The 139,653-nt window shown below is 48.1% G+C and overlaps 8 protein-coding genes across 22 annotated transcripts; 2 read left to right on the top strand and 6 right to left on the bottom strand.

Annotated features, from left to right (window-relative positions):
- Positions 1-16,615: 16,615 nt before the first annotated feature.
- On the bottom strand, positions 16,616-19,649 carry KAZALD1 (Kazal type serine peptidase inhibitor domain 1; the record flags this gene model as incomplete). The annotated part of the gene is given in 5 exon segments (XM_081158125.1): positions 16,616-17,439; positions 17,630-17,777; positions 17,860-18,020; positions 19,111-19,606; positions 19,608-19,649. Coding segments are annotated over 5 exon segments (942 nt in total). The 3' UTR covers positions 16,616-17,344.
- A 16,973-nt stretch (positions 19,650-36,622) lies between these two features.
- On the bottom strand, positions 36,623-44,037 carry SFXN3 (sideroflexin 3). Of its 6 annotated transcripts, none has more exons than XM_081157969.1 (11): positions 43,747-44,037; positions 42,368-42,531; positions 41,613-41,783; positions 41,157-41,255; positions 40,720-40,795; positions 40,487-40,572; positions 40,102-40,229; positions 39,876-39,925; positions 38,786-38,835; positions 38,261-38,308; positions 36,623-37,993 (listed from the first exon to the last, which is right to left on the bottom strand). In XM_081157969.1, exons 2-11 carry the CDS (start codon positions 42,526-42,528, stop codon positions 37,897-37,899), a joined length of 966 nt encoding a protein of 321 aa, XP_081014095.1. In that variant the 5' UTR covers positions 42,529-42,531; positions 43,747-44,037; the 3' UTR covers positions 36,623-37,896. The 6 variants fall into 6 exon arrangements, with proteins under 6 accessions (XP_081014095.1, XP_081014094.1, XP_081014099.1 ...); XM_081157968.1 differs by having other exon boundaries at positions 41,157-41,251; positions 41,609-41,783; positions 43,747-43,837; XM_081157973.1 differs by having other exon boundaries at positions 41,733-41,783; positions 43,747-43,837.
- A 1,942-nt stretch (positions 44,038-45,979) lies between these two features.
- PDZD7 (PDZ domain containing 7) lies at positions 45,980-62,928 on the top strand. Its single transcript, XM_081157967.1, is given in 18 exon segments — positions 45,980-46,249; positions 49,376-49,516; positions 49,841-50,015; positions 50,529-50,705; positions 50,973-51,120; positions 52,341-52,401; positions 52,795-53,202; positions 53,699-53,896; positions 55,003-55,058; positions 55,060-55,099; positions 55,410-55,460; positions 56,057-56,232; positions 59,189-59,280; positions 59,417-59,508; positions 59,665-59,736; positions 60,246-60,929; positions 61,248-61,348; positions 61,741-62,928. Coding segments are annotated over 18 exon segments (3,111 nt in total). The 5' UTR covers positions 45,980-46,026; the 3' UTR covers positions 61,957-62,928.
- On the bottom strand, positions 62,777-72,732 carry LZTS2 (leucine zipper tumor suppressor 2). 6 transcript variants are annotated; one of them, XM_081157964.1, is made up of 5 exons: positions 72,564-72,732; positions 66,846-67,295; positions 65,555-66,217; positions 64,793-65,050; positions 62,777-64,098 (listed from the first exon to the last, which is right to left on the bottom strand). In XM_081157964.1, exons 2-5 carry the CDS (start codon positions 67,251-67,253, stop codon positions 63,415-63,417), a joined length of 2,013 nt encoding a protein of 670 aa, XP_081014090.1. In that variant the 5' UTR covers positions 67,254-67,295; positions 72,564-72,732; the 3' UTR covers positions 62,777-63,414. The 6 variants fall into 6 exon arrangements, with proteins under 6 accessions (XP_081014090.1, XP_081014087.1, XP_081014089.1 ...); XM_081157961.1 differs by lacking the exon at positions 72,564-72,732 and adding an exon at positions 69,793-69,911; XM_081157963.1 differs by having other exon boundaries at positions 62,778-64,098; positions 65,570-66,217; positions 72,564-72,701.
- Positions 72,733-75,043: 2,311 nt separating this feature from the next.
- Positions 75,044-80,242, bottom strand: TWNK (twinkle mtDNA helicase). Of its 2 annotated transcripts, XM_081157810.1 has the most exons (5): positions 78,286-80,242; positions 77,857-78,097; positions 77,602-77,709; positions 77,138-77,279; positions 75,044-76,238 (listed from the first exon to the last, which is right to left on the bottom strand). In XM_081157810.1, exons 1-5 carry the CDS (start codon positions 79,526-79,528, stop codon positions 75,918-75,920), a joined length of 2,055 nt encoding a protein of 684 aa, XP_081013936.1. In that variant the 5' UTR covers positions 79,529-80,242; the 3' UTR covers positions 75,044-75,917. The 2 variants fall into 2 exon arrangements, with proteins under 2 accessions (XP_081013936.1, XP_081013937.1); XM_081157811.1 differs by lacking the exon at positions 77,602-77,709 and having other exon boundaries at positions 75,049-76,238; positions 78,286-79,628.
- Positions 80,243-80,288: 46 nt separating this feature from the next.
- MRPL43 (mitochondrial ribosomal protein L43) lies at positions 80,289-81,437 on the top strand (the record flags this gene model as incomplete). The annotated part of the gene is made up of 3 exons (XM_081157812.1): positions 80,289-80,419; positions 80,506-80,612; positions 80,740-81,437. The coding sequence occupies 3 exons, from the start codon at positions 80,289-80,291 to the stop codon at positions 80,979-80,981; spliced, it is 480 nt and encodes a 159-aa protein (XP_081013938.1). The 3' UTR covers positions 80,982-81,437.
- Positions 81,438-81,933: 496 nt separating this feature from the next.
- On the bottom strand, positions 81,934-95,179 carry SEMA4G (semaphorin 4G). 2 transcript variants are annotated; one of them, XM_081157808.1, is made up of 16 exons: positions 95,092-95,179; positions 91,790-92,259; positions 91,545-91,693; positions 91,187-91,249; positions 88,551-88,649; positions 88,346-88,439; positions 88,085-88,198; positions 87,719-87,888; positions 87,466-87,635; positions 87,026-87,170; positions 86,641-86,863; positions 86,123-86,238; positions 85,804-85,964; positions 85,543-85,604; positions 83,151-84,204; positions 81,934-83,026 (listed from the first exon to the last, which is right to left on the bottom strand). In XM_081157808.1, exons 2-15 carry the CDS (start codon positions 91,911-91,913, stop codon positions 83,375-83,377), a joined length of 2,520 nt encoding a protein of 839 aa, XP_081013934.1. In that variant the 5' UTR covers positions 91,914-92,259; positions 95,092-95,179; the 3' UTR covers positions 81,934-83,026; positions 83,151-83,374. The 2 variants fall into 2 exon arrangements, with proteins under 2 accessions (XP_081013934.1, XP_081013935.1); XM_081157809.1 differs by lacking the exon at positions 95,092-95,179 and having other exon boundaries at positions 85,789-85,964; positions 91,790-92,011.
- Positions 95,180-99,860: 4,681 nt separating this feature from the next.
- SLF2 (SMC5-SMC6 complex localization factor 2) lies at positions 99,861-138,107 on the bottom strand. Of its 3 annotated transcripts, XR_014000298.1 has the most exons (21): positions 137,774-138,107; positions 135,116-135,159; positions 133,933-134,672; positions 132,476-132,533; positions 127,588-128,570; positions 126,544-126,614; positions 123,727-123,849; positions 122,945-123,112; positions 121,836-121,938; positions 117,736-117,811; positions 116,802-116,943; positions 115,167-115,269; positions 114,111-114,287; positions 112,609-112,706; positions 111,851-111,938; positions 110,460-110,591; positions 109,952-110,029; positions 107,233-107,319; positions 107,062-107,099; positions 105,227-105,295; positions 103,121-103,142 (listed from the first exon to the last, which is right to left on the bottom strand). XR_014000298.1 is itself a non-coding variant. In XM_081158930.1 (20 exons), exons 1-20 carry the CDS (start codon positions 137,911-137,913, stop codon positions 103,107-103,109), a joined length of 3,516 nt encoding a protein of 1,171 aa, XP_081015056.1. In that variant the 5' UTR covers positions 137,914-138,107; the 3' UTR covers positions 99,861-103,106. The 3 variants fall into 3 exon arrangements, 2 of the variants coding, with proteins under 2 accessions (XP_081015056.1, XP_081015057.1); XM_081158930.1 differs by lacking the exon at positions 107,062-107,099 and having other exon boundaries at positions 99,861-103,142; XM_081158931.1 differs by lacking the exon at positions 107,062-107,099 and having other exon boundaries at positions 99,861-103,142; positions 127,588-128,567.
- Positions 138,108-139,653: the final 1,546 nt, after the last annotated feature.

Raw genomic sequence — 139,653 nt, 5'->3', positions numbered from 1 at the left:
CTCTGCCCAGGCCAGGGGGGGTCACGCTTACCCCCCTGGGCAGGGTGCCCGCTCCACCCCAAGTGGAGAAAGAGGCTTAGCTGACACTAAGTAAGACATATTAATGTACTAAAGACTTAATGAAGGTGGGGGGTGAGGGGTGGAAAGTGCTTGCTTTATTAGTTTATGGCCGATTAATGGGGACGCCATTACTGTGATGGAGACGGATTGCTGCTGTCAGCAGCCAGGGCTGAGGGCCCGCGGCTGCTCCTTTCCCGGGCGGTGGGTGCCCTGAACAGAGTCAGGGAGAACTTCATTAGAAGCGCCTATAGGATCCCACCCGGGGAGGCCCTGAGGCCAGGCCGGATGCCTGGGGGCTGAGGCTCCACTCCCGGCTTTGGGGGGAATTCCAAGGGGGCAGGGTCTGGGTGCACATACCACTTGGGAGCTCACCCAAAGGCACTGGGGCGGGAGGTGGCCTGCTCTGGACTTGCACACAGCAGGGGCTTGATAAGGTCCCTGGGGGAAGGGAGGGAGGAAGTTAATAGGACCGAATGGCCACGATCCACTGGATCTGCCTGAGACCCTTCCCAGGAAAGGGAGTGAAAAGCAAGGAAAGTGATCCCTATTGCTTCCATCCTTCCCCAGAGGGGGACGGTGCCCAGAGATCCCAGGTCCAGAGGACTGGGGCACCCGTCACAGGCACCCATCACAGTCTGCCCTAAGGAGCCCGATGCCTCACCCCATACTTGCCTGGTGGGATGGAGGGAAATTCCACGAGCCCCAGCTACCTGCCAGGTGGCCAGTGGGAAGCAATGAAAGGAGAACAGGGCGGTGGACTTAGGGGTGGGCTATGGGGAGCTCGGGAGAGGGGTATACCCAACCTCTAGGTTTTCTTAGGCCTGGGGCATGGGGAGGGTCCCAGGCATTGGTCACACTGACCCAGACACACCCTCAGTGGCTTCCCCTTCCCCTCAGCTCCTTCTCATCTCCATGACCCCAGACCTATGTGTGTCCTATGAAGAGAGAAAACTAAGCTTTGGATCTAACACAGCTCTACTCCAAGAAGCCACTTTCTACTTGAAAGATTGCAAATGCCTCAGGGTCTTCTATGAGCTCACTTCTCTTAGGAGTCTATGACATTTGATATGGCTGTTTTAGTGCAGGAACATTAAACTTTCAGAGTTTTTTTATTATTATCAAGTGATGTTCAAAACATGTACTCCCCAGCCCCTCCCCAACCCCACTCTGTCCTGAGCCCCCCCCCACACACACACACAACCTCAGCCAGTACCTGAGAGGAATCAAGGATGAAAAGAGATCCCAGGATGGGCTCAGAATCAGTACATGGTACCAAAAGTACATTTTTATATTCTGACACAAGTTAGGCCAAATAACTGGCAAAATGACTGAGCCAAAATGCCCTATTCAGTCCCTTTTTTCTTCCCCTTTGTGTGTGATTCCACATTGGCACATGTGTCTCGCTCCATCGGCTATACCACATGTCCAAACACCAGCCCCAGGTGAGTGTGCCGTGTGCCCATGTGCTCCTCCAGGGCTGCATCTGCATGTGTTGGGTGTCCCTCTGCATCACAGTACAGACACTCCTTCCTGGGGCACCAAGGTTGCCACTTTGTGCCTGCTCAGGCAGAAGGCCAACCATTAGTTCAGGGGTCACCACCCAGGCTCACTCCCCCAGGTAGGAGCTACCTGCTCAGCCTAACTGGGAAATAAATACCCTGTTTCTTAGAGTAATTTAATTATTGGCTCCTGTGGACTAGTGGGTAATTAAATTCTGTAGCTCCCAAAGTAATTAATTGCTATGCAAATAGTAATGCCCTCTGCTTTAGAGAGGAGGATCTCGGCCTGGGTTTGCCCTGCAATTAGAAGCTAATAATTACCCTGTCAGTTCCCAGCTCCTGCCAGGTAATTACCTGCTGAAGCCCCACTGGTCACTGAGGGCCTTTCCCATCACCTGCAGCTGTGGCTCTGGCTTTAGTGGCCCCAACAGCCAGAGCAGGGCATTCCTGGATCATTGACTGGTCTTGAGATCCTCTCCATCCTGCACCATATCCACAGACCCCAGTAGCCCCATAGAAACACCCTTACTTCTGACCAAGAACAACTAAGGATGGACCCTCCCTAGCCTCCTTTTGCTAAGGGAACCAGAGCCTCAGCTCCTAGGTGTGTAAATTCCCGTTAAGTAAGCTTAACTAACCTACACTGAGAGACTCCTAGCTGGCAGGAACTTTCTTAAAGAGTATCTAACTGTTAATCTTCATAAAAATTATTTTCACCATGTGATTTTTTTTGGTGTGTCAACTAATGGAAGCGATGAGAATGGAAGAGAGGGCAGCAGCCACTTTGTAGTAAACACACACCTTCTCCCAGTTATTCAAGCAAACACTAGGTCCTGCTGAAAAGGGATTTTGAAGATGTAATTAAAGTCCCTAATCAGTTGACTTTAAACTGAGAGATTATCCTCTGTGGGCCTGACCAAATCAGGTAAGTCCTTGAAAGGGCCTGAGCTCTTCCTGATGATAGCTACAAACAGCAGCTGAGTCTACAATTGTTCTTCCCTCACTAGATCTTTCCTTCCTGACTGCTGGTGGACAACAGCTTTGCCAGTTGGTCCAGCTTGGTTCTGATCTTTCCTTCCAGACAGCCTGAGCTACAGATTTTGGACTTGCTTAGCCAATCTCCACAATTGCATAAGCCAATTCCTTATAATAAACCTTTGTCCTCAGTTCTCTGCCTGACTGATACACCCCTTTTTAGAGATACGGAAATTGGAATCAGATACGAAACAGTGGCTGACCAAAAAATCCACAGCTGGGCCCCCAATGATGTTTCCACCTCCTATTCAGCAGCGGGATGTGGCTCCAGGTCCCAAGTCCCAGATAGGTCATACTTGTGTCTAAGTGGGAAAGTACCTATAGATTCCCACACCTCATGACTTCCAAGTATCACTATGGTTCTGCTGACTTTTCATTTCTTATCTAGATCTTGTCCCCTCCATTAGCTCCCAGCCCTCTGTCCCAGGATCTAGATGCTCTCTCTGATTCCTTCCTGAGGATGTGGGGCTGAGAACGGCAGCCCCTATGTGTGTTCTGAGCACTGGTTCCCCCCCACACATGCACCACCACTACCAGGAAGGACAAAAGAAAGATGGCATTGGGAAAGCCAGAGGTGATAAACAAGTTCCCCAAACTTCACATGGGGATGTGGGCAGGAACTACATGGAAATATTCAAGATTCTCAATACCAGGAGATAAAGATCACTTTATATCAGTGAGGGTCTTATCTATTTGGGAGAAGCCAACCTGGAGAGGTCCCTTAACTCCTCTCCTTGGCTTCAGCTAGCCCAGTGCCCCCAGGGTAGAAGGAAAGTAATGGTGTCCCTTGGTCTGGAGTCTAACCCTGGCCCTCTATTCCCAACTTCTGCTTCTCATTTGCTGCAAGAACTATAGCAATCATGCTCCTAGGAGCCTGTGCCTTCATGAGGAGGCAATTTCTTGCCTCTTGCTAGAGATTCTAGGACAAAGATGTCTGATCACTTACAAGTTAGCACTCTTCAGAGAGCAGTCTAGACGGTGGGAACCATGTCTTCCCCATCAGACTGAGGCTTCCTTAAAAGCAAGGGGCCATATATCTCTTCTCTTAACAAGGACTCCCAAGGGCAGTTTATATTTCCTTTCTATATTCCCCCTCAGTGCCTGGCCTCAAGGACTCTAAACATGATTCTCAAAAAAAAAAAAAAAAAGGTACCTATGAATAGCCTAGTAGGACCAGGGGTCTCAGAGCATGGCCAGGGGCTGCCAGGCACCTTCCACACAATCTGGCCTCCTTTCTCGGCTGGTGCAGTTACTGCTCCACTGACAGCTCTTTAGAATCCATTCAGAGTTTTGGCCTCGCTATAATCTCTGGGTGATGAATATTTCCCCTAATGAACTGATGGGAATTGGATTAAGCTGGAATGCCGTGTGCTTAGATTCTAGCTGATTAAACCTCCATCTGTGCAAGGCCTGCCTGAGAACAGCTCATTACATATAATATTTTGAAGAAGGAAAAAAATGAATCTGGTATTCGAGATTTGCAAAGGAGCAGGAGGAAAAGTGGAAGCAAAATGCCTGTCCAGACCTTTGGCAGGGTCTATTTGCTTTAAATCTGACCAGGCCAGCACTCCCTACCCTAGGGCACCCCCACTTTCCCCCAATCAGGCCAAGTATACTCTAGGGTTCAGGTGCCTGAACCCTTACTTAGGAGTCCTGCTGAGGGTCCTCAGAGCCCACACCTATCTGTCCCCTGCAAGGAGCATAGACTGGATAGGAATTTGCTTTGGGGAAAGGCAGGAGGGAGATGAGCTAATAGTGGGAGAAGTCAGACCTGTGGATTCAGTTCTCACCATATGAGGCTCGAGCTTTTTGTTTTCTTCTGAAATCATCCAGTCTTCTTCAAAAGAAATTACAGGGAGTTTGGAGCCCCATCCAGGACAAGGACTCTGGCTATTCCTGGGCCCAATTGTCAGTCAGGACCAAGGATAGCACCTTCGCCATTTCAAGGATCTCCAAATTCCAGGCCTCTCTGCCCATTCCTTTCTCTTTTCTGACAAACATGTTTCTCCATTCTTTAACACTCTTTTTCCTTTTATTTTATTCTCCCCTTTCTCTTACTCCTCTCTCTTTCCTCTTCCTCCTCTTCTCACTCTCTCTTCTTTTATTTGTTTTAATACTCACTCGAGTATATGTGTTGTTTTTAATTGATTTTTTTAGAGGGAGGAGGGAGAGAAACACTGAGGTGAGAGAGATATAGATCGGTTGCCTCCCATACATGCCCCTAATGGAGATCGAACCCACAACCTAGATATGTGTCCTGATGGGGAATCAAACTCGCAACCTTTTGGTGTAAGGGATGACACTCCAAACAATTGAGCTACCTGGCCAAGGCCCTTTTCCTTCTTAACCCCATGGACAGATCTTGGCACTGGGTCTTCACCACCAAGTACTTCACCCCAGGAATCCCTCAAGAAGAGTCATTTAAGCACCTCCAGAAGCCTATCATACTCTGCCTCTGTTAAAGGCCTTACCACCACGATTGACTCTCACCGGCACCATCCAAGAACACACACATGCTGAAATCTGGTGTCTAGCAAGAAGGACAGTCAAAGTAATTGTGTTTGAAAGACTGGCCAACTGTCCTCTTCTCCAGTGGGACCAGGGGTTGGCCCACCTGATTTAAGTACTCCCAGCATGACTATGGCTCTAACTCCACAGTCTTCCCCTCATCTCTCTTCTCTTCCTACCCTCTCCCTTCTCCTCCCTCCCCCTTTGCTCCTCTCCTCCAGGTCTCTATGAAAAGTGGCAGCAGCTGCTGGAGAAGGCATACCCTTCAATGAACATTAGCAATTGTATTGACTGAGTGTCCCAGCCTTCTTTCCCAGTTAATCTAACTTGGGAAGGTTGAGGTGTGCTCTGGCTCTGCTGCCCATGAAAGGCAGAGAATAAATAACAAGCCAGAGGCATAAACAGATGTGCAGATATATGCAGCTGGTGCTTTCCTGCCAAATTACCATGGGCAGAATGCTGGCAAAGGGCCAGGATGCCTCCCCCTCTATTTGGAGTTTGGCCACCAGGACCCATCCAAGCTCACCATTCATTTGGCAACATCTGAGTGAGGGGAGAAGGTGCCAGGGAAGGGAGTGGAGAGGCTGCAGGTGCCCTTAGGTTTGGTGAAGAGCTCCAGAGATTTATTCTAAAGATTCAGGTGTGTGTGTGTCAGGGGGAGGGGGGTAAGAGAAATAGGGAATTCTGGCCAGACCCCCCCTAAAGGTTCCCTAGAATAGTCCCCCCAGGGTGTGACTTGAAATGGCTTGAGGGTTGACTCTAACAACACCCTCTGTTGCCACCTTCTCACTCAGAGACTGGGTGTTCCTGTGATCTTTGATCATATGACACTGCTCAGAGTTGGAATGGAGTGCAGCGGGAAGGCAGCAGCTGGATGAGAGCCAGTCAGAATCCCCCAAACATGAAAGGATGTCCTGAAGACTCCAGCCCCGGACCAAGACATGGGGGGAAACTGATTGGAGTTTTTGTGGCACCAGGAGTCAAAGCAGGTGAGCAGGGAGAGTGTTGCCCAAGGGTGCCTCTCTCTATGACACCCCCAGATCTGAATTCAGAGAGACCCCAAATCACCTTCCGGGCTTTGTTCAGATCATACAGTCTTCTCTCTTCATCAGTTATGAATTTGTCTCTCTCATGCCAGGCCATCTCATGCAGATTTGGGGGGCACGGAACAGTTTTTCCACTATCTGATTCCTGCCTCTTCTCTAGGTAGGTGATACAGATTCCTGACCTGTGGGGATGGGCGACATGTGCTCTGGTGAACTATGGCATTAGGATGGATCTTGAGTGGACTCATTCTTGTAGGCAATGGGGAAAAAGAGGGTTATATGATAAAAGTAGTGACCTAAAAAGACAGGACTGGCAGTGGAGTGGAAGAGTGGATTGAAGGGAGGAGAGATGCAGAGCAGGGAGACTAGTTAGAAGCCTGTTGCCATTCAAGCCTAGTGATGGGTTGCAGAGCCAAGCAGCAGGAAAGAAACAGGGAAGAATGAAGGGAGAATTGGTGGGACTTGGAGATGGGCTGAACATGAATCAGAAATGAAGAGGGATAGCATGGCCCAGCCGGCGTGGCTCAGTGGCTGAGCATCCACCTAGGATCCAGGAGATGAAGGTTCAGTTCCTGGTCAGGGCACATGCCCGGGTTGCGGGCTCCACCCCCAGCAGGGGGCGTGCAGGAGGCAGCTGATCAGTGACTTTCTCATCATTGATGTTTCTATCTCTTGCTCCCTCTCCCTTCCTCTTTCTGAAATCAATAAAAATATATATATTTTTAAAAAAGAGTGGAACTCATTTTCAGACCTTCAAGGCTAAGAGAGTAACTCTCCACACTACAAATGAGGCTGCCCAAGCCATTCCCTCTGAACTCCAAGCCTCCCCTTCAGCAGGACTGAGCCTATATACAACTCGGCTTTGTTCCAGAGCCCCAGGTGACCCATGCTGTTCCAGGCTCCATGCTGTAGAAGAAAGCCCCCATTCTTTCTCAAGTGCCATACTGCTTAGAGACTAGCCCAATCCCAGGCACACATTGCTCTGGGTGACTCAGCGCAACCCTAGGTGGCCCCAGCCCAGGCAGTTCTGATTTCTTTCTGCTTCTCTCCTCTCCTCCAATGCTGCCAAAACAGCCAGCATTTTTCCAGGTGAAGAAAACCATCGCCAGAAATTAATTCCCTTTTCTGGAGCAGGGCTGTGTGATGGGGTTTGGGCGGTGAAATCAAGAGGCCAGACAGCAGCCGTGACTCACAAGGGCTCTTTCCTGGGGAGATGGAACCTGACAGACCAGGGTGTGGGAGCTTGGAGGTGATCTCCTGACAAGGCTGTCAGCACACGTCACTCCTCACCCTCAGCAGGAGTCCCCTGCAGCTGAGCTGAGGCTTCTCTTTCTCTCTCTCTTCACCTCTCTAGGGCTGTCTTCCCTTGCCCAGAGCCCCCTCTCCCCACCTGGCAAGCCCTTTCTAGTGCTAATGTTCTGCCTCCGTGCTCCACTCCCCAGCTTTGCTAGGTATTTTTCTTTTTCTTTTCGGAGAAATACACTGAGTCAGCTTTTCTGTTGGGTGCCCTGGCCCCGGGCTCCTTCCCAACCACAGCAAATTTTACAGATGATTGGGAGTCCAGGGATGCACAGTACATGGGCAAGGAAGCTGTGTGTGTGTGTGTGTGTGTGTGTGTGTGTGTGTGTGTGTGTGTCAGAGAGAGAGAGAGAGAAGGAGGGGGGAGAGAAAAAGAGAGGGAGGGAGGGGGTTTTCTGGGCTGTGTATATGTTGCTCAGGGGATGGGAGTGGTTCCGAGAATGTGTAAGGGAGGTGGGGGCCCAGCTCAACCAGTTAAGTTTCCTCAGGTCTTAAAAGATTATAGGACAGCACTATTGGCAGTATCCATGGTTTGCCTCATCAGTCCCCCACCCCACAGTTTTATAAATAAGGAAGCTGAGGTCCAGAGAGGTTAAATGACTTATGTATCTCCCATCACATAGCTAGCTGGTGGCTGAACCAGGCTGAGAACCAGGGATCCTGACTTGTGGACAGTGCTGTGTCCACAACTCTGTCAGAGACCTTAGAGAAAAGGTCCTATTTCTGAGACTAGATGACAGTTTTGACTAAGGACTTCTCAAAGAGATGGAAAAAACTAGAATCTCCTGGCCTTCAGGATGCCTTGGAGACAGGCAGGGCCCTGTCTCTGTGCCCCCAGCAGCCCCAGCAGTGACAGTAACACCTCTTCTTACCACTTTGGCTGCTTCCCTCCTGCCTCCTGGGCACACGCCAGCATGTAGCAGTCTGGCTGGGAAAAGTCTACGTCCAAGCTCATCTCCTTGGTGCAGATCATTCTTGCCTGACCTCGAGTCCCACCTGCCTCATCCACGGACCTAGCTCAAGACAAATCTGTCTTGTTATCTAAGCTCCAATTCCAGCCCCAGCCCCAAGGAATTCCTTTACTTTTTAGAAGTGCCCTCTGTCTCCCACCCCAATTCCGGGGTCTGCTGGTCCCACAATCCCTTGGCACTGGAGTCACTTGCCTTCACCTGGAATAACACAAGATACCGCTCCCCTTTATTGATTGGAAGAAAAATTAATCCTTAACAAAGCTCAGGCCATTTGCCATAATGTGAAACACCAGAGCCGTGTCCCCCACACCCTCTCCACCAGCCAACAGGCTCTCCTAGTCCAACATGTTTCTGTGCAAAGCTCCCCACACCACTGTTGCTCAGAATCCTCCCAGGGCCTTCAGTGGGGCCCAACTGGGATGTGATGGCGGCAAGTTAGTGAGCTTGGGACTGCACTAAGCTTTCTCTAACACGGCTCCCATCTCCCCGCCCTTCCCCAGGAACAGCGTGGAAAGAAGGGTGCAGGAAAGAGCTTGGCAGGGCAATAAAAATGTCAGGGCCTTTCCTCCAGGCTTCCTTCCCACCGGTCCTCTCCCGCTTTCTCCCATCGCCCTTCTCCCCTCTCCACTCCTCCTCTTCCCCCCTCCCCTCCTCTTCTCTCCCGCAGACCCGCCCGCAATTGCAGCCGGCAGCCGAGGCGGGCAGCGCATTTGGGGGATAAGCGGGAGAGGTTAATTATTGCTCCCCCGCCCCTCACCCCCCCCCCCACAAGATGTATCTGACTGTCAGAAGGGGTGACAGATGAAGACAAAGTACAGGTATGGCTCCTGCGAACCCGGCCCTCAATGTACCAGCCAGGGGTGGGAGTAGAGAGGGGCGGGCTACCCAAGTTTTAACCCCTCCAAAGCCGGTGCGCAGCGGGGGAGGGGCGAGGCAGCTGGGGAAGCCCAGGTTAGAACCCCTGTCCTGGTGAGGGCGGGGCTGATCCCTGGAGGCCCGTTGGCCTCCTCCCATCCTGCTCCAGCCAGCGATCTGGGGTGGAGGCAGGGAGCCACTCTGTCCCAGAGGCTGCAGAATCAAAGTCACAAGCAATCATTCCAAGAACACTATAGGTACAAAGAAAGGGGCTCCTGGAACAGCCTAGGGGGCAGGTAAATTTGGGGGCCAAGGAATCCCAGTGAGAGGGAGAGTTCCGCCACTCTTCCACCTTCTCCATGGCTATGTTTCCCCCTCACCCAGGCCTGTCCCCAGGCATCCTTGTCGGGGTGCACTTGTGTGTTTGAGAATGAGAATTGTGCTTCTGAACCTGTGTGTATTTGTGAAGATGTAACTCAGTATGGTGTGTGTGTGTGTGTGTGTATGTGTGCATGCACACCCACAGTGCTTGGAAGGAGTGTCTGCGGGTACCTATGAGGGTGCCTGTACTGTGAGCACAGTGTGTTGTGTTTGTGCATGAGACAGCTTTTGCCTGCAGGTGTGGCTGTGGTGAAGGATTGTGTCTTCAGGAGAACGTGGGTGTGTGCTTGCAGGTACTGAGGTGTCTACATTTGGGAGAGTGTGGACACAGCATGTCTTCCTGTGGGTACACAATGTGTGCCAGTGTGAGGGGGTATTGCAGACATTGATGCTGGTGTGAGTGTGAACGTGATTGTGTGTGTGTGCAGTCGAAGCTGCCAGTCTCTTCTTCTCACTGGCCTCCCTCCCTCCTTTTCCTGACTCTCCTCTTTCCATAAGCAAACAAGGTGAAATAATTACTTTTCCATTTAAATGCCCCATGTTCAAGCCAGAATGAAAACAAAGTGATTTAATAAAATTGTCTTTAAAAGGGAAAAGAGGAAAATAAACGTCTGCTCTGCTCCTCTCCCAGGCGTTCAGGGAGGCCCCAAGCCCTTCAAAGTTAATTAAAACAGGAACTAAAACCGAAGAATCTGAAGAATCGCTTACCAACCTTTTCCCCATTTCTGCCTTAAAGGTAAGGCAGTCCCCAGAAGCTCTGCCTCCGGCCTGGCCCTTGAGGCCCCATTCTCAGGCTCAGCCTTTCCCTGGGACCAACCCTTATCCCTGGCAGGCACGCTGGCCTTCTGCAGCCACATCTGGGGGACAGAGCTCTGCCCCTTCCCTCCTCCCAAAGACTCATTAAAGGCTCTGTCTGGCCATTTGAAGTCCTTGATGGACACCGGTCCCCATCAGAAGCTTCCGGCCCTTACCTCCTCCCAGGACATAACCCGCCCTCAGCCCCTGTTGCCCCTCCTCCCAGGTCCCTTGAGTCCCCAGCTACTCTGAGCTTTATCTGTCTTCACTGACCCCCTGGCCCGGTCCTCAGCTCCAGCTCAGCACAGTTCCGGCTGCTTCCGCCTGGTCTGTATCTGTTCCCCATCAGAGGCCCCATCGGAGCTCCAGCCCTTCAGCAGCACAGATAAAAGAGATGGATGGAGGTGAGTTTAAGGGGTGCCCCTCCCAGCAAGCCCAGAGCTAGAGCCCTGGATTCTGACAGGGGCTCCCTGAGGAGGGCTGAGGGTGAGGGTGAAGACTGCTATGCTCTCTGGAAACCCAGTCCCTTCCCATCCCTTGCCTTAGACCTTACTCTCCTCCTAAGGCCCAATTCCTAAGGCCTCCTCCAGACAGACACCAAGACTGTGATCACCCCATCCTCCAACACACACACTTCAGCAGGAAACTCTGCACTAGGTACCCCACTTCCATCTCCATGCAGCTCAACCACACAGAAACAGTAATAGTAAAACTGACCATTTGTTGAATACCTATTGTATTCCAGAGACGTTATTTATAAGATCTCTAATCTTACCACAACCCCTAAAGAGTTAGTTTTATCACTATTTGCAGAGGTGGACACAAAGAAGGGAAGCTAAGAAACTTGCCCAAGGTATGCATTTAAAAAGCAGAGCTGAGCCCTAGCTCATATAGCTCAGTTCGCTGGGCACCATCCCATGCACCAAAAGGTTGCCAGTTCAATTCCCCGTCAAGGCACATGCCTGGGTTGCAGGCTCGATCCCTGGTAGGGGGCATGCAGGAGGCAGCCAATTGATGTTTCTCTCTCACATTGATGTTTCTCTCTCTCCCTCGCCCTTCCTGTCTCTCTAGAAATGATTTAATAATCTTAAAAAGAGAAAAAGAGCAGTACTGCAAAACCTCATGACCCCTCACCTTGACCTGAGCTCAGTTCTGTTCCCAAAGACCCATTTCTTCAGAGACCACTGTCCCCAGCGACCCCCACTGCTGCCCCCAGAATATGACTCCTTCTGACACCCATTTACACAGTGGGAGAGGAGCATGGGGAACAGGAAAGCCAGAGTTAGAACCTGGGTCTTTACAGAAGCCAGTTGAGTCTGGGAGACCTGTAGGGCTTTCTCCAGCCCTGCTCCAGTGATCTGGGGGGGGGGGGGGGGGGAAGAGACAGAAATAATTGTTTCTAGAGTCCTCAACTTTCATCCTGGGAGACCCAATAACTTCTCAAAGAGACCCTGTCTTTTCTCCCAAGGGACTCCAGACTTCACTTCAGTACCCACAAGTCCATCCTGCCTCCCAAGGTGCTGCTCACCAAGGGGACAGGGTAAGACTTGCTTGTGGGGTGACATTTGTCACTAATACTGACTTTCATAACTTTTTAACCTGTTCAGAGAGCCTTTAGTTGTCCAGATGGCAGAGAAAATGTCAAAAATAAATTTAGGCCAGGAAACAACCTGTGTCTTCAGCCTTCAGGCCAGGGATCTAAGATCTCAACCCTGGGGGGAAAAGAGAAACTGAAGGAAGGGAGGAGAGGTAATGAGGGAAAAGAAACCATGGTTTTAGGATGAAGTGGTTCAGCATGAAAGCTGAGAAAAAAAGGGAACCGACCAAGAGTGAGGATGGCGCCTGGAGACTTCTGGTCTTGACTATGTCTGCAAGACATCTAGCAAAAGATGGAAGGAAGAAATGATTCAGAAGCACCTTTCCCAGTTTAGTCCCAGGAGTGTGTGTATATGTATGGGGAAGTGTGTTCTGTGACCTTTTCCAGGTCCAGACCCCACCATTGTTTGAAACCCCTGGACTGAGCCCAAACTAGAAGCTGGTAATAGCAGCTGCAATGGCAATCACCCAGGTGGCTGGGACAAGGCTTCATGGGACAGTGGTGCTGGCAACCATCCCTCACCTTTCCCCCCTACCCCCATGAGTCATCTAAGCCAGGACAAGCCCTGGAGCCTGAGCTCTTCTCCTCTACCCCCAGTACAGCTGAGACCCAGCTTGAGTAGAGATAGGATTAGAAAAGGTTAGGGGCCCTGGCATGGAGAAAGGAAGGGTGGGAGAAAGGGAGTGATGACGCCATCAGAGCTGGCCTCAAAATTCCACCCCAAGCCTGTCATATCCCTGCCACCAGAGCCTCCATCTCTGCCCCTCCAACTCCATCCCTGATCCTGGCCCCACTATTCCCCTCATGCTCCATCTCTATCCACCAGCCCATCCCTCCCCAGGAGTTCTCAAACCACTCTTATCATCTGCAACTGAATCCCAGAGCTCCCATCACTACCTCCCAGACCTGGCCCCTCCATCTCTAAATGCCCTCATCGCTGCCCTCAGAGAACCTATTCCTGCCCCAGCCTCCCAGACCCCATTCTCACCCATCCCCGGCCCTTCATTCTTCCTCCTAAGGTGCTTTGCATTGAGCGGAGAGGTGAGACTTGGTCTTCACTCACATTTCCTTACTCTAAGTGAACTTACATAGCTGTTCCCCATTTTAGAGAGAATCTAGTCATTCAGAGGGCTGAGGAAATAACCAAAATATATCCTAGGAGGTAATCAGCCTATGTCTCCAGCCTTTTTCCCTCTGTCTGTAGCTGTCTGCACACTTAGAATAGTCCTAAGTGACAGGACCCAAGCTTTTAAGCAAAACAACAGGGACTCTCTAAGCCCACCAGAGTGTTTAAGCCTGTCTACTCCTAACACATGCACACATAAACTGAGTTACACATACATGCACGCATAAGCCTGTAAACATACAGGTATATAATTTATTTGCATGCACATCTTAAAATAGAATGTAAGCTCCATGAGGGCAGGGAGAATGTGTTTTTCTGTGATGTATTTCCAGCCCTATACATCAGTGCTGGCTTATAAGAAATATTCGCTGAAAGAATGGCACATAATGGAACATGTACTGGCAAATAAATGTATACATAGAGCCATATACACATATAACAATACATCTATATATATATATAATGCTTATGTATACACAAACATATGTGCACCTATATGGTTATCCTCATATGTAGATAACTCACATCCATAACATATATTGTGATGTACATACATTCATGTATACATACACCTCAAATATATATAGTCCATATAGACACACATATACATTTAACACTACTATGAACATATGATACACATTACATATGGTATCACACAAACATATCACATATATACTACACATACATGTACACCTTCACATGCATAAATGAATACAAATCAAAGCATTATTTTACGCAAAATTTCCCAGCCCAGCCCTAGCCAGTTTGGCTCAGTGGTTAGAGAGTCAGCGCGCGGACTGAAGGGTCTCAGGCTCTATTCCGGCAGGCCCGGATCCCTGGCCCCAACCTGCTGAGTGCAGGAGGCAACCAACGCAACCAACAGATGCGTCTCTCTCACATTGATGTTTCTCTCTCCCCCCTTCCCATTCTCTCTGAAAAGCAATGAAAAAAATCTTCGGGTGAGGATTAAATAAATAGATAAATAATAATAATAATTTTAAATTTTCCAGCCTATTTAACTGTCTTAAGGCCCCTGGCCCAGATCTGGCTGCCATAACCCTAAATATCCACCAGATAGCACTCTTTCACCACTTCCTGTACTTCCAAGTATTGCCAGAGGTGTCGCCAGAGATGTCAACTCTTTCGTCTGAGGCACAAAACTTTTGGAGCCAGTGTACCCCACGAGATCTCCCCTCGCTCCCCTACCCAGCGCATTGCTGGGCCTGTCCTTGGTCCCCAAAGTCTGCAATCTCGGCCCTCTGCGATATCCAGTTCATACTCTCGGGCCTCCAGGCTTCTGTAGAAGGGGTGGACTCTCCCTTGGGGCTCCAATTCTGCTCAGCCTAAGCTCAAATCCACCCCCCTTCACAGCAAGCCAGGGAGTGGCCTTCACCAGGATTCCTCCTTAGGTTCAGAACAGGCTCAAGGGCCCTTCCTCCCCGGGCCTTCGTAGTAACGAGCAGCCAGACTCAGTGGCTCCATCCCTACAATGGGCCTGAGAAGAGAATCAGCGTCATTTGCACACACGTGATACCTACACACCTGTACACAAAGCCCTCTTCCGCTGCTCTCTACACCCTGTTCTGCACGCCCAGCTGGAGTCAGCCAAAAGCTGGGAGGAGAGCGGCCAGGCCCTGGGTTCTGGGACCCTCGGCTTGGAAGGAGCTGGTGCTGATTAACACTTCCCGCCCCGGCCCAGTCTTGCCTCCGGATCTCTGGTTCGGAGCCGGAAGGAAGCGCATTCGCTCATCTTAAGCAAACTACTTAAAATCCCAGAGGTGGGGGAAGTGGGGTGAGACACAGGCTCTTCGCCTCCAGGCCTGGGCCACTCGGAGTCAGCTTTCCTGGAACCTCACTTGTCGGGTGTGAGCAACCTACAGCGAAAAATGCGGGGAAGGCTTGGAAACCCGCGGGGAGGCGACGCCGGGAGTTCTGGCAGCAGCTCAGCTTCCCCCTCCTCCTCCCCTCTCTCCCCTGGGGAGCGGCGGGAAATTATTTATTAAAACGCTGCCCGCGCTCTCATTTATTTGCAGCGAATAATCCTCGGCATCGCAGCGCGTTTATTAAACCTTTCCCATCTCCGCATTACTTTAATAATAAATCGCGTGTCACTTTCCAGCGATGTTATTAAAGCCCGTCCGCTGGAGCAGAGGCGGGGGGTGGGGGGGTAGAGGGCGCAGCAGGGGTTCCTCCTATTCCAGGCTGTGGGGCCTCAACAAACAGGGCTGCGGAAGGAGAAACTGGGGCTGTAAGGGGGCTCAACACTAACTTGCTGCAAAAGCAATCGAGGGGCTCGGGTTCCCCCGGGCGCCTGTGACGCTCTAGGGTCGGTGGAGCCTCTGCTCTGCAGGTGGGCGGGATAGGATCCGTGGGCCCGCCAGGGGGCGCCTTTGAGCTCTGCTAGGCGGAAGTCCCCCCAGGGGCAAATTTCCAGGCTGCTGCGGAGCTCAGTCCCAGCCCCCCCTTTCTGCGCGGAGCAAACCTCCTACTAGTGTGGACCCGGAACAGCATGACCCCCTTTCCCCCTACACACAGCTCACATCCCTGCTCCTGCTTCTGCGGTCGCCTTGGAATTCATCCCAAGTATTTTGAGCGCAGCTTCTGGAGCCGCGGGGCTCCCAGCCAGGCAATGAGAGCTGTCCCGTGGTTTAGCTTCTGGAGGAGCCAAGCTGTTCCGAGAGAGGGGCGGCCAAGCCCTGGGGTTGGGGTTCCAGACCACGCCCCTCTTAAGAGGCCGGGCTCCTGCCTTGGGCCGCAGAGGGCAAGCTCAGACACCGAACTGTGATCATTCCCGTGGTGGCGCCAGGCTCCGGGCGTAGCCCAGGCGCTCAGGAGGCCGTCGCCATCCCTACGGGGCTCCAGAACTTAAGCTTTCATCTCCTTCAGTCAATAAACACTGCGCCTCCCCTGTGTCCCTCGGCTAGGTAAGGCCAGCGTGGAAAGAGATTTGGGGAGTGAAAGAGCCTGGCTCCCTGAGGGACCCTCAGCCAGATAGAACCAGTCACAGTTGGGGCAGATGAGGAAATCAGCTTACCAAGACTTCGTGTTCAGCAAGGAAAGGGTCCATTCCTAGGGGCATCCTAGGGTGTGGCACATGCACTTAACCAAACTTCTCCTCCACCCAGTTTTTGCTTTCATACTGGGTTCTACCCACAAAGACCTGATTCCCCATTCTGCCTGGGGAGGAGACCAGAGTGAGATAAACAGAGGGGCAGGCAATCTTTCTCTAAACCAGCCCCAATGGAGTGCAGACTGGGGGGACACCCTCCCTCCACCCAGATAGCTCCAACCTTCCTCCCTAGAGGCCTCAGCTCAAGCATCCTCTCTATACATCTGGCAGACATGTGCTTAGAGAGCAGGACCTACAGCTTCTGGAAGCCAGAGTCTTATGACCATGAAATTCAGTCTTCATGTGCACATCAGCATGAACCATCTGTGTGTTTCAGTTTGTTCATAAATCTTTATTGTGTGCTTACTGTGCCTAGTCCTGCGCTAGGCACTGTCCAATACAACGTGGTATAAGATAAGGAATTTCCAGAATGACAGGAGAAATTAGACATAACCAAATGCCCATCTTACTGCACTGAACTATAAACCATGTTCCATTGTGCTCTCCTGGACAGCAGATGGCGAACAGCAAAAAGGACTGCAGTTAGTAAGTGCAACTGGGACTTAGGAGAGGGAAATTTCTAGAAGGTTAATTTTGAAAAAGAACAAACTGAGAAAAGGCAAAGATTGGGGACTAGGAAAATAAAAGCAGGAGCTGTGCAGAAGGGCACTTAGGAAGACTGGCTGAGCAGGGCTAGAGAAGGGCTGCTGGAAAGCAAGGGAGGAACCTGCTGTCTACACCTTTTTGTGTCTGCTCCACTCTACCCTACCCCACCCCACCCTCCACCCAGCCTCGGGACCAGCAGGCAGCTGCTGCCTTCTTCCTAGTTGGTCCATGCATCTCCTGCATGGGCCCCTTTGCATCCCACCACCTCTATCCCCTAGTCTCTGCCTCTCTTCTTACCCTCCTCCAATTTTTGTCTCCCCTCCACCATCATGTCTCCGCCCAGTGAAGGCATTAAAGCAATCTATGAAGAGGCCCTGCTCCCCGTTTCCAGATATTTTCAAGAGTAAGGATGAACACTATCCCCACTCACCCACCCCCATGGGCCAGGGCTTCGGACCTAGTAGTAATCCTCGCCCTCTTCACTCTCAGCCTCTTCCTCAGGAACCAGATGCAGGGATGGTGGCTGGGGGATGCCTGTGGAGTTCAGCTGGTCTGAAAACACATGTGGACAAAGGAAAGAGAACAGGAAAGAGGGGCTGTCATTGCCCACGTATCCCAGTCTGTGAGAAAGCCACACTTGCCTGTACACTCACATGCACATACACACATGGATACACACTCAAGAGCCCAAATCAAACACCATCTCCTCCAGCCCCCAGAGCCCAGGGCTCCTCCCTCTTACCGGGTGTGAGTACAGTTAGGCTAGCTGGGGCCTCCACCTGGCCCAGGGCATTGCGGGCCAGGCAGCGGTAGGTGCCCTCATCGCTGGGGCGCACAGCTTGAATCTGCAGCCAGCTTGTCACCTCAAACCTCTGGGGTCCACCCCTAAACTGTAACCGGAAGAGGAGTCAGGAGGGTCCTTCTAGGTGGGCCCTGGGTTGCCCCTGGGGAAGCTCTTCTCCCTTCCCCTACCTGCACAGAAATGTGGGGGTCATCTCCTGGCAGCTGAATGTCCAAGCCATCCTTCCTCCACTCGATGGAGGCCATGGGATAGGCAAACACCTCACAGCCAAAGATCACATCCTTCCCTGTCACATTCCAAATGTCATATGGGTGCAGCACGATCTGGGGCTCTGGGGGTGGAGGTGGGAGACCTGAGAACAGGATGGCACATCCAGCCCAGCAAGGATCCCATAAACAAACCATTGCGAACATGTTTGTGGGGGAACACAATATATGCTAAGGTAAATACACCTCCATGAACACAACATGACACGTATACCAATGTGGATGCAAGTACACAAAGAATGCAAACACAGAGATGGAGATGTGCAGACGAAATGCACAAACAAGCACATGCACACACACACCTCAGCTTGGCAGCCACACTGTCCCTGATTGCTCCCCTGTCCTCATTCCACCCTGTAGGCCCCTATCCCTGTATTTGTAACCAACACCTCCCTCCTCCACCCTCCCCTTTTTCTATCCAGGTCCAGTTGCCAAAAGCCCAAAAAGCTGCTTTCCCCCACCTCAACCAAGAAGGGGCGGGGCCCCATCCCAAATAGCGAAGGCAGAGAACCTGACACCGACCTGGGCAGCAAGAAGAAAGCCTGGAGTTGTGGGAGAAAGTGTTGGGATCCCCACAGGGTGTTTGTTTTCCTGGCAGCCTCAGCCCAGCCAGACCCATCAAAGGGGCTCAGGAAGTGAAAGTTACTAAAGCTGCCAAATAAAACTTGAGGCTTGAATAGCCCTGAGCCCCCTGGGATGGGAGGAGGGGTTAGAAGAGCCCCCTCCCCCGCTAATCCCTCTGCGCAGAAGGAGCTTGGGGTGGGGAGGTGGGGAGACTGGGTTAACAGTGCTCTATACGAAGCTGCCCAAATGAAACCTGATTGCATCTCACAGGAACCCGATGTCTCCCAGCCAGGCTCCAGCGGTCTGGGACAAAGAGTGGGAGTCTCTTAACTTTCTCAATTTTGAGGTCAACAATTGTCTATGTGTCTACTCCCTCAGAGAGTTGGCCCCTGCCAGCGGGTGTGGAGCTTTCACGAAAAGCTCCAGATTCGAAACTTCAGGCGGCGGCCTCTGCGGACCAGCAGCGAGAATGGGCTCTTATACTGGACTCCAGGCCTCATCCTTTCGCTTCGCTGGCCAAGAACAAAAACGTCCAGGGCCAGGGAACAATGCTTTGAGGAACCCCAAGTGCTGTGGGTAGAAGACCCATACCCGATTCGCAGGGCCCTGGGTGCGCCACAGTGAGGTTAGTGTCTGGCCGAGCGCGGGCTGCTTCCTGCAGACGGCAGATCTGCGCGTAGGTGCGGCCGTCGGAACCGCAGAGAGGGCGCTGCGAGCCGCAGACACACAGCGGCTCTGGCACCTCTCCGCGGCTCAGGTCACCGCCTGTGTCCAACCGGCACTCAAGCTGCTCGCCACAGCGCCCGTAGAAGTGGGCGCTGGGGTCCAGGTCGCAGAGCTGGCCCTCGAGGTTGGCACATTCCCAGCAGCAGCCGCAAGCGTCGCGCACCTGGCCGGCCAGGCAACCCCGGGGCGCGGCGCACTCCTCTGGCCGGCAGGGAGCGCAGCCCTCGCCCTCCGCCAGCAGCCGCAGCCAGCCGCGCCTCAGGTAATCCGGACCTGCAGACGGCCGAGCGCCAGTCGGGGGCGGCGCCCGCACCACCAGCAGGAGCAGTAGCAGCGGCAGCGCCAAGGTAGCTGCGGGCGGCTGTGGCATAGTTAGCTGGAAGCCCTGCGAGCACTCGAGGCATCAGCGGGTTCCTGCACCCTGCCAGGGAGGGAAGTCAGGTCAGGAGGTCAGAAGCAACCTCACTGCTCCTTGTACCAAAATTTTACTCTAGCACTGTCTCCTCCCCTGCTAACTTGGAGTTAAGTAGACCCTCAATTCGAGGCATAGGGGTCATCCAGTTATGCTGGGTAGTAATTCATTGGGCTGTTCTTGGGGGATTAAGGAGAGGTGAGAGTAAGGAGTGATAAAAGCTCAGGCGCGCGCGCGCACACACACCCCCCCACACCCTCATACCAGCACCACCACTACACACCACCCAGTTCTGAACAGTTTCCTGCCCTAGAAGTGGATAGGAATGGATGGCCCCACAAGAAGTAAGGAGTGGTTAATAAGGGTGGGAAGGGAGAGGGGTGCCCTGGGGTCCAGAGCGCTCACCTAGTGTCCGGGACTAAGCCCTTCAGAGCAGCCGTGACTCCAGTCCAAAAAAGCAGACAGTGGAAAGAAAGCGGAGGCGAATAACTGGCTGGGCCCGCCAGCCACCTCTGCTCTGGCTTGAGGATCTCTGAGAGAGCCCACGGACTTGGACTCAGAGCAGCTCCTCCGCCCCTCTCCCCGCCCCTCGGCGTCTCACCCCACCTCCCCACCCCTACCCTACCCACTGGTTCTGAAGATGCGAATTTTATGCGGCTGCACGGGACCCTCCTGGGCCACTTCCCTCAGCCTGGGCCAAAGTCACAGTAAGAATAGAGGAGTCGTAACCGGACACCGAAACTGGGAGAGGACCAGAGAAGGGGTGAGTGGGGTGGGGGGTAGGAGTAGGGGGCGAGAGCTGCTGGTGGCTTCCAGCTCGAAAAGTTGGCTGAGCGGCTAGGCCTTGACCATCTGACTTTACAGTCCGTGGGGTAGAGGCTCTGGTGCCAAGTCGGCGCTCCTGTATAGGGCAGGGCCGAGCAGCAGCATCTCCCCGCAGCCCAAAACCGGCTGCCCGGGGGTGACCGCAGGCTTGTCCATCCGGCTTCCTCACCAAAACGCCGACCAAGACTGGGCGCTTACATCAGCCTCCCCACATCTGGCCTCCTCCTCCCTCCCTCGCTCCCGCAGGTGCTTTAACCGCAGAAGAGCACGGTGATTAAAGGTCCCAGCCGACGAACGGCCGCTGGGAGAGGTGGGCGGGGTGCCTCCCAGGTCCGGATTACAGGTTCTGGTTGCGAGGCTAGCAGGGCCGGAGGCAAACGGTCTCGCAGCCGCCACCAGCGCCTCCGTGGCACTTTGGGCTGGGGACAGGGAGGAGAGCATTTCTGGAGGCCCGCCCCGCCGGCCCCGAGCGGTTTACGGAAACCGCGCTGAAGCTCAGTTTCCCAGAGGCCGAAACAGCTCTGCAGCCTGGGAGGGGAATGTATTTAGTCAGGCGCCGCCCAGAAGGACCTGGCAAGGGGCGGGGCGACTTGAGCGCGGGCCTCCCGACCAACCCCGAAGTTCAGAGCCGGTCGGGCCTCGCGGCCGCCCTGGGAGACCAACTCCGCATGCGTACTGTGGCCCCGAGAGCCCGGCGCCCGAGTGTGGTCCGGGACTCTCCCTCGGGGCCTGAACTCGCCTAAGCCCTTCCACTTCGGGGCTCCCTAGCAGGGTACACGCCACTCCTGGTCGGAAGGTCAGACGTGGTGTGCGAAGATAGGGCGCTGTGCCACCCTGGTCTCTCAAACTCAAAAGAGGGACCGGAAGCGAACTGCACGCATTGTTTGAAACTGTCGCGAGAATTAGAACAGGAAGTCTAGGAATTCAGAAGAGGAAAAGTCCGCGGGTTTTAAACCGGAAAGAGAATGGGCGGAGCCAGCTTTGGCTGGTATTCGCCGGTGATTATTTTTGGCCTTACAGCAACTGAAGTGTCGACATGAGGCAGAAGTGAACTGTAAGAGAACTGCAGGAAGCCCTGGGGAGAAAAAAAGGGGGGTGGGGGTGGGAGAGACTTGAAATTGCAGAGGTGACTAATGGAGCTACTCACCCAAGAAGACGCTTCTGGCTCTGATTTACAAAATACCTGAAGGGCGGAGATCCTTGCCTCCGATAGAGAGCGGAAGCAGTCCAGCCTTTAATGAATTGTTACCCTCCTCTAAGACTTGGCGCCAGCATTTAAGTAACAAATTTTACAGACCTAGAAACTCCTCTCTTACCCACTTCATTGTAGCCGGTTGTTTACTTTCAGGCTTTGCTCTGCTCCAAGGGTCTGGTATTAGGAATGTGTCTAATTCACTACTGTATCTTGTGAACCTAGCCCCACGCCTGACAGCCCCGAAAATTCTTGGTAAATATTTGTGGATTAAATGTGAACGACTTCCTCAGTGTGAAAGTCAAGTTTTAACCTGGATTTCCTGTGTCGCTGATGGAGAAGACTGGATAGACAGGGAACGAACGCCCTCTGGTGGGCTTGCTGTTGGTGACGAGAACATTATCGTACATACATACAGTAGACACCAAAGATATTGACTATACAGAAGTAGAGATTTTGTTCCAGGAAAATGCAACATGTTGTGAAAATACGTTTAGAAGAGAATTATTTGCCTGAGACACAATTTGGAAGTTTAAATACGTTCCCAGATCCTCATCTGACACTATCCATTAAGGCCCCAAAACACATTCAATAACACCTATTTGCATCATAAAGTTACAAAATAATTTGCATATTCATACTTTGAAAATGTTGAATCATTTTGACCGGGTCATGCAAAATTGTTGGGCCACAGAGAAAGGATTGTCTAATCTAGATGATGTAAGTACTGCAAGGAGGGAAGCCAGGTGGCGGTATCCTTTGAGTGTCTACATGAGGGAGGCTAGATTCAGATGAAGAGGGTGAAGTTGTTAAAGAACAGACGGTCCTGCCTCTTTCCCCTCCCCACCCTTTCCTGTAGATGCTTGTACTGGAGAAGGAATGAGGTAATTTGCTTTCTACTGTGAATCAGCCTAGAGTTTACAGGTTTTCATACCTTCACTTCTTTTAGCTACAGCCCATGAAATAACTGAAATATAATGACAGGTTAAAATGGGTCCTATACAAATGAACAATATAAGCTGAAACAAGGCATAAAGGGTCAGTGTGTAAGTTGGTAAGAAATTACTTGGGAGGAGCCACACATTCTAACCTGTCACTTCATGAGCCTGTTTTTGATGCAGCCTGTGAAAATAGTGAGGTTACAACTTTGAGGAAGAAGCAGAAGTGAAACAAATGGTCTAGACTGACCCATTAGAGATGGACACAGAGGAATCGTGCTTTCTCTGAACATTAGAATCAGTTAAGTCAAAAAAAGGCTCAACTAGATAATTAAGACAGAATACCTTGTAACTACCTACTATGACAAATGGGTCAACTCAGTCAAAGTGAAAAATATGTGTATGAAAATAAGGTTAAGTGAAAAGGAGAAGTATATGGATACTGGTCACAACCATGTAAATAATTTTCATATATATCATCAATAAATACCCTAAGAGAATTTGGAATGAGGCATATGGATGAGTATACTATTATTTTGTATAATTATTTTTCATAATAAAATAGAAGATGTTTTATAGGTAAATTAGGATGTTGAGATAAATGTAGAAAGTTGGGATAGCTAGGTGGGAAGATAAGTATTATAATTCAGCTATATGTTACTAAATGAAAGCTGGAATGCCCAGGAGACTAACTCTCTGGAATACCTAGGCATTATGGCAAGTCGAACAAGCTTTAAAACATGCAGAAAGAAATCAGGTGAAAATTTCCTCAGTTTTCTTATATCCCTCAGTTTACTTTTCTTATATCCCCACTCCCTTTACCCCCCATTTCCCATTCACCTTTGAGATGATGACTGTAGCTCCATCTGACCTAATGACTTGTCCACATTTTGTATTGATAAAAAGGATGTTTAAATCATTTAGACTCTTTCTACATTTCTTTTTGTTTTGAAGTATAACAGACAAGCAGAAAAGTGCACAAAATAGCTATATAGCTCAATTAATCATTACAAAGGAACACTCATGTGATCATACAGGTCAAGAAACAGAACATTACTAACACCTCCAGAAGCTCCCATCATGCTTCCTCCCAATCATTAATCCTTTCTCTTTATTAATTAATTCATGTCTAACTCTATAATTTTACCTGCTTTTGACTTTTATATAAATTGGAATACACCTAGGAGTAGAATTACTGCTTCATGTAATATGCATACATTCAACATAATTACCAAACCATTTTTTTGTTGTTTTTTAATCTTCTACCGAGGATATTTTTTCCATTACTTTTCAGAGAGAGTGGGGGAGAGAGAGAGAGAGAAACATCGATGTGAGAGAGACACATCAATTGGTTGCTTCCTGCATGCCCCTGGGATTGAGCCTGCAACCAAGGTACATGCCCTTGGCTGGAATTGAACCCAGGACCCCAGTCCTTGGGCCAGTGCTCTAACCACAGAGCCAAACCAGCTAGGGCACCAAACTGTTTTTTCCAAAGTGACTGTATCAGTTTACATAGTCACCCAAAGCTTGTAAGAGTTCCCATTGTGCTACATCCTTGTCAACACTTGGTATTGTCAGTTATTTTTAATTTTAGACGTTAAGTAAATATTTAAGACCCTAAGATTTAAGATGTCCAGTTATGCAAGGATTTCCTTCCCTAGGTTAAAAAAACCAAAAACTTTTATTTTGAAATAATTTTAGACTTGCATAGGAGTAGCAAAAATAGCACAGAAAAAAGTTCCCGGGTACCCTTCACCCACCCTGCCCCATTAGTAACATATTATAAACCATAGTATAATTATCAAAACCAGGACATTGACATTGCTACAAAACTGATTCACAATTCACTGATTTTTACATGTATTTGTGTATGTGTTCATAATTGAAATTTTATCATACGTATAGGTTTGTGTAATCATGAGGAGAGTAAATGGGTCATTGGGGTATGAGAGGATAAATGCCATGCTCATGCCAAGGGAAACACTATTAGAATCTATACTAGACAAAATGTCATTTAATAAATAAATTGCTTTATTTATTTATTTGTTTGTTTTTTAAAGGAAGCTTCTGTCTTTTGTGAGGCTCCCATTGTGTTTATTTATTTATTTTTTTAAACATATCTTTATTGATTTCAGAGAGAGGAAAGAAGAGGGAGAGATAGAAACATCAGTGATGAGTCATTGATTGGCTGCCTCAAGCCTGAAACCTGGGCATGTGCCCTGACCGGGAATCAAACCCCGATCACCTGGATCCTAGGTTGACGCTCAACTGCTGAGCCATGCCTGGCCAGGCTATTTATTTATTTTTTAAATATGTCTTTATTGATTTCAGAGAGAGGAAGGGAGAGGAAGAGAGAGAGAGAAACATCAATGATAAGAGTCAATCCACTGCCTCCTGCACGCCCCCGACTGGGGATCGAGCCCGCAACCTGGGCATGTGCCCTGACCGGGAATCAAACTGTGACCTCCCTGTGATTTCCTGTTTCAGGGAATGGCTCAACCATTGAACCATGTCAGCCAGGCAAAGAAAGAATCTTAAAGGCAGCAAGAAAAAAGCAGTTAGTTACCTACAACAGACTCTTATAAGACTGTCAGCTGGTTTCTCAACAGAAACTTTGCAGGCCAGACAAGAGTGGCAAGAAATATTCAAAGTGATGAAAAGCAAGGACCTACAACCAAGATTACCCAGCAAAGTTATCATTTAGAATCGAAGGGCATATAAAGAGCTTCCCAAACAAGAAAAAGGTAAATTTCATCACCATCAAACCAGTATTACATGAAATGTTAAAGGGTCTTCTCAAAGAAGGAGGAGGAGGAGGAGGAAAGATAAAAATATGAACAATAAAATGTTAATATCAACAATTGAATCTAAAAAACAAAATAAATGAACAAACAGAACAGAAACACTCATAGATACAGAGAACATTTTGACAGTTGCCAGATGGGAGGGGAGTTGAGGGGATGGGTGGAAAAGGTGAAGGGATTAAGAAGTACAAATTGGTTGTTACAGAATAGTCACGGGGCTGTAAAGCACAACGTAGGGAATATATTCTAATAACTATGCATGGTGTCAGATGGGTATGAGATTTCTTGGGATGATCATTTAATAAGATATAATGTCTAATCACTGGGGTGTGAACCTAAAACTAATATGTCAACGGTAACTGAAGAATAAAAAATGACTTTTAAAAAAAAAGGAAAGGAGGAAGAATTACAAACTATGTAGAAATAAATATAGAATAAAAAAAGAAAACATCTTTAAATTAGGAGTTGAGATCTCCAGGGTCCTGGGACTTGACTGGCTGTTACAGTGCCCTCTACAACATTTTAAAAGGATTTGGATTTATCAGAAATGAGAAGGCTGCCATGAGCCAGGCCTTGTGCTTCAGTAGCTGCCAAATACTAACACTGGTCACTGTGGGCAGAGGGGCAGCATCTGCAGTGGGTAGCAGCTGAAAAGGCCCGTGGCCTAGGAAGGGCCTCCTAGGAGAAGTTATTTGAATTTAGAATCCAGGTTTCCAGTCAGCTTTGCCAACAGCCATGACATATCTGCACCTCAGTTTTCTGAGAAACGAGGGTGAATTCCGCCTTCAGACATGTTGTATTTGGCAGTGTTTTAAATTTTTTATTTAACTGCCAACACTTAAATTGTGTGAAATTTTATAGAAAAATCCAGAATTTGGGGGCCAGAGTTATCAAGCCAGGATGTTGAGAGAGGCCTTGGGGAGAACCCCTAGCTGCTCCTAGTGCTGAGATAGGGAGGTGGGAGGTAAGAAAAATCAGAGCTAATATCTAAGCTGCTGGGGCTGCCAAATTTTCTTGAGAAAAGAGGAAAAATCGGGAATCTGGTCTGCTTGGCAACAATTGAAGATGTACTGGTTACTGTCTTAGGTGGGTCTGGCCCTGTCCAACTTACCACAGTCCTGACCTGGCCTACTTCCCTCATTTAGGATCCCTGCCTGCTCCTGTAACCTTTGAGTTTATGATTCTTAAACTAGGTGGTTCCTTCAGCTCTAACATGCAGTGATAACAACAACAATAATAGCTACTACCACCCAGCCAGGCATAGCTCAGCAGTTGAGCGTCGGCCTAGGATCCAGGAGATCGTGGTTTGATTCCCAGCCTGGGTTGCGGGTTCAATCCCCAGTCGGGGGCCTGCAGGAGGCAGCCAATCAATGACTCTCTCATCATTGATGTTTCTCTCTCTCTCTCTTCCTCTCTCTGAAATTGATATATATTTTTAAAAAATAAAATAATGATAACAGCTACTACTTATCAAATGGTTCTAGTGTGCCAGGCACTGTGGCAAGCAACTTACATACATTATCTTATTTTAGACTTATGAAGGTGAGATTATGAACCTTATTTTTTAAATGAGAAAACTGAGGATCAGACCTGTAGGTAAGTCTGCCCCCTGTCACACTGACTGATAAGCAACAGAGACAAGATTTGAAGCTGGGGTTGCCTAGGTCCAAGGCCTGATTCCAATCATTATTCTAACACTATCACTGTCTTTGTCAACCTAACTTCAGTGCAGCTGGAGCCAGAACTGCAGCTGGTGTTTTATAAATTTAAATACCCCAGATTCAGAAGCCAAGCTGCAGAAATGCAGGTGAGTGTGCGCCCAGATGGCAGATCAGGAGGTGGGAAGGTGATGGGAACATCATTGGTCACAGCATCTGGGCACCTGAGGCCAAAGTGCTTCAGGTCTGGCATCAAGAGAAGAGGAGAGATGCGCTGAGGCTATGGGGTTTGCTATGGGGGGTGGCAGGTCAGTCCCCAGTGAGGCTAGAATGTTTCGGAGGCCTTGGGGAGAACCTCCAGCTGCTCCTAGTGCTGAGCCCGGCCGGTGGGAGGTGAGAGCAGTTAGGGCTAATATCAGCTGCTGCCTTTGGCAGGAACTGCCCTGGCTATGGGTGGTTGGGGTGGGGAGAGTGGGGAGCTGGAAGTCAGGTGGCTCTGTGAGCTGGGGGGCACTGTGAGCCTCTAAGTCATGGGGCTTGGGTGTCCCACCCCGCCTTCCTCGTTCTTGACCCTCTCCCCTCCCTGCCTGAGGGTCTGCGGTGGCAGCCAGGTTCCTTTGCAGGAGGCAGCTCAGCTACCTCACAGGGAAAAGTATGATCGGAACCCTTCCTAGGTTCATAAACAGCAATTTACCTGAGACCTCGGGGCCACCGCCCTGTGCAGTGCATGGAGGTAAGAAGGGAAGAGAGGAAAGGGTTTGTCCAGAGGCCCTTCACCTGGGCTCGGGAGCTCAGAACCCACTTGCCTGGCCCGGTGGATGGCAGGAAGGATGAGGCGCCATCACGGGGCGAGGGCACCCCGCGGTTCCAAGGTCCAGTCAGGCGGATGACCCGGAGCCCAGAATCGGGAGCCTTGGCTGGAATCCCGCATCCAGGGCCCGGAGCGTCCCCCGTCGGGGCGGAGAACACCTCGGGCTGGTGGCGGCGTCGGCGCGGGGCTAGGAGACCGTGGAGGGTGCTGCCGCCGCCCGGAGCGTGGTGCGCCCCCACCCACCTGCGTGAGGGCGCCCCGCCCGGGAAGAGGGGCGGGGGTCGGAGGCGGGTCGGATTCCCAGCCAGCTCTCTCCTCACAGGAGGCGGCCCATTATCCGGCGTCGTTAAAGAGCAATTAGATGGAAATTAAGCCGAGAACAAGTATTGATTATCTCATTAAGACCGGGGGAGCCCTCTCTGTCGGTGAGAGTTTATCGCCGCTCACCCCATTATCTGCAAGGTGAAAGCCTGCGGTCATCAAAACCCAGTGAAGTATCGATCTTACCCCCAAACCCAGCCCCGCCCCTCCCCGCTGGAGTGGTGGGTCCGAGAGAAGTAACACCAGGGAGGGGAGGAGGCAGAGGGAAGCGCTCAGGCCCCACTGTCTCCGTCCCGGCACTTCCTCTGCAGTTCCCCGCACTTTCTGCTCCCAGATCAGTATTATTTTCCTGATGCTAGTGGGGGAGGGGAGGGTGTGTGTGCGGAAAGAGATCAGAGACAGTTTACATCCCTCCAGGGCTGGAGAGCTGGGGATCCCCAAGTTTTACGTCCACGGAAGAGAAACTAGAGTTGAGACTTAACAGAAAGGATTTACCCTATTGATACAGAGTATAGGGCACCCCTAGGCCCCAAGCTCCTGGAGGGAGGGGAAGGTTTAGTTCTGGGTGACCGCCGTCACCAAAGGAAGAGATAACTGAGACCACCCCACACATTCCCCAAGGTTTAGAAACCTCGGAATTCATAAGGGGCTTCAGGGTCCCAGGTGATGTGGCCTTTGGAGAAAATCACAGCTGGCCTTGCTCCTAGCTGGTGTGTGACCTCGGGCAAGTCATTTAGCCTCTCCAGGCTATGGGAGTCCTCAGAAGAAAGGGTTTGGAAGAGCTGTAAGGCTCCTGAGCTCCCACACTGTAATCTGTTGGGCTAAGCGCTGGACGCCCTGGCGGCGAGGCGGATGCAGCTGCGTGCCCAGCCCCTGCCTGCCCTCCGAGCTTCTAGCCTCAAGGGGGAGAAGACACCGAACTGATAATCAGAGAAATAGTTATAATCACGATATGAATGCAGGTGCTATGAGGGTGTTGAAGCAGGGGGTGGGGGAGGCTAGCACAGGAAGCAGATATTTCAATAAAAAAACAGGGAACAAGCCTGTTGCCTATTGGTTCACTCAACTCACAATCACTGTAGGCGCTGCGGCGCCGTGAAGAGCAAAACGATAGTCAGTACCCCCTGGACCCCGCAGCCCAGTGGGGGAGACGGGACTCAATGATACAGCCACACAAAGGTAAACGCACGCACATGGCACATATACTGAAGTGTGACGGGGCAACGAGCGAGAATTAGAGGGAAATTGACTTGGGGGAAAGGGGGGTAAGGACGCTTCTCCGAGAAAGCCACGATCCTTCCCTCAATCCAGATCACAGGTTATTCAATCAAGCCCGTGGGAAAGCTGGGAGAGTACCCTGGAGAGGGCACACCTCCTCCCCAACTTGCCTTGCCTCGAAGCACACGTGGGTCGCAGACAGCGGGGAATGGGGTTCCCGTCTCTGACACTCCGCACCCCATTGTGGGGCGCCCCGGAGAGTCTCTCGTGCGAGCGGCCGGGCGAGTGGGGCGCCCGGTCAGCACCAGGTTGGCCTGAGCCCAGCGAGAGGCGCTGCAGCGGTATCTGGGCTCATCTCCCTGCCCCGGAGCCCGGCACCTATTAATCTTGGCTGACGGTTTCTAATGTCCTAATTGGGAGGTGGGGAGAGAGGCCCAGTCCGCCCTAAAGGTAGAAGCGGCTAATGGGCCTCTTCATCACCGCCAGGAGTAAGTCCCAGGCGGGGCGCGAGGGGCGCTGCAGCAGGTGAGACGCGGAGCAGGCGGCGCCTTAATGAAGCCGCGGGCTGAGCCCCACGGAGAGGCGAGCTCGGGGGAGGGAGGTGCCAGGGCCGCGCGCACGGTTCCCCACCCCCGCGCTGCCAGCCCAGTTGGTGGACTCACCTGGTCGCTCTTTATCTGGGGGCGCAGTGCTGGGGTTGTGGGGTTGGAGAGGGTGCTGGGTTAGACCTGCATCGATATGGATTTTTTCAGAGGTAACAAGAGTCAGGCGAGATAATGGAAGAGAGGGAGTCCCTGAGAGTCCGGGTCGCCCTGCAACAAGCGACGGCATAAAGTGGGCGCTCCGATGTTTGCTGACCTACAAGGCCTGGGCCCGACGCGTACAGGGGGGAGATGCTGGAAGCAAATGTGAATTCGTGGGCCTCCGGGACCCCAGTGACTCCAGAGCGCCTTGTCTTTTCGTAGCCGCGCCTCCCCCCCCCCCCCCGTGACTCATTTTTCCTCTCCTGGGGCGGCCTTGTGAGCCCCCAGTCCTCCAGCTCTTAAGCCCGTCCCCTCCTCCAGCAACTGCTAGCAGGACCCGTCGCTAACCCAGTTCTTTCAAAGCATCTTCCTCATCCCCCATCCTGGCCCAATCTCCCGGGGAAGTGGGGGGAGGGGTGCTGGGCCACCCAGGCGGGTTGGCGCCGCTCCTCTGCGCTCCCCTGGGACCCACTGCGTCCCGGAGCCCCCACTTCTCTGCGGGCTTCGCTGTCTTCCTCTCGCTGTCAGCCTCTCTCCTACCCCCTCCCCCTTCCAGCAGCATCAAAAATACATTGTATTCTCACCTAATCCTGTTCAATTACAGCATAATAAAACACATAATAAAAACCTAATTCATTTTTCTCCCGCGCCCCCCATCTCCCGGCATCTTCTGGCTCGGGATTAAAAATATGTCTTCATGTTTGTGGCACCATAGTCCCGACGCCTCCGCATTTTTAATGTATGAGCCGGGGAGCTAGGGACCTGCCGGTTCTGCCGTCTTAGCGTCGGGAAGGCGCCCGCCAGTCACCTGAGGATGCGGGAGGGGAAGGAGAGAGAAGAGTAGACCTGCGTGGGGTTCCAGCGGCGGCCACGCCCCCAGTTCCACAGATGGTCCCCAGGTTGCCAGGGGAGGGGAGAAAGCATTTAGGTTCAGTTCAAAAGACCCAGAGTGGCCTCCAGGGGGCGCAGTGTGGGGCAGTTCTCTGGGGATGTTTACTAAGGAGACTCAACTACCAGCGCAGCCCAGCAGGAGATGCAGAACAGAGCCAGCAGGAAGGGGCCCCACTGTCCTCAGCTTCCATTCTCTCCTTTGCTTCAGTTCTTCTGAGCTGGACCAGCCAACGCAGCTCTGACTTCCAAGTTACCACCACCATCCCTAGACCCTAGGGATTCTATGCTACTCTCTGATCACGTTGTGAAAAACCTGGATCACTGAAACAAGGTTAGAACTTCCCAGAGGGAATTACTAAGAATTGAAGAGAAAATTTCCTATAAAGGCATAGTACATGGTGAGTTTACAGGGGGCAGGTCTGAGAGCCAAATACAACCCAGTGGTGTTCCCTCATTCCTTCACTTCTTTCTTCATTCATTTAGGGCAGGGGATCCCAAACTCTACACTCATGGAACCCTTAATTTTTCAGTAATTTTGTCACAGTACCCTAGACAAAAAAAATACACCTAACAGTCCCTTTTAAGTACTTAGGTCCAAACAACTTAATAAATATTTATGTCCTAACCCCATTGTAGGTGTTTGAAAAACTAATACACATAAACTGGAAGAAAAAAAAGAATATTTTTATGTCATTCTTAACCTCAATTACTTACTAATGAGATGTGTGTGCCTGTTGGGCTCTGTATAACTTCTCAAAACTTGGAATCAGCCTGGATACTGCCACCTTCATTTTCTGTCCCACAGTGACTTCTATGTAGTTCTTGCTTTTTTTTTTTTTTTTTTGTCACAGAAACCAAAAAAAAAAAAAAAAGGTTTGTAAAGACATTGAAAGTAATGCATCACAATCGAATTTTGAAACTGTAAGCTCAAGCTTATGGGGTATCCAACAGATGTCAAGTATTGCTGGGTTGGATCTCTCTCAAAAACTTAAAATGTCCTCTGAGTTCATTGTAGCACACTGGGGTGCCTCAGTACATAGTTTGGAAATCGCAGATTTGGGGAGTCTGCCTGTTTTCCTTTAGCAACAATCCTCCTTAGAGGGCTTGGAAAGTTTGGGACAATTGAATAGAGGTAATCTGATTTGCCAAAGGAAAATACAATCTTGTCTACAACTCGGGGATCAGATATAAGTAAGGGAGTCTGAGAGCTGGGGGTCAGGTGTTGGAAGCCAGCTAGTACAAATGAGGCCCTGAAAGAAAATCACTAGCAGTGATGAGCAAGTTCAACAGGAGGAATTAGGCTTAGCAGAAGGCTTGAGTATCATAAAAAGCAAGGCTTCCAGGTATATCGTAGGGTGACACTTAATCTTACATCACCACTACCCAGCACTACTCCACACCTCACTGTGCCTTGGTGCAGTGCCCATAAACTCCAGTTACTGAGGCCCCCAGAGCTGCCCAGCTTTCTGCCCTTTCCAAGGCCAAATTGGTTAGCTCCATCTTTGGTTCTTAGAGCTACTGATAAATCCTTCCAATACATCCCCCTATTTATCGTTATTGTGTACTGTTTTCCACAAAATTACTTCAATTAAAACCAAACCAGAAGTGCTCCTTCTGGGAAATAAAAGTTGTCAGTTTCCACAAAGCAAGTTTAACAGAGTGTGGTGCGAAAGAATAAAATTATTTTCATCATTTGCCCCCCACCCCCCGCCAAATAAATAGAAAAAATTAATGTTGTCAATTGAGAACTTGCTGGTGATAGAGGATGGGAGGTCTTCAGTCAAAAAATAACATAGGTGGCCCTGGCTGGGTAGCTCAGTTGGTTAGAGCATTATCCCGATACGCCAAGGTTGTAGGTTCGATCCCTAGTCAGGGCATATACAAGAATCAACCAATGAATGCATAAATAAGCGTAACAACAAATTGATGTTTCTCTCTCTATCTCTCTCTCTCTCAAAACAATTTAAAAAATAATCCAACTTTAAAAAAAGAAAATCTCTTTCCAGTTATCATTTTAAAAAAAGAAAATGCGTATGTGGTTTATTGGTTAATTTATAGATTAACATAGCAAACTCTTGCTCTATAAGCAAACACTTCATCCTGAAAAAGCTGCTTGTTGCTTGTTACAGGCACGGGTTATTTTCCTACTGGAGGTATGAAGTGGAGGAAGGAAGGGGTTGTGTGTGTAGACATTCTCCTTGATGTTAATTCAGTTAGTTGCAAAACCTCCCTTGTCTGAGAAGATGGAAAAAAGGAAGCTGGAGGAGGCTGTGGCCATTGTCCCTCTGGCAGCCTGTGCTGGGGCTCCTGTGAGTAAAACGATGTTGTGTATATAGGAAGAGAGAAGGAAGCTCCCTTTGGGGAAAAGATCCAACTAGATCAAGATTCCACCACAATTTCTAGCAAAAGGTTGCCCCCACATGAGGACCCGAGGTCACTGCAACGTGCAGGGAGATTGACGTAGAGGGGACAAGGAGAGGCGCCTTAATGACCATTGGGTACAGGCTGTGTCCCTTCAGATGGGAAGGGAATCTGTTCGCCCAGCAGGCCGTTTCTACCCAGCGCCGGGCACAGAGCCACTCTTAACAGAGTTTAGTAAACGTTTCCTAAACAGGGGGTGCAAGGGCGGAGAGAAGGAGTGGGGATGGACGGAGCGAAAGACAGGGCCAGCCCAACCGGTGTGGCTCAGTTGGTTCAGCCGCGTCCCAAGCATCAAGAGGTCGCGGGTTGGATTCCCCGTCAGGACACACACCGGGATTGCGGCTCATCCCCAGTAGGGGGCGCGCAGGAGGCAGCCGGTCGATGTTTCTCTCTCATTGGTGTTTCTCTCTCTCTCTCCCTTTCCCTTCCTCTCTCACTACGAAAGCAATAAAAACCTTTTTAATTAAAAAAACAAAAAGAGAGAGAGAAAAAAAAAGGTAGGGCCAATAACCCTGGAGGACGCTGAAAGTCGGGGTTTGGGACCCAGGGGAGGCCTCGCGTGATTCCTTGAAAACCTCGCGGATTTCGGGCAGGAAGTGAAAGGGCGGGCGCGGACCGCTCGCGGGCTTCCCGACTCAAGGAGGGAGGGAACTTGACGGGTTTAGCCGCGCAGGACCGAGGTCACCTGGGAAGCTGATCTGAGACGTAGGTTCCAGGTTCAGGCTGGGAAGATGAATTGTGTTTCAGGTCTGCGGCGCTGAAGCCGTTGCCCCGGAAACGGGAAGAAAGTGGAGCCCGGCCTAACTTTGACTGACAGGCGCCTCAGCGGGGGCGGGACTCGGCTCCTGATTGGCTATGTCCCAGAGGGGACTGACAGACTCCTGGGGCGGGGCTGGCTTGACGCTGAGAAGCTTGACTTGGAGGAAGGCGGGGCTTGGCCCTGACCCTAGCGCCCCGCCCCGTGGGACTAGGCTGGTCCGACCAGCGTGAGCACACGGGGCCCGAGCTGAAGCTGGCCCTAACCAGCAGGGACTAATCTTAGGGACTAACGTCTCTTTAAAATGCTGGCCTCATTAGTCCTAGTGATCCGGGAAAAGAGCAGGATACATTGGCCCCCTTCTTATGGCCAGGCAAAGCCAGGGCTCTAGAACGAAGCCATTTTTCCCCTTAGACCTTGGGTCGGGAGAGAGGAAGGTCTATGGACTTTCTTAATGCTCAGGGTAGGGGCTCTGAAGCAGATGAGGCGAGGCCAGGCCAGGGAAAGGAGGCAGGGAGGGAGGCCAAGGACACATGCGGGCTCCCAGAGAAGGTTCCTGGAATCTGAGCACCAGGAGGAAGACGGGAGGCCCAAGAATGGGGAAGATTACTTTCCAGTGAGAAAAGTGCTACCTCTGCCCAAATGCTGACTTCATGGAAAAGTCTAAGCATGTGGAGGCAGTTAGGAAAATGTACCTGACTAGGATTTGCCCCTAGAGAGCCTGTGAAGTTAGCCTAAAGCATTCCTTCCTAACTGGCCCACTGGTGCCCTGGCCATTCTTCTCTCTGACATGGTTTGGTGTTATCTGCAGAGCACAGATAATTCTGTTATAAAATGTTCTTAATGATTTTGTTTTACAGAGATTCCTGCACCTCACTCCTCGAGTTTACCTTATGTAGATTTCCCAATAAAAATGCAAGACCTCTTTTTAAGGGGATTACCAAAGGCCAAAGTTGTAACTGCAGAAAGAGGTTTCAAGAATTGACCCAGAGGTCCAGTAGGCTTGGTGGTAGGCCCTGGTCCAGATTGGCAGAACAGGATGGAATTGAGACTGGATCTTTATTTAATCAAGAATGGGAATCATTGCTTATATTCCTTCAGCTATAAACCCCTCAAACTTGGAGACTCCTCAGTGGCTTTAGTAAAAAGGTCTATGTACACTGGTGGGCCTATCAGTTTTGCTGGCCTGGAATATCAGAGGGACTAGGAAAACGACTTCAAGTTTGGCTAGCAGCTGGCAGGTGAAGCAGCGTAGCACCCTGGGTTCAGTCACGCAGCTCAGCCTGAATTCTGCCTCCACTACCTCCTAGTTGTATAGCTGTGGGGAACTTTCTTAATGTCTTTAAGACTGTATCTTTGCTAAGAATGGATGCAACATGTCTGGCCTCACAGGAGTGATCCTGAAGATCAAAAGTGGTAATGGACTTAAAGTACTTTGCTTCATTAAGCTGGGCACCACACAGTAGGACTCAATGAACAGTAGCTGGTGTCACTTCCACTGCCCACACAAGTAAACGTCCCAAGAGGAGTGAGCAAGCCCAGGCCAAAGTAATAGGTTCACTTCAGGCTGCTGTGGGACCATTCAGCCCTAAAGATTTCTCCCCACCACCTAGTTTGAGAGCTTTGGGCTGAAAAGGAGGAGATGAGAGGTAGTTCCTGCAGGGAGTAGGGAATGGATTTTAATATAGATTCATTCATGCTTATTCTTTTGAATCTTCCAAAGCCAAGACTTAGGGTAAGAGAGGCAACTATAAACTGTTTAATAGTAGCTCTCACCAGCTGTATACTGGCATGGACTTTTGGCCTCATATATCCCAGAAAAAGGGGGGATGTTACATAAGCAGGGAAGGAGTAGAGGGCCCTGGGGTAGGAGGAAGGGGTGTTAAGTGGCAAACAGTCCCTGCCAGATGTTCCCCTGTTGTATCAGTGGGGGCATGGAGGGGTGTGGAGGGTGTGTCAGTGCACAAACAAATTCTCTCTGCTGGGCAGTCCTTAGCTCTCTAGCCTTCCTCTATGCAGGGGCCTCAGATGCTACCACCCCACACCAAATGCCTGAAGGGAACCAAGAAGCCCAGAGCCTGAGTAGGTATGTAAGTGTGTGATCAGCACCACTAGCAAAGAAGGAAATGAAGCCAGGACTTTTATCTGCTGAGGGAACAGAAGGTGGAAGTATCTACCTACCTACATTCCCTCTCCTTTAGTACTCAAGGCACTGATGGAAGACTGATTTTCTAATCTCAGAGCGCCCTCTGCTGGGAGCTGAGGCTCCCTATAGAAGGGGAGGGAAGAGACCAAGACCCAGACTTTGTGGGGAGAGAAGGAAAGGCCACAGGCAGGAGGCTCTTCCTGGGCACTCCCGACCTGGAACCAAATGAAGACCAAGAAGTAGACAAATTCTGTTTATTGAATAACAATGGTATCATAGCTTTTATTATTGGTGGCAGCTGGTTGGGGGAGCAGGTGCGCTCTTAGGGGATCTTGCTGGGGCCTTCACCCCACCCCTTCAGCCAGAGGTCATGGGAGCCAAGGTCCAACTCTGTCCTCTTAGTTTACTAGCACACACTCCATCCCCAAACCCACTTCCCCTTTGGACCAGCCATTGATGCCAGGGCCCCTCCTCCCCTTGGGGGTAGGGGTGGGAGCAGGGCCAAGCCTTAAAAAAGAAAAGGAGCTAAGGTGGGGGTTCTGCTGAATGTCTAACAAGGGTCAAAGGAACACAAAATTCCCTGTCTTAAGACTGTACAGTTGTGGCCTTAGTTGCCCTAGAGGGTGTACTAGTTACACCCATTCATATACCTGTGGAGTTTAAGTACTGTTCCCACAGCTGTGTCCCTCTGTAAGAAGGTACAACGGGAGCTCTGAAAGAGGAATGCTTCTCTGCCTTTGTGGCTTTTTGGTTGAAGGAGAGGACTGGGGTTGTAGGTTTAAATTTGAGGTTATAATGTCAGAGTGGACCAAGAAGATGCCCACATTGCAGGGGGAATGGGGAGATGGCAAGAGCAATACAGGATACTAACATTCCTTTGTTCTGGTAGAGAAGAGGAGAGGAAATGATCTATTGCAGGATGTGGGAGATAGTTTAAGCCCCCTGCCTCCCTTAGCCTGACATATCTTCCTCTGCCAGCCCAGTTCCTGAATCAGCTTTGGGAGCCAGGAAGCAGAAATCTAAAGGATTCAGCCCAGTTTGGTTTGCTAGTGTCCCTCAGTCTGTCCTGAGATCCTGGGGCTTCTCATATGTCTAGAAGGAGTGAGGTGCTGTCAGAAATGACTTGGCCACTGGGACTGTCTAAGTCCCATAGCCTGGCTGGCTGGCAGGTGGCAGGAGGCCAAGAAGAGAAGCCAGATATCAGGACATCCCAGGACAGCACGTCTGCTCCTAGCTTCCAGGACAGTGTGTACACACACACATATCACATATGCATATATGAAGACACACTAGTGCAGGAGAAAGGGATTATGTGACCCTGCTCTTTGGAATCAGAGAGGAGAGAAAAAGGCTTATTGGGGTACTTCCCCAGCCTAGTGGATTGCTGGTTTCAAAGGCTACTCCCCACCAAGCCCCCTGTCCAATACCAGGCAGAAGAGAAAGTGGCAGGATGGCAAGGCTCCACTAATGCAGCAGCCCAAGGAGGTGAGGGAGGGGCCAGGGCTGACTCTCCCTCAGAGCCCCTTGTTGTAGTAGACCACTTCGATGCTGGGGTTTTGCTGATGGATCTGAGCTTTCAGCTCTGGCTCCAGCCTGCTCACATGTATGGAGCTGCAACAGAACAGCGCAGGTAGGCTTAGTGTCCCCTGAACCCAACCCCCATCAGGCTAAGGGATCACCATCCCTCCTCTTCCCAAGTGGAAGAATCTCCATCGAAGGGCAGAAGGCCCAGATTTCTGCCATTCCCCCACCCCCAGAATAAGCTGAGTACCTGCCAGGCCTCTTCCTGGAACATGCTGAAGGACCCTAACGTCAGCTGGTTCCAGAGATATGGAGACCTATCCAGCGCCCCCAGCCAAGCCCGGGGACAGCACTTACCTTCTCTGGGGGAACAGGGCACAGCACAGGGGGGTGGCAAATACCAGGCTGGGGAGAAGAGTGTTGGAAAGGTTTGTGAAGCTTTGACCTAAGGGTGTTCCCTTCCCCTACCCCACCCCATTTCTAGACACTACCCCTAGGGGTGGGGACTGATTAAAGCCAACAGTGCCATTAGTTTCTGGCTGAGGAAAGAACCTCCAGAGCAGTGACCCAGAGTTCCACAGCCAGTGAGTGAGAATCAGGAATTCAATGTGCATGAAACTTCTGGATAGTACCAAAAGGTATGTTATCGTGGCTTCCTCTTATAGATGAAGACTGTAACCCCTTCAACCAGACTCTTGACCTTCAAGGACAGGGATGAACCCCTCACACACACAGTATGCCCTATGGGTGTCCAAGACCCCTACCTTCTCAATGTATAAATGAATGATATATATATAAACACCTTAAAAGCAATAAATATCCACCCACATCCACATGGAAAGGGCACTCCCATACACCCTAGCTAACTTCCTGCACACTTACCAGAAGCCTACCAGTCCCACCTGCAGGGGTGCCCCCAGCCAGGGACGGCGCTGTGGGGAAACAGAGACAATGGAATGGCGTGTGTCCCGTCCCCCTGCTCCCACCCCATTTCACCCATCATGGCTCTATCCCATCAGTCCTGCCTTTCAGCCTCTGATACATGGCGCTTTTCTTTCTCCCAAACCCATAACAGGGTTAGGACCTTCAGAGCACCACCTTCTACTCCAGCCAGGCCTGTTTGCTGACACCCTCTCTAGTGTCCCCTCACCCATTCTGGCCTCTCAGAATTGGATGCCCTGGCACTCCCTGCCCCTCTTTCTCTTCCCTAACTTCCTCCGGGTGCTGCTTTCTTCAGGAGGCCTCCTCTGACTCTCCACTTCCTTCCTCCCATCTCAGTGGCATGAACTTGCCCCTTTCCAAACATCTCCTGCTTTGCACACCCTTCTCGATTTGCTCCAGCCACAGAAACCCCATTCTGTTACTCAAATGTGCAGAGTTGGTGTTCAGTAAATACTTGTGAGTAAATGATCCAAAGAATGAGCCAGAAATCCCTGGCCGGTGTGATTCGGTTGGAGCATTGTCCTGTACACCAAAAGGTTGCCAGTTCTATTCCTGGTATGGGAGGCAACCAATTGATGTTTGTCTCTCTCTCTCCCTTTCCTCCTCTCTAAAATCAATAAAACATGTTTTAAAAAAAGACTGAGCCAGGGCTTATATTCCTGGGCCTTGCTTTCCTGTCCTGTTTGTGCATGCGTGTGTGTCTCACTGTTGTTATCTGACAGCATGAGTACAATAGCAAGTGTGACTATGATAGTTCATCCTTGGTGTGTGTCAGAGGCTCTGAGTGACACCAGTTTCCTTCAGAATAGAAACCATTTCCGTTATCTTCTGCTCCTGTTTGCTCAATGTTCCTTCACTCCAGCCCAATTCATTCTTGCTGAATGAATGAAGATGAAGGAGGCAGCACAGGCGTAGGGCAAACAAGTGGCAAATCTTAGACACAGGTCAGGCTAGAGAGGGGGTTAAGGACTGGGCACTTCTGCTCTCAGCCACCCCTACTTTCAGGACAGGAGAGGTGAGAGTGACCTACCTTCAGGAAGTCTTTCTTCTCCAAAGTGTCCATGATCACAGGGGGAATGGCTGAGGGGAGAGCAGGGCAGGAAGGGAGAGATTAGAGTGACAGTCAGGACCCTAAGGAAGGGGGATCCCCCTTCATAGTTCTTCCCACTACCACCAGGAGTTCTCAAAAACCCCGAAGAACTGCACCCCCTTTCTCTCAGAGCCTCCCATGCCCCACCCAGCCACCCCTGCCTCACCCATGGCAGGAACTGCCATGCCGATTCTCGATATCACCACCTGGAAGATTCCCTGCTTGGCTGCAGTCACCGACTGACCAAGCCTCTGACCTGCCTCATCAGTCACGGGGATGCCCACCTGCAGCTCCCTGAGAAGGGAAGGGGGTGGGGGTCAGAGCACAGGCCCCAAATCCCACCCACAATGCCCCCATGGGAAGCTATTCCCTGGGGACCCCTCAGACATCCTAAGTTGAAAGGCTGGTTCTCTCATCCCAGACTCCAGTGTCAGACTGAGACTGGGCCCAGCCGCTGATGCTCAGGGAGAGGACAGAGACTGGTGTGCCCCACTAGACGATGTGCCACATGTACCCCGGGCGCACACGGGCTAGGAGTCAGAGCCACTCACCTCTGCCTCATCAGAGGGATGTTGATGCAATTTGCAGCTGCCACAGCTGCAAAGGGTACAAATCTGCCAACCAGTGGGGGCAGGTGCTGGGGGAGGAAAGATGTCACTTAGTGGCCCTGAGGGCCATGGAGTGGTGAGGAACTCTGGGAAGAGATATATGAAGCCTGTAGGCTAGTGTGGAGGGGTGATGGGGAAGGAGGCGGATAAAGGATGCCTAGGGAGGGGTCATTTACCTTGGTGAGGGATTTGAGGCCCAGGGCCGTGACCACAGCCCCAGTGGTGGCACTCAAGTAAGCTGTTCCCAGCTGCCTGTGGGTGGAAAAGCCAGGACACAAGTAGGGAGGTGAACAGTCCTGCACGTGGTTTTTTCCCTTCAGGGACATGCAAATCCTCAACCCATGAGGCGTGGGAGGGTGGCCCCATTGCAGAGAAACGCCTCCCATGCTCCAGTATAGACATGTCTGGAAGCCCCAACCCCTCCCCTTGAAGAAGAGTGGGGCCCTCAAAACATACACAAGAGAACCCCATGCCCTCAGGCCAGGAAAGTGGGGAGGAGGACAGGCTGAGACGAGGGCATGGAGCCACTGGCTGCACAGGCCTTCCGTGAATAGGATCAAACAGGAGAGAACAATGGTGGGCAGAGAGAAGAGTCTCCAGGACGAGTTCTCACCCCACACTGATGGGAGCATCGCCACTGCGGTTGGAGTAGTTAACGATGGCATTGAAGGACTGATTCACCCACTGCCAGAACACCACAGTTGGGGTCTTCCTGAGGGAACAAAGAAACTTACTTCTTTGCCCTCTATAGTGACCCTCACCCTTGGACCCTGATAATGAAACCCCAAAGGTTATTCCCAAACCTTCAAGAGGGAGCTAGTTGATGACCCTAAATCCTGCTCTGGTGACCCTTGCATGACCCTCCCCACTTACATAAACACACCTACTGTCTCTGGGGTGGGAGGACCCCCGGGGCTGAGTTCTGAGGAATGGAAGGGATTCTAGCACAAACTCTCACCCGCCTACTATTTTCTGCCCACACCAGCCCAGAGGGGAAGCATCTGGTCATCAAGCTACATTCTAGCTTGGCCAGAGTGCTCAGGGAGGGGACACACAGCACAGGACCTGCCTGTAGAAGGTGAGCATGCAGCCGGTGATGGTCATATTCATGGGCACTTGGGCTGACATGCGGCCAATCAGGACCACCTTCTCCCCTGTGTCTGGATGGAAGGCAGAGTCGTACACATACTTGGCCCTCCACAGCTGGTCTTCGGTGAGGCCTGGAGTCACCACGCCGGCCCTGCAGAGGTTATCAGGGAAGAGACAGGCAATTCTAGGGGGCAAATATGTCCTCCCAAGCCCTGCCCACCTGGCTCAGGGGAAGTCTGGGCAGAGGACCAGGCACAGGAGCTCCTGCTCTCTGGGAGAGAATCTAATCTTCCTGGAGTGGGGAGCTCCCATTTCTATTTCCCTTCTAGCTACACAAAGAGGGGTGCCCTTGTGTTTCTGCCCAAATACTGGTGATTTCCAAAAGGTCAAAAGTGGTTAGGGGTATTGCAAGAGTTTTTCCTCCTGGAGACAAAGGCGATGCCCTCCTACCTCCTCGGGACTCAACTTGAAGCCCCTCTGTTCTTGCAGAGGGTAGCCTAGCAGTGGGACGGGTTCCTGTAGAAAGTTTGTGAGGCATAAATATCAATCCAAACATCTAAAATCTTTTGGGTTAAAGCTCTGTGCCATAGTTGTCTGTGATTCCAACAGATAGGGGCAGGGAGTAAGGAGTGGGGCAGGGTCACTCGCAAGCTTGGGGAGACAGGTGCAAAAAGGTACTATATTAATGGCAGGGAATGAGACCTGGGGTACAGGGTCAGATGGGGAAGGGGTCACCTGTAGTTCTGCACGATGATCCGGGAAGCTTCCAGCTGTGCCCCAGACAGCAGCAGATTTCGGGGATCAGTAACAGTGAAGAAGTGCCGGGCTCTGCCCAGGAAAGTGCTTTGATCCCAGCGAGGTTCCTGGATGTTGATATCTAAGGGCAACTCACCCATTTTCTGCAGGGCAGGGACCAGGGTCAGAGGACTCTAAGGAGGGGGTCCAAGGGCTCCACCTGGGGGGAGCCTTTGGTGGCCCTGCCCTGGTCCCTGGGCCTATCGCCAATCCCTTCTAGAGCTCAAGGTGACTCCAGATCAGTAAGCAACAGTGGGGGGAGGAGCTGTTTTCTAGCAGTGTCCTGGCCCAGGGACCTACTACCACTGGAGGAGACTGGGAGGTGGAGGGAGGTGGGTGGGGACAGAACGAGGAAAACAGATCTTGTGCTCTGGCCTGGTGCAGATTTTCACGAGTGAAAATTTACATGTGTGTGGTTGATGCATGAGCAGCAACTAATCCCAAGCAGCTACTCTTGTGCTCTGTATGCACAAAAATGCATATATGCATTCCACATTTATGTTCATGTCAGCTTTAGGCTCCAGCTGCCCTGGGACCTGGATACAAACTCCCAAGACTGTTTGGGAAGATAGCATAAGTCATCCCCAGCCCCTGACTGGAGGAGAGCAGGAGCTCACTGGCTACCCTAGGGTTTATCTTATCCCAGATCTCAAACAAGGGACTCATTCCAGCTGTGTGTGTGTGTGTGTGTGTGTGTGTGTGTGTGTGTTTTCAACCCACACTGAATGGCCCAAGGCTCTCCTTGTTCCCCAGCTGGGTAGGGCTGGCACAGACAGCCACCTACTTCTTCCCCAGAGCCACCTGCCTCCAAAAAGAGGTTGGATTCTGTAAGTGCCCACTCCACCTAGCACAGAGAGGAAAGCCTGAATCAGCCATCTGGCTGCATTGGGCAGAATCCTACAGAATGACTAATCCTCGTCAACCACACTTCCTCCCTCACAGGCAGACACACCCTCCCCTCTCTAACACACTCACACTCACATACCCACACACAGACACCATCATACACACCCTACAGAGACATACAGGGTGGACACACCCTGCACCCACTGGCCCACAAAGACCGTTACTTGCACTACAAACACACACACCACAGCCCAAATAAATCAGTTGCAGACACTTGAATGTGTGACTACACAGAGCCCCACCCTGATATTTTCTCCCCAACTAACCTCTCCTCGTGCCCCATGGGCTTCCCTACAGACGGAATCCGAAATATACGGAATCCGTAAAGGACAGAGAGGCAGGCCTTCCTCTCCTACTCCCACAGCGTTCAACCCCCCACTCGCCTGACCCCAGAACCCCGCGGGAGCACTCACACTTTCCTGGGCTCCTGGCCTCTGCAGCTCTCAGACCCGCCTTACTCTGCGCGTCGCCCCAGCCTTCCCACCCATCACGTGTAACGTCAGGCGTGACGCTAACCATCAGGAGGGGCGGGGGCTACCCCTGCGCGTCCGCCTGGCGTGCCCAGGGATTGGCAGAGCCTGAGGATAGTGGGTGTCATTTGGGGCGACGCCCCCAGCCTGGGCCACCGGGATCCTGCTCCATGCTATCTCCCAGAGCCAATCCGGGCTCGGGGATCAGTACGGGGCCGGGTCCTCAGCCAGAGCGGGGAAGGGAGGAGCCGCGGGCGCTTGCAATCCCCTGCGTGGCCTCCGGAGGCTCCCGGCCTCCGCAGCAACGGGTCTAAGGGGCCGAAGCGAACGCTTGCAGGGCGTAGGCAGGCGGGCGGCGTGCAGGGGCCATCCTCTGATGGTGCGCCCGGAGGGGCTCGGGTTACCTCCCGGCCTGTTTACGTGGTGGCTGCCTTGGCTGTGGTTTCTGCCTACTTGGCCCCCTGGGCTCATACCCCACTTCCCACAAGCTCCTTCCTCGCAGCACCTCGGCATTCACACCCCTCACAGTCCCGTTCCTCTCGTCCCTGTGCCCCTTCTATGTCACCAGTCCTTTACTCCTCCCCAGCCCCGTCCTTATTCTCCTCTGTAACTCCTAGCTTCACTAGGTCCCCAGTTTTCTTATGCCCCCAATCCCTACCCCAGCACCACAGACCTTTGCCCTGGGATGGGAAGGGACAGAAGTCTTAAGGCTCTGCCTGCATCAAGCAAATGGATCAGAAAGATTCTTCCTCCCCCTAGTGTCCTGTAACCAGCTGCCATTCCTTGCGACCTTTAACTGGGTGGCCAGAGAGACACTTTCTGACATAGAAGGAGGATGCGTGTGAAGAAAGCAGAACTCAGCCACACACACACACACACACACACTCACACTCACCCAGTCACAGTACAGAGCATGCCTGCCCCACACCCAGGCTCCAGTCCACCCTAGATCACGCCCCGCTTTGCCCAGGTGACATTCCCTCACTGAGTCCTCCGGGGTGACCGCGGAGGGGTGGCAATTCCATGAGCCCTGGTAGCTGGTTTGGCCTGGAGAAGACAAGGTTCTCGGCTCCCCTGTGTTGAACCGTTAGTGGGAGGAGGGAAAGCCGAGACCCACGCCCTACGTCCGCAGTCCGGGTGGGCATCAGAATTCGAACTGGAGAGCGTAGAACCCAGCGGCCCCAGCCGAGGTGACAAACGGCTGTCTTGGGTGCCTAAGAGAGGCGATGGGAGGGAGTGACTGGCGGCCCCCTCAGCCAATGGGAGCTCGGCAGCGCTCAGGCCAGCCCGGCTCCTGCAGCCTCGGAGAGGCGTGGGCGGGGTCGCCTGCAGGTGCAGTCGCTCACGCCCGCGGGCGGGCGAGGCCGGCGGCCGCCGCACACACGAGCAGGTGAGGGGGGCCAGGGGCCGAGACCGAGAGATGGGGGGGCAGCGAGAACCGAGCCGGGGGTGGGGTGCTGCGATCTGCTCTGGGGGATTTGGCCCCGGGTTTGCGCGGGATGTTGTGGGGCTCTTGACAGCAGGTCCTCCACTTGGAAGAGCGTCACGCAACCTCTTTAGACGGGAGAGGGTGGGGGACAGAGGGGACAGCAGCCTAGGGCCTCGGGGGTCTCTGGGGGCCTGGAAATCTGCAGTCTTTGGCTGCAGCTGTCCCAGGTCCTGAAGGCGTGCCCTTGAGGCCTGAGCACCCAATGCTGGCTGTCCCTTACTCACATACACAGGAGAGGTGTGCAAGGAACTGTCCTGGCTCCGATTTCTCTCACACAGCTTGAAGCCCCAGGGCCTGCAATAATCCCATCCTCTCCACCCTCTCAACCTCCAGTGAGGGCTGAGGACCGAGTAGATGACTCAGCTGAGAGCAGGAATGAGGGATGAACGAGAGGTTCCTCCCCGTGAATAGCTCCAGAAATTCACGGTGGTGGCTGGACTAGGCAGTTCTCTGACCAAGGGTGGGAAGGGGGAGGGGCCTAAGGTATGGGAAGGCAGGCAGGATCTTCAAACCAGGGGGAGGAGTGGAAATCCTGGGGAGCAGCATTCACACCCCTCCTCCAATCCCCCCTCTTCCTGCGCAGGCCTAGTGCACACTCCAGAGAGGCAGCGGAAGAGAGGGGCTCCGGTTCCCTGGGACCCCAGTCCTGCCCAGAAGGCTCATGGAGCCCGGAGCACGCAGGGCCCTCCTCTCGAGGGCTAGCAGCTTCCTTCTGGACCTGTAACCTAGCCGCCATGGCGCACGGTTTCTCAGTGGGTTTCGACCCACTGGGCCTTGGAGACCTAAGCTCTGGCTCTCTGAGCTCCCTCTCCTCCCGAGGCCACCTGGGCAGCGACTCAGGCTCCGCAACGCGATACCTGCTGAGGAAGCAACAGCGGCTGCTGAATGGGCCCCCCCGCGGAATCCGAGCCTCATCGCCCATGGGCCGTGTCATCCTCATCAACTCCCCCATCGAAGGTGGGGGCGGGGCCCAGCCCCAGGCTGGGAGCAGGGGGTGGGGGGGAGAGGACATATGGCACTAAGTAGAAGGAGGCAGGGCCAGCACTGGTGGGGGAACCCAAGGGATGGGAATCTTAAGGATGGGGCTTCTGGAAAGCCATATGCTCTTCCTCACCTATTTTCTTTTCACCTTCAGGCCAATCCTTTAGGGCTCCAGGATGGTAGAGAGGTCAGAGGTGGGAAATAGGGCATGGCGACAGGGAAAGTTATGTGCGTGGGTGAGTGCGTGTGTGATATGCTAGTCCCCAAGTGAGCAAGGCGGGGTGTTGAATCGGCCCCTCCATTTCATGGACTCTACCTTTGTCCACCCCCATTTGTGTATGCCTCTGGGGCACGTGCGGGATAGACGACATCCTCCATCAACCGGCCTATTGTGTGGCCAGCTCTGTGTTGAGCTGTGAGGAACCAGTGCCCGGCAGGCAGACAGAATGAAAGCCTCGCATACAAAAGGAAGGACATAAAGAAAGGATAGCATCTGTAGAAGAGTGGGGAGAAAAGGAAGGTGGGGGTCAGGGAAGGAGCCCCAGGGCTGGGCCCCGAAGGAGGGGATGACCTCAGCTTATGGAGATGCTCAATGGCATTTCGTTGCACACCAATTCTGTACCAGCCCTCCTTAGGTTCTGCAGGGAACTTAGAGAGAGATAGGGCTCAATCTTCACTTTCAGAAATTTACAGTGTAGCAGGGTTAGAGACAGCAATGAGGACAGCTAGTGATGGGTGCAGGTATCACAGACAAAGGATGGAAGTGGGAGCATGGGGCAGGCACTTAAGAGACAGCTTGGCTGTGGTGACAGGTGTGAGGCAACAAGAGCAGATGAGCAAAGCAGGACCTTGAATGGCAGCAGGGAAGTGGGGCCCCCCTGGGCTGGGCTTTCTGTAGACAGGACCAGATAAATATCTCTAGCTCCCCTCCTGTCTGTCAGCCAGCAGAGCGCCCTGGCTGAATCCTAGACTGGGCTTTTCAGACCCTGCTCCTCCCCCCTGCCCCATCTGGGCATCTCTGCTCCTCTGGGCCCAGGGTGGAGCATGCTACTCAGGGATCAGGCTTTCCCCCACCAGACTACCTGGGAGGAGGGAAGGGACTTTCTTAGGTAGTGCAGTCCAGGAAGGCTTCTCTGAGAAAGTGGTGTCTGAGTCAGGAGGGCCTGAGGAATGGGAGCTGGCTGTATGAAGGTCTGGGTAAGAGTATCCCAGGCAGAGGGAACACTGAAAGGACTGGCCCATGAGAGAAACAGGAAGAAGGTCAGTGTGGCCAAAGGTCGGGCAGGCCCAAGAGGGAGGCCAGCAGTGAGGGAAGAGTGGTGGGCAGAGGAAAACCCAGGAAAGGCCTTATTGGGCATAGGAGGAATGTGGGGTTCCTTCTAGAAGCAGGGGCAGACATTGAAGTTTTTACTCAGGGGAAAGGCATGAGCTATTATAAAATCTGACTCTGGCCACTGTGTAGAAAATGAATTAAAGGAGAGAAGATCAGAAGCGGAGGGAAAGTGAGGAGGCTGTGTAGCACCTGGAGGGAGGGGTCAGAGCCTGGGCTAGGGCAGTGGAGGGAGAGAAGATTCCATTTTGAGATGCCCCAAGCTCTTAGGCTTAACCCCCCAGATCTGGCATCCCCCTGGCTCAGGGACCTAGGGAGTCCCCAGGGATGGACTGAGGAGGAATGGGGTTGGAGGATGGAAGAGCAAAAGGCTCCTTGGCTGGGATGAAGGTTCCCAAAACCTGTGCAGATAGAATCAGCTAGGAAGCCCAGGATCTCCACGTCTCTGTACTGCAACATCCCTGCCCACAGGCTGCCATTGGGGATTTCTTCCTGAGCTGCCCTGGTCATGCACTGTAACCTGGTTTCTCTTACATAAAACAGAAGTGCGTGTGTGTGTGTGTGTGTGTGTGTGTGTGTGTGAGAGAGAGAGAGAGAGAGAGAGAGAGAGAGAGAGAGAGAGAGAGAGACTGAGAGAGAGACTGAGAGAGACTGAGAGGGAGAGACAGATTGATTTCTTCTGGAGTAAGCCTTACCCAAGAAGAAATCTCACCTTCTCACCTGGGAGTCAATTTACCCTCCAGTCTTCTCACTTTTCTACAACAAAAGGCCTCCTCAAGGACCCACCTCTGAGCCTTTGCTCACTCCATCCCTTCATCAGTGTTTTCCTTTTCCCTTCCACCCATCCAGATCACCCATCTTAGTCCTCCAAGAATCCTTCCCTGACAGCTCCATCCCCTAGGGACCCTCTTCCTCTGACTTTCCCCAGCACTGATGGAGAGGACCACTCTGGTCACTGGGCACATACTGCAACATGGCATTGCTTTGCATTTCTCTCTTCATATAGTCAGGTAGCTCTTAGAGCCCTTACTTCCAGAATCACAGAGTCTAAGAGATAGAAGGTGCCTCAGGGATCCTTCCACAACATCCTAGATAGGGATTTACCAAGTGTCAGCTTGTATGCCTCCAAAACTGAGGAACTCACTCTCCTCCTGGAAATCTCATTCCATGTCTGACAGCTGAAAGTTTTATTAAGTTTTCACTTGCTCAGTGGGCCTCCATCGAATTTCACTATGTGGGCTTTGTTCTGCCCTCTGGGTTGCACAGTCAGAAACACCTAATACCTTTCACAGAACAGCCATTCAACTATTTGAAGATAGAGCCAACATACTCATTTCTACTGCAAGCTGAAGAACCCAGACTCCCTCAGCTGTGCCCAATAGAATGGATTCTTAAACCTCTTTTCTATCCCTCTACCCTCAGAGTACCAAGATTTTAAGTATTTGGCCTATCCCAGGCCTGTGGGCATGGGAAGCTTACTAAGCATTACACACACACACACACACACACACACACACCCCTACCTATATTATAAGGGAAAGAGACCAGTCTTCCCACATGGAGTCCTGTCCTGTCTGCTTCTGTCCCCTCTCTAGCCCATAGTCTCAAAATCACCCAAAGGAAACTCAGAAATTGGCTGTCCCTCCTTCATTTAGGACCCCGGATGCCTATGCCCAGGAACCCAGCTTATGCAGGCCCCAAATTGGGGAACCCAGGGGTCCCCTGTGCTCAGAATAGGCATGGGAGTCATGCCTATGTCCCCATCCCCACAGCCAACAGTGATGAGAGTGACATCATCCATGCGGTCCGAGTGGAGAAGAGTCCAGCAGGGAGGCTGGGGTTCAGTGTGCGGGGCGGCTCTGAGCATGGCCTAGGCATCTTCGTCAGCAAGGTGGAGGAGGGGAGCAGTGCAGGTGAGCGGGGTCCCCGGGGGTGAGGTCCTGGGGATGCATGTGACCCCACCTCAGTGGGGTACAGAGGTGCTATTGTCAGGGATGGGAGGAAAGGCCCTCAGCTTTGGAGGGTCTGATCTGATGGGGAGATGGAGCCCCCTCCCAGGGCAGAGTGGGCTAGTGGACAGGTCCATAGTCTGACATGGGTCACACAGACCCTACCTGGGGACCCCAATCTCAGGGAAGAAGTTTTACCCCAGGGAGCCTGGTCTGATGGGGGCTCAGCCTCACACTGGAGGACTTCTCCCAAGTGGCCCACACCAGCCACCTGTCTCCCTGGTGCAGAGCGGGCTGGCCTGTGTGTGGGGGACAAGATCACCGAGGTGAACGGGCTGAGCCTGGAGAGCACCACCATGGGCAGCGCCGTGAAGGTCCTGACAGGCAGCAGCCGCCTGCACATGATGGTGAGGCGCATGGGCCGTGTGCCGGGCATCAAATTCTCCAAGGAGAAGACCACATGGTGAGAAGGCCCGCCCTGCCTGCCCCGGCACCCCCACCCAAAGCCGTGGCAGGGGAGGCTGAGGGCACAGGGATCTGCACGGTCCTGGCTGGTGTGGCTTCTGCTTCTCCCGGCCCCTGGGGCTGGAATGCAGGGATCCTAAGGCCCAACCCTGAAATGAGAAAAGGCCACGTCTCTCCTCCAGCCCTCCTCCCAAAGCTCTGCTATCCCAGACCCCAGCAGCCCTGCCCCCCACGCTGCTGCTGCTGCTGTGAGTTTAAGGTAGTAACAGCCTCTTCCTCACGGGCCTATGAGGATTCGAGATGGGACTGGGCTGTTACAGTTGCTCCATGAAAAGAGGAAATTAGGATGGTTTCCTGGATTTGACTCATCTATGTCCCACTGAGCATCTTAGACCTGGGAAGTCCCCCAAAGGCAACCCCCCTTTTCCCATGCAGTTGTGGGGGCTGCTGGGAGGAGGGGTGGGTCGTGGCAGATGGGGGCCCAGGCCAAGGCTCCTTGCTGCTGCCCCAGGGTGGATGTGCTGAATCGGCGGCTGGTAGTGGAGAAATGCAGCTCAACGCCATCTGAGAGCAGCTCAGAGGACGGTGTGCGGCGCATCGTTCACCTCTACACGACCTCGGACGACTTCTGCCTGGGCTTCAATATCCGTGGGGGCAAGGAGTTTGGCCTGGGCATCTACGTGTCCAAGTGAGGGCTGGGCAGGGAATGAAATGGTAGGGTAGGGAATGGGCCCTGGGCTGGGCCCTGGGGATGGGTTAGCAAGTGAGGCCTGGCCAACTACATGTTCAAATGAGGACTTATGTCAGGGGTGGGATCTGCAAAGGGGTGCGGGGGTCACCAGGAGGAGGGTCAAGGAGTTTGGGGTCATCCCTGTGACCAAGTGAAGAGAGTCTGGAATGGGGTGAGAGAGGGCAGGCCAGGGAGCCCACCAAACTGCTGCCTGTCTGACCCTAGAGTGGACCATGGTGGGCTGGCCGAGGAGAACGGCATCAAGGTGGGAGACCAGGTCCTGGCTGCCAATGGTGTCAGGTTTGACGACATCAGCCACAGCCAGGCCGTGGAGGTGCTGAAGGGCCAAACACACATCATGATGACTATCAAGGTGGGCAGCACTGTGGGAGTCGGGGAGAGGCAAGGCTGTAGGAAAGACTTCCTAGAGCACTCTAGCACTTAATTATGCCCATTGCTCTGCAATTGGACTTTTTCACAGCCACGTGAGGAGTAGGGCAGGCGGCGTCCTCATTTTGCAGAAGAAGCGAGTAGGGCTCAGAGAGGCAAAGTAACCGAGGAACCACAGTCAATTTCTCAGTTGGTCAGTAGCAGGGCCTGGTTCTAGGCCTGATCCCCACAGGTCTAGGGCAGTGCTCCTTTGTATGAGCAGTGGAGACCTATGATTAAAGGGAAAAAAATGTTGCTCTCAGAAGGGTGGGATGGTAGCTGTGGCTTTGGGTAGGATGTAAGTGGTGGGCATCCTCAGGGTACAGGGCAAGAAGGGCTGGGCTGGGGCCAGAGATTGGGTTTCAGGGGAGTTGGCTGGATCCATTATTCATGTGGGCCTCACACTTGCCTGAGGATCAGGTCCTTCTCACTCTGGCTCCTGGAGGATGTGGTGCCTCACTCTCCCTGGTGTCTCATCCTGGCCCCTGCTCCACTCGTCTCATGCGTCTCCAAGCCTTTCACCATTCAGTGCCTCCTCCACCATTCCCCGCCACCACCGCCTCTATTTTCCACCTCTCCCAGATTCCATTCCTCCATTTCCTTCCTTTCAAATTATCCCCAACACCCCTCCTTACCCCCACTCCACCCTCATTCATTCATTCATTCATTCATTCATTCATTCATTCATTCAATATTTTTAAGTACCTGCTATATGATAGCCACTATGTAAGGTATTGAGGCTACAACAGTGAACAAGACAAGGTCTCTGCTACTGGGGGAGACAGAGAAATAGACTAGATACATGCAGATTGTGACAAATGCTATAAGGAAATTAACAGAGATGGGATGAGGTAATTTAGGACTACCCTTTTAGTCAGGGAGGCTCGGAGCAGGCCTCTCTGAGGAGGTGACACCAGAAGAGGGAGAAGGAGCTAGCCACAAGATGAGCTGAAGGAAGAGAATCCAATCAGGAGGAACAGCAAGTGCAGAGGCCCTGAGGTGTAGAGAAACTTGGTATGTTCAGAAGTAAAGTGGCTCTTGTGACTACAGCATGATGAAGGAGATGATAGGTTGAGAAGTTTACTCCTGTCCCATCACTCCCCATTCTCACTCTCCCTTCCGACCCCCTCCCCATGCCTCCTCTGCCCACCATGCCCTCCCCAGGAGACTGGCCGGTACCCTGCCTACAAGGAGATGGTTTCTGAGTACTGTTGGCTGGACCGACGTAAGTGCTTAGGCCCCCAAGGTTGAATGGAAAGGGCTGAGGCCCAAGGGTGAGCCAGAATCTCTGAAGAATAAGTGGGCAGGGGGACTAAGATCTTATTGGGATTTTCACACTGCCCAGAGCTGCTTCGGGCTCTCTTCTGAGAAGCTGCAGGTTCTGTTGCAGCCTCTCTTTGGGTCTAGAGTCCCAAGGGGATGGATGGAGGAGAAGTGACTTCCCCAAGATCTCATCCTGCTGGCAGGATGCTGAGCAGCCAGATCCTCAGATCCCGTGCTTCCAACCTTGGCTGCTACCAGATGCTCCCCAAGCCCAGGGGTGCTCTGCAAGCCTGGCAAGGCTCTGATGCTACCTGAACAGACCCCCAACACTCCCTTGCTTCCCCACTGCCTGCAGTGAGCAATGGGGTGCTGCAGCAGCTGTCCCACGCCTCTGAGAGCAGCTCCAGTGTCTCCTCATACGCCTCCAGTGCCCCCTACAGCTCGGCTGAGGGCTCTGGCTCCCTGCCCTCTGACCGCATGGATGTCTGCCTGGGGCCTGAGGAACCCAGCAGCCGTGGCCCAGGCTGGGGGCGAGCAGACACAGCCATGCAGACGGACCCAGACATGGGGGGCCGCTTGGAGACCTGGTGCAGCGTGCGGCCCACAGTCATCCTCAGGGACACAGCCATTCGCTCTGATGGACCCTCGCCCGCCCGTCGCCTTGGCTCTGCTCTCTCTGAGTCCCCCAAGACTGCTCTGCTGCTAGCCCTCAGCCGACCCCGGCCCCCCATCACACGCTCCCAGAGCCACCTGACCTTGTGGGGTACGTGGGGGATGGGTGGCTGATGCTCTCTTAAAGACCCTGGTCCAAACCCTCCCTTAAACCCTGTCCTGGGCCCCAAACCCTCCCTTAAACCCTGTCCTGGGCCCCAAACCTCCCTTTGCCCCAGGCCTTGACCCAGCCTTAGGCCCAGAACACACCCAGACCCAGACCCAGCTCCAGTCAGTTCTGGGCCCAAAAGAGCCCTAACCATTCCCCTCCAGCCTGGAGCCCCCAGACCCCGCGGGCGTGCACACACACACACATACACACACACACACACACTCCAGCCCTCATGGATCCCTCGCATAGCTGTAGCTGTAGGTGAAGGAGGGGTGAAAAATTGGAGGAAGACCCCCCATCCCCACCTCCCCACATGGCTGCAGACCCTGTCTGTCCCCCTACCCTCCCTTCTCTCTGCCCCTCCCCACACCCCTGCCCCTGGTCCTTCCCTTCTGCCCACCCCTCCAGCTCCCCGGGTGCTCCCTCGTGTCTGCAGAGGAGAAGCAACAGCGGAAGAAGGAGAAGTCGGGGTCCTCCGGGGAGAAGGGGGCCCTGCAGCGCTCCAAGACACTGATGAACCTCTTCTTCAAGGGAGGGCGGCAGGGGCGGCTGGCGGGGGACGGGCGCAGAGAGGCCTGGACGCTGGAGAGAGGGAGCCCGGCCAAGCCCCGTCCACGCCTGGACATGGAGAAAGGTGAGTGCTGGGCTGGTCAGATGGGAGGAAAAGTCCACTCTGGCATCCAGCCCCACACTGCCTCTTACTAGCTGTGAGTCACCACTCCGCCCTGTGAGCGTCTCCTCCTGAGTAAAATCGGAGTAATAATACCTATATCTTTAGAATAAGTGGATTAGTGTATGTTCATCACTTAGGACACTGTCTCCCACACAGAAGGTGCCCAGAAAACGTAGTGGTCATCGTGATACTGCCGCATCTCCCCATTTTACAGACGGGAAAACTGATAGAGTCACAACACAGAAGGAAGTGGAGGAGTTTGAATCTGATCCCTGTGCTCTTGGTGCTGAGGGGAGGAAAGGGTCCTCTTTTCCTAGAATATTTGGCATTACCTACCCTGGCCAGAGCTCCACAGGCCCTACCCAGCCCTAGAACCATCCTTGAACAAGGCCATTTCTAGATCAGGGTCCAGACGAAGGGCTAGGCAGGCTGCACTCATGTCAGGGGCTTCCTGAGGCCCCTCACAGAGGGCCTCTCATCTCCCAGGTGAGGTTCAGAGGCTGGACCAAGAGTGGATGAGTTGAATCTTGGGGTTGCCTGTGACAGAAACTCAACTCAAAGTAACTTTAAAAAGCACCTCTTGGCTCAGCTACCAATTTAAGCTGGGTCTAAAGGTGCAAACAGTCTCATCAGACCTCTGCCCCTCTCATCTTGTGGTTCCCTCTCCCCAGGCTGGCTTCATTATCATGCAGGCTTTGCCCACTTCAGCTAAGTTGGCCACTGTGGCTTCCCCTTGGAGTCCCAGCTGAAGTCCCAGACTCTCTCATTGGCCCAGCTGGGACCACATGCCCAACAAATCACTGTGATGTGGGGGAGAGGCTTTCATCAACCAGCCAGGGTCATGTGCCCACCCTGGGGGACTAGCACTATAATGGGAGTCCCCAGGTGAAATCAGAGTGCTGTTCCAGGAGGGAGTGTTGGACGTTGGGTAGGCAAAAACAACCAGACGGTGAGGAGCTGGGCCCTGCCCCTCCCTGGGGCCTCAAGTAACAGTCCCATGGGAGAGACAATCCCTTCAAATAAGGGCAGGGCAACCCCCCTTCCTCAACTCATCTCTCTTTCCACAGCCCCTGGGGCCCTGCTCTCTCCTGGTGCTCCTCCCACCTCTCAGGCCACTCCTCTCTTTCCTTCAAAGGCTGTCCTTTTTCTCTTTTTCCCCTGAAGGTAAGTGCCCCCCCCCCCCAAGAACCCCTAGGGTTCTTGCCTCCATACGTTTGCTTCCAAATGAATCTCTATAAGCAGAGCTCATACTGCACCCCCTCTTGATCCAAAACCTTCACTGGCTCACCATTGCCTATGAACGAAGTCATTAGCCTGAGCATGGCCTTCAAGACCCTCATGGCCTGGCCTCTTGCCTCCCCGTCCCACCACCTTCCAGCCTGAACTCTCCATTCCAACCACTGATCCAGCCAGTTCTGAGCCCCCCAACCCCCATTTGGGGCCTGGGCCTGCTGCTGAGCCTTTTTCTTCTTAGCAGGGGGAGTGGGACCTGTGCAGAAGTTTGTTACCTGGAGACTAAAACGAGGTAATTCATGTATCTCTTTACCGAGGCCTGGTTTACAGCAGAGCTGCTGATGGGGGGTGCATGTTGGTGCAGCTAAGGGATTTTGGGCTAAACTCAGTTGAGATCAAGGATGGGAATCAGGCAGATAGGGAGGTGCATATTGGGGGCAGCTAAAAGAAATAGTCTAGGAAAGATAGGGTTCCAGACAGATACTGGGGTACATTTGTGAGGACTGGGGAGCTTGAGTTGGGACTCCCAAAGACAGATTTGGGGGATATGAGGAAGCCTTGTGAGAACTCCAATGGGGTCCAGACTAACATGACAATGTACGTTCAGGAGACCCAGGGGCCACTAGGCCAAGACTCCATTAAGGAACACACTGACATAGGGGTCTGTGTTGGGGGGCTGAGGGACCTTGGGTGGAGCTCCACTGGTGGGTAGGTCACTATGGGAGACAGTGATGGGGAGCGTCTGGGCTAAGCCAGGACTCTGTCAGGGGCACTTGGGCCTCTCAGCCAGCCTGTCCTGAGGTCTGACACACCATTTAGGGAAGCCCCTACCTCCTCCTCTGATGGCTCCAGGCGCCTTCATCATACCCCTTTGCCTCTACTCTGCAGACCGAGAGAGGGGCCGGGCCCTGCTCTCTGCCAGGTCTGGGAGCCCCTCCAGCCAGCTGCCCAATGTGGATGAGCAGGTACAGGCCTGGGAGAGCCGGCGGCCACTTATTCAGGACCTGGCCCGGCGGCTGCTGACAGACGATGAGGTGCTGGCCGTCACCCGCCACTGCTCCCGGGTGAGCCTCCAGCCTGCCCCCAGCCCCAGCACCCAGCTCTTCATTCATTCAGGCTACCATCTGCTGACCAGTATCTGGGCTCAACACTGTAAGGCCGGTGGTCATTAAAAGCAGAAGTCACCCCATCACACGCACACAGAGACACATACATACTGAGCTCACAACCAGAAAGGGGAGCTAGACCATAACTAGAACCTAAACACCCATAATGATAATCATATGAAATGTTGTGAAGGAAAAAAACACAAGAAAATAACCTGAGGCACAAATTAGATGTGGTCCGGGAGGGCCTCCCTGAGGGGGTGACATTTAAGCTGAGGAGAGAAGAGTCAGACAGGTGATGAGTTGGGGGACATGAGTCCTTGCAGTCCCCTGCCTCCGTTCTCCTCTAAACCCCAGCCCATCCTCATGCCTCTTTCTGTTCCTGGGTCAGCCAACAGGCCTGGCACAGGTAAGTAATCCCTTGCCCCCCCACACAGATGCAGCCCAAACCTCCCCAACACCTACACTGTTGTTCTCTCTTCCCTTCCACTTAAAACAGACCAGAAGGCCCAGGGTGGTGTAGAGGTTAGACTTGAGGGAGTCTTTGTAGCCTGAATGTTGGGGAGACTACAGGAGGCACAGGTCACTGCCTCTAGGAGGATTGGAAGGCCTCTCTAGTATTTAGGGTTTCCCGCTGTCTCAAGAACCTTCAGGTTTCTGTGATGGATTCCCTGTGATGAATCTGCATCAGTGTACACGCAAGCCTGTGTGCAAGGCAATCTGAGGAGCCTCAGGAAATTGTTTGTGGATACCCCCACTCCCTCACCTTGGTCAGGGTGGGGCTGTGTTGTATGTCTGTGTGATGTGTGCATTTGTCTGTTTGTGGGGTACCTGGGTTTGTGTCAACTTAGCTGTATGATTCTATCTGTGTGAATTTGCATGTGTCTGGCTAAGGCATGTATGTGTCACCTGGAGACTGAGACATGGTAATTGATGCATCCCTTTACCAAGGCCTGGTTTACATCAGGGTTCCTGTGATGGGGTGCATGTTGGGGACAGCTAAGTGTCGCCTTCATTTCTCAGCGCTAAGTGGGGCTGGCTGTGTGTACTAGCCTCTGTGGGCCTGCAACTTTGGGCTGTGGCCACTAGGTGGGGATCTGTGTCTGTTTCTCTATTCGCTCCTTTCCCCACCCCCTCATCCTTCAGCTCCTCCCACACCACCCAAGCGAGGATGCCTCTGTGTCCCCACAGCATCTGAGGAGCTCGGAATACTACCAAACCTGACCCAAACCCTACCCACAACAAGAGATCAGACCCTCTGGGGTGGCCTGAAAGATTAGTAAAGCTTCCCTAGTGATTCTGACGTGTGGCCCTGAACTCCTCTCTCCTCGTCTCAGCCACCCCTTCACAGCCACCAGGCCAGGCATTATAACCATCTCTCTGATCACATTGCATCCCAATCCCCCTTGTAATCTCTTTGACAGAATGGAGTACAAGTTCCTTGTTCTCACCCTCAAAGCCCTCCCTGATTTGACTCCCCACCCACTAACCTCAGCTCCCCCATAGTCACCACATCACCACATCGCCTTCCCCTGGTCAGCACAGAGGTTATATATGAACTGCACAGCTCTACGGGTGCTACTCACACTGTAGTTTCAACCTGCGCAGGCTACATGGAGGTCCTTTATGTAACCCACGATCAAGTTAAACTTCTATCTACCTGTTATTTCATATCATCCTTGGAATACTTTTCTCCCAACTTTCATGCCGATCCCTGAATTTATCCTTAAGAGTCAGTGTAAATTCCACTGCTTCCATGAAGCCAACTCTGATCTTCCCACCCACTCTTGAGACTCCCTCTGTCGGTGGTTTCTAGTTCACTGGGCTCGCATGACTCATTCTGCCCCTCATTCCAACTAGACGTAGTTCTTGAAGATCCAGAACAGGGTCTTCATTATTGTGCCCCACTGCCACCCTCCAGTGCACAGCCTGGCACTTAGTGGGTGCTGAATGCAGGTTTGTGAACTTGAAGTATGTGCACATCTGTGACTATCTGGGGGTATATTGTCGATATGTGTATGTGTGAGTCCCTATAACTTTGTGTGTGGTTTAGGACCGCACACATATGTTTATCTTTTCTTTATTTCCAGGTATTTATGAATGTCTCACTCTGACCACCAGGGCATGCTGTTTCTCATACACAGGATGCTCTGTGTTTGTGTCCCTGAATCAGTACGGGTCTCCCTTTCACCACTAGGGGGCGGTATGTGTCCATTAGGGTGGCTCCCAGGGTTCAGTTTGCCAGTTTGTGTGCGTAGGTGGGGTGTGGCTGGTGGCATCCGGGCAGTGCCAGGCAGAAGGGCCTCCACCACCCTGAGCACTGACTGGAGAAGCTTTCTGTAGGGCCACCCGGTCCCCAAGGTCCTTATTCCAGCCCTGAACAAAGCCTAATTTGTAGGTCTGTGTGCAGACAAATGATGAGCCGGCCAGGCCCAAAGCCTAGTGTTCCATCATATTCTTTCCTTCTGCTCAGAAGGTGGGGGTGGGGAGGAGAGTCCACTCGCTGCACATCCTTTTCCGGTACAGAATAGGCAAGAGCCGGACCTCTCAGGTTTCAGTCCCTCTGCGTATTTCCTTATCTGTGTGGCCTTGGCAAAGTCCTTTTCTCTGAGCCTCAGTTCTTCATCTGCAAACTAGGAACAAATACTGTCATCTCTCGGGGTGGCTGCTAAATAAGAGACATTTGTAAAAGGCTTAAAAAGGTGCCTGTCCCAAAGCTGTCATCGCTAGTACAAGTTTGTTACTATTGTTGCAGGCTTCCACCTAGTCATCAAGATGAGACATCCTGTGGACAGCCTGGGGATGGGGAGAGCCTTTCTTAAACATGAGGGCGCCCCTGAAATGCCCCGGCATTGCCCCTCTCCCAGCTCTGAAGTCTCTGCTGCTCTCTGACCTGTGGCGCCTCTCTCCGCAGTACGTTCATGAGGGCGGCGTGGAAGACCTGGTGAGGCCCTTGCTGGCCATTCTGGACAAGCCGGCAAAGCTGCTGCTGCTGCGGGACATCAGGTGGGGAGGGGGTTGTAGGAAGGGATTGCAGCAAGGGGACCCCTGATACCTCCCCCAACCTTCCCAGGACCAAAGCCCCTGCCCCCCGCCCCTCTAGAACTGAACCCATGCTCACCCCCATCTTGCCCTCCCCCAGGAGTGTGGTGGCCCCCACAGACCTGGGCCGGTTCGACAGCATGGTGATGCCAGTGGAGCTGGAGGCTTTTGAGGCCCTCAAGAGCCGGGCAGGTCAGCAGCTGGGGGGCAGGACTTGTGGATCCTGAACCCCAGGTGGGTATGGGGTGGCATATCCTGGTGGAAAGGGGGCAGAGTCCTTCCTTCCAGCTGTGCCCATCAGGGAGCCTGTCAGCCCGTCCCTGCCACTGATTTCTTCTCTCCAACCAGTACGGCCACCTGCTTTGCGACCAGCCCGGCAAGACACACCACCCAAGCGTCACCTCATCACCCCTGTGCCTGGTCAGTCAGAGTCCCAGAGCCCAGGGATGGGGCACACCCATGGGAACTGGGGAAGGGAGAACAGGCCTTTGGTCCCTGCCCCCATGACTGTAGGCTGTTGTGGTTTCAGAGGTATTTGTGGTTCCCTGAAGGAAAGCCCTCATCCGCCAGAACCATTTCTGTTACATCTGCTCACCACTATTACTTACCTAATAATTGGTTTTAAACCAACTCACTTTTAAACTCTAGTCTCATTCTATGCAATAACCTCCAAGAAATTACCAGTTTGGTGTGTGAGTCATATTTTTTCTTAGACCCATTTTAAAAAACTATTACAATAGAAAGTATTAAAATACTATTACAATGGAACATGGGCAGTGTCCCTCACTGCAGGGAATGCTACTGTGGGGCCTGAGCAAACCCAGGCCTTGGTCTCCTAGGCCCTACAGGAACAAAGGCAAGGACTGGGGTCTGGCAAGGTGGTCTGGGCTGGTGAGGAGGGGCAGCCTGACCTTGGCTCTCTTCCCCAGACAGCCGTGGAGGCTTCTACCTGCTGCCTGCGAATGGCTTCTCTGAGGAGGAAGATGAGGGGGAGCTGAGGGAGCGGCTGGGGGACCTCCAGGTCTCCCTGGGTGCCTCTGCCCCACGCCACTCTCATAAAGGGATCCCCCCTCTCCAAGACGTGCCAGTAGATGCCTTTGCCCCACGCCGAAGCACCTGCACACCCCCTCCCCAGCCGCCCCCTGTTGCTCCCCGGCCCCCGAGGCCTAACTGGCTGCTGACAGAAGCCCTGACCCGAGAAGACCCTCGCCAGAGCCATAGCCATAGCCATAGCCATAGCCATAGCCAGAACCAGGGCCAGGGCCAGGGCCAGGGCCAGAGCCAGAGCCAGGGCCCAGCCCAGAGCTGCAGCCGCAGCCCCAGCCGCAGCCGCAGCCGCAGCCGCAGCCGTGGCCGAGGCAAGTCCCCTGGACGCAGGCGTTCCCCATCCCCGGCGCCCATTCTCACCCCCAGCATGGCCAATGGGCGCTACCACAAGCCTCGAAAATCCAGGCCCCCTCTGCCACGACCTCTGGATGGGCAGGTAGCTAAGGCAGGGGGCACTCAAGGGCCCCTGGAGAACGGAACTGGCAGGACAGCCGAGCAGGCAGCCACGAAGGCCCCTAGTGGGGAGCTGAGGACAGTCATGCTATCCAAGATGAAACAGTCTTTGGGTGAGTCTGGGTGGGACTGGGCCTGGCAGGGGGCTCTTGGGTTTGGGTAAGGTTGGTGGATTTGGTTTTGGGATGTGACTAGGGGGCCTGATCCTAGGAAAAGAATCTGAGTATTGGGGTATAGTTGGAGGGGTGTCTAGATTTGGGGGCTTTGGGATCTGGAGGATTTTGTAGTGAGTTGAGGATTGACTAGTAACAGAATTGGAGTTTGGGAAAAGTTGGGGGTCCTGGATTTGGGGAGGGGTGCTGGGTCTACCCTGGAGCTCTGGGTTTTAGGAGTATGGCACATTCCCACTCTGTGTTTCTCACTCTCACTAGGCATCAGCATCTCAGGGGGCATTGAGTCCAAGGTGCAGCCCATGGTGAAGATAGAAAAGATCTTCCCTGGGGGGGCTGCCTTCCTCAGTGGGGCCCTGCAGGTGGGTGAAGGGCACCCAGGCCCACTCCCTCAGCTGATTCTGGCTGAGGCAGGCTGGTATATGCTCATCTGCCAGCCAGGCATGTTTAGACCAGGTCGTGGGAGGAGAGGGGTCAGGCCTGCAGGATGAGCTGGCCAAGGAAAAAATCTGTCCCCTCATGCTGGCCTGGGCCTGAGGGTGGCCCATCCTGTTCCACCCCTTGCCCCAAGGGACAAAGGGCCATTGTCTTTGCCCCACCCAGCCCCCAACAGCTCCAGGCACAAAAGTCCCATTGTCCATCCCCTCCACCCAGATGGAGAGGAATGCCCTAGCTGGTGGAGGTGAGGGGTTGGATGCTGGGGTAGGGGGTCACCTGATGAGGGAGGGCTGTGATTCTCCCACTCCCATCCTAGGCTGGCTTTGAGCTTGTGGCAGTGGATGGAGAGAGCCTGGAGCAGGTGACCCACCAGCGAGCAGTGGATACCATCCGCAGGGCTTATCGAAACAAAGCTCGGGAGCCCATGGAGCTTGTGGTCAGGGTCCCCTGGCCTGACCCACCACCCTTACCCTATGACTCATCAGCCCTCAGTGATCAGCTCCTTCCTGCTGATCATTCCCCTGCCCGCTGACCCCTTGGTGGTACTCCCACTGGCTGCCAGAACCTCACAATGCCCTTCCCAACAAAACCCAGACCCCTCCCACTGATCCCAGGCTCCTCCAGCTGATCCCCAGCTCAGTGCCCCCTCCAACCTTCCAGACTCCAGATTCTAACTCCAGACTCTCCCTACCTATCCCATGGCTCTTCCCACTGACCTCAGATCCTCCCACTGACCCCAGAATCCTCCTGCTCTCTCCCAGACCTTGCCTACTAACCTTCTGACTTAGGAACCTCCCACTCCTGCTTGCCTTGCCTACTCCCAAAGCTCCACTGGTGGCTCAGATTTCCCTTTCTTCCCTCCCTAGTTATCACTAAGGCTCTGCCCTTTCCAGACAAACTTGGTGTCAAGGACAAGGTGCTACTGGGCAGCCTGTGTCACCCACTCACTGCTCCTAACCTCCAATGACAGGAAGGGGGTCAAGAAATTTAGTCTGGAGCTTGGAATTGATGGGCACCTTCTCATGATGCCCCTTTTGATTGTCCCAAGCACTGAGGGGCATATACTCTCAGATACAGCCCTCAAGCAGTCATTGCCTCCACCTCCCAGCCCCAAGCAGTGTTCTGTGCAAGGGACAGGATGGAAGTCTTTTCTAGTTTCTCAAACCCCAAGACCATTTCATGTTGTGGTCTGCTAGCCTTAGACTTTCTACTACTGGATTTGTCCTTTCCCCATCTCCCTTTCTCCCCCTAAGACCTCCATGAGGGGTAGGGGGATAGCTAGCAAGTAAAGAGGGGGTGGGGGAGGGTCAAACAAGTTCCCATAATCTTTAGTTAGCACTCTCACCCTTTTTTAAAAATCAAAAAAGTTTTTAATTTTTTTCTTTGGGTTTGTACAAGAAATTTACAGTGTGAAAAATATACAAGTGAAAACGAGGCCATAAACCAGGGTGTAGGGAGGGGCCACTTGGTCACAAACACAAATAAACAAGACATTTCAGAATTCTTCCTTTGGTCTGACTATAGGCCCCTCACCACAAGTGAGAGGCTGCAGGGGATCAGGCCCCAGTCCCAGCCCTGTCCCCCAACATGGGCAGGGTGGGGCAGGCACATCTGGAGCAGCTGGCGCTGTCTGGCTCTCTCTGGCTTTGGAGTGAGGGAGAATGTAGAGATGAGGGAGCTCCTTCCTCTCCCCAGCCCCCTGGCTGGTTGAGCTGGTGAGTGTCTAGGGTGAATGGGGTTGGCAGAGTGGCACTGGCAACAGGTGGGGAGTGAAACAGGTAGAGTGAATAGGAGCCTCTTGGTGACAGTAAACACAGGGACCTCCAAGGGGTCTGATCTTGCTCATCCAAGTCATAGGGCAGCCCTGGGTTCTTGGGAAGGGCCCAGAGGCCTGGATCCCAGGGGACGAGTGGCTCTAGGGCCCTCAGTGGACTTGAGGCAACTGTTCCCTTTCAGTAGAGCTCCCTGCAGAGCTGGGACACCAACGGCCCTAGATTTCGGTGGCAGTGATCTCCTCCAGACAGATGCAGGGGGCTGGCTCAGCCAGGCCCAGGTCGGCGAGTTCCCGGGCCTCCAGCTCCAGGCTGAGCTGCTGCAGCTCCTGCTCCAGCTGCCGGTTCCGCCGGTACATCTGGATGTAGTTGTGCTGCAGCTGCTTCTGGTAGCGGATCACCTGCTCCTTCTCTGCCTGCCAGGCCAGCCGTTCCCCCTCAAAGTTGTCCCTCTGCTCTTCGCCCCGCCGCCGTTCCTGCTGTAGCTCGGCCCGTAGCCGCTCCACCTGGGCCCGTAGGCTTCCCCCAACCCCAGCTGCCACACGCTGTGCCTTGGCTTCATCACTCTCTGCCAGGAGGAATGGGTCAGCAGTGGCAGGTGGCACAGGGGGTTCCCGGAGTCCAGCTGCCTCAGTGTCCAACTGCCCAGCTTTCTCCCGCAGGCGCTCAGCCTCCTGGCGGTGCCGCTGCAGCTCCTGGGAACAGGCCTCCAGCTCCAGCTCCCGTGCGCGAGCTGCCTCCTGGAGACCCCGTGCCCAGCCCTCACTGACCCGCAGTGCTGCCCGTGCCTCCCGCAGGGCCACCCGCAGGGCTACCAGCTCACTGCCCTTCTGCACCAGCTCTGCCTGAGACTCCTTCAGTTGCTGCTTCAGCAGAGAGATCTCGCCCGACTTCTGGCACACCTGGTGGTGGGAGGGAGTCAGGAAGGATGGTGAGAAGGGTTCTCCTGGGGGGGGGGGGTGGTCAGGCCCTGACAACATGCTGGACATTTGTTGGAGAGGAGGTTTGGCCCTTACCATTTTACAGATGAAGACACTGAGGCAAGCCTAGTGACGTGCAAGGTCATACAGTTAGTCAGTGGCTAAACTGGAATACAGACCCAGATTTTTTCCTTTCAAAGTGGTATCTTTAAACCACTTAGGTTAAAAGCATAGACAAAGAAGTCAGATTGCCTTGGTTCAAATCTCAACTCTGACACAGACTGGGTATAACTTTGGGCTCCAGCCTCTCTGGGCCTCAGTTTCTGCATCTCTAAAATAGAGTAGGCGTATTAATGAAGATGAGATGACATATAGTCTAAACAACATGCTTAGAATTGCGCCTGGTGCATAGCAAGCACTACATTCTTATTACTGGCTAGAAGGCAGTGTGTGGAAATGCCACCAGCTATGGGACTAGACCACACTAATGAGGACACCAAACATGGCACAAGGAGGCCCCCTCCCAGAAAGGGAGGTCAGAGGGGGATCCTCATCTCACAGAGGTGAAAAAAGAGAGGCCCTCTGGAGGTGGCAGGCTCATGGAGTGTTCCTGAGCCTCTCTTTCTAGGGGTTGTTCCTGTAGGACCCTGCTCCTTTCCTTCCTGGTCTGACCCACCTCCCACTTGGTCTCCTCAAGTCGTGGTCCGAGCTCCCGCTGCTCTCGCTCGAAGGTTGCGCAGCGCCGCTCTAGCTGTTCACGTTCCTGCAGCAGCTGTGCAAAGTCATCCTGCAGCTGCCGCTTCTCCTGCTGCAGCTGGAACACCTGCAGCTGCAGCAGCTGCTGGGCTCGCTGGGCCCGCTGGGCCTGGGCTGCACCATCCTCTCGCAGGGCCTCCCGCTCCCGCTGCCAGTGCCGCTGCCGATCCTCGTACACCTGTGGGTGAAAAGGTAGACCTGGGTCCTGGCCACTCCCCCAAACCACGAGCCCTAGCTGCCCCCAATCACCGACTGCTCTGGTAGCCCACTGGGGTCTTTGGGCAGCTAGATTCCACTAAACAATGGTAATAATGACAAGAGTAACAACTACTTTTATGATAATACAAACAATAACAACAAGTCCTTATGTAGCATTTCCTAGGTGCTGGGCATTATTCTAAACACTTCACACCCTTTGCCTTAATCCTCATAACTCTAAAGGGACAAAAATATCCCCATTTATAGATGAGGAAACTGAGGCTTAGCACAAATAAGTAAATGGTAGTGCTGGGTTTGAATCCTCACCACTCTACAGTTAAGCCAGACAGCTGGGTGGGAACGGGGTCACAAGTGCAACCACCCGCCACTTGCCCCCACCCTGGAACAAACAGAAACGCTCCTTAGATTCCCAGCACCTCTGGATGTCCTTCCATGCCACCCCCATTATCGCCACTGACCACACCTGGCACATGGTCACCTCACTCTCGTCCAGACTGTCCCGCAGCTGCTGCAGCTCTGCTTCACGGTCACGGAGCTTCCCTTCCAGGGCACAGTGCAGCAGGGCCTCGTCCGAAGGGGGTGGAGGGGGTGGGGGTGGTGGTGAGGAGCGCTCCCCACAGGAGCTGCTGTCAGGGGAGGCCCGGGGACCACTGCCCAAGAGGCCTCCAGCCATGCGGCCCCCCAGGGAGCCTGTGCTCTTGCTGGAGGAAGATCGGCCACTGTCTGAGTGGGAGGGCCCAGTAGGGGCTCCTCGGGCTGGCCCCGGGAGTGCCCCCCGCCCAGGGCCATGGGAGGGCAGGTGCCCGCCCGGGGAGTTGGTGGCCGGCTCAGCACCCCCAGTGCTGTAAGTGGGTAGGCTGGACAGTGAGTTTCGGCCGGAGTCAGACAGCGTCCCTGATGGGCAGCCACTGGCCCAGCCACTCAGTGCCAAAGGTTTGTCAGCAGCTGAGGAGGAGGAGGAAGAGGAGGAGGAGGCAGGGCCTCCAAACAGCTGTGTTAGGCTGCCCTGGCTCCCAGACAGTCCGGTGGCCCGAGGACCCAGGAAGCTGGGGAGAGATGGCGCCCCTCGAGGTTTGGGCAGGACTGGCTTGAAGGCTGTTGGGCGGATCAGGATTTTTTCCATGTTCTGAAATGAGGTGCCATGTGACACTGGAGATAAGCTACTCAATCTTTCAAAGCCCTTATTACACTTCCTGTCTTCCCATCTGGGGGTCTCCCATCCCCATATATTAATAACAATTGCTGCCACTAACTGAGAGCCTTGTGTCAGCTTTATGTCAAGTACTTTAAAAAGTTCATATCTAGTCATTACAACAGCTATATGAGCAAAATATTAACACTATCCCCACATTACAGATGAGGAAATGGAGGTTCAACAGAGTTAAAGGCCTCGCCTCAAAGTCAAACACACTGCTGTTGTACAACAACAGCATTTTCAAGTAGCTAAGGTTTATTGAGTATGTAGTATATGCCAGGCACTAGGCTAAGCACTTTACATACATTACTTAATTTTCACCAACAAACTTACGAGAGCTGACCTATCACCTCCATTTCACAGATATGGAAACAGGCTCAGGACAGCTAAGTGACTTCCTTGAGGTAATATAGCCAGAATGAGGCAGAGCTGGGATTAGAACTCAGGTCTGGTGAATCTGGAGCTCACGCTCTTTCTTCTAAATAGACTCCAAATTCCTCCAGCTTCTCCAGGGGACTCCTGATTCCACCCAGGCCCCAAAGGAAGGGCTGGTCCTCACCTTCTCCAGCTTTCCAGAGACAGGAATGAGTTTTGGCGGAGGGCCACGGAGGTGGGCGTTACGTGCCCGCTGCTCTCGGGCATCCTCAATGTCACTGCTGGGGCTGGAGGGTGACTCTGTCCGGAAGTCCTCATTGATGTAGGTGAAGGTGGTGCCAGGAACGGTCTTCCTGGGGGGCACAGCTGGGCACAGTGGCTCCTGTGCTTCATAGCCACCCCGCAATAGTCCATCCTGCTGGCGGAAGAAGGTGGGCCCAGGGGGGCCATGGTGGCGGGAAGGAGCTGGCCCCCCCGGGCAGGGCCGGCCTGAGATGAGGCTGCTCACACTGCCCATGGCTGGAGCTTGTGGGGTCGTAGTGGCCTCAGGAGTGGCCTCCAGTGGCACGGGCAGAGTCTGCACAATGGCCATGGCAGCAGAAGCTCTGGCCTGGCCGGGGGCCTCCAGGGGAACCTGTGAGCAGGGTAGTGGTGTCAGAGTCGCTCCACCTTGAGCCCCCTCCCTATAAAAGGTCCCAAGTCCCTCTCCTGATCTCAGGTTAAACAGCTCCCTGATATCGATAACAAGCCCCGATGCCCCCAAGGCTCCCTCTCCAAGCACTGGCATGAACCTGGGTTCTCTCTGGGCCCCAGACCACTGCTCAGCTTGGGTATGAACAGGGAAGAGGACTGAGTCTACTGAGCAGGGATGATGAGGGGACAGGAGGCTTGGTGATTCTGCAGGGCCTAGCCCCAAAGTGCATCCTCCACAGAGGCCAGGACTCAAGTTAGGAAGGGACTCTTCTCTACCAGCTCCCAGCACAGGTCCTTGGTCCCCTGGGACAGGTGGCCTCATTAGAGGGCAGTTTGGGCAGAAGCAACCTCAGGGACAAAGTCAGCAACTCAGATGGTAATTAGGGAACAAAGAGCCAAGGCCAGGCAGTGCCCAGCCTCCCCCAGCTGGGCCTCAGTTTCTCCCAGACACAGAGGCGGCAGGGGTGGAGCTGGCCAAACAAGAAACTCAGAGCTCTTAGGGAGCCCACAGGTGCCTCTGGGGTCTCCTGACTCCATGCAGGCTCATGCTTGTTGCCATGACAACTCCTAGCCCCACCACACCCAATCAGTTGGGCCCAAAGGAACCTACACAGCCTTACTGCCAGCTTCTATGAAACCTTCCAGCGTTAGGTGTTCCTCAGTGTGATCCCAAGGGGATGAGTGTAGAAGCCCTGCCATCACCTCTGGCAGCTGCTTCAAGATCTTACTTCCCTGGAGCCCAGGGAAGAGAGCTCCACCTCCCCAGGCCCTCCCCCTTCCTGGAAGGGGACAGCAAGTCTCCACCCGGAACTCCCTCCATCCTGAGGAAAGGACGAAGACCAGGACTCAGGCATCTGCTGAAGTCATCATGCAGAGCAGGGGCCAAGAAGTGGACAGAGAATTGCATAGGAGGAGTGTGTGTGCTTTTACTTTTGTGTGTGTGTGTGACTGCACAGCATGAAAATGAGCACTGTGTATATGAAAATGTGTGTGAAAACAACATGAATGAGTGTATGTGAATAGGCATGTTAGATAGATACATTTATATATACATGAGTATAAATGTGAATTCACATGGGTATATCTTACAGGAGTACATACGTGTAAATGGGGGGGTCACTTAAAAAGTATGTGAAAGTTACAAATGCATGAAATAAGTGAATTTATGGTGTATGAGTGTGACTACATGAGAGAATATGTTTGGATAGATGTCCACTCATATATACCTGAGTTTTTATGTAAACTCACATGTACTTTATACAAGTGTGTGAACAGGAAAGTGAACGTGTACGAGTGTGTATAGAGGAGTGTGTGTGTGAGAGGGTAGGAGCCTGGGTGGCATGCAGGCAGGGCAAACTGGGTGAGTGGGAGGTTGATTCTTGTCACTCACTGGAGTGTGGGAGAGGAGAGACATTATCTGACTCCTTTGCCTGATCTGCTCCCCTTCTTTCTTGCTTGTGTTCCATTAAGTCCACCCCCACATCCCCATTCAAGTCAAAAGACCCTGAGACCCTGGAAGATGTCCAGACTGAGGCAGGAGGCACTGGGAGCTGGGGGTGGGGGTGAGCACTGTCCACACAAGTGCTAGCCCTGGGCAAAGTTAATGGAATACCCCCTCCTCTGCCCTCTCCCAGCCTGGAGAAAACAGTGGGGAAGGGGCTTCTTAGGGGGCAGTGGGGGCTAGCACCTCTGTCTGCAACTCTCCACTTCAGTGAGCACAGAGAAAGTGAAAATTGAGGGGAGGAGACAGATTGAGACAGGGACCCAAAAGACAAGAGACAAAGACCCAGAGGCCCCAGGGTGTCAGTAGACAAGGTAGACAGACCCAGGGAGGCCAGGGCCCTGACCTCCATGGAGTCAGGGGCCCCTAAATCCAAAAGAGACATAAAGTTGGGCCCTACAAACTAGACACCCAGGGAGCTGGAGCCAGAGCCAGGCGTCTGGAAAGCCAGGCCCGGCAAGCCAGGCTCCCGCTCTTGGAGCCTGAGAGAGAAGGAGGGGCAAGTAGAGGCTCCATTTTGAGAAATGCGTCTGTGGCTGTGGGAAGGGGAACCCCCACTATCCTCACCACTCCCTGAGTGACCCCTCTGGCACAGCAACCCACCTTAGTGGGCTGGGGGGGGAGATGAAGGTCGTGTTCAGCCACGGCCCAAGAGAGGTCTGGCCAAGGTCCGAAGGCCCACAGACCTGTTTTGGGGACTGAAGAGTTGGGGAAAGTCTCCCCTCACTAAATTCCAAGGGCCAGTCAAGTGGGTACGCATCTGGGATCACGAGTTCCCATTCTGCGACAGGAAGCCGGGAACCCCCATTCCACCCTTTAGAGCGCCCCCCCCTCCATAAAGTGGGGGCCGCTGTGAAATACCCCCTCCTCGCTGGCCCTCCGCTGCCCAGAAGTTGGGGGAGCCCCCAGGTCGCCTCCCCGCCTCGGCCCCCCTCACCTCCGCCGCTCTGCTCCATGCTCAGCCCCGGGCCGCCCCCCGCGCTCCACCGGCGAGGCGCCCGGCTTCAGCCCGCGCGCGGCCACTCGGAGCCGCCGGGCCCAACCCGGCCCCGCCTCCGCGGCGCCCCCCGCGGGGCAGCCCCCGCCCGACCTAAGTGGGCGGTGCAGCGCGGGGGAGGGGTCCCGGGGCGTCCCCGCCCCCGGGGCGCGGCCACGCGCAAGCACTCCGCGTCACGCGTGGCCGGCGGGGCGCGCGCGGGGGCTGCACGGGCGGGTTCAGAACCCCTCTCCCCCAGGCTGTGTATCTGGGGGCTCGATATGCTCAAGACTCAGCGGCAGTGGGTCACTCTGTCCCAACCCGGGCCCCGGGGCCAGCGGCGCTGGTCATTGTTCAAGCACAAAGGGCCAGGCGCCGCCGCGGCCGCCCTGCCCCCTCCGCTCCTCTAGTCCAGGCGTTGCCCCCGTCCCACAGACACACTCTCCGACTGAGGAGTCCAGAGGGGATGGCTGAGGGTCATCTGCTACCCACTCTATACAGCGGCCGGGACCCTGCGCCCCAGCCCAAGCCTGGGACCGAGGCTCGGTCGGTGCCTGCCCCACCCCCAGCGGCTAAGAGGCGGCACCCTTGGGTTTGCGGAGGCGGCGCCGCCTAGTGGCGCTTTCGGAAAACACACCCAGTAATCCCGTCCCCAGACCTCGGCCTGTCCCCTACCCGACTCCACGGCTCTGTACCCTCTTCACCTTGAGCCCAGGCCTGGCCCAGGGGAGCCTCTGTGCTCCCCTGCCTTCCCTCCCTAAGAGTCATCTGCTAGGAGAGAGGTCATTGCTCGGAGAGGCAGCCCGTGGCCCTTCAACAATAACTGGGGTGAGCAGATTCAAACCCACGCCAGCCTCAAAGCAGACAACATTCCACTGTCTTTTTGGGGTCATGAATATTCTCAACCTCTGGCAAAGAACACCCACACGACCTTTCCCATCTTCTTTCACACAGCCACAAATCAGAGCCTCCTTCATCTCGTGTTAAACAATGCCATGTTTCTTCTTTCCATAATCTTTCAGGCCGACTCAGAGACACACTGGGAGTCACATAGCTGCTTGTGCACAGGCTTTCACAACTCACAGTCCTTCGCACCTAGTCACAATCTTAAACACAGTCTCCCAAGCATCCTTCATACATTGACAGTCTAATTCACAGTCACTTCTTACACGTACACACATTTCTCAAACGTTCTACCACACATACTTTCCTGTAGGGGTCTCTGTGACCTGGTCAGGTCAGCTGATGCCAGCACCTCTGGGCAAGGACAGCCTCCTGCCCCCTAACTCCCCCACCCCTCCACCCACCACCAGGGCCGGGCCTGCCAGAGCTCCTCTGCCCCAGGAAGGAGCATTTTTCCCCCCATCCTCCCCTTCCAGGCCACAGCCCTGGCCGGCTCTCAGCTCTATTTTTAGCTCTATGGAAAGGGTTGTTTTTCTTTCTTTTTCCCTGGAAAGGGAAACATAGCCGAGCCACCCTCAGGCTCACCCCAGACCCTCAGCCTCACAGGAACAGACGGAGCCCCTTCTCTCCAGTAGAGACCCCCTTCTCGGGCCTTGCCCTGATCCCAGCCTCCTGGGGCACCAGGAGCCTCCTCCCCTTTCTGGCTGCATGCCCAGAAGCTCCAGCAGCAGCTGGGCTCAGCGTGTGTGTAGGGGTGGGGGGTGGGGCGGGGAGGCAGGCTGATGGTCTCTGCCCCCTGCCTAATGGGGGGGGGGGGTCGTTCTCCCTCTACCTGAGGAGTATAGGCCCACTACGGTACTGAGGGGAAGGTTATGCTCCTGCATTCTCTGGGGGAGGGGGACTCCCACTCTTGCGTGAGTGGGTTTTCAGCTCCTATGCTGGGGGAAGGAGCTCCCAGTTCTACAAGGAGGGGTCTTAGTAGGAAAGGAACCGACGGGTGTTCAGGCAGCCGCCACCCAGGCCGGAGGTATGGGGCTGGGAAAAAGGGGTGCTGTTTTCCGCTGCCATCAAGAATAGCGCCCCCCTTCGGATACCTTCAGGGATGAGGGCACCAGGAGAATGCTAGCGGGAAGCAAGGCGAGGAGCCCAGGTAACCCCACCCCAGGCCACAGTCTCCCGTTCTCCTGCGCTCTCCGGACTCCAGGGGGCGTTGTGTTCCCATTTCTGGAGGAGGTCTTATCACCTCTCTAGGCGGAGAATAGAATACAGCCCCGCTGGGGACCCCGTTAACTCTACCTGGACTGGGGAGGGGCGTCCTCGCCCTGATGCCGGGGTGGGGGGAAGCACAGCCCACCTGTCGGCGAAGCTATCACGTGCTCGGCGCCTGTTTACGTCTCAGTCTTCACCTGGGAGGGGGAGGAGCCGCAGGAGGTGTCCCACCCGGCCCGCCCCCTTCCCCGATGGGTCCGCGCTTTTCTCTCAGTCGGGTCATTTGTGCGACAGCAGAGATCCTTGCCTGCTGGGGTCAGCGCGGGCCAGGGGCGCTGCTCCAAGGACAGCAAGAATAACCCATTGGGCGCGTCCTTTCCTGAGTGCACGTGTGTTCGTGTGTCCCAAGTGCGTGCGTGGGTCTGAGTGCACGCGGGTGTAGGCCCGTCCTTGTGAATTTCCGTGTCGGTTTCCTGTTCAGACACTTCGCCTGAGCTCCGGCGTGGGGACTCCCCCCCTCCTCATCCCAACCCCCAGCTTCGCCAGATGGGAAAGTTTACTCCGGAGCCGGGATGTAAGGGAGGCGCGAGTTCCTACACCTTCGCGGCCCCACCACTCACCCAGTGCCACCTGCGCCGCCGCTCCAGCTCCTGCCCAGCTCCTGCCCAGCTCCTGCTCCAGCGCGGGCACCTCCTTGCCGCGGATCCGTCAGCTCTCAAGCCCGATCCCGGCTCCGAGCTCCTGGCGCCCGCCGGGTCCGGCCTGGTGGAGCGGGGCGGGGCCGCGGAGGCCGCGCCCCCGACCCAAGGAAGGGAGTGGTCTGCCCAGCACCCCCTCAACAGCTTACCCAGAACCCAGCCCAGCAGTAGCTCGGCGGTGGCCCGAGGCTGCCCTCTGGCCTCTGACTTCACAGCTTACTGGATTTGGCTTTAGACCTGGGGAAGGGGCGAGTAGCACGTGATCAAGAGCTAACCTACCTACCTGGCTGCCTTAACCAAGCTGGCTATAGGGCTTTCCTGCCACCAATCCCTGCTCTGTAGGGTGCCAAACCTGGTCTACCTTCGGCCCACTCCCCAGATACAGGGAAAACCCCTGGGAAGCAGACAAAGAAGGATCGGGTTTCACCAAAACAGACCCACCTCTCCTCCCCCCTACACCTTGGGTTGGGGCTGCCTAAGCAGAACCAGCACCTAGCTCTCCTTTGGAGTAGGTGTCTGCCCAGGTGAGCAAGCCTGCCAGTTCTGGTTCCTGTACAGAGCATAGGCTGACTTCCCTTAAACTTATAAAGTTCCACCCACAGGCACAAACAGGAAGTTGGCCTGTATTGCAGAGGCACCTAGGGCTCCCTCCCTCCATGGTACCTAAGGCAGCCTGTGGGAAGGCAGACTGTGATGTCTGCAGGTATCTGGGCCATATTTGCAGCCTTAGCAGTTGGACAGCAGGAGTCCAGTGAGTTGTCCTTTCTCAAACCCATCCACAGTAAAGAAGCTGCTCGAGGGCCAAAGCAGCTCCCTCACAGCAAAGTGCAATACTGAATCTGAAGAAAGGGCTGCACATCCAGCTGGAGCCTGCTTGGTCAGGCCCTTCCTGAGCTCTCGGGGAGATTCTTATCCAATTGGAATAGGCAGAGTCCTTTGCTTTAATCCACCTTGGTTAGGTTCAGGGACAGTGGCTCCCAGGGATCCCCCACTGCTTTCTAGGCTCCAGGCACTCCTGAACACAATTTCGGCTCACCTTGATGTGAGTTTGACAGTTGTGGAATGGAATGTTTGTATAAGGTGTGGGGCTGGGGGAGCACTGGCTTCCCCTCCCTCCCGATCATTCTGGTTTGTGCTGTGTGGCTGTGTCTGCTAGGAGGGCTGGGCAAGACAGACAGTCCTCTATCCCCAATTCACAGAGATCTCACAAAGTTCCCCTAATGGAAACCCCTGAAGGATTTCCTGACAACGCACCAGGCATTCTAGGGAGACCAGAATGTGGAACCCAGTCCTTATAGGTAGGACTGACCTGGTGGTGTGCATCTGGAAGGCATGGCTGACGTTCAGTGTTATAGACCTTGGATGAGGCCTAGACCAGCCAGCGGCTGGGAATGATTACCGCAGGATTAGGAGGCCTGGCTCCAGCCAGTCTGGGAGAGACCCCTAAGAAGGGAGGCCCTGGAGAAGCTTTCTCTTCCCTTCCCCCAGATTCTTCCTCCACAGAAAACAGCTTTCCTCCCGGTCTGTTTCAGGAGACAATTGTAGCCATAGTTCTCACACATAAAAGACCAGAGACACCAGACCATTCTACAGGGTCCCAGAAGCCCCTTCTTAGGTTGATAGGGAGACCTCAATAAGGCAGTCCTGCTTCAGAGTAGGGAACCAATCTCCCAACCTTACAAAAGGCTTCTTTCTCCCCAGTCCCTTCAGAACATGTTGCATTCTCACCACGCTTGCTGGGAAATCTAAAGGGAAACTGGGACTTTAGGATATCAGACGAAGTGAGATCAAAGTGTCATCATTTAGGAATATTTCTGACAGGGTCTCTGGATAGCACATCTTCCCATCTCCTTTAGCACTTGTTCCAAATGAGGAATCCTATACCAATCCCAGAACTTCTAGAATTAGAAATGTCTGTGAGGACTGGGGCAAGAGAAGGGCCTAGTTTCTGCTTTTTCAAACAAGAGCCCTAGGTGTTCTGACACACACCAACATAAGAGAAATGCTAAGGAGGTACAGGAGGGTGGAAATGGATGGAGGCCAGATAAGAATATGCTGAGCCTCAGTCCACATTGAGAGGTCAGTGGGTGGCTCATATCACAGAGAGACAGCTGGTCAGGCAGCACCTAGGCATGTGGCCTGGTGACCTACACCTCTGCCAGGGATCACATGAAGATCCTCAGGAAAAATAGGGATAAAGAGGCACCATCCTGTCTTCCATAGGCTAAGAAGAGGTGTAAAGGGGTGTATGTGTGCATGTGCGTGATGGCCTTTTAATTCTGCTTCCTTAGGAGTGCAGGGCTTAAAGACTGGTGGTGGGGGAGGGGACCACCACCAGTGAGAAGAAAATCTGGTTAGAGACTGGAGAGACACCTAGTGGACAAAGAAGAAGAAGCACAGAAACAAAGCCAATGGAAAATAATTTTTTTCAGTAAAACTGGGAAAGGCTCTACAAAAAGTTATGACTGCATCCACTAAAGTGGTCAGAGGCAGCATACCATACAATCAGTATCCAGGTGGCAAGCACTCTGGGCTCACAGCTTCTTTCCATGGCTCTCTGGCCAAACACCTAGGATCCAATGATAGCGAGTTCCACCACATAGCAGGCTCCAGAGTGGGGAGCAGAGGAGCTTGGTACCCACCATGTCACCCTTTGGCTCCAAAAGCCTAGGCTGGAATTTTGGCAAGAAGTCTCCTGTTCTCCAGGTTCAGGGGGCCTGACCCCATTGCTTTGAACTCAACTTACTTGCTCATTCCCACCTCAGGGCCTCTAATATTTACTTTTCCTTCTGCCTGGATATCTCTTTCTCCAGATGTTCACATGGCTCAATACTAGTTCTTTAGGCCCCAGCTCAAATGTCCTCTGCTCAGAGACAAGTTTTCAGACCTTAATCTAAACTAGCCTGTAAGCACTATCGCATTACTATTTTTCAAATAGCATTTTTCACTATCGAAAATGATGTTCTGTATTTATCCATTAGCTTATCTTGTCCCCCCACCAGACTGCATTTTTCACGGAAGCAGGGACCTCATCTGTATTGTTAGTGCTGTATTCCCCCAACCTAGAACAAAGCCTAGCACACAGTAAGTTCTCAAATATCTGCTAAATTGAATTCTCTCACTACGGGACCTTGCCCTAGGCTAGGCCCCTCAGACTGAGAAGGGCCCATAGCTTAGGACCACAGGACAGAGGCAGTCCTAGCAGAGGGCCAAGAAAGAGTCCATGTCCCAGCCTGCCCTATCAGGCTCGTTCCAGTGTCCTGTTCTGTACATCCTTCACCTGGAAAGTTTGGAGGGGTCTGGCTGGTAGGGGTTGGGGGCCTCACCCAAGCAAGTCTCAGAGTTCTGGGGCACAGCCCCTTTTTTGCCAGAAGAGGGTTTTTTGGCCACTAGCCCATTTTCATCCTTGATCTTCTTGAGCCGGGCCTTGCTCTTTGGTGGTATGGAGAAGGTGAGAGAGTTCTTGTTGAATTCAAGTGGGAAGACACCTACATCTCCATCAAAACGGTTCTTGGACACCTGCAGATATCGTTTCCCTGGCCCAGTTACCAGCTTCCTGTCCTGCAGGATCAAAACATTGTCCGCTTCCTGGCTTGCCTGAGGGACGAGCAGAGGATGAAGGAGCAGTGAGAAGACATGAGAAAAGCAGAAAGTAAGGTTGAGGGCACAGGGGAAGTGGCATTAATTGGGAAAGGAAAAAGCACTTTCCCTTTTTATCACAGCTCTTTGAACTGTTGACCATGATGCCGGGGCCAGATCCTTAACAACCTTGCTACCATCCTCAGATTTTGTACCTGCTGTTTCCTCTGCTTGTAACACTTTTCCTACACAGCTCACCACCCTACTCAACCCCAGCTTATCATTGAGGTCTAAGTCTAAATGACACACTTCATCAGAGAGAACATCCTTGATCCCCGTAAACAAAGAACACACCACCATCTTTTAATTTCTGTGTTATTCTGTTTCCCAGGTCCATGTTTGTTCCACTGTGGCACACAGCCTGTGCTCCTCACCCTGTATTCTCTGTGCCCAGCACAGGCCTGGCATGTAATAGGCATTCAGCATACCACCAGAAGCTCCAGGATTGGGCTTGTCCTGCTGCCCAGAAGGCATGTTATGTTATTAAATATCTACTGTGAGCGAAAAGGCTAAAACTCAACCCAACCTTTGCTGATACCTCCTCTATGAAGTCTCCCGGGATGCCCCAGGATGACTCAGATGTCTTTTCTCTTTGCTCCCCAAACACCTGTGCTGCCTCTCATAGCTTTTATCACACTGAGTTGTAATCACTGTCTCATTGTTTTACCCACTAGGGAATGTGAGCTCCTGGAGGGCAAGGAGAGCAAAGGACTAACAATTATCAGCCTTTGTATTCCTCATGTCACGGCCCTTCTTCCAGATGAAGTCAAGATCATTTAAGGGTGACTGAGGGCTGTGCCTGGTCACACCTTCCCCCTCTACTTTCCAAGGCTTGGGCTCCTCTAAAGGGCACTTACTTTGGCTGAACCAAAAATGGATGCTGTCTGCAGTTCCTTATCATCATCCTCCTTCCGGGGATGAATGACCAGTGTCACATGGCAGTTACTGTCTGTTGCAAACTTCCGAAAGGCTCCGACGATATAGTCTTGAGCTGCAATCCTGCCCCGACCCCAACAAAGCAAAGAGTTATCAGACACAGGTAGAAGGGCAAGAATATACACATACTCTTGATTCACTCACATCTCCTAAAGCACCACAACCTCACTCTACTTCCCTTTACCCAAGGACTCACACTTAGGTCCCTGTCCATACTTCCTGCTGCCACACCCCACACCTCTATAAAGACATAAATACACATGGGGTGGGATATGTCTGCACATGTGTCAGAAAATAATAGAGTACAGTGTGTGTGCCCAGGGGCCAGCTGCCTGAGAAGACATGTGTGTTCAAGTGGGTTCCAGCTATACAAGTCGGTGGTCACCTGTCTGTGGACAGCTGCTCGTGACCCATCATGAACTGCAGATTGTCGATGACCACATGACAAATGTCATAGACGTAGACTGCGTGTTGCATTGTGTCTATTACAGTCCTGGGAAGAGGAAGAGGCAATGAATTCAAGTCAATTACAAGTAGACTCCCGTCCATCCCAGGCAGAAAGTCACCATCCTGAAAACTCTTTCAGGAGTCTGTCTCCTGCCCTCCCATTCTTTGAAAACCTCAGGCCTAGGAATCTCACCTAATGCTCTGTTGCCCGTGGAAAGTCATAAAATAGAGGGGGAGGTCCTCAAAGCGGTCCGCCCACTCATCGTATTTGTCCAGTTGCTCTTCCAGCCGCCCCACAGCAAATTGTGTCAGCATGATCCGGGCTAGTCTCACGTTGCTGATCTCAAAGCTACCCCATAGCGTGTTCACCCCCTGGGTACATAAATCCAGGGCATACTCACTGATGAATGTCGTCTTTCCACTGCCTGTCGGCCCTGCAGGGGGGTTGAACACAGACTGGGGTGAGGGAGGAAAGTTCTACCCTTGAAACCAAGACACGGAGCATGGTCTCAAAGTTGGGAGGAAAAGCCTCCTCTTCAACATTTACAGTGGCCCAAAACCACATGCTTTTGCCACCTGATCCTCTGCCACCACCCCAAGCAGTGGTTTCCCAAAGGGTAACCTGTAAAGACTGTCAGCTCGCCCTTCCGATGTCCCTTCAAGAGACGATTGAGGTCTGGGAAACGGCTCCAGCGAACACCAGCTACCTGTTCCACATTTGACAGTTCTCCTAGTACCTCTTCCCGAAGCTGCCGGAACGACACAATAGACTTGTGCCAAGCGGGTAGGGCAGAACGCAGAATCCGAGAAAGATTTAAGCCTCGGTTCAGGGCCTCCAGGGGACGGGGATGCTGGTCCCCTGGACGCACCAAGGAGCATCGCTTGGGGTTCAGCTTTCGGGCAAACAACTTGGCAGCTTCCCAGGACCGAAGGTCATCCCCCAGCCAGAGAACAATACGTCGAAACTGTTCAAGGTAAGGAAGCAAGGCGGGGGGTAAGCAGGTGGTTCCTCGGGGAAGGGCAAGAGTGGGCAGCCCTGTGGATTGGTTTAAGGCCAGGCTGTCCAGTTCACGACTGGTCAGTACCACCTCAACATCTCGACGACTGATGAGTGGTAATCCAAACAGATTGTGGTAGGCACCAGGCCGAGGAATGGTGGTTTCAACATAGTGCACTCCATCCCCCTGGCCTTCAGCCCCTAGGAGCTTCAGGCCTCGTAATCCCAAACCTCCAGGGGAGAACCAAGGGAAGACAAGACTTCGAGCAGGCCGCAGATACCGCACACTGAAATACTTGAGTGTGTCATCTGTCACTTTGGTAAGGCCAAACATCACACGAGCCAGCTGGGCCTCCTTCAGGTCAGGCAGCTCCCAGAGAGGTATTGCTCGGTCCCAGATTCTCCGGACCTCCTCACTGTCCTCAGCTCCAGGGACTTCACTAAGCAGGATCCCTTCTCTATCTCCATCCCGGCGCCCTTCCACACTGGCCTGGAAGTCTTCCCAGCTCCCCTCTGCTAGGCTGGTCATGCAGAGAAAGCGGCCTGTGGTCTTGTCAATGAAGAGGCTGAAGGAAGTGGTAGCACCAGTCTGGTCCTTGAGCTGTGAGGCCCCCAGAAAGGGGCTGGGTGTCCGCAGGCAGCTGTGGCCATCCTGGAAGGGGATTCCATGTGCCCGCAAATATTGGCGGATTTCAGTTGCAGTTACAGGCAACACTGGTACCTCCAAGGCAGGGAGAGCCTCCTTCCTGTACCTTCTGCGAGGAGGGCCTGGGACCAAGCTTCGAGGCAGGCTCCTCCGACCCATCCACTTCTTACGCAGGGACAGCAGGATACGAAGGGGGGACCCACTTTGGAGAAGGACCCACATTCCTAGTCAAATAGGGAAAGTCCCTACCTCAAATGCCTTAAGTGCCTGGTTCAGGTGTCTTCACTAGGTCAGACCCTATTAGGGATCCTCCACGCAGCACTCTTAATAAGAGCTCATTCTAGGTAGCTTCTCTCTTTCTTCAAACTTCTTCTTCATAAACATCCCTCTGAATCCTCTTCACCCCTTCCACATTGCTACTTCCATCCAAGCCCTTCTGCACGACCCGTTCACGTCTCTGTCCCTCTATCTGGCTCCCTACCTCTCTGGTCCTTTACAGCTTCTCCCATCGCAGCCCCTCACTGATTATGGTTTCTCCAGACATCTCTCCACCACTACTGCCCTCCATGGAGTCTCCTCGTTGTCCTCATCTCTACAGCCCTCGGCGTCCTTTCGGTAGCCCCTCTGCTCTAGATCCCCAACTAGTGGCTCTCTTCGCTGCTCCTTCCCTCAAAGGGGACTCGACACTAGGGCGCCACAGTGCGGCTCCGGGCTCCCGGCTCCCGCCCCTCTCCGCGCCACTTCTCCACCCCCCCGCGTGTCTTCCCTCCGCTCCACCCGCAAGATCTCCGCCGCTCCGATCTGGCACTGTGTCACCACTCTCGTCTCTTGACTTTCGCTCTCAACGTGGGTCACTAGCACGCGCCACCGGCCAGGACCTAGGAATCAAAACTCCCCGGGGCGCGTGCCCCGGAACCGGAAGCCTGGGTGTTACTCCCGCCCCCTTCCCTCGAGACGGGCTCTGTGGCCTGGGAGTGGAGCCATGACGGCGCGCGGCACCCCGAGCCGCTTCCTGACCAGCGTCCTCCACAACGGGCTGGGTCGCTACGTGCAGCAGCTTCAGCGTCTCAGCTTCAGCCTCAGCCGCGACGCGCCCTCGTCCCGCGGCGCCAGGTGAGCCGGGAAGGGCGCGGGGGGTGCGACTCCCGGCAGAGGTCGCCCGGGTCAGGAGTCACCGTGCTCACCCTTGGGTTTCTCAGGGAGTTCGTAGAACAGGAGCTGGCCGACTTCGCCCGACGGAACCCAGGGGTCGTAATATACGTGAACCCGCGGCCGTGCTCTGTGCCCAGAATCGTGGCCGAATACCGTGAGTGGGGCCGGGCGGTGGCTGGAGGGCGGAGTACGGGGGGGAGGGTAGGCCTGTTGCCGTCGGTCCTTTGACATCTGACAGCCCCGCCACTTCTTACCCCCCCCCCCCACCTCCTTTTTGCCAGTTAACGGGGCTGTGCGCGAGGAGAGCATCAACTGCAAGTCGGTCGAGGAGATCACGACGCTGGTGCAGAAGTTAGCAAACCAGTCGGGTTTGGACGTAATCCGCATCCGCAAGCCCTTCCACACGGACAGCCCTAGCATCCAGGGCCAGTGGCACCCCTTCACCAACAAACCGACAACGTGGGGCGGGCTGCGCCCCCGAGAGGTCCAGGATCCTGCCCCAGCCCAGGTGCAAGCGCAGTGAAGAGTTGCCCCAACTCAATCCCAGTGAAGATAGTTGTTCCTCTTTTGGTTCAGGGGATTACAAGATCAGGCAGACAGGTGGAGCCCACGAAAGGGGAAGTTGATGCCAAACCTTTTGCTTGGGATAAAAAAGAGCTGCCTATTTCTTTTTGGTGCCCACTGTAGGGGCAGTGACTTTGTGTCTCTTAATTCTTATCCATTCGACATTACTGAAACCTGAGAGTCTTCTAGGATCTTACCGGATCCTCCTTTCTGAAATCCAAATTGATAATGCTGATCTCAAATCACTGTGAGGGATTTCAAGGCTGGCTTCTGGAGAATCCCTGATGTCCTGTTCCTGCAATCACTGACCTAAGGAGAGCTAGCACCTTCTCTGCTGTGAACTTGACATTGGGCAAGGCTGTGTGAATGTGTACAAACTAGAAAACTGAGATTAATAAACTCGCCCACGGTCACACTTGAGGTCTTCAAAATATGTGCATATTTTAAGTATAACTCCGTTTTTTATGATCATAAAACTAGAAGCAGGGCATATAATAACCCTTCAGGATGCTTAATATCAAAGGCCATGTAATTAATCTAGGCCTGACCCTTGGAGAGAATGATTCTTAGGCCAGCTGATAAATGGGCAGCATCTTCTAGGGGTTTAGCTAAAAAAAAAAAGGGGGGGGGGGGGGAGATGGTGAGGAAAAGAGCTAGGAGGTAAAAACCTAGAAACCTTTGTATGAATTCTTGAACTACTCTACTTTTGTCATGCCCTTATTGCCATGATCAATGACTAGTGATAGCCCTTTAACAAAGGGCAGCCAGGATGGAAGCTGAGGATCCCAATTTCCTCTGCAAATGGTTTTATGGGGAGCAGCCAACCCTGCAGCACCTTTTCTATAGGCTCAGAAGCCTATGCCCTGGTGATGAGGGGAAGGCTAGTTTAGACCAAGCAGACTACTCATAGCCATGGGTGAAAAAGGGTATTTATTAACCAATAGAGTGGAGGAGCTGAGCCCAGGCTCCCCACTGTCCTATGCCCATTCCACCCACCTAGGTGGTGAGTGGGGGCATTCCTAAAGAAGTGTAGCCATCGCACAATAAATACATTCATTGTGGGGTTGAGGTGGGAGAGGATGGGTGAAGGGCAATAAAAATCCGTGGGATTCCACGTTCTCAGCTACAAAAATAACAGTCATCCTCACCCAAGGGAAGGGGTTGGTCAGTCAGGATTTGATTGTCCCATATGGGCCTGGAGACTTCAGAGACCCCTGGACCCTGAAAGTGCCCCGGTGAGGTAGGACAGGGTGGGAGCCAAGCATCCAAACTCCCAGCCTCTGCCCTTTGCATAGTTCCAAGAACGGGCTTCATGTGCCAGGTGAGACATCAGATCTTTCCTCCTGCTCTGGTCTAGGGGTAGCAAATGCTTGGTCCCCAAAAGGGAGGCTGGCTCATTGAGTGCAGTGTGGGTTGCCCGTCCTAGGGAAGTGTCTGCAAGGACAGCTAAACCGGAGAGGGCTTTCTCTCTGAAATGTCCATGGACCAAACCCAATAGGTCCGAGGCAGCAAGAGGAGGCTCATAAGGTGCGTGTGAGTGGAAATGTAAGCACGTGTATGTGAGGGACATGCCTAGAACTCTGCCTCTGTCACTCTTGAGAGTGACCAAAGGGATGGGGGGCTGACTCATAAGGGCTGCACATTAAGGGAGAAGAGGGGAATGATTCAGTCTTACCTCCCACTGCCGGTCTGTTCCCAAGTTCTTGACAAAGAGGTCACCATTGGGGGCTGGGATTAGGGAGAGGACTAGATAGGATGGGCTGTGGCAATTGGGAGGGTACCCAAAGTCCAGGAAAAGGGATGAAATAAGAATGCACCAGAAGGTGAGGGTGGGGGCCTGCAGCCCAGCTGGTAGACATTCTTCCATGTGTGCATGTGAATGTACGCAGGGCTCAGGTGGCTCTTTTGGCTGACAGAGGTCTTGTCTGGTGTCAGGACCATCCAGCACATGAGGCCATGCAGAGGATGGTGACATTGAGGCCATCTGGACCTGCAGGCCCCTGCCTGGGAGAAAGAGGAAGGATTTGAACAGATGAATGGGGCAGGTGGATAGGGTCCTCTCCTCCCAAGTGCTTAGGTTAGGGGAATAGGAACAGGCTGGGGCTGAAGAATCTGAGGGAGTACCTACCTCTGAGGAGAACCAGTTGGCCTGGGCTGCTCACAGATGGGTCTGTGGAGACTGAGAAGGGGACTTTGGCTGGGCCTGACTCTGGCCAGCCCTATAGGGACATCAAAAGTTGGAAGGGCCTGGATTTGGGGAGGGTGAAGGTGGGGTGGCTGTATTGGGAGGCAGCGGCCCAGCCTGGGGCAGACAGGCTGGCTTGGAAGAGCATTTGTCCTGGGAGGCTGGGCTCAGACAGAGCTCTCATCCAGGTGCTCTACGAGCTGCGTGTGCTTCCTCTTCTCCAGGATGCGGCTGAGCTCCTCCGCAAAGGAGCAGGGCCCCGCGGGCACTCCATTGTTGCTCTGCCTCAGGAGCACATAGCTGTTGCCATTCATTCTGCGCAGCCGGCTAGGTAGTGCCACCAGCCCATTGGTCAGCTCAGCTGGTGGGGGGGGTGGGGGTGGAGGAGGTGGGGCTGGGGCTCCTTCCCCTGGAATGATCTGGAGACAACCACTCTCCAGACCCCCAGAACCCTCCCCGTCGTCACCCTCATCTTCCTCTCCAGGACACTGGCCTGAGACTGTCTGCAGCTGCACAGCAGAGCCCCCTGCCCTGCCAGCCTGACCCAGTGAGTATTTCCGTCGGTGCCCTCGTCTGCTTCCCCGAAGACAGGCCACATAGAGGAGGGAGGAAGCCAGGATGAGGCAGAGGCCACCAAGTGCAGCAATGGCTAACACATAGAGCAGCCTCACATCAGGTGCCAGTTGTGCCCCAGGCATGGCAGGGGCTTGTGGAGCAGGGGCAGGAGTGGCTGGCCGCACCATGAGGCTGTAGGAGGTCAGCAGGGTGCGGAGGCCATTCTCCTCAGCGTAGCAGCCATAGTTGCCACTGTGCTCAGGCTGTATGTCTGTCACCAGCAGCCCATCCACGCCTACACGGTAGCCACCCTGCCCATCACTCAGGCCCATGCTCCCGTTGAACAGCCACAAGGCCCGGGCCAGGTTGGATGGCTGGTCACAGGGCAGGAGGACATCATCACCCCGGAGCACAGAGCGGGTCTTCGTTGGTGGTGGTGGCCCTGGAGAGAGTAGGGGACAGGAGTAGTAGTCAGTACCTGCCAATCTTAGGGAAGGCACTGGAGATGGCAAGCCAGGTGGCTCACTGTTATGGCCGCAGCACCAAGCACAGAATGTGGACTCATGGTGACAACTGGCCAAGCTTTCTGTATTTCGCTCACACAGAAGGTTCACATTGGCTCTTCCCCGTGGTTTCAATTCCTGCCATCTGCCAGTGATGCTTAATCTCTGCCGCCAGCACAGAGTTCTGTCCTGAGCGTCAGACTTGAATATCTTCCACATGCTGGGCATCAACATGCCGCAGGAACTAAGGCTAAAGCCCCCCTTCCAAACTACACCAGGTCTTTTCCTTGAATTGTTATCACTGCATAGCATCACCAGCTACTCAGCTGCTTAAGTCAGAAACCTGGGAGTCTCCCTTGCCTCTCACTGCCTCCCCACCCCCTTGTGTCGAATCCTCACCAAGATCCTGCTTCTGGAATCTATTTCAGACCTGTTCACTTCACTTCTTCCCCAACTGCTGGCCCACTCTGGTCCCCATCAAACCCATTCTTCATGCAGCAATGGGGTGACCTTTTAAAAACAGCTGCTCCTGCCACTCCCCTGCCTTAGCCTGCCCACTTTTCCAGCCTCTTCTCTTGTTGCTCAAACACACCAAGCTTGCTCTGCCTGCTGTTACCTTTGCATGGGTGTCATCCCTCTCCCTGTGGCCCCCACTTGCCTTGTTACCTTGAGAGGAGAAAGCATAGCAGTGGTCAAAAGCACAAATTCCAGTATGACTGCTGGGGGCAGGTTCGAATTCTGACCCTGCCACTTAGTACCCGATTAACTTTGGGCAGTTTACTTATTCTCCCTGTGCCTCAGAGAGGTTGCCCCCCTTGGGGATGACAATGGCATCTCTCATAGGAATGCTGTGACAATAAGTGAGACTGCATGTGAGTGCTTGGTATGTAGAAAGTACTTGGTACATGTTAGCTATGATTATTAAATTTTGCTCTTCAGGTATCACCTCAGTCATTTGATCTTGGGGAAGTATCCATGATCCTTTAAACCCTTGTCACTGTTGTATTTTTTCTTTTGTAATAAAAACCAATGGAAATAATTATAATTAATTGTGTGATCATGTGATTGCCAGCCCCTCCTCCTTCCACTTGGCTGTAAGCTCCAGAAATGCACCTGTTTTTTCCTAATTTTTTTAGGCAACAAATGTTTATTGAGCACTTACTCTGTGAAAGCACACAGACACAGCCATTCAGATATACATGTGCATACAAATGACAGTAAATGGTAAAGAGGACAGGCTATGCAGTCAGACCCACACATCCATGAATATCACTTACCTGTGTCCCTGTTGCCCTCACAGCCTCGGTTTCCTCTCTCTATGTCCTGTATCAGTGCTGTCCTGGAGACAGAAGATCAGGACTCATAAGCAAAGGGAACTGGGCTTCAGTTTCCCCAGTGAAAGGGTCAATAGGGCTGTTACCGACAACTGGCTCCAACTCCCCCTACAGCTGGCAGGTCTTCCTCCCCCTCAGGCTCTGAGTCCCTGGGCACACGGGACCTTCACATTCCCCACAACTTCCCACCTGCTACCCTGGGACCTGTTCACTATGGTGGAGGCCTCCACGCAGGCATGGGTGTTGGCGTCCCAGCCGCAGTAAGGGTCCCGGGCCAGGATGCAGTCGTAGCAGGAGCGGTAGCGGGAGCAGCTGGACAGTGGTAGCTGGATGACTCCACTAGAGGCCCCCACATAGAGGCTATGCTGGAGCCAGAGAGGATAGCTGGTCAGCAATACCCCCCACTCCGTTGAACAGCCACAAGGCCTGGGCCAGGTTATAGACACATACACAGTGCCCCGCCTTCCTAATCCCTCCCCCTATTCTGGGAAGACCATACAGAGGGTCACAAGTTAGGGGTTACCTGCATTGGAGAGATGACCAGATTTTCCACAGACTGGGGCTCCTTGAACAACTGTGTCTCTTCAATAATGTGCATACCAGAGCCCAGGACCACAGCCTTGTGGATCCAGCCATCAGCTGGAATGGAAAGGGCAGAGGGTCAGATCCCAGGAGTAGAATCTGCTCTTGGTCCCCTGCAATAGCTAATGGGACCAGCGTGGGAGTCACGAGGTCAGGGACGATTCAGCCAGTAGCAATGGGCTCTCAGGACATTGGGAACTCTGGGCTTGAAATGGGAGGAATTATTGAGTTCGGAAGCATTAATGATCTGGGTCAAATGTCATTGTGGTTGGTGACAGGAGTCAGTAGTCACCAAGACCCAGTGTTCACTGGGGGCCAATAGTGAGTATTCATTGAAGAATCAACATCAATGGTCACCAGGGTTTTGTGACCAAGGGTCATCAAGGGGGTTTGAGGTCAACAGGGATCAAAGAGCAGGTCAGCAGTCACCAGAGGTCTCAGGTCAGGGGTCAGAAGCACCTGTGCCCAGAAAGAGCAGGTCATAAGTCGGTCCAGCAGGCGTGGTGACAGGTGTCCCTGTGAGGTGTGTGTAGCGCACGCTGCGCTTGAGCAGCAAGGGCCGTCCACGTGTGGGCACCACGGGCCGAGCCATCAGTGGGTGCAATTTCACAAAGTCCAGGACCAGCGACGGCAAGTCCTGGGATGAGTTGTAGCCTTGGCTGCGCAATGAATCTGTGATGCACTGGGGTGGGGGACAGGGGTGGTGAACCTCTGGACTCCCCATAAAGATCCTACTCCTCCCAGGGGGTTCTGTCTTCCTGCCTGTCCTCCCCACAGGGCAAGACCCTCAGTTCCTTCCAGGATTTCTATCTACTGAGCACTGATCCCAGCCCTGCACACTCACTGAGCCAGGCCGGGGCTCTGGCACCCCACCCTCGTAGCGGCCCCAGCGCCGGACACCGTCCTGGTATTCCATGTAGGGGCCTGCAAAGACAGCTTGCACCTCGCTCAGGTCATAGCGGCAGATGGCTGAGGCCTCCAGGGTCTTCCTAGGTATAATACATAGGGGAGAGGGCTGAGTCACACTGAGTGGAGCCTGTCTGCCTGCCACCTGCCCAGCCTGTAGCCCACTGTTACCATGGTCAACCCCAGCTCTAGGCCCACAGGGCCGCCTGAGGGTCAGTATGCCACTGTGGCCTCTGGCCCCAGGCTAGCTGGATATGCTTGAAATTTTCTCTCTGCAGCCAGCCCTCCCCACAGTGGTTCCTGTCTCATCCTCGCTGACCTCTGCTCCAGCCCTATGCTATCCCCAGTTCCTTGTCTCCCCACTGTCCCTGCACTGACCACTGTGTAGTCAGTGTGAAGGCCGCGTAGAAGTGTGTGCGGGCTGAGGTGTTAGAGTCCAGGCTGCAGACACCACGTAGTGTCTCATACTGTGGAATGTGGCAGATGAGACGCGCCTTTAAGAAGGAGGTCCACTTCTTCTGCAGGATCTTCCTCCCTCCCAGATCTCCCTGGGGAGGAAGGGGCATAGGGTCAGGGGTCAGGGTCAGCAGTTCAGCCTCTACACCCTTGCCCTGACCTCAATTCTACTCACCTTGCACACACGGGCCACACGGGCCACACGATGGCTGCTGCGGCTCTGAGCAAAGCTACCAGAGCCCTCCTCAACGGCACGCTCCGTGAAGAAGTAGTAAACCTTGTCATCGTCACCCACTGCGCTGGCCTTGCTCTCCCGCACCAGGATGGAGAACACAAACTCAGCATCTGTGGGTTGGGCAGTTCAGGTGGCTTCTGAGACAGGCTGGGTGTCTCTCCCCATTGGCCCCAACACCTCACTCAATACACAGGAATAGGCAGGCTCACTTGAGGATTTGGGGATAGGATGGTCAACTGCCCAAGGGAGTAAAGATGAAGAAATAGTCCCCTGCCTCCCCCACATCCTGTGCCTCATCCTCCTAACCGTTGAGCCAGTGCATGGGTGCCTCCTCAGTCCTCAGGGAGTGCGGGTGGCGGCTCCGGCGGATGTCAGGAATGCTCCGGAATTCATACCGTGTGGCGGTGTAGAGGCCTCCATCTGGGGCAGGGACATGCCAGGCATGAGACATGCCACATGCCATAAAGCACATAATGCACAGGTGGCAAGTGCTAGCAATGACATCGATGTCCCTCAAACAGCATGCTTGTGGATGAGGGACAGAAGTGAGGAGGAAGGCACGCTCACCGATGATGAGGCCTGTGAAGCCACGGGCTGGGTCGTAAGGACACTTCTCCTTCCCCTCCTCAAAGCTGGTTGGCAAGGTGAAGGCCTCAGCATCCTCAGGGAATGAGAGTTCAGGAGTCAGTGGTTCCAAGGACAGGCAGGGGCCCAAAGTCAGACCAGTCTAGGGTCAGGGACCAGTGATCAGGGCTGGGGCAGGCATACTCACAATGGCTGCACAGAGGGGCTGGAAGGCATGAGTCCCACATGCGTAGAGGTGGGTGGCATTGAGCCGCTGTAGGAATCGCACATGGTTGAAACACTCGGTCTGTGGGAGAGGTAAGGGAGAGCTGTGAGCCCTGGGCCTCCTTAGAGGCCTGTTCCATTTGTCCAGCTTGGTAGTCTGATTCTTATCCCCACTCACAGGACACACAGTTTTTTCCAAGATCCCAGTGGGCCTTCTCACTGCCTAGAAGAGAATATTCCCTGGAACTCACTGTCCTTTGGCCTCCCAGTGGCATGATTCCTCTTTTCTCCTCTATCTCTTAGATTACAGGATACACTCTGCCAGCTTCTCCTGCACCCTCAGTTCAGGTGCTTTCAGGCTCTCACCACCCTAAGATGCTTCTCTCACATCTCCTACTCAGCAATGTCCCTCAATCCTGGAGCTCCCACACCCCTTTTGGGGTGACACTACCATATCTATCCTCGGGCTCCAGCCCTCTCTCCAACCTGATAGCTCAGACACATCAAACTCACCTCGTCAGAAAGCAAGCTCATCCCCTCCTCCCTAACCTGCATCTTCCCTCCTGAACCTGTTCATCCAGTCTTTCCCTCCTCTCTTCCTCCATGCATCCTACTCAGTCCAGAAACCAGGAGTCATCATTGCTGCTTCCCATTCCTTCACCCCCACATTCAGTCCTGCTCCCTGATTAAAATGTCTCTTTATCCTAAATGTTTCTTGACTTGGTCCACTTGCCCTCCACTGCCTCCACCCTAGTCCAAATTACCACCATCACTCTTCCCTGAACCACTGCAGCGACCACCTGACAGCTCTCCCAACTCTCCACCACTCTTTATAAAAAAACCCAACTTATTTATTCAATGAATAAGGAATACATGCATGCAGTGTACAATTTGAAAGGTATAAAGGAATATGTTGTAAACAGTCTCCTTTTTATCCCTGTTGCCTTCAAAAGAGATTGCTGTTACCATTGACTGGAGTTTCCTTCCAGAGGTATTCTACCAACCAGCATACTCTTGCAACCCACTTTCTAAGGCATTAAAAAAAAATGTAAACCAGATCATGTCACTGCTATATTTAAAAACCCTTCGGTGACTCGCCAGAGTCCTGAGCATAATAGGGTCCAACATGTACCTGTCCCTGCCCCTTACTCTAGCCTCATTCACCTACTCCAGCCACACTGGCCTTCTCTGCCCATCAAATGTCTTAGACTGCTGCCCTCTTGACTTCTTTGCCTTGTTAATGATTCCTCCTCCTGCCTGTCACCCAGGGTTTGAACTCATGCAGGCCTCTTTGTCTCATCTTGCTCGCTCACTCACTGGGTGCATTACTTTGGCATCCATCACTCCTCTCCACCGGCCTGTTCAGGCCTCCCTCCCCTGACCCACACCATGCCTCCAACCTCCCCACTGCCTTTCCAGCCTCCAGACTCACTCCATTTTAATCCATCTAGTGCCTGGGGCTGGATAAATATTCCTATAGTAAGTAAGGTTTCCTCAAGATATTTACATTAATAAGGGCGGGGGAAGGAATTCTGTAGTGAAATAAGTTGGAAACCACAGGTTAAAACCTACCTTTACTGAGGACTTCTCAGAGCCTTAAGGGTGTTGCTGTTCATTGTGGGATTGAGCATGCAGCATTTCCCAAACTCATTGACCATTAAATCCCTCTCTTGAAAATTAATGTTCCTCAGAACATGCTTTGGGAAATGTTCTGTCTACCCAAAGCGTGATCCAGGGACTAGCTGTGTCAGCTTCACCTGGGAGCGTGTTAGAATTGCAGAATCTTCAGCCTTTCCAAGACCTACTGAGTTAGCATCTGTGTTTATAATATCCCCAGGTGATTCACGTGCACATTAAAGTTTGAGGGTATTTAAAGTATCAAATGATAAGGGTGCCCACTGCCCCAGAATAAAATCCAAATCCCCAGCTGGTCATTTACAGCCCTTCATGACCTGGGCTCCACCTGCCTCCCAGCCCCATTTTCTATCCATGCTGCACCAGGAGGCAGCCTTTGATGGCATCTCTAAGAGGCACCTCTTTAAACACAGCTGTCCCAACACCACCCCTGACTCACTGAATCAGAATACCTGGGCTTTTAAAATACACATACCTTGGGAATGTGTATTTTAAAAGCTCTCCAAATGGATCTGTTATATAGCCAGACGTGGGACCCCCGCAGACACCCTGTTTCTTTAGCTAGAAAGGGCTGACACTTTACAACATCCCTCCATGGAATACTGGGTAGTTGAGCTCTTCCTTGACCAAAGCCTCATTTTTCTCATTGCTAAGCTAGAGGACAATAGTATTTCACCGGGGCTATTTTAGAATTAGGTGAGATAATAGCTAAGTCAGTACTTACTAGAGATTAATTATTGTTATCATGATTGTTATTTGGGAGCCCAGAGGAAATTAAGATGCCATCACAGACCAAGCTAATGGGTCACCAGATGTTTGGATTAGAAGTGCTGTGCCTGGGGCTTGCCACTCCAGTAGCACTTACAGTGTTTATTGTGGTTGCTGCAACTGACGGGCTGATTGTTACCTCTCCGTGTTCTCAACCCTGACATCCCCAACTGAGGAGGAGGAGGAAAGGAGCTGGGGACAGGGCAGGCCACATACCTGATTGTTTTTCCCTTTTTGATGACATTTGCTTTGCATCTCCGGGGAGGCCTCCCAGTGGATCTGGAGAGGGAGGAAAGGGAAGAACAGCTGATGCACTGACCCCAGTACCCTCGCCTTTTCCCATTACCTGTGGGACCTGGTGATTGGACCCCAGGGAATGGGGGGAATTGGAGGAATTGGGGTCAGGGTAAGTTCAGGAGGAGCATTGGGTGTAAGGGAGACCTGAGCTGGGAAGGGCAGCACTGTCTGACCAGGGGGCTATGGAAGGCTGCAAGGTTTCCAGCAGCAAGTTGAGGTCCTGGGGAACTGGATGAAGCTAGAGACCCTCTGGGTGGTCCAGGTTCCAGGGGCTGACCTCTTTGTGAGCCCCATCTCCTATGTCGTGGGCATTGAGAGAGAACAGGGCGCCCCGGGCTCCCACCAGCAGCCTTGCAGAGGCCTCCTCCAGTAGCAGTGTTGAGTAGTTCTGGGCTGGACCCTTGAAGTGCCGGGTCCCAGAGAGCTCTGGGGAGAGCAGGAGCTGTGAGCCCAATTCTTGGGCTGTCTCCCCACCCCCAGCCCTGGCTCCTGCTGCCTTTTGAGGTTGGGGGGGCATCTAACCTTCATAGGGGATAGTCATCCGCGGGGTGGCATCTAGTTCTCTGGATGGTCTCCGTGGTGAGGGTCCAGGGACTGCAGTTGCTGTGAGGAAGCTCAGGAGGAGGGGCCAGAGCCTCCCCCACATTTTCCTGGGGAAGCCCAGACCAACAAGACCCCCAAGGGGAACCAGGGCCAGAGTCAAGGGGATGGTGGGAAGAATAGTCACAGGAGTCAAGGTCCAGGGAGGTCACTTGGAAGGTCAGGGGTCATGGGGCCAGGGAGGGTCCTGGAATTGGGGGTACATGGAATCAGAGGGTTGTGTGGCCATGGAATACCAGGTAAGAGGTCAGAGAATCACACGTTGCCTATCTGTATCAAATACAAACTCCATGGTGAGAGGGAGTTGAGGGGTCATAGAGGGGTTGTAGGTCACTGATGGGGTTTCCCTGCCTCGACAGCAGGGCTAGTCCTGGTTCTCTGAAGTCTGGTTTCTGAAGGAAAAAACAGGAAAAAAAGCCCTTTGATCTGTGTGTAGGTGGAAGGTAGATGACATTACCCCTAGACTACAGGGAGTACTGAAGGGAGGAGGTCAAGCATCCACAGAACTCCCACGTCAGGATTGACTCAGTCATTCTGACACAGGAAGTTGGGTGGGACTCACCTTCTTTACAATACCTTTGACTCCCCCCAACCCAAGCCCAAGGTAATAGTCCTTCTCTGACCGAGTCAGAAGCTTAGCTAGGCCTCCATCTTGGTGGAGCTTGGGTTCTCAGAGAGATCGCCTTCTCCTCCCAACAATGAGACCCAGCTGGGCAGCAGCTGCCCTTGCTGCCTGCGGGGGTGCCTTATGCAGGAAGGCCTGGGCACAGACGTTTAATGGGTCTTTGTTTATTTTGTCCTGTTTTCCCTTTGTTTTCTCTTTTCCCTGGCCTGAGAGCTCCCTCTGGAATTTCTCTTTAATTAGACACTTCTCCTCAGCATTCCTCTCTGAGGGGGTGCACATCTCCACCCTGCCCATTCGAGTCTGTACTGCACCCTCTGGCTAGGCATCTACGCATGTCCTTACCTGCAAACAGGCGCTCACAGGCACTGGGGGGTATCTGGCCCCCCTAGCTGAATGAGTGTAATGTCTATGCAGGAGGCTACAGTGTGCAAGGCCACTTAACTAAGACATGAGCAACATGGAAAAGGTAAACGATGGGATCCCTGAGCTCTTGGCCACCTCCCCTGACATATCTTGGAGACTATTCCCATACCAGGACCCTCCTTCAAGCCAACCAGCTGGGGATGGGTTGGGGATAGGTGGCAGGCCTCCTCTGAGCCCTGTAACAGGCCTGATCTCTGAGGTGGCTCCTGAAGGCTTCCTGAGCTGGACTAGGTCTGGAGGAAGCCTGACCCACCCAATTTCATCAGATGCCCACAGACAGGGCGAGAGGGGTTATTGGCCTCTCCCCTCCCTTCCAGGTCAAATATTAACTGTGTGGCCTTGAAGACAGGGGAGGGACCAGGAGCTGGCCAGAGGGAGAACAGGAATTTGGAATGTTTATTTAAGAGGTAAAGGTCACTACTGTAGTGGGCAGAGCCCAGAGAGGGAGAATGGAGTATAAGCAGAGAGAAGAGGGTCCCTGGGCCACAGAAAGGGCATCAACTACTGGCTTAGGGGCTGGGGCAGCAGGAGGCCACAGGCAAACTGCCCATGCTCCACCCCTCACTGTGGAGGCACACCTGTTTACCTTTGGGGCCTCTTATTTGCTTAGTGCAGAAGGAGGGCGGGGGGAGCCCTATTGCTAGGAGGAATCAGTCCCTAGGATTGGGCAGGAAGAACACAGCCCAGGTCAGAGGAGCACTCAGAGTGTAGGGCATGGCACACTTACACAGGTTTACGCAAGAGTCACATGTGTCCAGAGGAGGGTGATGTGCATGCAAACAGGCGCATACACACATACATATGCACAGGAGGGCTGTGAATACATGTACTCAGGAGAGTCATGCACACACACATTCACAGGAAGGTTTGTGCACACATATGTTCATATAAAGGGCCTACCATATGTGTTCACATGTAAGGTTATATTCACATGCCCATTCATTCAGCAGGTCACACAGCCTCATATATACATATGAAGGATTATACACCTATTCACAGGAGGGTCCTGCACATATACATATGTGCAGGGACATGCACACAAACTCATTGATACAGTGGGTTAGGGACCCACTGTACATGTGTGTTCACAGTCCTCAAACACACAATTACATCTATGCAGATATACATACAGATGTACAAGCATATGCACATATACAGGGGCCCAGTTCTCACTGCAGGCTTGGAGCCTGCCAGTATCCATGGAGGGTGAGATTAACAGCAAAACCCCACCACCGTCCCCAGTGTCCTAATTCTAAGGCCAGATTCCAAGTATGTGTGTGTTGTGTGTGTGTGTGATGGGGGAAGGCTTCTGACCTGATGTTCAAATGGGATGGGTGCATGGGTCAAGGCTGCTCTGCAAGGGAGGAAGGAGGCCCCTAGTTTCAGCAAAGGAAAGATGGAATGGAGCAGGTAACTTGGCACTCCTCTACTCCCATATATACTGCAGTTCCAGATATGGGAATTGGGCCTGAACTCTCAGCCCCCATTTAACCTGTTGGGATAGAGGGCGGGGTTAAGGGGCAACAAGGCTTCAAGGTCTCCAGTCCACACCCCACACTCCACCTCTGGTTCCACAGTTTGGGTTGCTCCCCAGGGCCAGGCCCCTGGACTCTGATCACCTTCCCACTAAGGCAGATCCTAGAGCAGGGGGAACTAAGAAGGGGAGTCCCAACCCCCCCAACGAGGTCAATATAGGATCAGCAGGCTCTCAACCTCCATTCCAGATAACCACCTGCTTAGTGTAGGAGGTATCTCCCTCTGCCCAGTAGGATGGTGGTCTCTCCTGGCCTGAGAGCCCCTCCCCCGCTACCTATTTCCTCCATCTCCTCCCCTGTTCCCCCCTTTCCTCGGGTCTAACCTCAATCTCTACTGCTGCAGCTCGAGGACAAGCTCTCCTTCTATCCTGCCGGATGCCAGGAGACGTGACCCAGATCCTGGGGAACACTGTTCGCCACGCGGCCCCCGCCCTGCGCGGATCCCCGACTCCGCTTGGCCGTTCTGTGCCCAGCGAGGCTGGAGGCCTGGCCCGCGCCCCTCTACAGCCTTTATGAGGGACCCGGGGACTTGGCGGTGAGAAAGGCCTGGCTCAGCTTGGAGGGTGGAATAGATGTGGAGAAGGCCTGGCCCGGTCCCCCGGCCCCGGCCCATGCCACCGCCCTCACTCCCTGCCTCTCACCTTAGCGCTCAGATCACCGGCCATAGAGACAGCGACGCGCGCAGCTCCAGGGCCCCCAAGCACCAGCTGCAGGATGAAGGGGCCGCGGTCAGAGGCGGGGCGGGGGGGGAGGCGGAGCCGGGGTGGGCGGGGCCTGGAAGGCAGGACGGGGAGGCGGGGCCGACAGGGTGGGGTTCATAGAAGGGCGCTGTTCCCTGCTTTCACGCCCCCCACCCTATATAGTAGAGATCGTTTAAAGCTGTGACTCACACACAGCCCTCCAGCATCAGGCGCCCCGCCCCAAGGCCTGCGGCCCCAGTATTGCCCCCTGGTGGTGGCCTCGCCACCCCGAGTGCCTTCAACGGCTTGTAGCCCACCTTCTCTCCTCTCTAGCCCTAGGACACCTCCGCCTTCCCTTCTGCTAGAGGTGTGCAAACCTGTTCTCTGGGAGCTTAAACTTCTCCCAAAGCCCGAGGGCCCGAGGCCTGTCCTCACTTCTTGCGCTCCCGCCACCCCTTTGTGCTCTGCCTAGGGTATCGGAGGGCCACAGTACGTGGAGAACAAGCGTTGGGTTAGCTCTGAACACAGAACAGGGTCTTGATTCTCAGCTCAAGGTCCCCGTCGCCTGGTCTGTCAGCCTAAGGTCTAGGTGGCTGAAGGAGGTCAGGCCTGGAGGGATGAAGTAATAGCTTGACCAGAAGTGCACAAGGAAATGCTGTTTTTCTGGATAAATGAGCTACCACCATTTGTACCTGTTTACTCAACCAAATCTTAGACATAACTGGGGTGCACCTCCTCAGGGACTGGGTCACTCAGACGCCTGCCTTCCCTTCTAGCTCACCTTGGGCATCATTCTTACTCCAGATCTTTCAGTGAACTCCTCCTAGGCAATAAAATATCCTGTCCTTCCTAGGCTCAATCACCTTTCTCAGTATTAATCTAGGAAGCCTCCTCAGAATCAACTCCCCAACTCCTTTAATTCAACTAGGACGGCCCTCCCACACAATCTTGGGTCCTTCAGTTTCCCCTCAGCTGAGGCCATACCTTCTTCCCACGGCCTATTAAAGACCCTTCTAAGGTATGACTCAAACCTGAGCTCTAGCCATGACCTGGCCTGATCCTCCCTCTCTCATCCAGGATAGTATTGATATGGGCCCAAAAGCAGGACCAAAATGATGAGGGCCATAGGTAACTGACTCTTGCCTGTGCCTAGGAGTCTGTGCTCTGGAGCGACAGAGGGTGGGGGAACAGGTGGCTAAGCACTGTCCTGAGAGTGGGTGAGCGAGGTTCAAGGGGCTCTGTCATTTAACTGAAGGGACCCAGGGAGACATGTCATCCTTTTTTTTCTGAATTCCTCAAAGCTCGGTTTGGCACTTATATACAATCTCGTAGTTTGGGCTGCTGTGTGTGACTAGATAGTAGGGCCCACATCACACTTCCACCTCCCCAGCACTCTGCAAATAGGATGTGTGTGTATGTGGAGGGGGAGGCAGCTGGAGAGAAATGCTTAAAGTGTACATACACATTTACAAAGAGGGCCCAGCTTCATTTTTTAAAAATTGCGCCTTTGTTCCATCCGGAGGGATTAAGTCTTATTTTATAGTTCGGAAAACAGGCTCTAAGAGGTTAAATAACGTGCCTTGAAATTATTCTTGTGCTTATAGAGAGAACAATCAGGACTGGGAAAGCCTGAGAAGAGGGAAGCATGGCCAGCCTGAAGGGGTATTATCAGAGCAGAGGCAGAAATGTGTAGGTTTTTGTTGGGGGAGTAGGCAGAACGGAAAGAACATGAGAGAGGAAGATGAGTTTGATTTGATGAGTTGGGAGGGTTCCTAGTAGGCAATAGAAGGGAAAAGTCAGCAAGTAGTTTGGAAAAGACCACAGAAGAAAATCCTGAAAGAGCTAAGGAAGTCCAAGCTGGAAAGACTGGGAAAGATATGGCTAAGAAAAATAAATCTAGTCCATGTGGGAAGTGGGTTGGAGGTGACAGTGGAGGAGGGGCCAGAAAACTGTGTGCCCCATAGTACCAGACAGGAGAGAAATTTTAACTGCAGGTGTGTCCAGTGGGCTAAGGGACACAGCTCCTCTTGGTCTCACAGAACTCAGTGCCGACTTTATATACTTCAGGAGGTGGCAAGTAGGCCAAAGTGATTTGGTGGTAGGTTTAGCATCCCACTCACCTATCTCTATGAGGCAAGCCTTTCTCCTCTAAGGTGCTCTGATGGCAGACTCAGAACCTCACACATTTCAAATGAACAAAATGTATAAATCACACTGCTGAGTTCCAGCATGGCACTTGCTGCACTGTTCTTGGGCAGTTACTTCAATACATCTGATAATATAGATTCAGACCACAATGCATTTCTCTTTTCAATCTCTGAACCTAATGAAATGATTAGATGTGATAGCAATTAACAGAACTTTCTATAGGAAGCCCCTTTGATTGATAATACTCCTCTGCAAATCAAGCTGATAAAATATGAATGAAGACGGACAGTGGAAGAGACTCGAAAGCAAACCAAGAAATCAATCCTAACCTAGCTATGAATTTGTATCCTGGGACACAGGCAGGTCATTCTTTGAGCAGGTTGTTACTCATCTTAAAGTAACTACGTTGGCTATTTCAAAGGGTGACTGAGAGGACTCCATTTGAAAACCTGGTGTAATTCACAAACAGAATGCAAATGTAGGTTTTCTTTTTGCTAGGCTATTCTCCCCAACTCTGTTGGGAGGAAAGTGGCTGAGGGCAGTGCTGGTTGTCCACAGCCACCTACACACCAGCGTTTGGCTCTAGGCTTTGCACAGAGCAGTTAAGCAGGGATCCTAGGTGTAGGGGGTAGGTAAGAACTCCTGAAACTTGAGCAGAGGTTCCCTGAGGCAAAAGAACTCTGGTCTAGTCAAGTTGTCCTGCTTGCTGTTCACTGTGGCAGCACTTCTGCTTCTGCTTTGCCCAGAACTCTCCCTTTAGGTGGTGTGATCTTTATTTTGGCCACATTACAGCTGAAGTGCTTCTTCATTAGGGACTGTCACCAGTACAACAATGCTGTAGTCTCACTGTTCCACTGTGCCTCAGAAGCCTGTTTTGCCTGTTAAGTTTTCCTTCCAGCCAGTCATCTTAGAGTCAGACCCAAAGCTGGGCCTTCTGGTTTGACCTCTCTTGACTCCAGCCTGGGGAATGGTTAGCAAGGAAAAGGGAGTGTCAGGACATGTCCATAAATGCTGGAAAATCACCACCCACCATCCCTTCCTTAGCTTTAGCCTGCTGGGTTTTAAAAAGTCACAAACTTAATTTTTTACCAGCAGAGACAGAACTGGACAAAGAAGCCTCTGGGGCTCTGTGTCAGAAAGAAGCGCACACACATAGTTTGAAGACATGTCAGTGAAGATGTCAGTGAAGACCAAGAGCCTTAAGATCAACTTTGTGATCTGAGAAGGGCCTCAACTCAGAGCTAACTAATAACAGCTAGCATTTATTGAATTCTTGCTATATGCCAAGCACTCTGCTAAACATTTTTCGTGCATTAGCTCATTTAGCCCTCACAAACTCAGGAAGACACAGTTATTATTCCTTTTAGCAGATGAAAAAACTAAGACACAGAGAAGTTAAGTAACTTGCCAAGGATCAAACAACTGTTATGGTGAATCTGGTATCTGAGGTCAGGACCAAGGGCAAAGGCAAGGCCCTTAACTTATACAAGGCTGTGCAGCCTGTCCCAGTAAGTTCTTAGGCAATGTCTCTGCTTTTGCCTGTGCTGTCACTCCCTCACCCCCGTCAGAGAAAAATGCTCACAGGCGGTCTCCTTCTAACTAGCCTGTCAGAAGGGATAAATACTGACATAGCTCTGGAACCCAAGGCCTCTGGCAACCATGCCTAGCCCTTCTATGACCTCATAAGAACAGCTGCTCCTGTGAGGTGTCAATCTATGTCTCCCCCCAGCTGGCATATCCAAAGCTGCATCTGCCTGGCAGGTTGGAGGTGATCCTGAGCCCTGCCTCCACATTGTATGGCTTCTTCGGGACTCTAGAACAAGGGCACCAGGCTAATGGTATTCTTTTCCAGTCTTCTTTGCCCAAAAGCAGAAAGTATTTTCACCTGGATACCAGAAGGTAAGATTCATGAGAGCTGTGTGTTGTTCACCACTGATTCCTAAAGAGAGTGCCCAGCAGGTAGTTGGGACTCAACAATTGTTGAACATAGTGGATGAAGTAATGTAAGAACGAGATTACTGAATTCCTGATTGCAAAGTATATAGCAAATTATTAATTGGGTTATATAAAAGTGAACTGCGTATGTATAAACTATGACATTAAGTATTCCAGAAATAGGAGACATCAAACTAAAAAACTGTCTGGAGAATCCAAAGCAAGAGGAAGAATGGAAGAAATCAGTTTAAAAAGCAGGGATGGGCCTGGCTGGCGTGGCTCAACAGTTGAGCACTGACCTATGATCCAGGAGATCACAGATCGATTCCCGGTCAGGGTACATGTTGGGGTTGCGGGTTCTACCCCCTGGGGGACGTGCAGAAGGCAGCCAATCAATGATTCTCTCTCATTATTGATGTTTCTCTATCTCCCTTCCTCTCTCTGAAATCAATAAAGATATATTTAAAATAATAATAATAATGAACACAGTCAAGATTCAAACTTGGGTTTGACTCCAAAGCCTGTGTGTATATTCTTAAAAAAAGAAAAAAAAAAAAAAAAAAGGGAGGGGATGGGGCAGGGGAAGAAACAGGACATTCCAGATACTTAACCATCCCCACTCCCAAACAAATATTACCAAACACGTGTTGAAACTGAGAAAAAGCCATTTTAATAACACACACACATTCATAGGACTTTAAACAAGATGTAGTATAAATCTTAAAAAAAAGAAAGAAAAAAGAAAAAAGGAAAGAAAAAGGAAACCTGCATCTATTTGTAAACTGCCTAAGAGCTGGTGGATTAACTGGCTGACAGGACTGCCTAGGGAAAAGAAACACACACATAATGAGCTACACCAAGACTGTTAACGCGTAAGAAATAACCACAGGTCATGCTCTACATGCCCAGCCACCTGCACCCTAACCCTGCCTCCATAGAGGAATCAGGACAGTCCTTCCCTAATTTTCCAACTCTGTCACTTGTTAATGAGTCACCTCTTACAGTTTTACTTTTTAAATATAAAAATTATTCTTGGTTTAAAGACTTGATACATTATTACTGGCCAGTCCCCATGATACTTGTTTGACAGAAATAAAAATGCAAATATTCCAACTGAACCTGGATGACATCATGCCATTTTCTATCTTTTATATCTGGGGAAGATTTTTGTGAAGTCAAAAGCAAGCTATTACTTGTACCTCAAAACAAAAACAAAATGCCAACCTTCCAAAAGGTGACAAAGGCACCATTGCCATGAGGAGATAGACAGAAAATATACAAATGCTGTTACTTTACTTGCTACATAGATGCATTTTGTGCATGGAGAGCATCTTCACTTAACATGATATAACTAATAGAATTGTATTTTTGGATAACAAGAAAAGCAGTTTAGAAAAGGCAAACAGTTACACACAAAAGCATAAACACTTACAAGTACCCTAAATTTCAGCTTGCAATAAGGGTAATAAGTTTGACATACATATCCAGAAAATTAGACAAGGTGATTTTTGGCACAGTAATACTGCCAAACACACCACCACTCAGTGCAAGCTTTGTTTGCCAAGTCCCAAAAGTGGCCTGACATTCTCTGTGCAATGAACATTTTCTCCCCCACTACCACCCCATTCACTGGGTGGGCAACAACAGCAGGAGGGAGACAAAGCAAGGAGACTCAAGAGGGAGAAGGGTAGTACTTGATTTGGGAGAAAAACCATGGGCTACTTGTGCTAAAAGAGAAACCACACAATTTTTAGAGAACCTGAATGCAAATACTGACTGGAATGTGACCTGGAGACTGAAGACATCTACCAGAGCCATAAGTACAAGGGTTCAAACTGATGTTTGGCCCTTTATTTTAAAGGGACACATGAAGTATTCTTCTCTAATGGATAAAGATAATTAAAAATAGACTTTTCTTATTGGAACTGCTAAATAAAAATGTATCAAAGTGGTTTTAAATTTGATGTGCAGTTACCTGTTGAAACTGCAATACAAAAGGGTCACTTAAAAAAAAAACCTGAATAACCCACTTGTCCCCCCATCAATGTACACAATTAGAAAATATTTACACACTGTAATTACAAGCAATATAAGCAGTATTTTATACTTTTGAGATTTTGTACACTTTACACAATGCAAAATGAGAAAAATATGAACACTTATAAAATTACACACAAATAATGTATCTACAAAGTATTAAATTACAGAGAGTGAAAGCCCCCACTGTTGGGCAGATAGATGCCAGAGTTTCAAGCTTCTGTCAAATATAACTCTTTGTATCTATCTCATTAACCATAAGTGGCATTTTCTAACAATACCCTTAAGAGGTAGTATCAAGATAATAATATTCTTACCAGTAAACTCAACACAGAATAAAACTTTTGTTGGTCTGACAGGGTTCCTAGGAATTGGATTTACCTAGTCTTCCCTAGAGAATCTCTAACTGCTCAATGCTTGACATGGGCTCAAAAGTTACTTATGCTACTTTAAATGATAACTTAAAAGATAAAATGCTTTTTACTCCTAAGCCTCGATTTAGATGTAGAAAGCTATTTTCCAAAATTTATTTTCTCCTCTCTCAAACTACAAACATAGAGTCCAATTCCCTTCCCCGCCATCATCTTTCCCCCCACAGTTGGAGACCTCAGAGTGCTCAGGATAGCTAGCAATGTCATCCAAGTCAATATTGAAAGGAAAAAAAAAAAAAGTTGGTATTTTCTTTTAAGAAACAAACCCTCTTAAAAGGGACACTCAGTCAACAAAAGAATTTTTCAGTTAGCTAGTAAGAGTCTATTACTACCAAAGGCTTCAAAGGGCCCTTGGGCTAAGACCAGCATGTGCATTTCTACTAATCCTCCACCATTTAAACCAAAGGGTGGCTTTCCAGTGTTTAAGAATTTAGAGCAGCTGTGGTTTTTAAGTGCAACAACTTTAAAATACAAGCACAAACACACGCGTGTATACACACGCGTGCAACATCTTAAAGAATAAACACCATCCAGGTCTTTGCCAGGTCTCTGCCAAGGTTATATACTCATGAAAATAAGGTTTTTGGAAACTTGTCCAGGTTTTTAAGCTTTTATAATACAAAATTCTACTAAGGGCTACTAAGGAGCCAGAATTCTAAGATTTACCCAAGATTCTATGATTTAACCAGTATTTTTAAAAATGCACTGGAAATTAAAAACAAACTGCATATGAATGTTTTGGCATGAAAACAGAGCCACTATTTTATAGGTTAACCTCTTCTCCTTAAGGGGATCTGACAATATACCTTGTTTCTCAACCGTTTGTTTAAATGTATTTTAAAAACCTAACAGATTTATAATCTTGAATAGTGAAGGAAAATGCATGGACTGGAACCTCTTTGTGGTTTATAGGAGTTACAGAGAGATTTATCCTTTTTGTTACTAAACTCAATTGTAAGCTTTTCCATTGTCTTAAAATAACCAAAAGGAAAATTTAAACCCATCTAGAACTTGGTCTTGGATTCCATGTTCAACTCCTCACATTGGTCCAAATCTTTTCTAATATATTTCCTGTGATTATCTAAGCGCCACGAATACAATAAAAAACAAAACAAACTGGCTTATAGGTTAACAGAGGAGTTAATAGGGGCAGGTTAGACATGCAACTATTAGCTGCTTCTACTCCTCCCGCCTGTTATAGGATTCTGCTCTTTTAAAAGGCCAATTGCCTTAATTAAGCAGATTGTTTCATATCTGCTTCAGAAATGGCAATTTATTACCAGCCTCATGCTAGATATTCAAGTGGCACACTTGCTGCACATTTTCTTAGCATTCCACCGGATTTTGTAGTAATCCTTTCTACTCCTCTAGGAAAGGCTCTTATTGAGTTTCTCTTGGATCATATTTTTGCTATTGCAACTCCTGTTAAGAATCTGGTACCCAGAAGTCATGAAGCTGCCCCTAGAAAACAGAGGGGTAAAGAAACAGGATAAAGAAAAACCAAATTATGAATTAATCTTTATAAAACATATCATCATCAGACAATGGATTTTGATAACAAAGGTAATAAAATCTTTATATTATATATTTCTCTGAAAATTTAAGGTAATTAGATTCAAGTTTCATATTTTGTGGTCTAACAATTAAAAAGTATAAAATAAGAACAATAAGTTTTTTCTTCACCAATACACACACATAGAGGGTGATATTTAAGAAGATTAAATGTTAAACTGATTAATATAAAGTTTTAGTTTTAAATTCTCTTGTTTTAATGCCACATCAGCTAAGATGGCTAGCCTTAAAAAGGTCTACTGAGGTTAGAAACAATAACAAAACATTAGTTTAAGATTTCTCAAAGACTGCTCTAAAAGGATGTGCATATCTTATGAAGGACAGCAAGAGTCAAAATGTCATAAAATAGTGAGACTGCTTTCCTAATTAATATTCAGTGTTCTTGTTACTTTGATAAAATATAAGCAACTTCTAGGTCATATCTACTAAATGTATGGTGCCTGGACCAGCAGCATTAGCATTAACCTGAGGACCTGGTAGAAATGCAGAATATCTCAGGTCCTATTCCAGACCTACAGAATAAAAATCTACATTTCAACAAGTTCCTTGTTGATGCTTATGCACATTAAAATTTGAGAAGCCTCATTTTAGACAATCCCATATCAGTTCGTTTGTAAACAAGAAGGATGGCAAACTTAATAGTAGGTATTTAAACAATGTCCCTCTTAAACAAAGGCTCCTTAGATATGATACCAAAACCATGACAAAAGGGGAAAAAAACAAGATAAAACTGGACTTCATCACAATTAAAAACTTTTGTTCTACAAATGAAACCATCAAGACAATAAAAAGACAACACACAGGACAGGAGAAAATGTTTGCAACTTATACCTACTAAGGTATTTAGACATATAGAAAATTCTTACAATTCAATAATAAAAAGCCAATTAAAAAATGGGCAAAGAATTTGGATAGACATTTCTCCAAAGAAGCTATATGAATGGCTAATAAAAGCACACAAAAAATGCTGATTAGTCATTAGAGAAATGCAAATTAAAACCACAGTGAGATTCTATTTCCAACCACCTATTTGACTTTAGTCAAAAAGGCAGATAAGTGCTGACACGAATGTGGATAAATTAGAAACCTCCAATATTCTGATGGGAATGAAAAATGGTGCACCCGCTTTGGAAAATAGGCAGTTCCTCAAAACATTTAACAGAATTACCATATGACCTAGCAATTCTACTCCCAGGTATATGCTCAAGATGTTTTCACTTGAAAACATGTTCACACAAAAACCTGTACACAAATGTGCACAAAGGCACTATTCATAATAGCCAAGGGGTGGAAACAACTCAAATCCATCTAGTAAGTGAATAAATAAAAATGTGATATATCCATTTAGTGGAATATTATTTGGCAATAGAAAGGACATACTTGCTACAACATAGATTCACTTAACATTATGTTATGTGAAAGAAGCCAGTCATAAAATACCACATAGTATATGAGTTCATCTATATGGAATATAAAGAACAGGCAAATCTATACAGACAGAAAGTCTGTAGTTGTCTAGGGCTTGGTGGAATGGCGATGGTGGCTGGGGATTGGGGAGTGACTGCTAGTGAGTATGGGATTTTTATTTTTTTGAGTGACAAAAATGTTCTAAAGTTAGACTGTGGTGATGGCTGCACAACTCTGTATGTACTAAAACTCAATGTGTACTTTGAGTGAAATGTATGACACATGAATTTTATCTCAATTAAGCTGTTAAGAAAAATGCTTCTTGTGAAATAACCCCCATTTGATGCAATTTAACATTTTAAAATGGGCTCGAACATCTTTTGAAATAATGAATATAAAGCAAACAAAAACTAAAAAATATATATACAAACTATTATACTAGAGTTTTCAGTTTATCTTAAGATACATAGAAGCAAGTGCTCTGTCATATTTTTTTCAAACAATATGAAGAAATACCATTTAGCAAAACTATTAAGAATAAATAAAACTGTTTAATAAAATGACACCTGAGTAGGCCGACAGTTCTGGATTATTTCCTGCCATTTTCCATGTATCCTGGCAACCAAGTCTTTTACCTTAAAAATATCAAATAGGGGAAAAAGGATCAATCAAAACATCCTTACCTATAATCAATTTAAGGCTTGATGCAAAAGATCTGATAACTGTGACAGGCCCACACCCAACAAGTCAATTTGATTTTTATCAAGAAAGAAAAAATAAACTACTCATCTTCTGGAGGGGCTTTAAAATCATAGTAATTAATAAGACTTTTCTTTATCACCATAATCTAAAATACTGAATGCTTAGGACTCCATTTTCCAATTAGTTACTTAGGATCATCCAGAAAGACATATTCCCTAGCTTTAAGACACTTACATTTTCAACTTGGTAGCTTTTGAACACTCAGATAGAGAAGCTAAAGGGTAGGCTTAGGCTGTTACTTGCTTTCCTAGCTTCTATTTGAAAGTCTTAAGACCACAAAGTATGGTTGTCATTTGTTCCTTTCTACATAATCAAAAGATCCAAAATTCACTGTTACACCTCTCTTGGTTTTTGGAAAGTACAATGAATCTTCTTTATATCTACCTGGTATATTCTGAAATTGGAGGTTTAACAATCTTTGTGTAAAACTTAAACTTTCTTACCACTCTAGAGATTTTCAATTAGCTCTTTGAACATAACAGCCTGAGAAAAATGTTTTAAACAAGTCAGGAATTTCATAGCTACTTTAAGTTTATAAAGTAAATTGCAAGGCCTGTTTTCTTCTCCACTTAGAGTTCAGTAGTAAATTATTTCTCCAGAACAATTACCACTTTTCCACTAGACGGTCTTGGAGAGAGGCATGCAACTCAATTTCCATAGACCTCTATGTTACTTTCCACTATAAGTAAGAGGAGTCCTGGCACCAATCTATGTCCTGCCCTTGGCTTTAAGAAACAAAAACCTTGGGTGGTCTCCTTTTAGCATGTCTGTCAGCAGTAGCCACTACTACCCAGTTCTACGGGCCAGTAACTCCAGTTAGTGTTCAAAAGAATGTGCTTCTGAAACTATGGTTTCCATTCTAGGGCAAAGAGCTATCCCCTACATATATTTGAAAATCTGCAACCTGATACAACTTCCTTAGTTGCTCATTTTCGTACTGCACTTAAATCTACTAAAATAAATACAGATACTAAATCCAAATGGGATAACCTCTACAGCCCATTAATGTAAGATTTAAAGTTACAAAGCTGATACTTCAACATTCAATGACTATCTAAACACTGGGACAAAAGGAATCAGTTTTGCATTACAAAAGCTAAGAGATAATTTGGAATAAAAAAATCCTTAGAAGAAAAAGTTTTTCAAAAAGTGTTAAATTAGTGTTTCAAGAAAAACTGCCAAATCATTTTATTAGTACTAAAGGTGCGTTCCTAACTCTGTACTCATATACTTAGCTTTTCTACTGTTTGAATATACTAAAACCTTTAAGAAAAAGGCTTAGCAAGCTTTCTGCTGAATCATTTCCATCCTAGAGCTCAGACTAGATGATGTGTAGGACTAAGAGATTTGAAAAGTCTTCCTTTAACACACTGTCTAATGGAATATTCAAAGAATAACACCTAGCCTATTTCTTTTTTATGAACAAAACATATTTATAACCAGCATTTTAAAACTTATATATGTTTATTTAAAATAAATGCTTTAATTCTTGACACTAACTTAAACATAAAGGTGGTTAACTTGTACATAAATTTCATTAGTAGTGGAAGAATTTTTCTCCTTATCTGTCAGGAGTTTTAGAATAGAAAGCACAGTAAAATTAAAAAATGTATTTGCTTTGAGATTATTTTCCTCTTACTTTCAATCTAGCTGGAAGTACTCAGAAGAAGCTGATTTCTGTTATTAAAGGAGAAAATAATATTTGTAATCTTACATGTTCTTTTTTAAAAGAGAGCCTTGTATGCTTCTCTTTCTCAAATATTAATGTAACCAATGTTAAATACAAAAATAAGAAACATGCACACTTTACCTTAGTTCTATAAAACAGTCTCGCATCTTCCCTAATATCACACTTAACATGCTTTTCCAAAGCCCCACAGAGGTGCACAAAGTGTTTCTGTGCAAAACAAACACAAGGAATGAAAACAACTCTGAAGCATTACAAATTACTAGAACTAAAAAGCATTTAAAAATTTACCATTCTCCAGTTAGCAATTTCTGATTTAACCACCCAGCATAATAGCAGTCATATCAGTGAATATAGTAACTGCCACAATAAGACTGTTATGGTTTACTGCTAGTTAAAAATATACACAAAAATAAAAGTTGTTTTTTGCTATGTACTGAAGCACATTAATGGAAATTAATCCTAGAGCCCAGACTGTGATATAATGTCCAGAAATTTAAAGAGTCCTTCCTTTAACACATTCTCTCATGAATATTCAAATAACAGCTAACCTATTTTTACTCTATAAACTATTTTAATAGTAATTCCTTGAAAAATTGTCTTTTCACAATGAGATATCACCTCACACCTGTCAGAATGGTTATCATGACTAAACCAACAGGTGAGGATGTGGAGAAAGGAGAACCCTTGTGCACTGTTGGTGGGAATATAGATTGGTGCAGCCACTGTAGAAAACAGTAATTTTTTGAATTACCTCAAAAAATTAAAAATGGAAATGACCCAGTGATTCCACTACCAGGAATTTATCTGAAGAAACCCGAAACACTAATTCAAAAGAATATATGCACTCCTATGTTCACTGCAGTGTTATTTACAAAGCCAAGATTTGGAAGCAGCCCAACTGTCCATCAGTAGATGAGTGGATAAAACAGCTATGGCAAATTTACACAACGGAATACTACGCGGCCATAAAAAGGAAGGAAATTTTACCCTTTGCAACAGCATGGATGGACCTGGAGAACATTACGTTAAGTGAAATAAGCCCGTCAGAGAAAGACAAGTACCATATGATTTCACTCATATGGGGAAGTTAATGAACAAACTAAACTAACAAGCAAAATAGACTCTTAGATAGAGAGCAAGCAGGTAGCTCTGGTGGGCAGGGGTGTTGGGGGGAAGGGAGTGTGGAGGGATGGAGCAAAAGAGAAAAAAAATTAAGCATCTTTTAAAAATATGTCTTTATTGATTTCAGAGAGTGGGAGGGAGAGAGAGAAGTAGAAACATCAATGATGAGTCATTGATCGGCTGCCTCCTGTATGTCCCCAACTGGGGATCGAGACTGCAACCCGGGTACATGCCCTGACTGGCAATCAAACTGCAATCTCTTGGATCCTAGGGCGATGCTCAACTGCTGAGCCACGCTGGCTGGGTTTAAGTGTCTTTTAAGTTTTAGAAGTGTATAGCCCCAAACAGTCACTCTCAATTATATACCTAGGTTGAATATACTAAGGCAAGAATATCAATGTACACTTAAAAAAAAATTTTTTTTAAAATTGATTTTTAGAAAGAGAGGGAGAGGGAGAGAGAGAAACATCACTGTGAGAACAAGACATAGATCTGCCACCTCCTGCACGCCCCACACTGGGGATTGAGCCCACAACCCCAGCATGTGCCTGACTGGGAAGCAAACCGTGATCTCCTGGTTTATGGGGGTTGCTCAACCACTGAGCTACACCAGCCAGGCCAAAGTTAACTTTTATTAAATTTTCTCTTACATGAAGAATGTTCATAAATTGGTACAGCTACTATGGAAAACAGTATGGAGGTTCCCCCAAAACTAGAATAGAGCTACCACATGACCGAGTAATCCCTCTTTTGGGTATCTACCCCAAAAATCTGAAAACATTTATTTGTAAAGATATATGAACCCCTATGTTCACTGAAGCATTATACATGGTGGCCAAGTCATGGGAACAAGCTAAGCGTCCTTTGATGGATGACTGAATAAAGAAGATGTGGTACACATATACAATGAAATACTGCTCGAATATAAGAAAAGATGAAATACTGCCACTTGCAACAACATGGATGGATCTTGAGAGTATCATGCTAAGTGAAATAAGTCAAATAGAAAAAGACAAGAACCATGATTTTGCTCATATGGAGATATAAAAAAGAAAGCAACAAATGAACAAAACAAAAAACTCATAGATACAAACAGCAGTATGGTGGTTACCAGAGGGGAAGGAGGGTGGAAGGGGGTGGAAGAAGGTAAAGGGGGGTCAAATATTCGGTGAAAGGAGACTTGACTTTAGGTGGTGAACACACAATGCAATATACAAATGATGTATTATGGAACTGTACTCTTAAAACTTATATACTCCTAGATGGTTTTGCTTAGTGGTTAGAGCCCTTGGCCTGAAGGGTCTCGGGTTCAATTCAGGTCAAGGGCACGTACCTCGGTTGCAGGCCCAATCCTCGGCCCCGACCCCCGCCCAGGGTGTGTGCAGGAGGTAACTAAATTGATGTGTCTCTTTCACATCAATGTTTCCCTTCCTCTCTCCCCCCTCCCCCCTCCCCCCTCCCTCCCTCCCTCCCTCCCTCCCTCCCTCCCTCCCTCCCTCCCTCCCTCCCTCCCAACTCTCTCTGGAAAAGCAATGGAAAAAATATCCTTGGGTGAGGATTAAAACAAACAAACAAACAAACAAACAAACAAACCTATAATCTTATTAACCGATGTCACCACAGTAAATTTAATAAAATTTAAAAAGAATGTTTATTCATTCCATCAATAGTGACATTTATTAAAAACAAAAAACAAAAACCACTAAAAACTACTTACCCGTTGTCCAGAAGAAAAAGAATGAGAACAACTAACTTCACCAACTAAATGAAGAAGAATGTAGGTCAGGTAATATGCCTATTAGAGAAATGAATAAAGTGAACACCCATGAAATGAGCTAGCATAGATATTACCCCAGTTTACACATTAGGAAAGCTGCCCAGGAAGGATTAAGGATTGGCTCAAGTTAACCGAGTTAGTAAGGAGAAAAAGAGCCATGCATTTAACCTAGGCTTTCTGATTTCTAAAGCAAGTGCATTCCTTTTACCTCATGACCGCCCAAGTAAAGGGCTACAAAAAAATACTCCCAGTATTAAATTATCAATAACCACCCTTTTACCTCAATTCTTTACTCTAAAGTTTACTAAAGAATTTTATGACAGCAATAAAAAAATATCATTCACTTTATAATAATCTCTAAATGCCTACGCTACATCAGTCTATGGTTAGGAAGGTGGCATCAGTTATGTTCATATGTACTTTTTTGAGATGATCTAGCTTTGGATACCTGCTTTTCAAGTTCCAAATGAAGGCTGTCATCAATGGTGCCATTTGGTTGTTCAGCTCTTTTCTTTAAGACCATTTTCTTCAACAAATCAGAAGGCTTCATTTGCACAAGATACCGATGTAGGACTGATATCTATAAAAAGAAAGACACTGAATAATATTAAGCAATACAGTTTCTCTTTCTTAGGCTACTTTTTTATAGTGTGTCCTCTGTTCATTTTGCCTTCTCTAATTTTGCCCCTTTAGCTTTCCTTATACCAATTTCTCCTTTATTTAAAAGTCCTCAATTGCTTAAAAGAGATTTTAAATTAAAGATTAGTACCTGTAATTGAGGATAAAAGCTTAAGGAGACCAAATGGCATTATAAAAGAGGTCTAAGAGAGTGCATATTCTGTGATATATTTGAAAGTCAGCAAAACTGAATCTCCCTGTGAGAAGTCACTGAGTTTAAAAAAAAATTATCTTTTGATGGCAGTAAATATCACTGAAAGGATTGAGAGCTACTTGATAATGACCCTGGTGACTCAGGAGTGGTCCCCATATATCTGGAATCAAATCTACCTCAACTCCACTAAATGCAGAAACTAGGTGTGTCTTTCAGTCTTTCTGCCCCATAGCACCTTGTGCACACTTCTATCACTGCTCTTACTAAACTGTACCGCAATGGTTGGTTTATTTTGTTTCAACCACTAGGTTATGCTTTCAAGGGCAGAATCTCTAACTCATTTTTTAAAAAATCCTAGTAGAGTATCTTGTACTGAACTGCAGTTCAAACAAGAACACTACATCTAGATCAGGTTCTATGTTGAGTTTTCAGATTCAATTATAAGTAGCTCCATTAGTGCTATTAATAATGTTTGAAAAAAGCCTTCAGGCATTCTCAGAGTAGAACTTGAATAGGACATGTTTATACACACACACATACATGTGATATATACACGTGATTTACTACTGAACAAGTACAGAAGGGTAACTGCATTTAAGCTCTACAATTTAAAGACTAATATTAAAACAGGTGTAAGATGCAATTAATGTACAACAGTTCTGCAATTTCTAATCTTACGGTAAAATTGCTAACCTCAATAAGGTGAACTAATTTAATAAATGATGTCATATTTAGCACATTATGATCTTCCCAGTAGTTTTTATACATTAATTCATCTAAATGTCCACAACAATCCTATGGAGATGGTGGAGGGTGTGATAGCATCTCCACTTCACAGGTGGAGAAACTGAATCTCAGTTAAGTACCATCCTAAATATTACATGAAAAGTATTATGTCTGAGAGTTGAGATCTAATCCCAGGACTTTTGACTCAGGATCTATCAATTTTCCCTACACCTTACTACTTCTTCCATTTACTAATAGAATACAAAAAATGTTATTTATACCTGCAGATTATTGGCGTTAGGGATATCTTCATGTTTCTCATCCAAAAGCTTTGAAATAATCACTAGGCTGAGGCACTGTCTCAGTTGCCTGGAATTAGAATTTTAGAATGTATTTTAATCAATACTACTTGAGAAACAGATGAATGAGCTAAAAGGAGTACTTCTAGTTCTGCTAATTGAAAATATAGCTAGCCCAGCCAGGTGTGGCTCAGTGGTTGAGCATCAACCTAGGATCCAGGAGATCATGGTTAGATTCCTGGTCAGGGCACGTGCCCAGGTTGTGGGCTTGATCCCCAGTCGGGGGCGTGCAGGAGGCAGCCGATCAATGACGACTATCTCATCATTGATGTTTCTCTCTCTTTCCCCCTCTCCCTTCCTCTCTCTGAAACCAATAAAGATATATTTAAAAGAAAATAGAGCTAATGTTTCAAGAGAAGTCTGTATAAGAACATATAAGCTTTACTAGAATAAAGTTTCATGTATAATATTTGTATATAAAGTCAGAGTTGCCTCAGGCTCAGGCAAATCACCGAAAGCCTTTATCTTTGACCATACTGACTTACTGAAAATATATTTTGCCAGAAAAAAAAAAAGCTACAGAATCAGGATGTTAATTCCTTTCCCCACAACTGAATATGAAACAAAAGACTCTGATTGAACATTCAAGGAATGGTAAAAGGAAATAAAGGACCCAAAAGCATTTCATTAATGTAAACATTATACATTTTTCTTAATGTTTAATTCTCACTTTTCAATACCTTCCACGTGATGTCCAGTTAGGGACCAGCTGTACCAACCACAAAAGGTTGTGGGGATGACTGGAGAGTTCATTTATGGCCAAACAGAGTTCAGGCACCTGAAAACAAAGAACGAGTAAGATTTTTCAAACAGGTCAGTGGAATCAAACATCCAACAGGTCATCTACAATGACCTTGCCATAACAGAAGTATTATTACAAAAAGAACACTCATGTTTAGAAATAGCATGGAGTCTAGTATCTGCTAAAATGTACACAGATTCAATTTTTCTTAAACTCTAGAACAGACTGAACAGACACATTTAGCAGAATTTCACTTGGCTTTCATGTTTTGTGCTACATCATATCTACATGTACTTAGATGTTCCTTCTTAGAAGAATAGTGATTTGAATACAAATACCAGTTTCCAAATGTGTATAATGAGAGCTGTACAAGAATGTATATCTTCCTGGACCTGGGATTTCTTACATTTTAAGGGTCCTTAGCTATTCCAGTATTTAAAGTCTAACAGAATTGCTTCAAAATAATCCCTGAGAAGGGGACAGAAACATGGAATGAAGATAACAGATGAGACAATATTATGTCTTGATAATTATGAAGCTGGGTGATAGGTAGTTAGGAGTTCATTAGACTTTCTCCTCTATTTTTGCAGGTTGAAAAACATAATTTAAAAAATCTAACAAAAATTATACATGTTCAAGCCTCAATATGACTGCAGAAGTTCAACTCAAATTCTTGTATGACTTACTTCATCATTTCTTTTAGGTGTCTGCTCAAAGGTCACTTTAGAAAGGCTTTCCTTGACTGCCTCATCTGAAATAGAGCATCCTGCCTTGCTACTCTCTATACTCATGTCCTGCTTTATTTTTATTTGTAGCCCTGTTATAACTTGACATATTATAATCTACAGTTACTGTATTTATTATATAACCCTCTGACTAGGGTAAAACTGCCATGAGGTCAAGGGCTTTGTCTTGTTTTTTTTTTTAAATATATCTTTATTGATTTCAGAGAGAGGAAGGGAGAGGGAGAGAGAGAGAGTTAAAACATCAATGATGAGAGAGTCATCACTGATCAGCCACCTCCTCCACACCCCTGACTGGGGAATCAAGCCCATAACCCAGACATGTTCCTTGACTAGGAATCGAACCTTGATCTCCTGGATCCTAGGTTGATCCTGAATCGCTGAGCCATGCCCGGCTGGATAGGCTTTGTCTTTTTTACAGATGTATCTCTAGCATCTACATTAATGCTTGGTCCACAGTAACTCCCCAATAAACACATCTGTGTATGTGTGTGTGAAAAAATAGTTGTAATTTTAGAGCAGATTCAGTTATAATGAATTTAAATAATACAGTGCCAACAAAGACAGTCCCTTCCTCAGTTTATTTTTCATCTGTCCAAGATCTTAACTGAGCTTAGATACTGTTCTGCATGCACTATGAAAGTCAAACTGTGATGTTATACAAGAAAACCAATACTAAAGTTTTAAGTAATGTTACCTTTGTGCTCCAGTCTCTGATGTTTTTCATCAGGTTGATCAGAAGGCTTTGAAAGTCCACTAGAGGAATCTGCTTTAACTGTTTTTCCAAACTCATTTTAAACAACATTAATATCAGCAACATTATTTCATGATCCTGGTAACCTTCTGGATGTATAGATGTACATAAGCCTAGAAACTGTGATACAAATGCAGAGACAAAGCTACTTGAGATGAATTTTATTTGAAGAGTTTAAAATAAAAACTTTTAAATAAAAAAATGCAAAAGACAATTGTATAGAAAACAAAACATCAGTTGTCTAGAAAAAAGAAAACAAGAAATATTCATGTTAGTTGAATTAGGTGATAGGATAAGTATTTTCTAAAGCATTTCTTATTTTAAAAGTTTTTCTTAACAGCTCAGTATCACTGATTTGATCCAGCCACTAAAAATGTTTTAATATTGTTATTTAGTCACTAAGTTATATTGCAATATTTTTTCTTCATACATCTTAATTCCAAAAAATTATTTGTTTAAAAAAATCTTAGTTTCAAAAAACTTCTTAGTGAAGTATTCCTACAAGTATTTTAAATATATGCTCTGATCTAAAGATCCCTTTCACTCCTAATATTAAAACAAAAATTAAAATAGCAAAATAATCTTTAAAACAAAGATTATTGCTAAGAAATTTCAGAGATTGGAAATCACCTGGTAAAACACTAGTGATTTTGTTTTAAAACCATTAACCACGCCCTGACCGGTGTTGCTCAGTGGTTAGAGCATCAGCCTGTGCACCAGAGGATCTCCAGTTCTATTCCCGGTCATGGGCACGTACCTGGACGCATGTGGGAAGAAACCAACTGATGTGTCTCAGTCACATCGATGTTTCTCTCTCTCTTTCCTCTCTCTCTCCCCCCACCCCTCCCTTCCAGTGGAAAAAATACACTCAGTCCTCAAAACAAAAACAAAAACAACTCAGTCCTCAGGTGAGGATTAAAAAACAACAAAAAAATCATTAACCACAAAACTAAATGTTTCTAGCTTTAAGCTAAAGACACACAAAAGAATTTTTCCTACCTTAACCACATTTAAAATGTTGGTTTCAGGAAGAGCTGAAAAAATTGGCTTACAAGATGAATCTTCATTTCCTTTTCCCCCCAATGTCATTTGTGTTTCAGAACTATCGAAAAGTGAATAAAAGCAACACAAAATTAGGTACAATATAAGAAATATAATGAACAACAAAAATGTGTATTTTACTGAGGCATAATTTACATACAATAAAATATACCCATTTTAAGTTTTCAAAAATATACTAGTATAAGCACCATCCAAATCAAGAAATAGGACATTTCCATTACCCCTAAAAGTCCCTTTATGCCAGATGCAAGTCAATTGGCTATCTCCCACTTCAGGTAGATACTAATTAGGTCTCTGTCTCTATGTATTAGTTTTTCCTTGAACAACTTCTTATAAGGCACTATCCGCACTGCTTTTGGTGTCAGGGAGCTATGTAGAAGGTGGCTCTGACTACAAAGAACTCATAATATTTAAAGGCTCCATGAGTGGCCTAAAGAAACTGCCATAGCAGGGAAGGGGGGTGGTGGCAGGGGGAAGAGATTAACCAAAGAACTTATATGCATATATGCATAACCGATGGACAGACAATAGTGCAGTGAAGGCCTAGAGAGCAGGTAGGGCAGGGTGGAGGGGGTCAATGGGGGGAAAAGGGGGACGTCTGTAATACTTTCAACAATAAAGATATATTAAAAAGAAATAATTTTAAAAATATAGAAACTGTCACAGCAATATAAAGAAACAATTCTAAGCCCCCCAATTTTGGTTGAGGTGACTTTCAGCCACTTATTTCCCTACCCCCCCAATCACTACTAATTTCAGTCCTTCCTTCCACATGTGTTTTATGTATATACAAATAAATATGAGTATTTTCCTCTCCACACCTTTAATTCTAAAAAAATTAATGGAAAAAAATATCCTTGGGTGAGATTAACAAAAAAAATTAGTGTTTCAGTAAGTGAGACAGGTAATATTTTAGCAGGTAAACACTAAAGATGGAGCTGAGGGGTCAGCATGAGGAAAAGCCAATGCAACAATGGCTAATGTGGAGACAGAGCAAGCAGATCAATTTGGTTAGAACAAAGGGAGAGCAAAATAGAAAATAGGTCAAATATTATCACTGCATTTTTTAATTAAAAAAAAAAAGTGTCTATTTTTTCCCTGTTAAACATGATGATGGCTTTAGATTAAAACAGATGTTAATGTATTTAATTCAAGATCCATTTCAACTTTGAGAGATTTAAAATAAAACATCAAGAATGGATATTAAATTTTTTTTTTAATGTTAATCTTTACCTGAGGATACTTTTTCCATTGATTTTGAGAGAGAGTAGAAGAGGGGGACGGGGGGGATGGGGGGGGAGAGAAACATCTATGTGAGAGAGACACATTGATTGGATGCCTCCCACACTCGCCCTGACCGGAGCCAGGGATGGAACCTGCAATCCAGGTATGTGCCCTTTACTGGGAATTAAACCTGGGACCCTTTGGTGCAAGGGCCAACACTCTAACGACAGAGCCACACCAACCATGGCTGGATATTAAACTTATTAAATGAGTGAATATTAACAATTCTTATATAAAATTTGTTTAAAAGAATGTTTTTGGTATTAATTATGAAAAGAAAAAACTTACACTAGATTGTCTTCATTAAAGTCTGGCTGAAGATTCTCCAGAGGAAACAAAAATCTAAAATCAATTCCCATATTGAAAAACACAGCTGCTATATCAGACAATGATGGGATCCAGGGCCAAACTGGTGAATCACTGAAGGTATCTAGTTGGAAGAAGAAAATATTTTATCTCGAATCCTGAGTTCACAGGTGATAGTCTGCATGTGAAACATGATTACAGTAATTTTATAGAAATGACAGCTGGTAATGGTATGTTAACAATATAGTTATTTAGAATGATCATATACAAATTACAAATTTTCAAATAAATATGAAAGAAATCACATTTATGAACAAAATATCTGAAAGTGGTGGATAAAAGGGTGTAACTCACGAGGAAGTAACACATTTTGAAAAGACTGGACATAACAATGGTAAAATACCAATTACTATTAAACACAGGAAGATTTTACCACCTTCAGTGCCTATTTGTCCCAATCCTCAAAACAAGTAAAGACAGTTAGATCACAATGTTTGTTTCATTAGAAGGGATCTCAAAGATTTTGAGAAAGCAACTGTCACTTTTGCAGTGGACACTTTCAATCTCCTCAGTGCATAATCAGTATAATACTGTTGCTCACCAAGAGCCACTTAAGTTAATTGACTAAATAAGCTTGCAACTATTTCTACTTACCCAGCACAGTAAGCCATGACTTGGTAAATATTAGGTAAGCGCTGCCACTTGCAACATCTTATACCCTTTTTCTCAATGCAACTAGAAAAATGTGGATACTCACTTTTGATTGGAGTTTCATTTCATTATTAAAGACTTCATTGAGATTATAAAAAAAAATTTTTATTCTATATTTCCAAATATCCTAATTTTTAGCAATACGAAAGATACCATGTACATAGCAACCAATAATTCATACTGCTTATCACCATTATACACTCACCATTTCGAATTGTTATTTCCATCAATGTACTTAAAATCTGCACGGACACAATACAGTCTGTATGAACTGACATCATCTAAGTAGATAAATGATAAGAGTATTAAGAGAGAAGAAAAAACACATGAGCATTTACTATTTGCCAGGCACATATACAGGTGTTTTATGTGCATTTCACTTAATACTTAAAATAACCTTATGAAGTAGTCATACATCACACATAGGAGCAAACAGGCTCAGAGAGATTAAAATACTCCACTGAGCATAATACACAAGCAGTTAGAACTGAAATCCAGGTCTGATTCTGAAGTCAGGGCCTTTTCCATTCTAACATGTTTGTTTTTACAACTTCCATTTATAGTAAGACAAATACAACAAAACCCAACCACCATAAAGGAAAAGGTTGCTAGCTTGATCACTTCACAGGCAAAAGAATCAAAACAAAAACTAGTAAAAATACTTGAAAAGATACAAATATGCAAATTAAGATACCACTGTACTTTTAAAAAGGTGTTCAAAGAATTATAGCAGTAATCAAAGAAATACAAAGAAAAGTAACAAGACTTCATTAGTGGACTTCTAGATTGGTGAAGATTCAGAATACTGATAATAGTGTTCACAGGTATACTAGGAAAGAGGCAGTATGCTCAGTTTGAGTGTAATTTGTTAAAATTTAAAAAATAATTTGGTAAAGTTTAATCAAAGCTGTTATCCTTGTACTTTGTTGTTTTCTAATCCTCACTGGAGGATATGTTTATATTGATATTTTAGAGAGAGAAAAGAAGGGTAGGAAGGAGGAAAGGAGAAAGGGGAAGGGAGGGAGGGGGAGAGAAAGAGAAACATTGATGTGAGAGAAAAATATCAATCAGTTGACTCACATATGCACCCCAACTGGGATCAAACCCGCAATCTAGGTATGTGCCCTGACTAGGAATTGAACCTGTACAGAATGACGCTCCAATCGAGTCACCTGGCCTGGGCTCTCCTTGTACTTTGACCTATTTTTACACAGGAATTTATATGCAGAGGCATATAATTAAAATAATTTTACAAGATCATTTTTTGGGAATAAAAGCTCAAGTAAAAATCATATTGAAAGTAATTTAAAAGTGGTTTTATAGAGAAAAATGTATTTTATTTCTATGTCTTCTCTTTTGCTTTGGAGCCATGGATTTTGATTATAATAAATTTAAATCTAAAATGTAAGAGGGAGCCCTAGCTGGTTCGATTCTGGCCAAGGGCACGTGCCTTGGTTGCAGGCTTAATCCCTGGCCCCGGTCAGGAGATCATGCAGGAGGCAACCAATTGATGTGTCTCTCTCAGATTGATGTTTCTCTCTCTCTCTCCTCTCTCTCTCTCTCTCTCTCTCTCTCTCTCTCTCTCTCCCTCTCCCTCCCTCCCTCCCTTCCACTCTCTCTGAAAAGCAATGGAAAAAAACATCCTTGGGTGAGGATTAAAAAAATAAATAAAATGTAAGAGGGAATAACTCAAACTCTGGCTTCCATCAGGCATACAGCTTATACCATTTCAAAATCATCCTATGTCAATAAAGATCTCTGCTCTGATGTTTGTGCTGTAACACTCTGCCACTAGGGAGCAGCACCATTCAAAGGCATGCTGGACACAGGACAAGTTTTGGATTAACAATTTTGTTGTGGGGGTGATAAATTCTAAGGTGGGCAACTTGAGATAATTAAGTGCGTAAAGAAGTGTACACAACAATCTAATATCCACCAATTAAGACCAGGTTAAATAAACCATGGTACAGCACTACAAAGAAATACTATAGAGCCATCAAAAAGGATAACATATCTATACTGAGATTAAAATACTAGGTAATTTATTGTTATCTGAAATAAAGTTATAAAATAGCACATATTTTATTTACATTGTTACACTATAATTTATGTATACAAAGAACAATCCAGAAAACACTAAAATTTAACAGCCCCTGGAAATTGGGAGTTCAGCCCTTTTTAATTTTAATGTCCTTTCCATTTTACTCGAATGCCTCATAATCAAACATGAATTCCCTCTAAAATGGTTAAAAAATAAAAAAGTAAATTGTCTTTCTGGTCTACTACATTTAGATCACAAAGATGTAAAACATTCTAATGATTAAATTTACAAAATGTTAGAACTATAGCATTAAAATGAATTCTGACATATTTATAAAAAATACTTGTAAGTTGGTCTCTCCATCATGAAAAATGAATTTGGAATTGGAAAGAAGAAATCAGACAAAGTATTTTAAAAAGGAAAAGTGCTTAACAAATTATTTGGTTTTCAAAGATGAAATGTGATGAGTATAAAAAACTGCTTATACAAAGATATACTTGTATGCCATCATTAGGGTTTTAAAGGCCATAATGATAGGCCCACATCAAGAAGATGAAAATTAACATAGATGAATGCAAAGTCTTATTTGTATGTTTAAGAAAAGGCATATCACATAATTAGAGAATAATAAAGCCCTGCCATGAGAGCAAATGAAATTCTGAATTGTAATAAATAGAAATATGTGGGTGGGGTAGATAGGTAAGAATCTTGATAGAAACTGCAGGTGAGAAAGATTTTACCTGAAACATATGTCCATTTATGTGGGGAGGAGAAAAACACTTTAGGAGTGTCAATGACAAGCTAAACATCTATTAGAAAGATGATCAGTAAAGAGAGTGGAAATTTACCAACTGCAGAATGTTTAGTGTGGGGAGAGATGAGGGTCATGGTAGTTGTTTAAAAATAATTGAAGGGCCCTGGCTGGGCAACTCAGCTGGTTAGTGTCATCCTGATATGCCAAGGTTGTGGGTTCGATCACTAGTCAGGGCACATGCAAGAATCAACCAATGAATGCATAAATAAGTGGAACCACAAATCAGTATTTCTCTCTCTCGTTTCTTTCCTCTCTCTCTAAAAATCAATAAATAAAAATAAATGAAGGACTATAAAGACAGATGAGGCATATTCTGGGAAGATGTAGAAAAGATACTTAGTACCACTAGATAAAAACTGTAGGGAGGCAATTTTTTTATTTAATTAAGACTGTTAAAAAATTACTGGGGTCCAAGTAGTCAATTACTGGAAGCAAATCTCCTCCCCCATAGTCTGCACCACCTGTTACTCTCTTTGCTTAGAATGCTCTTCTCCCACATAGTGGCAAGGCTCATTTCATCACTTTCTTCAGGTGTTTACTCAGACCTCACCTTATCAGTAAGGCCTTACTGATACCTTATACATATAAAACATATATATAAAAAGTAAACTTTGTTTCCCACCCTGATATTCTCTATATCTACCTTAGCCTACTTTTTCTTCATAGCACTTACCATCTGAAATAATATACCTATAAATGTGCACACACAGTTATTGTCTGTCTCCTCTATACTAGAATGTGGGTTTCATGAGATCAGAAACACTGACTTTGTTCATTGCTGTTCTTTCCAGTACCTGGCATAGTTGGCACTCAAAACTGCAAGCTTTATGAAAAAAATGAATAAAAGCCTATACTGGAATATCTAGTTCTTGCCAAATATAAGATTCTTTGAAATGCTATCTTAAAGCCTAGAATAGGAACTCCTTGTTTCTCTCCTTTCTCCCTTCACATATAAGAATTCTCTGATACCACTGATATTTATACAGTTGCCATATAGACAATACAAAAATTAAGATAATTATTTTAAGTGCATTAGAGAGTTAGATATGAATGAGGAGGAGAGATATTCCATTTGATTTGCATCAAAAATATATGAATGGGGAAAATTTGTATACAAGTCAAATCCTAAAAGTATATGTAGGCACCTACATAAAAATGCTCCTCCCCCCCCCCCGGGTAAGCATTAGAAGATCTCTTCTGAAACTAACTATAGTAGTGATTTACCAATCTATGTCTTGGGTACAACTAACATAGACTATCCTGCATTAGTTTTTCTTTATAATCTCTTTACATTGATTCTTTTGCCTCATTCTAATCCACTGAAATCATGGGTTTGATGTGCTCTATTAGTTTTTTCTAGTAATGTGCAAATAAGACTATATTTTAAAAGTTTGCTTTTGACTGAGAAATACAATAGTAGGCAACTATACCCCTCAAACATTTCTCTTACCCGAAAGAGCCACTTTAACACAGGTACAGGACACTGGACATAATGATAAGCAGAGGTAAGGAAGCCTTGTGTTGTCAAAAATATCTGATCTGTTTTCCCTGATCTGAAAAAATAAAGTAAAATCAATATGACTATTGACAAAAAACTTCTACGACCACATCTGACATGATCAGGGAAATGAGCAAGCAAACCATCCTTAAGTCCATTCTTAGGTGAATCCACTCCAATATGGATGGGTTACTCATGAAAGAAATTCAACTGATGGCCTAAAACTGATCCAATCGGTTGGCTTGGCTCTAGATTTATCTATTGGACAAATCTAAATTAGCTGGCAAGTGTTGATAAGGAGGAGAGCCTATCAAGTCTTAGGACATCGTCTGCTTTTGCCAGCTTGGGTTTGTACTTCCATAAAACTCAGCACCAGAATTAACGTGATCTTTCTGGATCTGAGATATCATGCATTGAGAGAAATGAGCTCTGTAGTAATTTGAGAGAAAAGCATTGTAACAGAGACTGCTAGTTGCCTATCCTGATATCTATCCTTGCCTTTCCTCTTGGTAACTGAACCCTGATTTTAAGCTGGGCACACTGGTTGCCTGAAATAAAAATCACTCCCCAGGCTTCCTTGTAGGTAGGTATGGCCATGTTGACTAAGTTCTACCCAACTAACCATAAGTAGAAATGTGTTGGATTTCTGGAAATTTGAATGTAAAGGCTGGAGCTCCATTAGCACCTAAAGCAACCAAGTGCTAAGGATGATGGAGAAGAAAGATTATATGGTGAAACACCAGCCCTGAAGGTCCTACATCTTGAAAATATATTTCACATAAAGAAATATATTTCTTATTTAAGCCTGTTATTTTGATAGTCACTATTATTATATACTGATTTTAATCCTACTAAGGCATATGATGTGTCAAACGACGTATCTTACATACACTGCTGCTTCCTATAATTAAATAATAAAGCACAAAGGGCAATAATAGTAAGAAAGGATTAAGAAACTGGGTAGGTCATAACAGAAATTAACCTTTTAGAAGGTTACGTCAATCAGAATCTTAGAGTAATTTTTATATGTGAAAAAGTAAAATGTCTGTTATTCTACTTACTTAAGAATAAGCTTTTCTACAGCACTTTGTCCAATAAAACCAGAGTCTCTTAAATCCAAGGTATATTGATTGAAAATTTTTCCGGAATTGAGGAAATTAAATATTTCTTCACCTGGGTGATGATCAGGAATAGCATCAATTGTAATTGAAAATTTCTTTAGAAATTCCCTGAAATTAAAAAAAGTTATTGAATAACAAAGAGTTAAAATGCATCTAATTTTATGTTTAAAAGTTGCGGATAAAGCAAACTTTTCTTAGGACCAACGTTAATCCCAGATTAGAAGACTAGCATCGGAACATGTGTTTTGCTAGTTATTAGTCCAAAGCCACTAAATGTGTGTGAAAAGAAACAATAACCAGGAGAAAACACAAATGATGTAATTTGGCCTTAACATTTGCCTTTCAAATCCATCACAGATAGATTAGAAACTCATCATAGCCCGGCTGGGCGTGGCTCAGCGGTTGAGCATCGACCTAGGATCCACGAGATCACAGTTCGATTACCAGTCAAGGCACATGCCTGGGTTGCGGGCTTGATTCCCAGTCAGGGGCGTACAGGAGGCAGCCAATCAATGATGACTTCCTCTCCCTCTCCCCTTCCTCTCTCTGAAATCAATAAAGATATATTAAAAATTTAAAAAAAAAAGAAAAAAAAAAAGAAACCCATCATAGATTATCCACCAAGTAAATAACCATCAATTGCCCATTTATTTTATAAAAACAAAATTTGAAAATGTATAAACTTAATAGGGTATATATTATGAAAAAAAACCCCAGTATACCTGTGCTCTTCCAAGAGGCCATCCTCATCATCTGTACTGTCATGATCTCCAATTCTGATTGGGGATTTAATGCCTCGGCCCTGCCTTATGTCTTCCTGTAGTTGCTTCTGCAGTTCATCTAGCCTGAGAATTAAAAGAATGTTATAATTAATTGTTTGCCCTAATAATGAAAACCTTTAGTTTATGTCTAAAAGCAGCACCAAGGAAAACTCTTATTAAGTATACTGTTATAAGACAAACTTAGTTGACACTATAGGTCAAATCATGTCTCCCAAATAAGTTATGATGTATGACATAGTATGTACTATTTTCATTAAACACACACAAAAAATCTATTTTTGGTCTTAGGCTTTTACCCAGCTATCAGTATGGTACTAGAATAGTATTCCATCACATAAAGGACTTGAATGTTAGGACTTTATAGCTAGGACTTCAAGAATGATGTATAAATCATTTAGAGAAAGGGGGAGGAAAAATGGCAAAGAATAAACATTACTAATTTGATGTTTAATCTCTAATGCTCATTTGACTTTCAATAGACCAACAACCTGATATTGTTAACTACACTTTCTAGCAGCAGTTATCATTATCATTGCCATCATTATCATCATCAAACACCTAACCCTTACTAAGCACTTGCTATGTGACAGGCACTAAGGTACTAAGAACTTTATGTATTAATTTTTTAAAATCCCCACAACAACCCCACATGGTAGATTATGATTATCCATTTTATACATGAGAAAACACATTAGAAAAGCTAACTTATTCAAGCTCATAATGTGAGGAACTGGGATTCAAAGTCAAAGAGTATAGCACTGAAGTCCTTCTTTGCTTATATTACTCACCAAGGTTAAGTTAGTTTAACCAAGGTCCTTATTACCAGCTCCAGCCCCACAGTAGATGAGTGTAATACACCAGTAAATATACTGCTCTATTACTACAGGAAATAGTCAATCATCAGATCAAACTAGCATCTTGCCTCTGGTCTGTGCAACATTCAATTTTAAATAAGCAACATCAGATGTGACATCACAAATCACATAAATTCATGAAACATTGAAAGGATTTTACAATAGAAACAATTTCTCTAATTATATTCAGAAAGGGGAACACTTCTGACCTAGTATCTGCAATTCTTATATCTAGATACTTAGTTATCAAGTTTGAGACCCGTATATAACATCTTCAAGCCTGTTGAACTTTTAGTGAAGTTCTCTGGGCTCGTTTAAGGATATTCCTTGAAACTATAAGGAATATATTTCCCCCCTCTCATTTGCAAAAGCAGTTTGCAACTAGTCACATAAATTTCATTAGGGTAATTCTGACCCTCAAACTTTTTGATTTGTGTGTGCACATCAGAGGTGTCAGTCATAACTAAACTTCTTCCTCAAATGAGTAGCCTCAGCCCAGCTGGCGTGGTTCAGTTGGCTGAGCATTGTCCCATGCACCGGGAGGTCACCAGTTTGATTCCTGGTCAGGACATACCCCAGTAGCAGTGTGGGCTTGATTCCTGGTAGGGCGTGTGCGGGAGGCAGTTGATCAATGTTTCTCTCTCATCAATGTTTCTCTCTCTCTCTCTCTCTCTCTCTCACTCTCCCTTCCTCTAACTGAAATCAATAAAAACATTTATTATTTTTTTAAAAGAGTAGCTTAATATACAAAATAACATGTCTGCTTATACTTGTATCAAAACTTGGGACTAGGGAGGCATACAAATATTTTTTAAAACTGCACCTATGCAAACAACAACAAAACCCAAACAACCCGATTAAAAAATGAGCAAAGGATCTTGAATAGACATTTCTCCAAAGAAGCTATAAAAATGCCAATAAGAACATGAAGCAATGTTCAACGTCATTAGCAAAATGCAAGTCAAACCCATAATGAGATACCACTTCATACTCCTTAGGTTGGTTATTATAAGAAAAACCAACAGAAAACACCAAGACTTGGTAAGGATGTTGAGAAACTGGAACCCTTGTGCACTGCTGGTGGAAATGCAAAATGGTGCAGCCACTATGTAAAACAGTATGGCAATTCCTCAAAAAAAAAAATGATGCAGCAGTTGCACTTCTGGGTATAAACCCCAAACTGATCCAGCAATTGCACTTCTGGGTATAAACCCCAAACTGAAAGTGGGTACTTGAAGGAGATATTTGTACACCAATGTTCATGGCAGCAATATTTACAACAGTCTGAAAATAGAAGCAACCCAAGTGTCCACTGATGAATAAACAAAATAGATTATTCAGTCTTAGGAAGGAAATTCTGACACATGCTACATGAATGGACCCTGAAGATATGCTAAGTGAAATAAGCCAGTCATAAAAGGACAAATGCTTATAATTCCATTTAAATGAGTTATCCAGAATAGTCAATTTCATATAGACAGAAAGAATATTTATACCAGGGGTGGGAGGGGATGGGAGAACGGGGAGTGATTGGTTAACGGATATGGAATTTCAGTTAGGGAATATGAAAAAAAAAATGTTCTGGAGCTAGATGGTGGTGATGGTTGCACAACAATGTAAATGTACTTAATGCTAGTGAACTGTACATTTAAAAGTGATTAATTTGGAAAATCTTGTTATATATTTTATCATAATAAAAAAATACAAAAATTCTACTTATGCTTTTGATCAAGAATTTTAGCTATCAGTTAGGTACCAGATATGGTAAGCAGAAAAAAATTTATATATTAATGCAGCATACCATAAAAAGCTGGAGCCTCTGATCCAGCCTATGAACAAAGAATGCCTTATTTCTATAAGTCAGCATGTTGAATTTAGCAAGGTAGTCATGATGTTAACTAACCTTTGTGTGTCTTCCATTTCCTTCACTAGACGCTCTAGAGTATTTGTATAAGTTCCACTATGAACATGTTCCTAAAACAAGAAGAAAATTTAGGAATACTTTATAACATATCTTAGTAGAAGAATTGGGATGTTTTAAGTTATTTAGAGTACTAAAGAATATTTTCTATTTCAATAACCTGGGCCAGGAGGATACCTCACTTAAAAGAGAATTTTCGCCATCATGCTTTAAATCTAGTACTTTGTACTACAGGCAATCTGATTTTACCATCTATTAGGAAAGGCACTACTTATAAAACCCTGCTAGCCTTAGGAACTGACTGCAAACACCCAAGGGCTCCTTGGCTACCCTGTCTTTATTTTTAAATTCTATTTTAGTGGAATTAAACTATTAATTTTTAGGTGTTACCATGAACATTAACACCTTCCCCACCAAATTTTACAGACATATTAGAATTTAATTCAGCTTATTCCCAAGATAGAATGAAGCACTTTATAAATAAAATTGCACACCACAATTAACAACATTCTACACTCTACCTTCATTTACAGCAGTGGTCTCCAAAGCAGAGGGTGTGCAAGGTGATCCATTGGGGTGCAGGAAGAAAATAATAGAACTTCTATTTATATGGAACTTCTATAGAAACTCCAGTAGAACTTAAGTCTATAGTAACTTCTACATAAATTCTATAGGAAATACTTTTTCTTCTTCCTTTAAATTGTTTTTGCATATTCTTTAGAAAGTACATAGTACAGTGGTACATGTGTTAATCTAAAAGTATACACATATATTGGGGTGCATGCTCAAAAATTTTTTTACTAATAGAAGTGTGTGTGATCAAAAAAGTTTGGAGACCACTGATTTACAGTAATAAAACTAAAGATATGGGAAACCCATTAACCAAACAAAAACTATACCAGTTTCAGACCAATTATGAGTCGTAACAAATACTGGATTTTAAAATAAGTTCTAACATTCTATGCCTCTTTCACTAATCAATCCATCTTTCCCTCAAGGAAAGATAAATGTTATAGAACTACTTACTGTATAGTCTGATGACTGAGATCCAAGCCCCTTGGAAAGAGCAGGAGGCTTTCCTGTAGATGCAGGAATCTGATTGAAGTTCAAAGCCATTATTTCATCCAGGGATTTTAATGGTTCCTCTTCCTCATCACTGTCTAGGTTGTAACCTAAACTTTCTTCATCACTATCAAAACCACCCGTTAGTTTTCTTTTCAGTGCATTGCTACCTGCATTAGAATTTCCTGAACTCTCTTTATCTGATGGGGCTTTATCTGAAGGTGCTGTAGGACTTGGGGTACATGGCACAACTTCCAAAGCAGCTGGGGGAGACTTTGTAGAAGTGCCATATTCTGAATGCAAAGATCCCCCTGAAATTTTCCCTGAAGGTACATTAGAATCAGCCTTATTAGTCTTTGCTTTGTGTTCCTTGTGTTTGGAGGACTCTGTAGAATGCCCAGAACATTCTTTAGATGAGGAATGTTCTTTATCTTTTTTAGGAACTGGAAGTGTGCAATTTTTAGATGGTACCCGAGAGGAACCAGCACTTGGAACATGGGATAGTAAAGGTAGAAGTTTTGTCTCCTTTGATGCCACAGAGCTAGCAGTTTTATTTTTCTGAAGGTTGCTAGCTTTTTTAATTGCAGACTTTTCCTGAGGTAAAGGTAAGTGGGGTTTCTGCATCTTAGTCTCTTTGGTACTTGCCACACGGACTTGGTCACTATTCCTGGAAGAATGGTGGCCAGAATTTGAAGGTGCCAAGCCTGCAGAGGAGCGATCAGCTTCTTCATTCGGTTCCTTGGCTATATCTTCCAAGCGTAATACATCACCAGGTGTCTTCAGTGCAATGTGTTTTATAAATTTCTCTTTCTTATGTGGTCCGTCAGGACGCTTCTCAAGGAAGGACTCTTTTGTTTTTGGCATTATAGATTCTCTTGTGCTTTTCAGATCTGAGTCCACAGAGTTCCTTTTTCTTTTGTCAGGGAATTTATTCTGTTTAGAGCCTGCTAAAATTTAATTTTGCCAGATTAGTGAAAATATATTTTCCTATCTTAGTAAAGTTTACTCAATGAGTGTCTAGAACACCCGGACAAAATGTTTAAATTTTAAAGTTTAGGCTGAGATTATTCACCACATATGGAATGAAGAAAAATACTATAATTTATTTTTTAACTGATAAATACTGGTCAGACCAAGAAATTTAAAGCTAATGACAAATGCTTATTTTTGTTCTAAAACTATTAAAAGTTTACTACCTAAATAGAATTAAAGGTGTCACTCTCCAAAAATATAAAAACTGCCTATTTATCAAGGAAAGGATTCCAAAGCACTTTCCCTCAAAGTGCATATACCCTTTCTTAGACCAAGGATTACCGGGTTCCAGAAACATAACACTTCCATATCTAAATTTACATTACCTTAAAACACATATATAATAACTAGTTGAAGGCAGACAAATTTTAAGTTCTCAATAAAAAATTAATCTAAGTCTTTCTCCCTAGTATTTAATTGTTTATCCTTTCCCATGCATCCCTCTAGTCTTAAGGTATGTTATGAGTTGAATTGTGGCTCCCAAAATGATATGTGGAAGTCCTAACTCCCAGAGCCTCAGAATGTGACCTTCATTAGAGATAGAGTCTTTTACAGGGTATAATCAAATTAAAATGAGGTCATTAGGGTGGGTCCTAATCCAATATGACTGGTGTCCTTATAAAAAGAGCAATTTGGAAATGAAGACACACATGCAGAGGGAAGATGATGTGAAGACACATAGGGAGGTGCTGTGATTGGAGTGATACATCTATAAGTCAAGGATTGCCAAGAATTGTAGGCAAACACCAGGAGCTAGAGAAGGCAAAGAAGGATCCTCCCTCAGAGCTGTTAGAGATACTGTGGCCCTAGTGATAACCTTAATTTTGGATTCCCAGCTTACAGAACCATGAGATAATAAATTTCTGTTGTTTTAAGCTACCTAGGTTTTGGTACTTATTATGGCAGCCCTAAGACAACTAATATAAGCTGTGTTAGCAGTTCCATCCAGTAGCACTTTAATAACTACATTTGCCTGAATTAACCAGTTTTTAAAAATTTCATATTGCTTAAAAATGTGGTTTCATTACTTCGCTCTTAAAATTCATCATTCATTAAAAATTCATTATATAATCAGTATTCTCAAAAATCAGATTTCCCTAAATCGTTTTTTCTGCACATGGACAGATCCTCCATGTTCCCAAATCCTAAACAGATTAAAAACAAAAAGAAACAAACACAGAAATCCTCAAGAGTTAAGCAATTATTTGGATACCTTGATCAATATATAATCTGAAAAATTAATCTTATAAAAGTGAAAAATCAATTAATAAACAAATGCCCGTATCCTCATTCTCCTGCAGATATCTCCTATTATCTGAAGAAATCATTCATGCCCATTCAGTTTTCTGGGGTTAAATGTCCTGTAAATAAAGACAGGGGTCCCTCACAGTGCAGGATGAGAAATCAAATAACTAAGAAAAAAGGAAGACTTGAGACAGACTTATACTGATTATCTTAAGTTTAAAGGTTATAAGAAAGGTAGCTACAGAGCCTGCCAGTTTGAGTTTAGTTCCATTTATTACAAGTCAGACATTTATTACAGCTAGAAACGAGAAGAAATTCCTGCTTTGTTCAAGAATTGAAAACTTATGTAGGAGGAGAGAAAAACTATTTGTGGGCAAAGTTTAGGAAAAATCAGCTTAAGAGTTTTAACATCTAGAATTAGAGAAGGGTGAATATTGGTACTACAGGTAGGCTCCCATTTTACAAACTCTCTAGGGCAGTGGATTAACTGCAAAATTTTCATGATTCGTTTTGCACCCCTTGTACAACCTTCAGACTGAATGTTTTACAACATTTCAAATACGTATTAGTATATAAAATACTCAGATAAGACAGCGATTGAGTCTGTAAAGAAAAAAAGGAAAAATCCAAATACTCATTAATGGGGAATTGGTTATTAATAAATTATGGAGTAAACTTGGACTGGATTAAGTTGGACCTCAGAATTCAGCCAAAGGACAGGGCTCTGGAAGACCAAAGAACCAAATGCTTACCCTACTAACATTTCTGAAATTCTCGAACTTGTGTGTGATTAATGAATGTGTGATTCTGTGTAGCACTATCACAACTGATAACTGTGATAGTAATATGAATAAGAGATAACATTTAGATTATTAATATCTATTCAGATAAAGATAAACATTCTTCATATTAGAGTGAAAGAAAAATCCCCTTATATCTTTTTTTGGGTATATATTTATTACTTTATGATTTTATTTTTTTAAATTTATCTTTCTTATTGAAAGTATTACATACGTCCCCTTTTTTCCCCCATTGATCCCCTTCCCTTATATCCTTTATAGTCTGTTGCCAGTCAACTGAAGTATAAATTAAGAGTATAATACCACAATTATGAGGATTATGAAAAACATGCAAAGATATTAGAAATATAAGTGAAGGCAACCATCTGCCTCTGAAAATATGTAGAAAACATTGTTTTCAAGCAGTATTCAAAAACTTCAGTATGTGGGATTATATAAATAAAACAACTAGTCACCACTGATGAAATCTATAAACCCGTGAAGATAATTTTTATCTTAGTTATTATCAGAGGGGGAAAAGGCTGAATAGCTGGTGGCATCAACATCACCAGGAGCCCCTTATACTGGCAGAGCTAGTCTAAAAAGGTTTTGTTCTTCCATTCACCTCAGTGCAAAGTGATCATTTATTTACTATTACAAACATTTAATACAGTGAGTGCAGGAGCAATCCCACGGCTGGGAAATTATTGTTCTTTTACTATTAATGTCAAAATTCACTAAAATTTGATCACCAAAATCAACATTATAAAAATTAAATGAATTTTTAAAAACACATAAAACTTCAAACCTATTCCTGGATGCTAGAAGCTCTTTCTACGATGGTAAAGTATGATTTCAGCCTTGGCTGAAGATTCATTTTAACACTTCAGATTACTTGGTCAAAATGCAATGCACCTCTAGAATATATAAAAAATAGTTTTACACAAAACCTGAAGAATAATGTCAGAACTTTCTCTGTACCTCCATTTTTTAAGTTTCTAAAAGTAATCATCTTATATGGATGTGAGGCTCAAACGAATTAAAAGGACATAGAACAGGGTATGGCACATAGAAAGTGCTCAATGAATGTTTGCCATTATCACTATGAGTGTGGAAATTTGTAAAGTCTATTTTTCAAAGTTTGTAGTCATACCAAACTATTAACAGTTGTTATTTCTGGTGGCCTTTCATTTTTTGTTATAAATTTCTGCAGTGTTTAAGTTTTATACTATTCTATTTTTTAGTTTAAGAAAGATAAAGATACTTTTAGAATTACTGAATTAACAGTAGCTGTTTGCTATTATGTATTTTCTCAACCAATAGACATTAAAAGTACAAACTAGTATCATGTAGGTGTCCTTGAAATTTGATACTAAAAAGGTATCTTTGTATTTGAAATACAGGAAACACTGTTGTGGATCATGATAACAGTTTTAACCTTAAACAAAGCATCTTTATTTAATACCAAGACCTCAGATAGTCCACAATTCCAGGAATATAAGATTATGCTTCTTAATTGTAGCCAAGGATTCAGAAGTAGAACACTAAATACCAATATGAGAAACACTGTTAGGAACTACTGAAGAAGGTGGAGAAGAGTCAAGACAAACCACAGGCTTATATATACTAAATTCAAGGACTATTCCTTTTCAATTTACTATTACCAAACCCTAAACTAACCTGAGACACTCAACTCACCTCTAGGAAAGAAACTGCATACTCAAATATGCTTTAAGAAACAGTGCCATTAAAATGCAAATTTATTTTAAAATTCATAAATTTAATTTTGATTTTACCTGAAGCAGATTCCCATGAATCAGAAGATGATCTTTTTCTTGAGAGATGTCCATTTTCCTATTAGCAAAATGAGAAAAAATTCATTAGGAGTTGGGGGAAGAATGTGAATTTTTCTTCATAACATTTAAACATGTATTTCTAGACTGAATAAAGCAAGAACATATATTTGGAGGTATATTCAAACTTCTATAATAAAATATTTAAAATTCTTAAATTTTATCATAAAAACAAAGGGCATTTGCATTATAAAATTATAAAAATGCCATAAAATAAATTCAATTTATGTAACTCAAATTTAGAAATTTACATTAATAACTCAGGATTAAGATTTTATTAAAGCAGCATACTATTACTTTGATAAAGAAATATTAAGCCTAATATTTGCCAATCAAATGGATACAATTCACTCTTCAATAAATACTTAAGAACTGATGCAACACCAAACACTAACATCTTATAAAAATGGACCAAATTGTACTAACCTCTATTGATCATTAGCAAATCTCACTGGTAAAGGCACCAAACTCCTTGCAAACCCTAGTTTACAAATATATTTTCCTGCAACAATCTCCATTCACTCCCAGAACGTCAGTTTGGTTTATCTGGTCTACAAATTTCATAGCAACTTTTCAACATAGCACTTCCTTGTCACCTAATCTTCCTATATTTGCTTAGTACGTAGAGAAGCTCTCTGAAACAGATATACTTAACAACTTGATGTCCCAGGGAAGAGGAACAGCTTTTATGCTGATCTAAGCTTGGTCTAGCCTCAAAAGATAAATCTGGTGAGGTTAAGATGTGAAAGGGAACCGGGTGGAGGCAGAAGAGGGCAGAGGAGATAAATGGTGATGGGAAAATTAAATTTAAAAAAAACATTTGGATAGTTTTCTAAGCTAAGACCCTTACTCATTTATTTAAGATTTATATATAATCTAAATAATCTGAACCAGTGATTCTCAAACTTTAAAATACATCAGAATCATCTGGAAGGCTTATTCATTGCAGACTGCTGAATTCTCCCTCCATTTTCTGGTTCAGTGGGTCTGGAGTGGGGCCTGAGATTTGTATTTCTAACAAGTTCTAAGGTGATACTGATGTTGCTAGTCCAGGGACCACATTTTTTGAGAACCTGTTCTAAACCACTTCCTGCTGTTTTTGATTTTCCATTCCTCAAGCATCTCCCTTCAGCACAGCCTTATTTAAAAATTACTAAAAAAAGAATTAACTTTTCTGATTAAGAAAGATCTTTGTTCATGGTCTGAAAAAATTAAGGGCAAGAAACACTGCTTTACTGAGTTTGATCAACAGTTGTAATGAAATTAGCTTCTACATAGTGTATATCAGTATTTCCTTAACTAAATAAGATACCAATATAACAATTTTAAAATATTTTTAGATTTAGTATCTAAAAATGATAAAGCAGTAGCCAAGCTAATTCAGTAATTATTGCACATACCAGGTTTGAAAGATTACTCTTTCCAGGTCTGACATCATTCTGTTTACTTTGTTCCTGCCTTGGTTGACAATTTCTTTCTATACTAGAGGATTTTAAGGAAAGACTGTTTGCTTCTGAGAAAGAATTTTCTGAGTTGATTCTCTGCTCCATTTGCTCCCTTCTCAACTTCTTTAGTTCTCTTTCTCTGCAGTAAGAAGCTAGTGACAACTGGAACTTAGCTCCCAGTGGGCTTTCTCCTGGGTGATGCCTGGATAGGCTGCTTCTGCCGCTAAGACTTCTGGAGGTGTTCTTGAAGATGTCAGTTTCTGTCACTGTGGCCTGCTTTTTGGAATCTGCATTGGTCTTGCCTTGATCTCTATCATTCTTCTCCCTGCTATTTTCATGAGTGAACAGTGACTTCCTTCTCTCCGGAGATCGATGTTTTGTCTTTAGTGTCTTCATCTCTTTAGACAAGCGACATGAAGGAGGTACATAGACCGTCTTTGTAACTGTCTTTGGACATTTGGTGGTTAGTGACACACAAGGCCGACATGACTCATGTACACCACGATCTTTAGGGTGCTCTTTAACACCTTTCATTAAAGCCTCTAAAATAGAGCTTTTTTCTGATGGCACCCTTTTGGGTTTAGATTTTTTTGGTGAGGATAGTTTCCTTTCAAACTGCTCTGTCCCAGTGATAGACAAACCACTTTCTCCATATTTGATGTTTGATTTTTGTGGAGAATCCAACATATGTCTGTCTAAATAGCCAATTAAAACACATACAAATTGCATGTTATTAAAAATATACGAACTATTTTGTACAAATATTTAAAGTATTATTTAAAATACTAATCTACCATAAAATTTTTCAAATTGCTTATTTAGATGACAATACACATTTTATTTGTGGGGGGGGGGAGGATTAAGACAGTTTGTTAACAGCCTTACTTTCATAAGCCTCCCTTTTGCTGTATCATGTAAGCTCCTTATGGTTCTATGAATTGTTACTGTATTAGAGAATAAAAAAATTTTAAATAAAGTATAGCAGCAAAAAGATTTTCTTCATGATGCGTAGAATTATCTTTGTAAAAAACTGCATTTTCATTTTTGAATACTGTTTAATCAAATTGAGTTTAGAGTAGATTTATCCATTTCCCTCTCCAAAAAAATCCCACAAAAATATCATTAATAGTATACGTACCTTGTTTTGAAGCTGGTTTGAAGAAATCTATAATTGACTGCTTCCTGAAAATAAAAGCATAACTAATATGGAATCACATAAGCAAATATTAAAACTTCAAAAATTCAGAGTAAGTGGAGAACACTAGTAGATTTATAGAATAGAGGCTGGATTTCACCATCTAGTTTAATCAAATTCTGACAATGGCAATAATGCTTTGATTATAAACAACTGAAATATAATTCATCACTTCCTACAGGAGTAAATTTATAAAAGTACAACTGAGGTTTATATAATCTATAGTACTAAAATGATAAGATTGGAGTGTAGATCTAGAGAATTGGTAGAGTGCTTCCTACAATTGGAAAGTTACATAGAGTAAAAGATCTTGAGGGGATCTGATCCTATTCTTTGATTAACTCCAGTGATTGATACAAAATAATGCTTAATAGATGTTTGCTGAATGAATAATGGAGATTGTAAAAACTGAGTAGAATCTGAAGAGACTCATAGCAAGACTAGATGGTAGAATAGCAATATGGGTGACTTGGCTGGTCTGAGGAGTATGCTGGGCAAAAGACAAAGGATGAAGTATTAACCATACACTACTCTCTTGTACACTACAGTAAGATGCTAATCTAAGTAACAGCAGAAATTGGAATGAGTTCACAGCTACATAGTGTTTCAAAACCTTAATTTACCTAAGAATTCTTAAGATATTTACAAAAATAACAAATTTCCTGGGAAAAACACAAAACAAAGAGAAAAGAAAGTTAACAAGTAAGGAAAGAATAACAAAAGCCAAATTGTTTTCATTTTTAAGAATTTTTACACCCTATAGTGGACACAAAGTGAAACGAGACCATATTATCAGAATTTGTATTCTGATTTGTTCATGTCTTTAGAGTTGTCAGCTGCAAGAGGGATGTTAAATGTAGAGCAAAAGATCAACTTTCTGGCAAATTCTGCTAAAAGGTATTCATTTTATTGAAAGAGAATAAGCAGTAGTCTATGAGTTTCCCTAAACATTTATCCACTAGTAGGTTGGAATGCTCAGAGAAAACCTGAACAATTCAAGTCCCTTGAAGTTTAAGATTCTTCTTCATCTTATACATTTTACTAGTCACATTAAAAGAGCAATGTCCATCTTTAATGGTTTATTGAGAGTCTACAATGTTTGTTTGAGATGCTGGTTGAAAAGCTAAGATGTTATGAAATGAATGAGTGATGGAAGGAAAAATCTACGCATGTTTTCATAATAAATTATATCAGGCAAATTCACTACACGAGAGCCAAGAAAGAAACGCTAGAGGTTCTGTTAAGGGGAGAAGGATGATATAAAGGATACCTTCAGGTGTTGGTTGAGGAAAGAGAGATGGGACAGGATTAAGAAGCAGTTAATTCAAAACAAGATAATACAAAATACGTTTTTACATTAATTACTAAAAGTAACACTGTATCACTTTCTTAAAATATTAGGTCCCTGGCTCCTTTATTATTACATCAGAGAGAAATGATTTTGTAAAACATGCAAGACATTTGTCAAATAACTATGAATGTAACTTTCAAGAAGAAAAGTTTCCCTAAGTTCATATGCACAGAAATGTCTATTACTTAGTTATAACTAGTTAAAAAAATTATAACAGTTCACAAACCCTTATCTGAAACTTTTGGGGCCAAATGTATTTTAGAATTCTGAATGTACTGGATTTTAGAAAGGTGGGTAACTTGGATGCAGTGTATAAAGCCCCCCAGTGGGGTCTGATATTGCACCCTGTAAGCAGCAAACACATTAATATTTTTCTAGCAAACCTTATGAATACCTACACTTAATGGGATAAAGACCATATACAGCCTTCCATTAGTTATAGTCAGGTTTGGCTGCCAAGTAAGATGTGGTGCCAAACTTATTGAAAACTTTTGGTTTTCATAGCTTTCTGGCTTTCAGAATTAAGATAAGGGATTGTGGACCCGTACTGCAATAGCAGAAGATAAATTTACTGTTAAACTTATGTCATAAGCTTTTAAACTTAAAATAAAAAAGACAGTACCAAGCGTGTAGAGAGTTTAAATATGTTTTATTGTCAGAGGATGTCATTCGAGGAAACTCCCCATCTTATTACATAGCTCCCATAAGATCTTTACATAAAAACTGGCCTCTTGGAAAGAAGTAAAGTACTGGAGAAAACATCACATTCCAAATGTGCATGTTTTTTTAAGTATGAATTACCGTTTATACTAAACTAAGAAGTCATCTGTGGGTTTCCCTCATCACAACTTACATAATTTTTCACCCACAATATAGAAAAAAGATTTATACTATTAAACCACTAGGATCAGTAGAACTGACAAAGTACAGAAAGCCACCTAAACATGCATTAACCGGATAGGGCCCCGGGTCCAGCTATCATAAAGGACAAAAATCACGTTCTCAGGTGGGATCTCCGGAGCCATCCAGGCTGCGGTCACTAGACCGAGGACAGCGTCCCAACTACAGACAAGGAAACTCGAACTCCCAGAAGCCCCTGCGCGGAAGCGGGGCGGAGGTTTGCCAAGCTCCAAAACGCTGAGGCCTGAGCTCGCGGAGGATGGCGGGAACTGGAAGAGCGGCCGTCCGCAGACCTCCCTCATACCCTTGCCCCCGCGACCCGGCCCCTTCTCAATCCCTCTGCACGGTACCTGTCCCCAGGACTCTCTGTTCTCTTTCCCGCTGCAGCAGGAGCGGTACTACCGGGTCTCAGATGGCAGCGCGGGGGCGACGACCCCGGGGCTGGGGATGAGGGGAAACCTGGCCTAGCGAGCATGCAGCGCCTTGTCATGTCGGCGCCGCTGGCGACGGCGGCATGAGCTGTGGCTGGAGAAGTTGGGTGCGTGGTTGCCGTCTTGCTGCTGGGACTCGGGGAGGCTGTCGGAGCAGAGGTGGGCGGCACCCCCTTCTCTCTTCATGGCGGTTCTCTCTCTTCGGAAGTGACTCTTGTGTGAGCGGGAAGGAACCTGAGGACCATGAGGGGGCGGGTTTTACTTGAAGAGTCGGGTTCTGACTGGCTGACACGGCGGTCATTCCAGGAGTGGCGCAATAGAAAGCCGCAGCCTCTCAGGAGAAGGAGGGGTTTCGAGAAGGGGGAGGGGTGAGGGAAAACTGCCCCGCCGTCACGTGCGCGGGCCGGGGCTGGGGCGGGGGCGGAGCGTGCTGCCGAGTCCCGGCCGCGTCAGCCTTGGCGGGCGCGCGGGGGCGGGAAGGCGCGGGCCGCCGTGGGCGCTGCGGCGGCAGGCGACACCCGCTTGGTGGAGAGCGACGGGCGAGGTGTGTGAAAGCAAACCCGAGCGGCAGCTGCCCTCAGTGAGGCTGGCCGACAGTTGGGCTTCCTGTGTCACACAATCGTGTCTCAGAAAGCCTCAGCTGTTCACTACATGGGCTGTAACATCTTAGGCCAAAGTGCGCTAATGCTGTCATTTCCTCGATATTCTGCACAGCCCGATCGGAAGACTTGTCCATTCTTTGAGGGTTCTTGTTAAATGCTGTGGTGGATTCTTTTTCTTTTTTTAAGAAGGAAAAAAACTTCATTGAAATGAAGTGTTTTTATTCCGCAAAAACATTTTGCTTCTCAGCTGCTGAAAGTAGTTGTCCGTGAAGTCTCTGCAGCCAGATTCCTTGGAGGTTTTGGAAGGAACATGGGGTCAGGCTTCAATTACCCGTGTTAAGTGTGGGCAGCCTGGATTAGTGAAAGCCGCCAGCAGTCTCCAGTCCTCCTTTGTAAATGGGCTGTGCTCTAGACACCGTGAGCCAGGGTTTTCCTGACAAACAGAGAGACTGGTCAGAGTATCTGAGCCTCAGTTTCCACATCTACAAAATGGGTATTCTACTTTTTGGGTAATTGTAAACCATAAAAGAGGTAAGCAATGCAAACTGAACAGTTCAGAGTTTCTCATGTAATAAACAATGAATATAGTTCCTTCGTTTGTTCTTTAGACGGACTCTTACACTTTAATTTGCAAAATCTTCCGGAGACAAGTCACATAACTCTTATAAGTATTAACCAAAATGCAATCTCAAGGATGTCCAAGCTTTAATTGGAGGCCTGTTCAATCACTTGGATGGAATAAAATCTTAAACTACACAAAAGAATTTAGACAGGCCTTTAAAGTTTATTGCACTGAGATTTAACTGCTTCAGTGGCTAAGCATGCCTGACTGACCTAAGTTCACCTCCTTTCCTTCCCAATTAGCCCTCAAGAGGAAGAATTAATGAGGAATAAAGTGGCAAACAAGGTGACAAAGTGGAGGGTAGAAGATCAACAGTGAATGGACAGGTCTCGCATTCATCCAAAAAGCACATATACATAGCTATCTATACTAGGTAGTAGTGATGCAAGAAAGGAAATACTAAAATGAGGGGTATTTCTCCTGATAACTGAGAAGTTACTATACCTCGCATTGTTTCTTACATAGAAAAGAACGTCATAAATGCTCAAAATATGTTGAATGCATAATGACATACAATGATGAGTAATGAAAATAACTTGGGCAGGTTGTTTATTAAGGGTTTTTACATGTATTAT

The sequence above is a fragment of the Miniopterus schreibersii genome, assembly GCF_964146895.1.
Source record: "Miniopterus schreibersii genome assembly, chromosome: 14".
In the NCBI taxonomy this organism is placed as follows: Eukaryota; Metazoa; Chordata; class Mammalia; order Chiroptera; family Miniopteridae; genus Miniopterus; species Miniopterus schreibersii.
This window is presented reverse-complemented; position numbering and strand designations above follow the sequence as displayed.

Excerpts from the sequence above, each read along its gene's own strand:
- SFXN3 (XM_081157969.1), bottom strand. The coding sequence starts at position 42,528 with ATGGGTGAGTTGCCCTTAGATATCAACATCCAGGAACCTCGCTGGGAT. Across the intron at positions 41,784-42,367 it reads ATCATCGTGCAGAACTACAG|GGCCGGCGTGGTGACTCCAG; the intron begins GTGACCCCTTCC and ends TAACCTCTGCAG. Across the intron at positions 40,230-40,486 it reads ATCCCTCTGATGAGGCAGAG|GGAGCTGCAGGTGGGCATCC; the intron begins GTGAGTGGCTCT and ends TTCCCTTCTCAG.
- LZTS2 (XM_081157964.1), bottom strand. The coding sequence starts at position 67,253 with ATGGCCATTGTGCAGACTCTGCCCGTGCCACTGGAGGCCACTCCTGAG. Across the intron at positions 65,051-65,554 it reads GTGAGGTGACCATGTGCCAG|GTGTACGAGGATCGGCAGCG; the intron begins GTGTGGTCAGTG and ends TTTCACCCACAG. Across the intron at positions 64,099-64,792 it reads TTGAGGAGACCAAGTGGGAG|GTGTGCCAGAAGTCGGGCGA; the intron begins GTGGGTCAGACC and ends TCCCACCACCAG.
- TWNK (XM_081157810.1), bottom strand. The coding sequence starts at position 79,528 with ATGTGGGTCCTTCTCCAAAGTGGGTCCCCCCTTCGTATCCTGCTGTCC. Across the intron at positions 78,098-78,285 it reads CGAGCTGACAGTCTTTACAG|GGCCGACAGGCAGTGGAAAG; the intron begins GTTACCCTTTGG and ends ACCCCCCTGCAG. Across the intron at positions 77,710-77,856 it reads CACGGGCAACAGAGCATTAG|GACTGTAATAGACACAATGC; the intron begins GTGAGATTCCTA and ends TCCTCTTCCCAG.
- SEMA4G (XM_081157809.1), bottom strand. The coding sequence starts at position 91,913 with ATGTGGGGGAGGCTCTGGCCCCTCCTCCTGAGCTTCCTCACAGCAACT. Across the intron at positions 88,199-88,345 it reads CTTCACAGGCCTCATCATCG|ATGGAGGCCTCTACACCGCC; the intron begins GTGAGCGTGCCT and ends TCCCTGCCCCAG. Across the intron at positions 85,605-85,788 it reads AACAGGTCCCAGGGTAGCAG|GACAGCACTGATACAGGACA; the intron begins GTGGGAAGTTGT and ends TTCTGTCTCCAG.
- SLF2 (XM_081158930.1), bottom strand. The coding sequence starts at position 137,913 with ATGACAAGGCGCTGCATGCTCGCTAGGCCAGGTTTCCCCTCATCCCCA. Across the intron at positions 132,534-133,932 it reads AGAGTAATCTTTCAAACCTG|GAAAATGGACATCTCTCAAG; the intron begins GTATGTGCAATA and ends TTTTGCTAATAG. Across the intron at positions 110,592-111,850 it reads CTAACGCCAATAATCTGCAG|ATATCAGTCCTACATCGGTA; the intron begins GTATAAATAACA and ends TTCTTTTTATAG.